We start from the raw sequence: 130,184 nt of genomic DNA, 5'->3' as shown, positions 1-130,184 counted from the left end.
TGGCGACTTGTCCAGGGTGTACCCCGCCTTTCGCCCGTAGTCAGCTGGGATAGGCTCCAGCTTGCCTGCGACCCTGTAGAAGGATAAAGCGGCTAGAGATAATGAGATGAGATGAGATGTGTTAAAAGACTTAGAACATGGCACCTTTGGTGGCAGACGACACAAATTTTAGGTGAGCAAAACTTGGACAGATAGTAAAATTAAATTAAAGTACTGTAAATAACAGTTAATATTTGATTGCATATTCCTTGTTTGCGGGCGGCACGGTGGTGTAGTGGTTAGCGCTGTCGCCTCACAGCAAGAGGGTCCGGGTTTGATCCCCGTGGCCAGCGAGGGCCTTTCTGTGTGGAGTTTGTATGTTCTCCGCGTGGGTTTCCTCCGGGTGCTCCGGTTTCCCCCACAGTCCAAAGACATGCAGGTTAGGTTAACTGGTGACTCTAAATTGGCCGTAGGTGTGAATGTGAGTGTGAATGGTTATCTGTGTCTATATGTCAGCCCTGTGATGACCTGGCGACTTGTCCAGGGTGTACCCCGCCTTTCGCCCGTAGTCAGCTGGGATAGGCTCCAGCTTGCCTGCGACCCTGTAGAAGGATAAAGCGGCTACAGATAATGAGATGAGATATATATATAGTTAGAATGGATGATTACTGTTTATATTTATATGTTTTTTAGTATTCTGAAACAGATGTTGCCCATAAAAAAATCTTCTTAGGTGTCAATTTAGTCCATAAATTTCAATTTTTATGTCAAACACCGAAGCCACTGCCCTTAAAACTGTTGCTGGATCTGCTAGCGTGCTAACTGTGCTGTGCTAAGCTAAGCTAAGCTATGTGAAGATAGTCAACAAAGAAAAAAGCAGAAGTAAATGAAGAAGAAGACAAAGCTATACAATTTGGCATTTTTGAAGAAAGATGTCGATTAGCAACAAAAAACTGGCTGAGGAGTTGGCAGAGATTAAAAATTCCCTCATCTTTATGTCTGAGGAGATCAGCAATGTGGTGAAGCAACAAAAACCCCTAACAGGCCTAATGGAGGAGATCTGGGAGTTGAAAGCTACAATGAAGCAAAAGGACCAGAAGATCGTGTTGCTGGAACAAAGGGTGGAGGATTTGGAGCAGTATTCCAGAGTGGATGACCTTGTAATCACTGGGCTGGAGATAAAACATCGAAGCTACGTCAGGGTTGCTGCCTCAGCTGATGACCAACAAGGTGAGGATGCACCACCTGAAGAGCTGCACACTTTAGAGCAACAAGTGGTTCAATTTTTGACTAGTAAAAACATTTATTTGGAGAGTCAACAAATTTTAGCCTGTCACACACTTCCACATAAGGACAAGAAAACTAACAGAGGTGGAAGGAGTACTAAAATATTATACTCAAGTACAAGTACTGTTACTCTGATGAAATTTTACTTAAGTACAAGTAAAGTTACCAGACAAAAAATCTACTCAAGTAAAAGTAAAAAGTAGATCGTTTAAAATGTACTTTGAGTAAAAGTAAAATGTTACTTTTAACAATGGGTGTTTTCTGCCTCCATTGTGTTGTGCAAAAATGAAAAAGAAGAGGAAACAAGGATATATGTACATCTCAACCCAGATGTTTTATTTAAAGGAAGTGTATCAAATTGAATGCTTAGGATAATGCTGCATTAAAACTGAGACAAACAAAAAAGGTCAATACACACAGTCATGTCGTTTACATCGCCCTGACCACACACAAAGCATTGTACACGAAATATGAAAGTGAAATGTTGCACTGAAATCTCGTAGCTTGCCTGTGTGCACTGTGTGTTATTGAACAATTCAATTCAAACATTATTTGTTTTGCTTAGTATTCCTTTCTGGCCTGTTGGATGTAGAATGGTAGGAGGACTGATCACGTCAGGTTGGCAAGCTAACTTGCTTGCATGATTAGCCAACCGAATAACAGACTAGTTACCGTTATGTTACAGTACCAACAGGTTGCTACTTCAACATTAGCAACGCCATCCACTATTTTTGGAATATAACCAGCCTATTGTCGGTTTTACTATGGAAAGGAAACATTATGATCAGGGGCGCAGATATGTTTTTTGAACTGGGAGGGACAAAAAACTGGGGGGGACAAAAAACTGGGGGGGACAAAGCTGCCAGCAAACCAACCCCAACCCCGATATGCCTGTCAAACTTGTTGTGGGTAACCATAGCAACCAAGCTCGAGCTCACAACCTGTGCAGTCTGCGCAGCTCAACCAACCGAATATCAGTCTTTGTTTTGTTTTATGTGAGTTGTTGCAACTATGTATACACTGCTGTGCACCTCAATAAACCGAATGGTAATTAGTCTTTTGATTTTTCCGTGAGGTTTGCCTTATGCAAAGAAAGACAGCATAGATGTTTTTTCCTCCCTATAAGTGGGGGGGACCGAACGAGGTGAATTTAAATCTGGGTGGGACGAATCCCACCCTCTATCTGCGCCCATGATTAATGACAATACTTACCTCAACATGCTTGCGCAGATTAGACGTCGAATTTTTGTATGCCGCAATGGTTGTCTTCTTGGGCACATATAATCTGCATTGCATAATGAAACTGTCACCCCTTTTCTCTACGAAGCTGAAGTGATCATGTATGTAGGGCCAGGGGTGCACTTCATTAATGGAAGAAATTGCATTTTCTGCAGGGTCGTCCACCACAGGTTCCTCGGTCTCCTCCATGTCCGCAGGGGCGCTTTATCAACACCCGTGGCCCAGGGGCTAGGCCCCTCATAGGCTACCTGTCAACCCTACCCTTATCGTTGGCCAGGAAAACACTCTTATTTTATTTGCAATACGTGTCAAGCATTTACAGTGTAAGCGCGTAATTAGCCTAGAAGCCTACAATAGGTTAAGTTTGGCTCAGCGTAGCTGCGCAAGGCCCACGCTCACATCGCTCAACACATTCGATCACAGAGGGAGAGAAGAACGTGCGCATTATCATTACAGAGCCGGTTCTGATTATTACCACGGACAGGACAGTGATACTGCGTAACTTTCACGCAGGGGCATGGCCAGAGATAACCACACAAGCACGCGTGCGCTAATGTAGACCTATGTGTTGTAAACATAAAACACACACACCTACAGACAACTCCTTTTAAAAAATAAAATACATAAAAATAGCTTGGCGGCATGAAAACAAACATTCACTGCAAGACAAGGTGCCCTAGAATCGCCATCACTTTTTAATATCTATATGGACTTTGTTGTCAGGATTGCACAGCATGAGATATCAAAACTGTACCCAGATACAGGCTTCAAGTTCAGATATTGCATTCCAAATGAGGTATCCACAAGAGAAATACGTACAAAAGCACGAGCATCAGGAGAGGGTTGCATAACAGAGATTCTATACGCAGATGATCAGGCCATACTCGCTGGATCCATCGAGGAGCTTCAGAATATTCTTCAGTTGTATGATAAGACCTACACCCGCTTTGGTTTACAAATATCATATGTCAAAACAGAAACAATGGCTTTTAACATCAATGAGGATATCAAATGTAAACCAAGTATCATTTCCCTTGGTGGCACTAATATTAAACACGTCCGCACCTTTAAATATCTTGGTTATAATGTCAGCAACTGTGATGAATCCTCACACTTCCTGCATGCTAGGATAAGTGCTGCATTCATGAAATGGAATGAACTGAAACACGTTCTAACCGACCACCGAATACTACTAAAAACCCATATAAAGTTCCTAGTGGCATGCGTTCGATCTCGCCTCCTGTACAGCACACAGGCATGGCAACTATCATCCAGTGAAATTCACAAAATTGAGGTAGTGTGGCATGGCTTCCTAAGGAAAATGATTAAAGGTGGATATAAACGAAATTGCCCCTGACCAAAAGAACACTACAAATGAAGATATAGACTGGAGCTACAAGATGTCCAATGCTGACCTCTGGAAACTGACAGGAACCCAGGATATAAAACTATCCTGCTACGTACAACAACTAAAATATATTGCTCACGTTTGCCGGGTGGGCAATAACCAAGTGCAAAAGCAGCTCCTGTTTGACAAAAATGGTTACAAATGGACGAAATGGGAAAATCTGCTGGGCATAGACACCCAACAGATAAGACGTATGATGATGGACAAATCAAACTTTGAGCAACTGCTGCAACTGCTACAGCAGAAGCACCCCTAGAGAGTTTAACTTTTGACAGGGGAACATGATGATGATGATGAAGGTACTTGGCTCGGCGGCCACATGAAACGTCAACACCATGGACAGCGGCCAAACTCATAACTCTACAGACTGAAATACACGAAACCAAGTCCTACTAGGGTCTATTTTACCGATCTATGTTCAAGCATCATGCAAGTCTTCCTTCTCCTTGAATAAGACCGTGCATTCAACTGCCTTTTTGACATGACTGCATCGAAATACCACTTGCAACAATATTTCACGCACTCCATCAAAAAAAAAGTTAAAGATGATGAACACGGGCATACTGTTTTGAGCATACGATTTTTTAAAAAGAAACTAGCTACATCAAAGTCCTTCAATAAACCCATCCTTTAGCGCAAATGAGCTTAACCTAGTTCAAAGCATGACGCTAGCAGTAGCTGCATAAGGCAAAATCATGTGGGCCTTTCGTCAACAACAAGCCACGGCGGGCAAACAATAATCAAGCGTCCTTACCTTAAAACATTGTCTTGACCACAGAACTTCTCAAGTATTTCACTTAAATCCACACGGGTTAACAACACACCCAACACAGCTAGCGAGAAATGTGGATCTGCGCTAGCTTTGTATTGCTATTCCCCTCAGTATGCTTACTCTGTCTGCTGCCCGAACTGTGAACATTATAGGCTACAATCTTTTCATCAATTTCTTCAGTAGATGCCGTTTTAGACATTTTATTATCCCCATCGAAATATGCTATTATACTAACAGGATTATAACTCAAATCACACGACACGTATTCAAATCACAACTGATTTATTTTACTGTTGGACAGATCATAGCATATGTAGCCTAGCTGCACATAGCCTAGCTGCTGGTAGGCTGATAACTGATAAGTAGCTGATATTCTGAACAGATTGGTGATCCTTACCTTAAAAAAGTCTGTGACTTTAGGCAACGATTCTATCATTACCTGCATCTCTCTTTTTTTTCCTTTTATGCGCCCCGCTAACATGTGAACGCTTCATCTTTCAAAGCCTCTAAATTTGTGTCTCTGTAGTCTGCAGTCTTTGGCGCGCTTTCGTGCACGACGTTACATTTTGTTACATTTTATTCTGGTACAGTTGTGGGTGTTCGTTTCGCGAACCTCATCCACCATGTCTCTTACAGCAGGCTACTGTGCGCTCATTTATTTCTAACCTTATTTCTATCCGTACATTAATGTAGGCCCACGATTCCGAGTTTATTATTTTATTAATATTACAAGGCCCCTGATTGGCTTTGGCCCAGGGGCTTGAGCCCCCCGAAGCCCCCCCCCTTAAAGCGCCGGTGCATGTCCGCCATCGTCTGTGTGAGACTCGCGTGCATGACAACTGTCCTTCCCGTGATTCGTTTCCAGAACGCATTTCCCCTTCTCCGTTTTAGCCTTTTTTTATTTTTTATTTATTATTTTTTTACTCAGTAACGGTTGTGATGTAAAATGTACCGAAGTACACTACTTAAAAGAAAACATACTTAAGTAAAAGTAAAAGTACACTCTTTTTAAAAATTACTTGAAAAAGTATAAGTACACAAAAAAGCTACTCAAGTACAGTAACGCAAGTAATGTAATTCGTTACTTTCCACCTCTGAAAACTAAGGCCACAATTGTTGTAAAGTTTGTAAATAGGAAGCACAAGGTGGAAGTGTTGAAACAGGCAAAAAAACTGAAAGGTACTGGGGTGTATGTAAATGAACATTTGACGAAGAAAAATGCAGAAATAGCTTGGAATTGTCGTATCCTCAGAAAGCAAAGCAAAAAATCCAGGTAACTTGGACAAGAAATGGAAAGGCGTATACGGTTAAATGGACCACCAGAGCATGCTATGGCGGTTGTGGTAAGTAATCTGAGAGACTTGGATCAATACAAGTGACAATGAATTGACTCAGTGAAATTCTCAGTTAATATATTTTGTTTTTAGTTCATATTTTGAATTATTTTTTCCCTTACAAAAGGGTTGTTAAAGAATATATTTGCTTTTTTCCTGGGAATATGGTGATGGGGCGGCACGGTGGTGTAGTGGTTAGCGCTGTCGCCTCACAGCAAGAAGGTCCTGGGTTCGAGCCCCGGGGCCGGCGAGGGCCTTTCTGTGCTGAGTTTGCATGTTCTCCCCGTGTCCGCGTGGGTTTCCTCCGGGTGCTCCGGTTTCCCCCACAGTCCAAAGACATGCAGGTTAGGTTAACTGGTGACTCTAAATTGACCGTAGGTGTGAATGTGAGTGTGAATGGTTGTCTGTGTCAGCCCTGTGATGACCTGGCGACTTGTCCAGGGTGTACCCCGCCTTTCGCCCGTAGTCAGCTGGGATAGGCTCCAGCTTGCCTGCGACCCTGTAGAAGGATAAAGCGGCTAGAGATAATGTGATGTGTGATGTGATGTAATATGGTGATGAGAGTTGTGAGAATGAAAACAATTAAGAAAAACTGTGATATGGAGTTAAACATTGTTTTGCACATTTTTTTTAAAATGGCTGATTCATTTAAGAGCCAGTTTTTTTTCAAGATCTGAATATACAGAACATAGAGTCTGTGATTTTGAAAATGATGTAGATTCAGAGAATTATGTTTTTAACCACATCAGTGACTCTTGTGCATATTATACTGATGAGCAAATTAATGATAGTGTTGAACTTGATAAGACATTTCCGGTGCTACATTTTAATTGTAGAAGTTTACCTAAAAACTTTACTAAAATGATTGAATATTTGGACACATTTAAAAGTAAATTTAAGTTGATAGCTTTATCTGAGACCTGGATAAATGACGAGAAAGATATTGATTTGCATATTAATGGCTATGATTTATATGTTGCCAGTAGAGTTAACAGGAGAGGAGGGGGTGTGGCCCTTTATGTGGCCAGTGACTTAAAATGTCGACCAGTTGAATGCATGACATCTGTAATTGACGATTTAATGGAGTGTATTGCTGTGGAAGTTGAATTAGAAAGAATGAGAAATATTGTTGTTACATGTGTTTACAGGAAACCAAGGTCAAATGTGGAAACTTTTATGGATAGTTTAGAAGAATTAATGAATGATTTAAATGACAATAAAACACTTAAAATCTGTGGTGATTTCAACATCGACCTCTTAAAGGTCTCTACGCATAAACAAACTTCTGATTTTTTTGGACGTATTCTATAGTAGAGGGTTGTACCCACTGATTACAAAGCCTAGTAGAGCAACAACAAGTAGTGCAACATTAATTGAGAATATTTTTTACAAATGTTTTAGAGAATAAAATTAGAAGCGGTTTACTAATAAATGATATATAAATGACCATTTACCTGTATTTGTAACATTTAATTTTCAATTACAAAGAAACCAGAAAATTGCCACAGATACATAAGGGTAAGGACTGATGAGGCAGTTAATGCCTTCAGAAATGATCTCTTAAAGCAAGAGTGGAATGGAGTGTATACAGATGAGGTGAATACTGCATATGAGTCATTATTAAATTGTTATTTAGCTCTCTATGATAAACATTGTCCAAAAATTTTACATATGCCTAAACATTGTTATAATAAAAAGCCCTGGATAACAAAAGGGTTGCAAAATGCATGTAAAAAGAAAAACAAACTTTATGGAGACTTCATAAAATCTAGAACAGAGACTGCTGCAAAACAATATAAGAAGTACAAAAACAAGTTAACCAAGATATTGAGACAAGCAAAAAAAGGAATATTATCATAAAATTTTACTAGTAAATAAAAACAACATTAAGGGTACATGGAATATACTGAACAATGTAATAAGGATCAAATTGGGATCAACAGATCTACCCAACCATTTTATAAAGGACAATAAGGTGATTAAATACATGAATGAAGTGGTTAATTAATTTAATTCTTTTTTTGTGAATGTTGGGCCTAGTTTGGCAAATGAAATTACAAAAAAATTGTGGACAAACAAAAAATGTCTGGAAAGGGGAAAATAAAGTGATGCAGTCAATGTTTCTAGGCGAAGTGAATGAAAATCAAATCATTTCTGTGGCAGCTAAATCAAAAAGTAAGACATTATTGATAGTGATGGAATTGATATGAAAATAGTAAAAATGACCACTGATTGTATAGTTAAACCACTATGTTATGGTTACAATCTTTCATTTAAAACTGGTGTTTTTCCGGATAGGATGAAAACGGCAAAGGTCATACCACTTTTTAAAGCAGGAGACAAACACAACTTTAATAATTACAGACCAGTATCATTGCGTTCACAATTTTCAAAAGTGCTAGAAAAATTGCTTGTTCAAAAATTAGATAGTTTTATCGAAAATACTGACTTATTGAGTGAGAGTCAATATGGTTTTAGGACAAAACGGTCTATAGCTCGAGCAATAATGAATATAATAGAAGAAATCACAACAGCTATTGACAAAAAGAAATATACAATAGGGGTATTCATTGATTTAAAGAAAGCATTCAATACAATGGATCATTTTATTTTAATTTCAAAGTTGAATGCATATGGTGTGAGAGGAGTTGTCCTTAATTGGTTAACCAGCTATTTACAGAACAGACAACAATATGTGCATTTTGCTGGTAATACTTCAGAATGCTTGACAATTGAATGTGGAGTTCCACAAGGTTCTGTTTTGGGGCCTAAACTCTTTATTTTATATATAAATGACATTTGTGAAGTCTCAAATTTATTCAAGTTTGTCTTGTTTGCAGATGACACAAATTTATTTTGTTCTGGAGATAATTTAAAATCATTATCTAAAAGTATTGAAAATGAAATGGTTCAACTTAAATCTTGGTTTGATGAAAATAAGTTATCATTAAATGTGGAAAAAAAAACCCAACATTTATGGTTTTTGCAAATAAAAGAAAGGATGAAGTTTCATTATCTATTAATGGAGTTAACATTGAGAACGTATCTGAGTTTAGGTTTCTAGGAGTTGTAATGGATGAAAAATTGACATGGAAATCTCATATATCATATGTTAAACAAAAGGTGTCAAAGAATATTTTTATTTTGAACAAAGTCAAGTATGTTTTGGATTGTAAAACAATGAGAATGTTGTACTGTTCACTTATATTGCCTTATTTTAGTTATTGTGTAGAAGTGTGGGGTAACACATACATAAGCAATATAATGCCATTGGTTTTAATGCAGAAAAGAGCAATTCAAATAATTCACAAAGTTGAGTTACCAATATATTATTTATTAAGTCAGGGTTATTGAAACTTAGAGAAAATCGAACTGCAGACATTATTAGTAATGTTTAAAGCCAAGAACAGAATATTGCCAGAGAACATGCAGAAGTTGTTTGTGTTTACCTCAGAAGATGAAAATCATAGAAGGAGATTTGATTTTAAGCATCAAGTTGCTCGCACCACTTTAAAACAAATGTGTATTTCTGTTGTTGGCGTAAAACTTTGGAATTCTCAACAGAATGATTTAAAGTGTTGTACAGACATTTTTCAGTTTAAAAAAATTTATAAAGAGAGACAAATGAGACAATGTGCACATGAAATTTAACTGGATGTTCATTTTATTTATGAGCTCATAAAATTTTATTTTTATGGGTTATTTTTTGTTTTATGTTGTTGGCATCAAATGTAGGTTATCTTATTGTTTTGAGCTTATAAATTTTTGTTTTTATTGGTTATTTTTTCCTTTAAGTTGTTGGTATATGTAGCTGATGGTGTAGGTAACTGATATGCGGTGTAGGTAATTGGAATTTACAGACCATCTAAGATTCTTTATGTTTTACTAAGGGGCAGACAAAAATAAGAATTATATTCTTCTTGCTGCTCCTTTCCAATCATGAAAAGAGTCACTTTGATCTATGTATCTTGAATTATGTTCTAATTCAATACTGTACATTGTGCATTTTCATGAAAGTAATGAATAAAAGTAAGTAAGTAGAATTAGAGCAATAAGAGTTAAAATGTACAAACATTAGTTGAATATTAAATATATGCTTACTTGTGGACAGTGTTACCAAATAACATAGTTAAAATATAAAAATTAACTACAGAAAGGAGGGAAATCAGTGACATAGTTACTGAATAATAATAATAATAATAATAATAATAATAATAATAATAATAATAATAATAGATTTCTTTTAGCATTCTTTTAATACAACAGTGAATGAATTTCTCACATGCAATCAGCAGTATTCATTATTCAACAAATCTAAAGCCAAGTGGCATGAATTCAAATTTAAGTGAAACAACACTACTTTGGCAAACCACAAAACAAACAATAAAAAAACCCTCCTCTTTGTTATTCTGATGCTTTCAAAAGTGCAGCTGTATAAGCAACAGTGTTGTGTTAGCAGTGTTTTGTGTCACTGCCTTGTGACATGATGAAGTTCCTCCCAATTAGATTGGATGCATTTCTCTTTAAATTGGCAGAACACAATGTTTCTGTAGACTTCTGAATTCATTCTACTGCTATCATCATGACGTAAATCATCAAAAAAGATGAGTGAAAGTGTTCCAGAAACAGCCATGCAAGCCCAAACCATGGCATTACCTCTGCCATGCTTGACCGATGAGCTCATGTGTTTTTGGATCATGAGCAGATCCTTTCCTTCTCTATAGTTTGGCATTTCCATCACTTTGCTTGAGGCTAATCTTGGTTCCAGAACTTTTGTGGCTCATCTCTGTATTTCCTGATGAATTCTATTCTGGCCTTCGATTCTTACTGCTGATGAAGATACTTTTACCCCTGACCTGTTCAGTGTTTGGTTGTTAGTACACCAGTGGTTTCTTTCTTTTTCAGGACCTTCCAAATTGTTATCTTGGCTATACAAATACTTGTGCAATAGCTCGCGTTCCCCTCTTTACTTAGCTTCAAAATGTCTTGCTTTTCTCCCATAGACAGCTCACTGGTCTTTATGTTGGTTTATCCTTTTTCACAACAAATGCAATCTTCAGAGGTGAAACCCAGCGCTCAAACCAAGATTAGACATTCAGAGCTATTAGTTATCTCATTAATTAATTACTCAATCTCACAGGGTATATCTGGGCAACAAGAAACACCTGTCAGTTACGTTCACACATATTTTTGATCACCTGAAAAATGGGTGAATTCAAACAAAAGGTGCCATGTTCTTTTTGTTAACATATCTGATGTAAATAACAGGAAATGAAAGTTGAAATTCTATCTTCTCGTATTCATCTTTTGATCTTAAACCCAAATATTTTCAGTGTATAGCAAAAACATTTTAAAAAAAAAACATGGTCTTGCCATGTCAGTACTTTACTTTCAGAGGGAACTGACAAAAAAGAAATTTCTCTATGGTTCACTGAATAGCATTCACACATTCACAGTTTGACCATGCCAAGTTAGGATGCCCTGAATATTTGTCTAAATCCCCCATGACAAACTTGCTTACAGACAAACTTTTGTTCATAAACTACAGCCAGACTTCAAAAACTAAAGCAAAACGCTTATCACATTTACAATGAGTTCCATTTTATACTGGATGAAGTGTCCATCCATCCATTATCTGTAGCCGCTTATCCTGTTCTACAGGGTCGCAGGCAAGCTGGAGCCTATCCCAGCTGACTACGGGCGAAAGGCGGGGTACACCCTGGACAAGTCGCCAGATCATCACAGGGCTGACACATAGACACAGACAACCATTCACACTCACATTCACGCCTACGGTCAATTTAGAGTCACCAGTTAACCTAACCTGCATGTCTTTGGACTGTGGGGAAAACCGGAGCACCCGGAGGAAACCCACGCGGACAAGGGGAGAACATGCAAACTCTGCACAGAAAGGCCCCCGTTGGCCACTGGGCTCGAACCCAGGACCTTCTTGGTGTGAGGCGACAGTGCTAACCACTACACCCTGGATGAAGTATGCTCATTTTATTTGATGTTTTCTGTAAGTTGACAACACACCATTTAAAACTGGGCTGGGGGGAAAAAAAAACTCAAGACTCTCTAAATTATAATACGAATATGAGTGGCAGTTACTCTAACTCAGCAAAAATAACATGACCCAAATGGTGACCCCATTCATCATTCCCACTTAAATAAAGCAAATGTATGTCCCAGTATACTTACATTTACTACAGTCCTCCTTAAATTGGTTCCAACTGAAGTAGAGATTTTCTGATAGCTGCAAATGATTTATCATACAGAATAAAATGTGCCTTACTTAATGTTAAACCTAATTTGGAACATTGCCTTACCAACACGTCTAAAAACAGATTTGGAAGCCAAATCATGTCCTAAATTTCATTTTATATGGTGAATGTTATTACGCCTACAAACTCTGAAGGATGATATGGTGCCATAGATTAAATCAGGGAATAACCAAGAGTGTGTAGAGATTTAATATCATAAAAGAAATGAAGGACTGTGGGGTTATAATGGGAGAGGTGCGCTCTCTAGTGGACTGCAATGAAAATTCAGGTTTATACCTGACCTGAGAACAAAAATCAAATTTCGAAGCATCTCTCACAAGCTAATTTCTCAAAATAATTTAACAATCATTAAATGTTAACTCACACACAGTGATGTTTGACATGCATAATTAAGAGATAAACTTGCTTACTGGTTTCCAGTGTACCCTTTCAAATCTGAACTCAGTAAAGGACAAATTATTCCCGTGTTATAAATTAATTGAGAATAGTAAGAAAAAAAATGGTGTCCCCACACTCAGCAGTAAATTAGAGAAGAGGAAGTCTATTTCAGCTCTATTAAAGTGACATTTATTAACAAAAAAAGGAAAAAAAAACACCTAAAGCACAATTTACAAAATATGCATCTGTCTGTATCACAACTGTACAAAGGTTGTTAAAATACACTCCAGGTATACATGAAGTATTTTAAGAACTTTCTCCATTGGCACACCACAAACAGAAAAGAAAGAGGTGATAAGAGTCAGATAGGGAGAGATTAAAAAAAAAAAGAGTGCTAATTTGAATATAACATGTAATCAAGTTACCATATCTTAACGGGACAGAGGTAACGAAACAGCTTAAACAGCCTTTACCTGGATTAACATTGCATAATAACAGTTATCCTGATTTTGTTTGTTTATTGTGTGTGTTTGCCTCTTTGAAGATGCAGCATTAGTAATAGATCAGGCCATCTGTTTCATGTAATATAATGGGAATAAACGAAAAAAAAAGCACTGATTAATGAGCTGTAATACAAGGGGGGAAAGAGGAATACAAAAAGGCAACATTGTTTTTAACAGCTCTTTGTAATGACTTTTTATTTTCTGCATTGCCCTTCATTTTTATATCAGCCTTTTGGGTTTAAATTAGCAAGAAAAGGCAGATGTGTAGAAGTGTTAGATTCGTTCAAGCAGCTGATACAGAAACGGAGCAGCTTGGGTTGTCACTTGTGTCTCCCTGCAAAGCCATTCATGCAGCTATTTGAGACACAAGTCATTTGTTGGCCTTGTTTTTCTCTGATCAGTAGATAAATAATTATTCAATAATAATATTGAACATTATTAGTGGTTGGTTACATTTTCATAAAAAGGCATTTGGCTGGGTGCAAGGACATCATGTAGTGCAGAAGAGACTTATCCTTAAAAAGCCTCTGCTGGAAGTTTAAACATTACACCTTCTCACAAATTCAATAAATGCAAACCGCATAAGAAGAAATCTGGGAAAACTAAATTGATTTTTACTCTACTGTAGCATTTAGTCTTTAATTCCACCTATTACCATTCATCTCTAAGCTAATTCAATGTGGACAATCATTAAATTAAACCGAACACTGTGAAACAAACACATCTCCAGAAATAAAACACTCATTTGGGTAAGAATTTCCCACCTGGAAACCTGGGCCAGTTATCACGCACTATTTGAAGCTTTCATCGCCTTTCTCATGAAATTACAACAAAGAACAGCATGCAAATGAAAACGTTGATCAGGGTTAAGAGATTACCATCCACACACACTATCAAAGGCTTAAAACTGGACTACAATGGACGTTCACATGCAGGTTAATATAAATCTGACATCCCAAACAGATAAACCATCTGTTACACAGTGGTGGAGATATCAAAATATTACCCCAAATAGTGTTGGTCCTACATAAGGATATTATATAAGGATATATACTGTTCATTACATTGTATAACCAAATCAGATTTACGAATTATGGGGTCAATTCTGTACAATATTAAGTAAAAGTTGAATATGGAACAGGAACTTACTTTATATGCAAAGTTCACTGTGCTATTAGTATCGTGTGGCAAACTGCAATATTCAGCTGGATGTCCTTTAATTTGTACTGCACAAAACACTCCTCCACAGATCCAGTCTTAACTCATGTTAAAACATTAATCCTTAAGATTCTGAAACACAGAATGCGAGTTGCCTCTATTCTCTTTCCATCTGCTAAATGACGAGCTCTAGGTGAATACTGGCGGAAAACACCCAGAGAATAATCAATCAATCAATCAATCTAATGGCGATGCAATTTCATTATCGGCTACAATTCAACATTAAAGTAATTCAGGACCAACACATTGGGGCATCTGGCACTAAACAAGGAAGAGCTTAATTGATTAAGATAGCAAATGAAGGAAAATAGGGATCCATTCTGTACTCTGAAGAGGCTAATAATTTAGTGTAATGTACAAAATGCAGTTCTTTAATATTTCAGCTGTTCAGAGTCGATACTGAAATCGAGGCATTATTCACATTAGTATACACTTTGTCTTGGACTTCTTCTTTTTCTTCTTGCCCTCCTTGCTCATCTTCTCCTTGTGCTTTCGGATTTCCCGGACTAAAGTATAAAAGGCATCATCAACCCCCTTAAAAAAAAAAAAGAAAGATTTTTAAATGCATTTTTAAAAATAATAGTGATTACAATACAGAATAATGTACTGCTGGCACCAAGTTACTGAAAGAAGAAAAATCAACATTGCAGGAGCCATGCCTTTCAGCTCCAGATAGAAGGTGTCCATGTAGAACAGATTTCCAACAGAAATCCTAAGATTGACTGCTTTTACAGAAAAGGTCGGACCTCGCTCCCCAGCACACCACCACTGATTGGTTAAAGAGAAAAGTGACCCATTAGATGGAGACCAGAGAAGCTCACAGCAGGCCGAGAGAGGGCCAGAGCTCAGCCCAAACTTACCCCACTCACATCACAACACATTTTTTAAGCTTGATGCAGCTCGGCGTCTTTTCTTCTTTGCTGAGTTTTTTCAGTCGGTATTGCCTGATCTCCCGGACCAGAGTGTAAAAGGCATCCTCCACTCTCTGCAGTGCAAAACACAACTCCCTTCAACATCAGGGGACGCACAAAGGCCAATACAGAGAAGCTCAATGGACGAGTAAGTGTGGATAATTTAGGCTCTAGTATACCACTGGGTGTCACTAAAGTCAAATTCACACTAGATCACAAGCGTCACATCCACAGCACACATGTTCTGTCTGTGCTACCTGCGTGACAGCTATTACCTCATGTACAACAAAGGAGTGTCAGTGAAACATAGATGACTGGAATAGCTGTAATTACAACACAGCTCAAGAAAAACATTGTAGAAGACAGTGGCACAGTAAATATACAGCCTAGGCATTTTTTCTTACTGCATCATTCATTACCATGCAAACACTTTGCTATGACACTACATGTTTCTTGTTACCGGTATTTTAAAAAACTTTCACAGCACATAGAAAGTGAAAGCATGTCTATGCTTACAACTACACACCCAAGTGGGAAATACCTAGAGATGCGTAGAAAAAAAAATGCTTGGGTTTATGTTTTACGCATATCTAAATGAAACTCACTAAAGCAGAAATGCATCTCTTGCTTCAAAAAGGCATCCAGTGCAAATGTGCCCAAGTGTTAAATACCACTACCAATTGACAAGCCAATGAAAGCAATTAATAGCTATTTACAAGCATTGAGTACTCCACATGAAGCACAATTCAGCTCACTTATGTAGAATGCAGAGAACTGAATAATTACCTCTATGACCATTTTGATGTGGAAGATTAAGATCAAGTAGAGTTATGCAACCCGACCCAGATCAGTATCAAACTATGATCAATCATCAGCTGAGTTTATAGCTCAAAGAACAGCAAGGTGTGATTTTAAATGCAACTTAAGGCTGTTGTGATGTCAGGTAGCGCATGCAGTAATGACCAGAAACAGAGAGGTTGAAACAGACTGAATCAATCATTTACATTTTATCCCCAGCCCCATGAGGAGTTGCGAGTTAAGCACTGCAGAGAGACAGAGAGGGGCTGCCACAAGAAACGAACACCATAGCAAACCCCAAGCGGACCTGATTAACACCTCCCCTGACCACAACTATTCAGCATTGACATTTACAAGGATGACCCAACTGCTGCCCTTTTCTAATGAAACAATCAAGCTCCACAGAGCTATAGTGCCTAAAGACATTCGAAATATGCACAGCATTGTTCAGATTTCACTAATCAGCTCCTTGAGCAAAAACCTTTAGTGAAATCCAGTCTTTTAATCAAAACTGAAACATAAATGGAGACAGTCTTTGGTTTTCAATTATTTCACAGTATATGGAGTAAAAATTGGTATCTAATGTTTTGATTCATGTAAGTACCATGACATGTACACTGCCAGGCCAAAAAAAGTTTCCATTTGCATTTAAATAAGCAAATACGCAAGAGCCGTTGACTGGGTAATTACTGCAGTGATTAATGTGTTTCAGCTGGCAACAATTGTTTTAACCCTAATTGATGCAGTGAGTAGCTTTTCATTTCTTAAACAAACATGTCAGAAGACGAATCCTATGGTTATGGAAAAGATGGTACTGTGTTTCAGAAGGGTCAAATTATTGGCCTGTATCAAGCAAAGAAAACAGCTAAGGAGATTGAGGAAATGAGTGGAATTGGGTTAAGAAATGTCAAACCCATTATTAACCTTTTGGGGTCGAGAGCTTCTCCAGTGAAGCTTGACAGGTTTAGAATGAGTGGGTCATGTATTTAGATAAATATCTTCACAAGTTTTTTTTATCATACAAGCATGATAAACATATTGACAGAAACTTTATACTTTACACTTTCCTATGTGCCCACTGCCAAATAATATTATAGTTTTTAAAATGACCTAAATTAGACAAAACATAAAACTTGTCACCTTACTCAGTCACACCAGAGTCGGAGCGCTGAGCGCCCACTGACGCATTCATAAAAGACATGGTAACGGCATGATAATCACTTTCACTCTTTCAGTTTTGATTGGTTTCTCTTTCGCGGTGGGAATGCCCACCGTAAACAGGATAAAATCTGTCAGACATCTCATCTCATTATCTCTAGCCGCTTTATCCTTCTACAGGGTCGCAGGCAAGCTGGAGCCTATCCCAGCTGACTACGGGCGAAAGGCGGGGTACACCCTGGACAAGTCGCCAGGTCATCACAGGGCTGACACATAGACACAGACAACCATTCACACTCACATTCACACCTACGGTCAATTTAGAGTCACCAGTTAACCTAACCTGCATGTCTTTGGACTGTGGGGGAAACCGGAGCACCCGGAGGAAACCCACGCGGACACGGGGAGAACATGCAAACTCCGCACAGAAGGGCCCTCGCCGGCCCCGGGGCTCGAACCCAGGACCTTCTTGCTGTGAGGCGACAGCGCTAACCACTACACCACCGTGCCGCCCCTCTGTCAGACATAGTTTAGGCTATTTGGAGGTAAAACTTGTTGTGAGATGGCATGCGGAATTTATGCGCTTCGGATGATTCATGACAGCGATTCAATTCATGATTCATTTCATGATTTAGCACAGCGATTAAATTTCAGGACAGCGAATCAATTCATGATTCAATATAGTGATTTAATTCAGTCTTGAAAACTGATGATTAGCGGTGCCTCCCCCCCCCCCTTTTTTTTTTTTACTTTGACTCGATCCAGCCAAAGATCAACTTGAGTAAGTGTAAATATTTCTTCTATTTATTATGAGCAGATCGGTTGATATGCGTGCGCTGTAGTGCACACACAGGAAAAATGACTGAGCAATTTTTCCGGAGTTAAAGTATTTTCCTCAAAAATAGTTAATTTTGCTCTATTTTGAGTTTAGAGAGTAAAATATGGAGTTGGAGTGGGAGCAAAATTACAGAGTAATTGTGTAACAGAGTAACAGAGTAGGTTGTGGCTCTGAACTGAGTAAAACAGTCCAAAAGTTAATTTCTAGACACACTGAATAGAGTCAAATGCCAAAATAAAGTCCAATACCAGATAAATGAAGCTGTTGTAAAAATCAGTTTTAGAACTGTGTTGGAATGTGTGAAAAAACATGACCTTACCCATTGTGACATGACCTGATGGGATTAAGAGTTAATCTGATGGGATTAAGAGTTGGCAGTGGGAGGCGTTTTCACTCTTCTCATTGAATGGAATGGAATTTTTTAAACTTCTCATTGAATACCCATCCCACTGCCAACCCTTTATCCCCAAACCATAGGACATAAATTTTTGATGGCCAGTTAATTGTCCAAATCAATGGAGCAGACTTAAGTTTTTGTGCTTGATACATTCCTAAGACTGAACAGAATCACCTCAAGTGGCCAAAATGGTTTGACAGAATGGGTAAGGTCATGTTTTTTTTTTCACACATTCCAACACTGTTCTAAAACTGCTTTTTACAAACATCTTCATTTATCTGTTATTTTTTTAAAAAGTACAATCATGACATACATACTACATAGATATTATTGTAGCTGAACTTATGCTGAATACAAAAAGTCATATGACTTTGAAAATACTGCTTAGATTTGTTGAAACTGACAAGAAAATCAGAGCATGCCAAAATCATTAGAATGCCAGAAAATACCCCAGAGGGTTAAAACCTGGAAGGATTGAGATGAACCATCAACTTCGTAGAAAAATTTTGTCGGAAAAAGATCCTGACTGACCATGATCAGAGATCAATTAAATGCTTGGTGAAGTCGAATCGTTAAAAAAAAAAATCAAAAGTAGAACTCACAGCTAGGTTGAATAGTGAAATTAAGAGCATTTCCACATGCACAGTGTGATGAGAACTCGCAGGATTGGTATTAAACAGCTGTGTGGCCATGAGGAAACCACTTGTTATTGAGACTAATCAGGAGAAAAGACTTCAATTTGCTAGGGAGCATAAAGATTGGACACTGGAGCAATGGGAAAAGGTCATGTGGTTTGATAAATCAAGATTTACCTTGTTCCTGAGTGATGGGCGTGTCAGGGTAAGAAGGGAAGCACATGAAGTGATGAACCCATCATGCACAGTGGCCTCTGTACAAGCCTCTGGAGGCAGTGCTATGATCTGGGGTTGCTTCAGTTGGTCAGGTCGAGGCTCAGCAACGTTATAGGGCAATAAAATGAAGTCAGCTGACGACCTCAATGTACTGAATGACCAGGTTATCACTTAAATGGATTTTTTCTTCTCTGGTGGCACGGGGATAAAATTAGGGCTCAGATTGTGAAAGAGTGGTTCAGAGAGCATGAGGAATCATTTTCACACATGCATTGGCCACCACAGCCCTGACCTTAACCCCATTGAAAGTCTTTTGGATGTGCTGGAGAAGACTTTACGCAGTGGTTCGACTCTCCCATCCTCAACACAAGATTTTGGTGAAAAATGAATACAACTCTGGACTGAAATAAATGTTGTGACATTGCATAAGTTTATCAAAACAATGCCACAGTGAATGCATGATGTAATCAAAGCTAAAGGCGGTCCAACCAAATATTAGAGTGCACAACTTTTTTTTTTTTGGCAGGACAGTGTAGATCACCAATTCTATCTACATATGTACAGAGAGTCATTAAATGTAATCTGCGTACTCGCAATGTGTCACTGATCATAATCTACACACTACAGAATGTGTGACTAAGATTGTTTTGATACCAGCATGATGTTACAGCCATCAAAAAGACAATCGCTAGTAAAACTTGTGAAGTTGCTAGTGATCACAGTAGACTCAACTGACAGTTAGCACAGACGTTTGCATGTTATATTTATTAACTCAGAGAAATAAATGCTCTATGTATGCATGACTTGAAACTGCAGCTCCAGTGGCACTTCGTCCATAAGGGCAGGTGGGGAAGAGCCCCATCATTTACACCAGCCATTCAACTAATATTAATCTTCATTAAGTCCAGATTCATAAGATTTTATGATTACAACAGTTTATAACAGCTGAAATACTAATTATCTCTTTTGACCAGCCAATGATTTAAAAAAAGGTTTTAGACAAACATGAGCCGAATTTCCATTGATTTGCTGATGTTTGGGTTAGTTTCACGTATTTTGTGTGGTTTTTGCACTGTAGATTAGTGGAAATTTTTGCTGAAACCTGTCAACCCTTGTTAATGATTTTACCTCAAACACTGCTGAAGGCACACCTAAAACCACACAAACAAGCTGCTCGACTGTATGACTATGGTGTTGATTCTGAACGGGCTATTACGAGGTTAATCTAAAAATTCAATAGATAGTAATATAGTTTATTTTTTTCGCGGTGCGGTTTTCATCAAATCCTGCGCTCTGATTGGCTGACGAGCGGGTCCATATCCTACGGTATGGACCCCAGTTACAGACCCCGGTTATGGACCTCTGGCGACTCACTCATTCACAACAACAACGAACATAGTAGCAATTTTTGTCAACATTTATTTTCACATTTCTCAGGAGAATAGCATTAATTTTACAGCATGGATAGCGATAACGACAGTGTTCACAGCGAAAGCGAGTTTTACTACCCTGAGGAAGAAGAAATAAAAGAAAACATTTCAGGAGAAAGCTAAAAACCTGTAACTGTTGCTAACGCCGAGCAAAAATATGACTGAATCCTGAATGACTTAATTTTGTATAAATAGGGGACTACATAGGCAGCAAAATGTAGTTTTTTTCCTGCCATGGAAGTGCACTTGTATACCGAGGAGGAAGCCATTTGCATTACAGCCGTGAATGAGGATTCAAAATGGCGGCTCGCCTCGGTTTTCCCTTTCGGGCGCTCTCGTTTTCTGTTAGAATTTGGTAAAGAAAAAAATAAATATATTATTTACCAGCTTAAGGTCGGTCCGTATGGTGAAATACCGTGACTTTGGTCAGTACTTTCAAGACCTCGGTCACGGTATTTCACGATACAGACCTCCCAGCTGGTAAATAACATATATATATATATATATATATATATTGCGCAATTGCCTCTCAACTTAATTTTGTTTGAAAAGTAACTTCCCACCAAGTGAAAGAGAATATAACGTGTTTAGCCATGTTAAAGTTGAACCTGAGAAGTGAAAGTGGAACTCCAAGCAATGTCTGTTGTGATGCAATAGTGCACATCGCTGCACACTGTGCAGATGTAATGCAATTTAATGCAATGCGGTCACATTCAATCATACTCTTGAATTGAGGTTCATGTAACTGGCTGAAATTGTAAGAGACATCTGATAAGCTGCAGAGAACACCCTTTTGGAACAAAAATGCATCTGTAAACTGAACTATGTCAGGAAAGTCAAAAATCCATAAAAAACTGCAGGCATATTCACAAATGGTTGTAAATGCAGATTCTTCAGCATGTAATAAATGTAACAGCATCAAAATATTTTCTGAATGAAAATTCTTAACGCTTTCATGGCACACATTTGAAAATTGCATTACATTTATTTGTGAATTAAGAAACTAATTTGACTCCATTTTGGCGTTATTAATGTCAGCCCACTGCACCTAACCCCATGGTCATGAACCACTGGTGTGCAATTCCAGGAAGTCAATAACTGCCAATCATTAATGCTTTAAAATGTGTTTTTTCCCCCTCTGCAATAAATAAGATCAACTTCTTTCTCCCTTTTGAAATACTAGAATAATTAGCTGCCGTGTCTTGCATGTATCGCTGACACTTTGGACAAATGTTCCATTATATGTAATAAACATTAATACATAATATTAACAAATGTTTGTATCTTGCACAGTAATAGAAAACATGTCTTTAAACATTTTTAGAATATTTAATTTCAGAATAAAAATTTTATACATTTTAAAATAAGAAATAATTCATAGGATGAGACATATTTAACAGTTTTCCACAAAATCGAGTCGTACATGAGCTGATAGTCGACGAGGCGCATAGTGCTGAGTTGGCTATAAGCCATGTATGACGAGATTGAATGGAATAGCTGTTTTATTCTATCCACATTCACTGGATTTTGAGAAACAGAGCAGTTTTATTTTTTTCTAATTCAATAAATAAAAACTTTCTACAAAACATCCAGCAAAATAATTTCTGCTTAGGATGTAAACAAACCGGCGAAATTACAGTAGCAATTTGTAAAAAATGCTAGAATAATAATTCTTGAAAAAAAGATAAATTCTTACCATCAAATACTTTCATTCCATATTTTGTTGCTTTTTTTGTATTTTTTGGGGTTTTGTTTTCGAGTAGAGTTTTTATTTCGTCCTCGACTGGTTCAGCAACACGCGCCGCCATTTTCTTCTTCTTCTTCTTTAAGGTTTTTTTGGCGGTTGGCAAACCAACTTAAAGGTGCATTACCGGCACTGACTGGACTGGAGTATGGAACAGGAGATATTGGAGGGAAAAAAAAAACTATATTCTTTTAGCTATTTTTGTTTCTTTTAATTACTTGATAAAGTAACGTATTTGACTTGATGCGCGCCGCCATTTTGTTTATTTCTACTCCGGATATATGAGCTGATATCCTAGTAGTAGAGTAGCCAATCAGAGTGTGCAATTGCTCATATCCAGTGAATGTGTACAGAATAAATGGTAATAGATCAGTGACACTCCATGAACTTGTTAAAAATATGAATGTGGAAAATGGCATGTGAACTTTTTAAACTGTTTTCTGCATTACATGTTTATATATCATCCTCAGTATACTTTGTAGCCCTCAGCTGATATAATAAATGCAAAAAAAGATGAGTCATGGCCATTATCAGATACTCGTCGTGGCTCAGGTGGATAAGGCGCCATACCATAAATCCGGGGAGCCGGGTTCGATTCCAGCCCGAGGTCATTTCCTACTCCCTCCCCGTCTCTATTTCCTGTCTCTACACTGTCCTATCCAATAATAAAGGTGAAAAAAGCCCCAAAAAAATCTTTAAAAAAAATATTCTGTGATATTGCACCCAGTTATTTAATAGTACAGACAAAAAAAAAAAAACATGCATGATGCAAATATCATTTCAGCCCAATATTAATAATTTATGAGGATTACACAAGATTTAAAATAGGTGCAAATATTGCTTGTGGAAAAATGTACATCTGCTGACTGCACTTTTTTAAAAGCGAAACATTTATGGGCTCATATGTATGCAAATTAGGAGTTACAATTTGAAAAATTGCTGTTGAAATGTGCACATCGTCAGGCATGTTGTTGACGGTGCATATAAAGCTGTTTGTGTGTGACTGCCACAAGAGTTTGCAAATTACAGACACTGGCTAAGGAATGGACTGAACAAAAAAAAAATGTTTCTGTGAGATTCATTAAATTCATCAAGGCATGATTCAAGTAGATCATTTATGAAAGATTTCACCACTCATATCAGCATTCACAGATACTAGATTTCATATTTAAACCCCATGGCAGTAAATTCAGAAGTGTGCTGTAAACAATAACCTGTACTTGTCGTTGTAAGACGCTGCCAATGGCATGCTCAAAAGGCTGACTGTTTTAAGTACTGTGAGGATGCAAACTGTGATATCTAATCGTTATCATCCTCTTGTTATGCTGATATGAATGTTATGAATTGGAGTGTAAAAAACATGTAAAAACTATTTGAGAACTATGACTATTTTATGTTGATAAGTAAAATATGAGAGTTATGAATCACTCATGGTTATTTTGCAGAGCAATTGATTTGGGACCTAAAATTGAGAAAAACATACATACATACATACATCATCCGTAACCGCTTACCCTGTGCAGGGTCACTGGAGCCTATCCCAGCTGACTACGGGCAAAAGGCGGGGTACACCCTGGACAAATCACCAGGTCATCACAGGGCTGACACATGGAGACAAACAACCATTCACACTCACGGTCAATTTAGAGTCACCAGTTAACCTAACCTGCATGTCTTTGGACTGTGGGGGAAACCGGAGCACCCGGAGGAAACCCACGCAGACAACATGCAAACTCCACACAGAAAAGCCCTTGTCAGTCACTGGGCTCGAACCCAGAACCTTCTTGCTGTGAGGCGACACAGTGCTAACCACTACACCGTGCCTCCTTGAAAATCATTCAATCAATCATATATTTACAGAAGACAGTGCACAGGACCGACTACACACTGTTTCACGAATCTAAAATTTTGTGTCCTCTTATAATCATAAAAAATGTAGGCTTTTGTTGTTTATTCAAAATACAGTGCTCTGAATGGCAGAACCTAGACAGATAGATCCTATTAAAGTGTTTCCCTTCAGCCCTTCAGGAGAGGAGGGACGGGAGAGAGGAAAAAAAGGAAAAAAAACCACCAAGCAGTCTCATTTTATCAATGAAACATACACATTTTTCAGAGTTCACTATGAAACCAGAATTGGTATAGCATGTATTCAAATCACTGTTCAATTAAACGATGAACTTGTAGCTGCACTGTGTTGTAAATGTCCATATAATTGTGACAGAGAATATTCTCAATTATATTATAATTGCTATCAGTAATAGTCATTTGCAGAGATGTTTCAGTGACATAACTCTGCACAAATGCCTGTGGCTTAACAAACAACGTAAACGCACGCTCAGTCCCAGTCTGGGTTGGATGAAACTACAACAGGAACTATGGTGACAGATATTGATGATATAATTCAAATGATCTCGAACAAATGTCTTACAAGTTTCTGTGCCTCATTAGAATGGCAATTATAGGTTTTTGAAGCTATAATTGTGTTAACCCCTTACTTTAAGACCCCCTCTGCCAGACGTCTCCATTCTGTTTCAATCTCAGAATGAATTCCAGAGTAAATTGAATGAGTGACCATTTGAAAGAAAATCATAAGAACTTCTTTCAAGTCATGTGTGATCTTGATGTAAATCCCTTTTAATTTCATGCTTTTTAAACGCCCCAGACTTGCATTGTAAAATACTGGTGTGTTTCACGGTTCTCAGGTTGTGCATACCTGTCTCGTTTTTGCTGAGGTCTCGATGAAAGGAATTCCGTAGCTACGTGCTAAATCCTGAGCCTGCTTGGTATCCACTGTGCGGCATGGCAGGTCACACTTGTTTCCCACCAGCACCATGGGGACATCCTCGGAGTCTTTCACTCTCTTAATCTGCTCTCTGCAAAACCACATAAATATACAAAATGATGGCGAAATAGAGCAGCAGAAGAATCAAAAATAACAACAATTTTTTTTTTTTAAATGTTCCCCCTCTCAATAGCCATGGTGAAGAGATAAACTCAATCTCTATTATACAGGGGGCTGCAAAAGTAGGTATACAGTAAGGATTATTCCAGTATTATAATAGTGGTGCTAGGTTTCATTTAATACTAACGTTTTGTGTGAACGTTTTGTTTTTCCATTACTGTATACCTACTTTTGCAGCCCCCTGTACATAACAGCCCTCACCTGTAGTGGTGAATGTCCTCAAAAGACTTGGTGTTATTAATGGCAAAAACACAGAGGAAGCCCTCCCCAGTCCTCATGTACTGGTCTCTCATGGCGCTGTACTCCTCCTGACCTGCTGTGTCTAGGATGTCCAACAGACACGTCTCCCCATCAATCACCACCTGCTTCCTGTACGAGTCCTATGCAAGTATGACAACCACAGTGGCTATTTCAATGCAGCTTAGTCATACGCAGAAGATATACATGTAACCCATCTACCACTTCAACCCAGTCCTGTCCAACACTACTACCTTTACAGGACGGTTGTTACAGTGACAGGGTTTGTCATGGTGTATAATCAGACGATTACCTCATTACTCCTTTTTTCAAAATACATTTGTCTGTTACCATCTACCTGTTTATTCCTTTTTCTTTTCTGCCCAAGTTCCTTAAGCCAGTGGTTCCTTTTTGTGTCCAATTGCGATTCCCAAAAATTTCACAAAACCCTCCCTCTGGACTCGCCCTAAATCACACCACAACAACTTCAGTTTCTCAGAACCGGGGAAGCAACTGCACTGAAAACATTTTGGCTGTGTAATCCTTTACTGGTGTAAACATACTGCATTGCTACCTCTGCATCAATGTAATGAATAGAGACAATGTTAGAAAGTTTACGGGGAAAAAAAGACTTTCTTAAAATATATCTTTCTAAGAAAGAAGAGCAATTAGGGGTTTAGGTTTTTGTTTGTTTGTTTGTTTAATTTTGGTTTTTATTTTACATCCGCAAAGATGTGCAACTATTTTGTAATACATTTTTCCTTTAATTTTTTGTGAGTGTGAATTTAAATAGCCAGTTATTAATACTGTGAACCCGGGATATTTTTAGGCTAGGTTGTCATACTGTTGAAATTTCAAACCATAACACAGTATTATACAGTGATCTCGCTGACACCGTACAAGATCACACAATCCCCCATGCACCACTAAACATAATTTCATCATTCAGAAAACAGCAAGCTGGCATCCTATAGTTATTTTATCAAAAGTGAGTGCAGACACTTGTGTAGACTGTAACTGTGATAGGCCCAGACCAGGAAGTTAGCAGCCAATACCTGAAACCAGAAAAACCAGCTTACATTGTGTCTACTACACAGCACTTTTTTTTTTCTTTTTTACTGCAAATGGCTTTCACACCTTTGCAACTGATGGACAATGGGCACATTAATACATTCTCTCATAGAGACCAAACCATGCACATTTTACCTCGATAGTAGGGTCATATTCATCTACAAAGTGGTTCTGGATGAGCTGGATGGTGAGAGCGCTTTTTCCAACGCCTCCAGCTCCGACCACCACCAGTTTATATTCCGTCATTCTTCACCTGGATGGGACACAACACGAAAAACTAGTCAACAACTTATTCACATTTATACACGCGTCATAATTCTTACATCATTCAAAATCCCACCCTTTCCCAAAGTCAACAGTCCATTTAAAGCATAGATGGGAGAAAATAAATACTAAACAAAATTAAAAATAAGAGGCATGTCACCATGATATTCACTGCTTAGATAACGTCACTGTCATCAACATACTCACAACCTCTCGTACCATGTCGAAAGGTGTCCAAGACAAAGGTGATCATTTTACCAATCAGAATTACTGAAAAGACGACTCGATACTGTGCACAGGAATGTTTTGAAGGTGAATCACCTGAACACAAATAGAAGTCTGGACAAAAATAGCTGTCCCAGTCTATGTGACTGTAGACCTGTTACCTGGGCACGGTGTTGATCATTAGAACAAGAAGAAACCTTTATTTGTCACATGCACATTTCAAGCACAGTGAAATTCATCCTCTGCATTTAACCCATCTGAAGCAGTGAACACACACACCCAGAGCAGTAGGCAGCCACACCAGAGCACCCGGGGGTTAAGTACACTACCGTTCAAAAGTTTGGGGTCACCCAGACAATTTTGTGTTTTCCATGAAAAGTCACACTTTTATTTCCCACCATAAGTTGTAAAATGAATAGAAAATCTAGTCAAGACATTTTTCTGGCCATTTTGAGCATTTAATCGACCCCACAAATGTGATGCTCCAGAAACTCAATCTGCTCAAAGGAAGGTCAGTTTTATAGCTTCTCTAAAGAGCTCAACTGTTTTCAGCTGTGCTAACATGATTGTACAAGGGTTTTCTAATCATCCATTAGCCTTCTGAGGCAATGAGCAAACACATTGTACCATTAGAACACTGGAGTGAGAGTTGCTGGAAATGGGCCTCTATACACCTATGGAGATATTGCACCAAAAACCAGCAGCTAGAATAGTCATTTACCACATTAGCAATGTATAGAGTGGATTTCTGATTAGTTTAAAGTGATCTTCATTGAAAAGAACAGTGCTTTTCTTTCAAAAATAAAGAAATTTCAAAGTGACCCCAAACTTTTGAATGGTAGTGTACCTTGCTGAAGGGAACTTCAGCCCAAGGCCACCCCATGTTAACCTAACTGCATGTCTTTGGGGGAAACCCACACAGACACGGGGAGAACATGCAAGCTCCACACAGAAAGGCAGCTGCTGGGTTCGAACCTGGAACCTTCTTGCTGTGAGGCGACTGTGCTAACTACTACACCACACCGAGAAGGAGTCTGGATATGAACAGTTTGATCCAAATTAAGACGCGTTTAAGAAGAAGAAGAAGGAGGGAAAAAGGAACCTCATCCCATCAGTGCATAATTATTGGCACCCAGCACTCATTCATTTAAAAAGTGTAGGCAAAGTCGCCATGACTGTCACATACCACACACAGTTTCACATGGCACAGTCTCAGAAAACGCCCATGTTGACAACGATTATCTCACAGATGTTACTTTATAACCGCTGGCCAGTGGCAAAATGATCACAGCACATCAGGAACTTTGAACACACACCCGTAGGCCTAAATCGCGCGTGCTCTGATCCTAGAAAATAATAGATTTTCAAGCCAATGTAATAAAAACCCACTGCTTCACAGGATCAAGCGTGAAGACATTTGGACGGAGAGTGAGTAGGCAGCTGTGCTGCTGGAGTGTGGAGAGCTGAGTGTGAGCTAGAAGAAGAAGAAGAGAGAGAAGAAGCAGAAATCCCCGCCATACCGCAGAGCTGCACTGCAGGGCCCAAACAGACCCGAGGCGTTCTTCACTACACTCACATTATACATCATCTTTAACAACAAAAAACAGCTCCTGCATTGTTAAAAGTAATCATTACGGTCGTGCATACGATCCTCAGTGACCGACAGCATTCCCATGAGTCCTGCTTGTCCTTTTTTGTTACCTTTGGCGCTGCAAGTTCCGCGTCCGAGCCAGGAAAAAGGCGAGTAAAGTTAAGATGAGCCTATAGTCCTGTCCTTACACTCGATCCTGCCATTTTCACAATATGAACCGCTGTGATATCTGCACCAGCCCGATGCCGCACGGTCAGCCTATATTTGAGACATTCCGGGGATAATACAGCGCTCTCTCTCTCTCTCCCTCGGCCTGTTCCGTGCACTCGTCTGTACGGAGGTCGCTCTTTACATAAATATGGGCGGATACACGCAGCGCCAAGCTCACACTCACCCTCACCCAGCCACCACAGCACAATGCGCTCTTCTCCCTCTGTCAGCTGCCGTCAACACACCACACCACACCACACTGCTGCTCCTCATCTATCAGCTCAAAGAAGCCTAAAACATGTACATTAGCCGTGCAACCGGTTTCTCTCCAGCTTGCATCATGTGAATGCTGAACCTCGCCTGTGTTTTATAAACAGCCCGAATCAGTCTCTCAGTGGCACATGATGAACACACAGGACGCTATTCACATTCCATTTTAGTGTGTTATAGTGGAACAGTGTCATCTAATACTAATGCAGTGGCTAATGTAACAGCCGACATCTTCTGCTGTTCTTTCATGAACCGGCTTTTCACATGAGCCACAGAAACCCGCAGCAGCGCGCTGACTGGCCCTCTGTGTTTAAATAGGTCCTAAATATAACCGGGACGCGCTCGACACACGTCAGCGCTGCCTCAGGATCTGATTGGTTCACTACTCTGTCACTCCTCCAGGCACTAGGCGCATAAGTCCCGCCCCCAACCAATAGGTGACATTAGCAAAAATGGATTTAACCTCCAGGTCTTTTAGACAAGTTGAAGATCGCGACCGCATGCGCTGTTTCCAGTTGCGCAACTTGTTGGCCAGCATGATATATCAAACCGACTGAACCTCGTAAAGCCTCTTCAACACGCCACTAAACAATATCAGACTAAATATAAACAGTACTTATTTAGTGAACATTTTGAAATATTTATATCTTCTATAAAGAACTGGCATACAATCTGGACAAGTAGTTTTGATGAACAGAACACTCACATATATTATAATTATAAGGTAACAACAACAACAACAACAACAGTACTACTACTACTACTACTACTACTAATAATAATAATAATAATAATAATAATAATAATAATAATAATAATTTATTGTTGTTGTGGTTGTTGTTGTTGTGGTAGTTGATGATAACAATTAGAAATAAAATTATTATTATTATTATTATTATTATTATTAGTCGTAGCAGTAGTGGTAATTAATTACATTAAATAGTATTAATTATTTAATTACTATTATTTATATATATTATTTAATAGCAATAATATTTGCATTTCTAATTTTTATTTAAATTATTATTATTATTATTATTATTATTATTATTATTATTATTATTAAATAGTAATAAAATGATAATAGTACAACTATTATTAATTGCTAGTAATATTAACTGCTGTTATTATTGCTTAATAATAATAATTAAAAATAATAATAAATTTATTATTATTATTTAATAGTAATAATAATTATTATTATTATTAGTCGTAGCAGTAGTGGTAATTAATTACATTAAATAGTATTAATTATTTAATTACTATTATTTATATATATTATTTAATAGCAATAATATTTGCATTTCTAATTTTTATTTAAATTATTATTATTATTATTATTAAATAGTAATAAAATGATAATAGTACAACTATTATTAATTGCTAGTAATATTAACTGCTGTTATTATTGCTAAATAATAATAATTAAAAATAATAATAAATTTATTATTATTTAATAGTAATAATTATTATTATTATTAAATAGTAATACAATGATAATACAACTTATTAATTGCTATTAATATTAACTGCTGTTTTTATTGCTTAATAATAATAATAATAATAATAATAATAATTGTTGTTATTATTATTATTATTATTATTGAATAATAATAACATTATAATAATACAACCCCGCCTTTCGCCCGTAGTCAGCTAGGATAGGCTCCAGCTTGCTTGCGACCCTGTAGCACAGGATAAAGCAGCTAGAGATAATGAGATGAGATAATAATACAACTATTATTAATTGCTATTAATATTAACTGCTGTTGTTATTATTGCTTAATAATAATAATAATAATTGTTGTTGTTGTTATATGCTTATTTAGCTATCCCATATTTTTTTGTTATCATGACGTATTGGCAGTAAACATAATAGACCTTACCTATATTATTGTTGTTGCAGAGGCTGGTTTATCCTTCAACAATTACAGAGCAGTACCAGTGTTCGACACTAGGTGTCAGTATATCCATGAACCTGAGTTTAGTTGTTAAAAATGGCACGTTATGAAGTAACAAACATTTCATCTTTATTTCTTCGGGATGGTTTGAAGTGTATTCACCCTGGACTGATTAACACTTGTATTAAATTCATTCACAAACACAGTGTCCATGTTAGAAATGCAGTGTGGTGTAAAACAAACTCGTCGCCTATCTGTATGTTCTGGACTGCTGCATTTGGTTCCAGTGACCTGAGATATAGAGATATAGAGATATAAACCGCTTTTTCACGCGTAAACTACAGTATTTCCGCTTACAAACACAAACACAAATGAGCATGACGATGACTCTGGCTGTAAATCAGCCCTGCGCTCTGGTTTCTGCCTGCTCTCGGATTTTGCGTCAGGTTTGTTTTTATTTTTTTCTCTCTGAGCTGCTTACACGGACCCGAGTGCAGCTTTAAAATCCCCCACAATGCACCGCGCTGTCCCGGAGCCGTTGCCATGTTAGAGCAGTATGGGGGAGTTTCCCGCAGAATGCGCCGTTACACAGCGTGAAAACTTTTCCCTCCGCTCCACGCTCCGCTCATTCCATCCCGTCTGCTGCTCCAGGAAAACCTGCATGGCTGTTTACAAAGCCTTGATAGCGGATATCTCCAGCCAGCGAGTGCGTTAACAGGCAGGAAAATGAGCAAAACTGCGTTCTGTTGTCCATTTCTTCTCCAAACTTCAGACGCGGGTCTGGGGGGACCGGTCCGGACGGGTTGTTTTCTTCAGGCTACAGATTAAAAGGTAAGATAAAATGCCATTTGGTTATTAAATCCGCGTTAAAAAAAAAAGAAAGAAGAAGAAAGATGAGGGCCGCTGACGGACAGGGACGAATTGGACCGCTAGTGTAAGGAATGTACAATAATCTGGTCACTGTTGCTCAATTTGACGGCAAAAACAAGCCGAGATCAACTGCAGCCTGGAGCCCAGCTGAGCCTGAGCCCGGGTTCAGCCACTGCTCACATCACACTCCACTCTGCCCAGCACAGCACTGCCACGGGCTTAGTTTAACCTGTTTACAGAGACCTAATATTTCACTTAAAAGAAGATTTAACTCACCAGATAGATTTACTTTCTTGATCCCAAGCTGAGAAATAGTTTACTACTGTATTAACTATTTAGATATTTGGTTCTAATAAATGAAAGCAACAAAAATATCTCGAACACAACTTTATTCATCACATCTCTAACCCATCTGCACACTCATACTGTCATTCTGTGCTCACTGTCACTTATATTATATGCATACTTATTTATATTTACTATTTCATCTTTGCACTATGCACCATATTGCACCAAAAGGGGAAATCCTTTCTGTGATGAACAGCTAAAATCCAGATTCATATATCAGTAATATCACTTGTAAAATATCTGAACACTTATGCCGTCATTCTGTGCACACTGTATACTTTATATTTATTTAACTATTCCATACTTGACTTTCCTGGATTACTTTGCACTATGCACCTATTTTTGTTGTTGTTTGTTTGTTTTGTTTTGTGTATACGCTTTTTTATCTGTTTTGTACTATGAGAGCTAAGTGAACCGGAGTCAGATTCCTCATGTGTGTCCACATACCTGGCAATAAAAGTGATTCTGATTCTGAAGCAGTGAGCAGTGGTGTAGTGGTTAGCGCTGTCGCCTCACAGCAAGAAGGTCCGGGTTCGAGCCCCGTGGCCGGCGAGGGCCTTTCTGTGTGGAGTTTGCATGTTCTCCCCGTGTCCGCGTGGGTTTCCTCCGGGTGCTCCGGTTTCCCCCACAGTCCAAAGACATGCAGGTTAGGTTAACTGGTGACTCTAAATTGACCGTAGGTGTGAATGTGAGTGTGAATGGTTGTCTGTGTCTATGTGTCAGCCCTGTGATGACCTGGCGACTTGTCCAGGGTGTACCCCACCTTTCGCCCGTAGTCAGCTGGGATAGGCTCCAGCTTGCCTGCGACCCTGTAGAACAGGATAAAGCGGCTAGAGATGATGAGATGAGATGAGATGAAGCAGTGAGCACACACACATATCCAGAGCAGTGGGCAGCCATGCTAACAGCGCCCAGGGAGCAGTTGGGAGTTAGGGGCCTCGCTCAAGGGCACCTCAGCCCAAAAGTCCTTCCCAGCATGTGGCACACAGGGCGGCGTCGATCTCCGTTTCCGTAGCCCTCGGCCTCTTGCCTATTACATAGCTAGGGTTACAGTGGGGGGCTAGTCCTCTGGTAACCGCGAGAGTTTGACTCCCCACTCACATCTGTATTGCAGCTTGCCAGTAGGTACCATTTTCAACCGTTAGTAGAACTCACGATCTCCCTCAGCCGTCCCATATTAACCTAACCACATGTCTTTGGACTATGGGGGAAACCGGAGCACCCGGAGGAAATCCACACAGACACGGGGAAAGCATGCAAACTCCACACAGAAAGGCCCTCGCTGGCCGCTGGGTTCGAACCCAGAACCTTCTTGCTAACCACTACACCACCGTGCCGCCCAGATATATTGATTGCCATGTGAACATACTATAATTAGTCAGACTACACTATACCTAGTGTCTTTTTTATATAATTAACAGTTTCTCTTGACTCTTCTGAACTGAACTTGAAATTAGACCTGAGATTTATGAGTAACTACTAAAACAGATGAGATCAGAGAACAGTAATATTAACCATATGGACAAACCTGGCCACCTTAATATTTTTGTCAGACAGCGCTTTATGTCAGAAGGCCAGTTCTCCTGCTCTTCACAATCATGGCAAAAGAACAAAGCCAGCATTATGTGTAGCTCAATGTGCCATCCAGATGTTAGCGTGTCTGCCAGAGCTGACCTCCATGTTTAGGGGGGTGGTGTTGGGGGATCCTTGAGTTTATTAAACATCCCAGCCAAGAAAGACAGCACTCAGACAAAACTCCGAAAAAGGTTTATAAGGACTCGGGCAGCTCTAGCTGCTGTGCACTTATACCACAGAATGTACGTTGTTCCTCTCTGCGAAAGTCTTGGAAAGGAAATGCAGTTTAATATTTTTTATCATCCGAGACCTTTTTTTGCCTCGTAGTGGTCTGGGTTTCCCAACAGAAAAAGTGACATTCAGCAATGGATTGAGTTAAGATTTCTAAAGCAGTGTGCTTTTACGTACTCTAACTGAAATGTTGCACACCAAGCGTCCCTTAAAAGGAAAAATACAATGCAGTTTGTTTCTACGCTGATGCTACTGTCATTTCAAAAGCTTGATATGATCCAACAGGATAAGTTGTTGATGTTTATCTTGGGACGCAATTAATATAATTAATCAATGCCTTTTGATATATCAACTTTTGAGATTTTGCATTGAACCCGTCTTCCTTGAATACTCTGACTAAAATTCAAGAGCCCTCAGGTTATTGTTTTACAGGGTGTGTGGGGGGGGGCTTTTTTCCTTCCTCTCTCCACACACACTGGGATTTTGCCGCACACACAGTACGGCGAGATGGAAGGTTTATGCTGTGTATATTCTCTTCTTCTTTTCCTTCTCTCTCCATCAGCAAACCTGTACATGCATAATATTTGGAAGCGTCATCATTTTCGATTGACCTTCACAGTTCATCCAAGTCAAAATACTGCTTTATTAAATCTTTCTGTAGTAGCCATTGTGGATTTGTGTTTTTGTTGTCATTCACATTCACAAGATGCTTCTGGTATATGTGTAAGCATGTCCCAATAAATAAATAGATGGCAAAACCAAAATTAGTTTATGGTGCCTTAAAAAGACTGAAATCCACAAATTCTTAAATTTGAATGGTGTGAAATACAGTACAACTAATTGACAGACTTAAAACTAGACGGCCTTTCGATTTCATAAAATCGGTGAAATTCTGAAATTTGGTCATTGTGATATATGTTTATTTCTGTACTATCTCAAAAACAAACAAACAAACAAAAAAAAACAACCCAGGCCATTCTGTGGCAGGGAAGTTATTTAATTTGAAGGGATCCCCGAGCAAATAACATGCATGAAATCGCTCGCTTTGCACAGTCAAGCAGACAGAGGAAGTCCGTGTGCGCATGCACAGACTTACCTTCGTCATCTTCTTTTTCTTCATCTTTTGGGTTTTATGGCAGCTGGGTTCCAGTGTTGCATTACTGCCATCTACAGGTTTACCTTGACCGTGCACTGACAGTTACATCATTTTGTCGCTAAACAAACAGCTGATCACACCGAGGTGCTCGCTGACTGCCCATATTTATTAATTTGGCCCTGCGTTTCTGTTCCTTCGCAACATAACGTCTTTTCTTCTCACTTTCCATTACTGTAGTCGGTCTTTCACATTTCATTCGCGCCCTCCATTTTTCTTTCCTTTTTCAAAATTGTATCCCACAATGCCTTGTGTGAACAGGGAAAACCCACCACGTGATGCATGATGTAGTATCTTGAATTGGGTCATGGTGAAGCAGGAAAAAATAGCGGAGAATTTAGGGCCACATGGTGCTAAGTTTATTAATTGTTCTATTTTTTAAAAAAACTCAAAATTGGAAGTCTGTGATTCGAATTCAGTAGCTTTCGGTCCACTAAATAAAATTAATTCAGTGTCAGGGAACATTCTTTTTATGACCTAAACTTGAAAAATCTGAAAGGCAGTCTACCTTTAAATCTTATTTATTGATCCTCGGGGCCTCATACTGATGTCAGCATGACATCATTTAAAACTCTTCTCATTTGCTGCCACTTATTCTAAACTATAAGCACATGAGGACCAGGATGGTAAATGCAGGCATTGTTGGTGCAAGCAAACGTTGAAGGAAAGGTAGTGGGAACAGGAATACTTATGTGAATCATGGCTCATAGCATGCATGTGGTGTGGTGTGGAATGTGCAGCCTCAATGTTATCAGTGTCCATGGTGCAAGATCAAGGCCAGTGTTTCCTGATTAAATCCCTGCATGCATCAGGATATGTACAATCCCAAGAGTGAATAACATCCAGGAAAGACCCTTTTTTTTCATTTGTTATTTTAAATGGTGTTCAACTCACTCCTTTAGTTCCTCTTATTGCTTCGTGTGCATCTGATTTTTTTCGACAAGCAAAGTTAAGTTCATCACCCTTTCTTTTGTGCCCTTTTTCTAGTCGAGGGAAAAGTAGTCAGCTTCAGAGAACGTGTGTGTGTGTGTGTGTGTGTCCATTTCAGACAAGGCCTGCAACCAATTACTCCAGAGTGCATAAATTGTTAGTAATTACATGTAGCATGGCAGCTCTAACACACACTAGCAGAATTAAAAGTTCGGCAGGAAACACGAGAAGCAGTCATATATTCACGCTACAGAAGTTCAGTTGTGTTACAATGTATCTATTATACGTTATAAATATGTATATTTCTTTTCACGTCAAGAAAGTGAAATTTGTCTGTCATTCTTTTCTAATTTGGCTCTTTCCTGTCGTGATTTAAGCCTCTTGTGTCTTACAGGACTTCCTATGTCCTTTGTGTCCTTTTCTGGCAAACAAGGGTCGTTTTATTCGGAGGCAAATGGGGTAATGAAAGCAACCCATTGAAAAGAACATTCTGAAGGGATACTTTTCTTGTACATAAGACTATGTGGATATACTGTATACACGATAATTTACTGTTAAAACTTTGCTAATTTGCTCATTTAACAGTTTGTGTAGTCAGTCAGTCAGTCCAGATTCTTCTGCTCAGATATAGTTATGTTCTGTCGTGATTGTATTGTGTGTTTATTGTAGTACAAATTGTACTATACTCCTGTAGGCATGATATTGCACCCCACTGTGTTCCTGTGTATAACAACGCAGTACAGATTGATTTAATTTTCCTTTGGCATTTATTTTAAGAAAGGGCATACACAGTATCGGATTAGAGAGGTGGTCTGCTGAGTTGGGTTTTAGTAAAAGATCTCTGCCAATTCTGCAATTCTGATCACGAATTCATGAGTGAGTTTCTTTTCACCTTTTCCAGCTCGTCCGTGCTTTTCTCTCTCACTTCCTGACAACCCAGAAAGAACTCTTTAGACTTTAGCTTCGCCTGAGAAAGGGCTAGTGACAAGGCATTTAAGGATTTTGTTTAAACTGGTCGTAAATGAAGGTCGACTTGAAGCGACGCAGCACAGGACTGTTTGTCACACAAGGGTTTGTCTTCAGGACGGAGATTTCTGTGTATGGGTGTAGTAGAACCGTTTGATCTGCTTTGTAAAACTGCAGTTTGAAAAAAGAAATACAGTTTTAAGGAAACTCTTGTATAAAATCTTGTATGCTTAAAGAAATGCACTCGCAGATTATAAGGGATTGAAACCATGCCTGGATGTTATTAGTTGTTACTAGTAGTTAGTAGTTTCCTCTTGACGTTATTATGACTCAAACAAAATAGTGCGTGATTGGTTTGGGGGAGTGGTGGGATGTTTTTTTTCTTCCTTTTTGCCTAATTTAGCCATTGTGTGAAGTCATTTGATGATTGGGTTGGCATACATCAGTGAGATTTCCTGAAAAGAAATCCTGAAAGTAGAAACAAAGCATTTAAAATGTGCCCAGTATACAGATACCTTCAGAAACAGGCATTCCTTGTAGAGACTGGGTCGAGAGAATGAGGAATCAATATAAAATTGAATTCAACTTGTTTAACAATATGAATTAGGGTTAGGCAGATTGCATTGCGTGTATAGAGTATCGAACCATGATGGTGGAGGGGGGGAAAAAAATCACGATTCTTAAACACGATGACTTCAAAATTTCTAAATTGTCATAGGAATTAAAAAAAAACTGTAAGTGCGTCAGTATAAAAAGAGGTCTACGGAGCACCCCATCTTCCAATGTAGTCAGTCTATCAGCCAAACCCTCTAAACAGCTCGTACCGTATAAGCAGTGAGTACTAAAATCATACTTTTACTGTTTCCAAGATCATACTTTTTCTTTAGGGTAAAAAAAACTTTTTTACTTTTCTTTAGGGTAACTTTCTAATAGTGTAGTTAAAGTTACTTATTATTAAAATTCATATATTATAATGCTGTCCTAAAGGTTCTACAGATTTTGATGATCATGAATTTCTACACCGACATAAAGTCTATATAGAAATCAGTCTACTTTTCCTAAAATTTTGCGAAGGAAAATTATTTGTGCACATCTTGCTTGATTGTCTGGGGTTAAAGGAGAACTGAAGGCAAATTTTTTATTCTCAAAATTCTCTTTATCTCATTTTATTAAATGTAGGAATGCATTTCTGACAGCTATTTTGTCACTGCTAGAGCAAGTTACGAGTGTTTGAAATACGCTATGTACTATATCAGTCCATATGTCAAAGCAATGGCCGTAAACGAGATTCGTTGAGACCTGTGCGAGACATCGTAGGACGGAAGTAAAACGTACAGCGGAAATCCAAGTGACCAACATCTGCCAACGTTGTCAAAAGACGCGTGCGCCCTCTTTCAAATGCTGATGTAATCAAGCCGGAAGTTTTGTTTGTTTTGATAGCAATCAGGAAAGTTTGAAAAAAGTAGGCAGTAATCGTCATTTAAACTCGTTTTTGTGCAATATTTTGTTTGGAAAACAGTTCATTTGGTGGGATAAATGTGACACGAGATGCCAAGTATGTGTTTTGCACCTAGTTGTGGTCTGGCTGACACTTCACGTCTCGAAGTCTCGCGAAGATCGTGCGGATAAGCGACGCCTGCCGTGCACCAAACGAACTAAATTCAACATGGCTAAAAACCGAATAGGCCGATAAGTATAATATTTAATTGCAATTAGGGTTTTGCTGGGATTTGAACCTGGTTCGCTGGTGTGATAATCCAGCAAACCCCCACTAGGCCACCAGGGGGATGACTCAAATGCAGAGGCGTGAGGCGGAAGTAGAAAAAGTATCAAAAGGTTTATTTACAATATTTACACGCAAAAAAAAATCCAAAAAGTATAATCCAAAACGCTCAGAAGATATAAGGGAAAAAATAAAAAAATCCAAAAGTTCAAAGTAAATACAAAAGCCAATAACCAGAAAAGAAGGGGTAAAAATCCAAACGCTCAGAAGATCCAAAAAGTCAAAAACAAAATCCACAAAGTCCAAAAGAAAGCAAAAATACAAAGAACACAAGGACATAGGCGAGGAAATAGGAACAGAGGTAACTGGAGCTAAACATAACAGCACAAAGACTCCGTGACAAGAGGACTGAACTCAGGGGTATAAATACACAAACTGAAATAGGACACAGGTGACACTAATGAGGACTAGGCGGGGCACAAGACACATGGAAAACAACAAACATAAAACACAGAAACAGTGGCGGCCTCTAGAGGCCAAAACAAACATGACAAGAAAAGGAAATAACAGCGGCCTCTAGAGGCCAAAACAGTCCCAGTCCTAACATTAGTTGCCAATACGAGTCACGATATAACGTTACTAAAACCAAAAATGTAATTGAATAACACGTTAATTAAGAAATAAAGCAAGTTTAAAAATGGCTCCTTTAAACTTGGCAAAACGTGCTGCAAAGTCAGTTTACCCCAAACCCAGGACACAACTTTAAACAATATGCCCAGCAGTTGTGAAAAGGCTTTGACTATAACAGTCTATTGCACAATTTGTTTGCAAAGACCTTCATCTATACCATGTAGTATACGGTAAAATTCATGATTCATGCACTGAAACCAAAGTTGTTCCATCATAATGTTTTGGAAAGAGACATACCTAACCAGGGGTGGCACGGTGGTGTAGTGGTTAGCACTGTTGCCTCACAGCAAGAAGGTCCAGGTTCGAGCCCCGTGGCTGGCGAGGGCCTTTCTGTGCGGAGTTTGCATGTTCTCCCCGTGTCCGCGTGGGTTTCCTCCGGGTGCTCCGGTTTCCCCCACAGTCCAAAGACATGCAGGTTAGGTTAACTGGTGACTCTAAATTGACCGTAGGTGTGAATGGTTGTCTGTGTCTATGTGTCAGCCCTGTGATGACCTGGTGACTTGTCCAGGGTGTACCCCACCTTTCGCCCGTAGTCAGCTGGGATAGGCTCCAGCTTGCCTGCAACCCTGTAGGACAGGATAAAGCGGCTAGAGATAATGAGATGAGACATACCTAAACAGATTTATACCGTATATTTTTTAAGCAAAAAGTAACAGAGATTGCAAAAGATAGATAGATAGAGAGATACTGCAATGTATCATTGCAATGCTTATTGAATCAACAATTAAAAAAAATCATTATAATAATGAATTTGGGAGGTCTGTGCTGATGTCTACTCCCCGACCATACCTCCAGTTTGTCCTTGCACTGGTTCTGGACCTGTTTTCCATATCAGGGTAGCAGAGGGCCATGTTGACAGCGAGAGAAAGTCACAACAAAGAGCCAGAAAAGCTAATGGCTTACGATCCTTTTAGAGTCTCTTTAGAAAAGTGTCTACTGGCAGTGATGCTCCAGAGAAGTCTTAATGAATGATGAGAGCACTCTAACCTCCATTTGCTACATTAAAAAAAAAAAAAAAAACACTTGCATGAATGGAGAGTGGGTGATGTTGGAAGGTTGCACTGCCCTTCCATCTTGTGTTATTCAGTTTCTGGTTACAGTGAAGCCAACTGATAGTGTTTTCGAAAGCAATAGCAGTATAGGGCATTTTGACCTTAATTAACATTTTACCTCGGTTAATTTCAACTCAGTAGAATTTCCTGGGTGATGGTTTGCTAGATGCAGTGGCCACATTTGGTTGCATCACGTCTCACTTTGCCCGTGTCGTGCCAACGTCCATGTTACTTGTTAGAGTAGAGCAGTCTCAGTGGGGTTCAGCATCCAAGACAGAGCCCATATGGCACTGGACACAAACACAGGCGGTTATGCCAATACCAGCTCCTACATGTGAGATAATGTGAGATCATGACTCAGAATAAATGGCATGGAAAGGATTTTTGCCCTTTGGGGGGTGGGGAATATAACTTTTACAGGAAATATTGAATCTTGTATTTGTGTGAAGACAGACTGAATATGAATATTACAGTCCTTACAAGCAAATCACAGTCCCCTCTGAAAGTACCGGAACAGCAAGACCAATTCTTTTGTTTTTTTCTGCACACTGAAGTCATTTGGGTTTGAGATCAAAAGATGAATGAAAAGATAGATCAGAATTTCAGCTTTTATTTCCTTGTATATTACATCTTGATGGCGGCACGGTGGTGTAGTGGTTAGCGCTGTCGCCTCACAGCAAGAAGGTCCTGGGTTCGAGCCCCGGGGCCGGCGAGGGCCTTTCTGTGTGGAGTTTGCATGTTCTCCCCGTGTCCGCGTGGGTTTCCTCCGGGTGCTCCGGTTTCCCCCACAGTCCAAAGACATGCAGGTTAGGTTAACTGGTGACTCTAAAATTGACCGTAGGTGTGAATGTGAGTGTGAATGGTTGTCTGTGTCTATGTGTCAGCCCTGTGATGACCTGGCGACTTGTCCAGGGTGTACCGCGCCTTTCGCCCGTAGTCAGCTGGGATAGGCTCCAGCTTGCCTGCGACCCTGTAGAAGGATAAAGCGGCTAGAGATAATGAGATGAGATGAGATTACATCTTGATGTGTTTATAAAAAAAAAAAGCTTGGAAAGCCAACCAATTTGGGGGTGAGCAAAAAATATTGGAACAGATAGTTTTCAAGTGAATAACCTAAAAAAATATATTCAAGTAAATATCTATCCACGTTCACTGGATATGAGCAGCCGTACGCTCTGATTGGCTACTCTACTACTAGGCTATCAGCTCATATACCATGAGTGGAGAAAAACAAAATGGCGGCGCGTGTTGCTGAACCAACCGAGGAGAAAATAAAAACTACTCGAAAACAAAACTCAAAAATAATACAAAAAAGCAACAAAATATGGAATAAAAGTATTTGATGGTAAGAACGTATCTTTTTTTATTTTTCAAGAATTATTATTAGAGCATTTTTCACAAATTGCTCCTGTCATTTCGCCAGTTTATTTACATTCTTCATATTTAAGCATTAAAGTTTGTTGAATTTTTTTTAGACTTGTTCAAAACCTCAAAGAAGTTTGAAAATTACATCACTGAAATGTCCAAGGAAGAATTAAATACATTTTTAAAGCTGTTCTATACCTCGGCAAGACAGCACTTTCTACAAAAAAAAACAACACTAAAGTCAATTCATACAGCCATCGATAGGTTTTTAAAAAGTCCGCCTAAGCGGAAATTATTTTGTTGGACGTTTTGTATAAAGTTTTTATTTATCGAATCTGCAAAAAAAATGCTCTGTTTCTCAAAATCCAGTGAATATGGGTAGAATAAAACAGTTATTCCACTCAATCTCATTGTACATGGCTTATAGTCAACTCGGTGCTATGCGCCTTATCGGCTATCAGCTCATGTACGACTCGATTTCATGGAATAATTGTGAAATATTTGGTTGCATATCACATGCTTGCAATAACTGAATCAAGCCAATGATCCACTAACTTCACCAAACTGTTGCATTGTTCTTTTGTGGTGTTTTTCCAGGCTTGCACTACAGCTTCTTTCAGTTGATGTTTTGGGTTGTTTCTCCTTTTAGTCTCTTCTTCAGGAACTGAAATGCTGTTCAGTTATGTTAAGGTCTGGTGACTGACTTGGCGACTCTAAAACCTTTCACTTTTTTCTCCTGATGAAATCCTTTGTTGTGTTAGCAGTGTGTTTTGGGTCATTGTCTTGCTGCATGATGAAGTTGCTCCCGGTTAGATTGGAAGCATTTCTCTGTAAATCGGTAAAGAGGATGTTTCTGTAGACATATGAATTCATTCTGTTGTCATTGTTAGGCCATTATTAAAAAATGTTCTGCTTCCGGTCCACCGGCCGGGTGAGTGCCATTTGTGCGGTTGAATTTTTTTTTAACGCCGGTTTTTCTACATTTTTTTCGGGTTCGTAAATCTAAAATTGAACTTGACATTTACGCATTCCCAGGGCTTTCCACTAAGGCTCATACTAGCCAGCCATGACAAATAAGTAGCCAGCTGGGGGGGGTTAAACACAAAATAAACTCCTGTGCATGCAGTTCCCAGGATTAAATGTATTTTCCACAGACCATTTATTTATTCACTTTATTCAAATACAAAATAAGATGGCAGTAAATCTTCTTTCTTTTCTTGCGTATTGCATCATAAGGCGTTCCTGGCTTGTAAATCTATTTTCGGTGCATGACATTCACGAAACTGAGCATGCTATGAATTAACAACGACAATGGTCTGCAGTGGGGCTACACAATTAAACACTCAGCGAACATTTCTCCATTTGTGTATGAAAATACACTCCAACCACTCAGTTTGGTTTCATTTACAACCAACAGTGTCTTTTGATGCCAGCACGTAATTGAACGAGAGAAGACTGGTTTACCGGAGACAAAATAAGTGTTATCTCTGCTTCTGTTCCCTCCGACGGCCCCGGCACACTACTGCCTCCGCCGAGTGCGCGCGCACACACCGCATGTCGGGGCCGCGGATGAGTTACTCTCCCTTGATCAACGAAGTCTGCGGGGAATTTGTGGTTATTATCCAGCGCGAATCACAACTTAAATGAGTGCGGTTCAGTTTGACAGTATTGTCAGTCCGTTAGATAAATATTTAATTTTATTAAAATCGAAAATTAATATTTAGAACCTGTGGGCTACAAAAATAATAGTCATTAAAGTAGCCGGCTGGACTTAATTGTGTAGTCGGCAGCCGGCGCTTGTGGAAAGCCCTGCATTCCGCGCAGAATATAGAATTGAATCAGCTCTGCGCATGCGCCGTGCGGCACAAAAAAATGGCAGCCACCATGAAGGAAGGAGATCTGGAGTTTTCAAACATTTGCTTAAGTGTGAAATCGCAAAATGGTATTCTAGCGAACAACAAAATAATAAAGATTCAGAAAAACAAATCATTCAGTGATCATTTTAATAGTGTAATTTTATCCGAACTAGGCCTAACGGTCGATTTAGAACTACAAAAAGTCCGTGTGTCGGACATTTTAAGTACCTTTGTAAAAGTTTTGCAAATGTTGCAGTCAGCATTTAAAATGCTAACTTAAAGTTTTTGTACAAGTTTCAGTTGATTAAACTGTCATTTTATTAAATGTGTCTGCTTTTGTAATAAAAAAAGTAAGATACTGAAAGAAAAAGCAAACACAGCATTGCGATTTCTTATCCATCCATATATTAAAAAAATAAAAAATATCCCTCCCTCCCGACTGAAAATTTTTTTGCTCACCCGGTGGACAGGAAACAGATTTTTTTTGAAGGATGGCCTTAGTAAGACATTAGTTAATTGTGCCTTTAAATTTCATAAAATCAATGAAATTTAGTTCCCTCTGAAATTTGGTCATTGTGATAGATGTTTATTTCTGTAACATCTCACAGAATATCAGGCCGTTCTGTGGCTGGGAAGTCATTTAATTTGAGAGGATTCCCTCGCATGAAAATGTGCATGAAATCACTCGCTTCACGCAGTCAAGCAGACAGAGGAAGTCCGTGTGCGCATGCGCAGGTTTGCCTTTGACCATGCACTGACAGTTACATCATTGTCACTAAACGAACAGCTGATCACACCGAGGTGCTCGCTGACCGCCGATATTTATTAGTTTGGTCCTGCGTTTCCTTTCCTTCGCAACATAACGTCTTTTCTTCTCGCTTTACGTTACTGTAGTCGGTCTTTCATGTTTCATTCGCACACTCACGTCCTCCATTTTCCTCTCCTGTTTCAGATTTGTATCCCAGAATGCCTTGTGCGAACGGGGAAAGCCCACCACGTGATGCATGACATAGTATCTTGAACTGGGTCATGGTGAAGCAGGAAAAAATAGCGGAACATTAATTGTTCTATTTAAAAAAAAACTAATAAAATTGGAAGTCTGTGATTCGAATTCAGTAGCTTTCGGTCAACTAAACAAAAATAATTGGGTGTCGGGGAAAATTCTTTTTATGACCTAAACTTGAAAAATCTGAAAGGCAGTCTACCTTTAATAACAGGAAATCAACCAAAGAAACTGCTGTATTGCAAATCATCCTGTAGCTTTTTATCAAGCAGAAGAATACAGTCCTAAGAGATTTATCATTATGGTAAAGACTGACTCACATTCATGTCATATGCTTTGATAGAAATATTTTTCCATTCATTCCAGAACTAAGTGTAATAACTTATTTTAAAATGGCAAATATCTAAAAAGCTAACTTCAGGAGTTTGATTTTGCAATTCCAAAATAAAGGACCTAAACGTATTAGTTAATTCTCAGGAAATAAACTTCCTTTTTGCTTCAAGAGACATTTTGGCCAGAGCGGTCCTCTATAGTTTAAACAATTGAGTAATTCAGTGAGTAGCCGAATAAAAAAAGCAGTTGCTCACCCAGAATGTCTTCACAAACTTCCTGTATTCCACAAACAGTTCTGAATAGTTCAGTTCTTAGCTCTGTTTAAGTAGTAATGTCAGTGTCGCTTCACAAACCAAAAATTAGAGTGGTATTTTTGGTACATCATGCAGCCTTGCATCATGAGGAAGGCTTTGTCTTCGAAAGAATTATCAGGCGTAGTTTCAGTGTTGGATTGGGATTCGCGTGATGTTATTAGTGGAGTATAGCATTTCTTCGAGTGGAGCCTATGGAGGCGTTCTGTGGTCTTTGGCTGACAGAAATGATCTACTTTTCCATTCCAGTGCCCTGCACACACAGCAAATTAGCCATGTCCTATTTGGAGAGGCAACTGTTTAAAGCTTCATTCTTTTGTGTAATAATGAATAAATGAATGGACTGTTTGTACTGACATTAATCAGGGTGAACTGAGGTCGAGCAAATGATGACTTTCAAAATAGAACCCTTTGTAGGTTCTCACCTACAAATAGACATAAAAGATGGATGAGATTTTATATATATATATATATGAGTGATTCCACGCTTATGGGTACTGAAATGGGGACATGAACTTATTCAACCTAAAACCATTTCTTTTTTTACCATCAGGTCACAAAACATGTAATGTTTAATGAATGATATGTTAAAAGATAACTTTAATTTTCTGAGATGTAATAAAAACATATTTATATGCCAAAGTCAAGCCTATGAGTTCCAAAATGATGTCTGTTACATTACTTCTGTTACGATTGTCCATCTCGCGTCTGTTACAAATTAATTACAATCTAGCTATATACCATGTTAATCTTATTGAAAGAATGTGTATGTTTATTCTACTACACGTTTATTAATTATATTTGCTAAAACATCACCTTCCTATGTTTCAAAAAGTAATTCTACATTGTTAAAATTGAGAATATATATGTCCACAACACTTCTGTTACGTTCTGACTTTGGCATATAAATATGTTTTTATTACATCTCAGAAAATTAAAGTTATTTTTTAACATATCATTCATTAAAGATTACATGTTTTGTGACCTGATGGTAAAAAAAAAAGAAATGGTTTTAGGTGAATTTTTAAAAATAAGTTCATGTCCCCATTTCAGTACCCATAAGCGTGGAATCACTCATATATATATACACACACACACACACAAAGTCTGCATTTTTATAAATTAGATTTACCTGTGTGACACATGAATTTTGTAAATGAATTAAAAGAAAACTGCGTCCTACTGTTGCACTGATATTGTGATGAGGTTCCCCAGAACTCACAGCCTTACTGTTATTTTTTTAAATATTACAGAACTAATGATTATTCCTTGCCCCCAAACGATATTTGTCTTGAATAATAAATCTTTTCCTCAGCGATTACACATTTTGTAAAAAAAAAAAAAAAAGAAAGTTTCTCAGGCATATGGTTCTCATTAGACGAAGCCAATCATTATATCAAAGCGATATTTTCCATCTAAGGAGAACTTGCACAGGTTGTATGATGTGTCGGACTCTTGTAAAAATTTTCAACGGGTCTTTCTGACAGTCACCCTTTTTCTTTGTTTACTACTTTTACATTTTTAGCACAAAAAGCTGGCCCAGACCCATGCGTTTGTAGCCTAGAAATACTCATGTGAGTGTGAGGCAGAGGGTTGAGTCCAGCTGGTCCCACAATCCCCAGTGTGGCCATCTCCACAACACAAAACAAAACCTGCACCGATTATGCCTAAAGTGCGTGCTGCACTGAAACAGCACATTCAGGATTTCATGTCATTGTTCTGAAATACATTATGTACGCTTGGGCCTTTTTTGTTACTGACACCTGGGAGAATATTCTTAGGAAGGAAACGTGTCCATCTGAACGTGCAGGGGTTTCTTGCTAGCAACATGGACATTTCCTTTGGCAAAGCTTTCCTACTAGGAGACTCAGTGACTCACAGGGTCGCTCGTGATTCTACTGTCTGTGGCCAGATGGAGATTTTTCGCCTCACAATTAATGGACTTTTTGTTTGAACAACAATTGAGCTTAGAAGCATGAACAGGTTTTCGAGTACTCAAATGAGATCAGGACACTTGGACATTCGAGTGGAACACCGAGCAGCAAAATGCGAAGCCAAAAAATGAATCGATCATATTTGTTTCACAAGAAGGTGTCTTTGGTACTGTGAAGTGATTCGAGAGATTAAAGGAAATGAAAAGGCAACACTGTAAAGCATTAAACAGGAATTACTGTAATATGTGGAATGCCAAAGAACGTGAATAAGGAGCACGCATATTGCTGCCTTTTACTTTTAGTGGTCTTGCTACACTGTCCCCTGTTGCAGAAAAAAAAAAAGAGCCAGCTGAACATTTTGCAGATTCAGAATGAGAAACAGCTCTGTTAGCAGTGCTCTAATGTATCTATAGTGCTTTACATATGGGTGTGTGAGCAGTAGTGTGAGCGCTGTGCTGTCTGTGTTGACCGGTGCTAATCACAGCTGCAGTCTGCAGGAATGAGGGAGCAGAGCTAGAGGCCCAACTCTGCACCGCCTGTGTCAGGATGGAGCTGAAGGTTTGGGTGGATGGAATCCAGCGTGTGGTCTGTGGAGTCACTGAGGCCACCACCTGTCAGGAAGTGGTCATTGCACTGGCTCAGGCTATAGGTAAGCAATGTAGGACTATGTTTTATGGAGATGTATGCAACTGTTACACTACGTTCAGACTGCAACCTGAAACAACCCCTATCCGATTTGTTGTGAAATCTGATTTTTTTGTTAGGCCGTTCACATTACCAATTACATGAGACTTGTATGCAATCTCCAATATGAACGGAAAACGACCCAAAAGTGTCCCGCATGCGCAAATTGACACGTAATAAGCACATCTACGTAATACGTAAACAAAAAAAAAGCGCACTCTTCAAGTTTGCAAGTAAAGCATGGAGATGAGGCAAGACCTGGCGATGTGGTTTTTGTGGCGGCGGCGGAACTCACACAATAATCTGATTAATGTGGGCAGCAGACTAATGAGACCGAAGGTGTCAAATTACTGGAAATTTCCAGAACAATCTTATAATCTTGTAATACAGAATGGTTTAACATCCAGGTCCCTACCAAATCCACCATTAGCTTGATCAATTCTATAAAAGTCTATTTAAATTCTGAAAACTGTACAAATGTTGTTGTTTTCCACCAAAGAGGCGGGATTAGCCAACGCAGAATAGTGACGTTTGTCTCTTGTTGATGACGTGTAGGTCGCATGAATGCGACCTGTCCGGTCAGACTGCAGTCGCATGTGAAAATAACGGATATGCATCGGAATTAGGACCACATATCCAAGCGGCCTGGGTCGCATGTGAAAAAATCGGATCTGTGTCGTTCAGATTGTCAATAACAAATCGGATACAGGTCACATATGGGCAAAAAAATCGGATATGGGTCGTTTCAGGGTGCAGTCTGAACGTAGCCTAGACTACTTTTGGGCGGGGGGGGTCACTAGTGAAAATGCTTCTATTTCACATTATTTTCTAATTAAATGCAACAATTTTCATGACAAATTATATTATTGATATCAATTTGAGCGAAAAGTAGAATCTTTAAAATGGTGACATGAATTTCAGAGTTTCTTAGGATTTGGTACGTCTCTGAGTTTTTTCCTTTAATGACAGCGTGCACCGAAGCTGACATACGACTCCACAAGTTTTTACAGAAACCTATGACTGATGAACGTGATCTAAAACGAGAGCGCTGTCTGAACACTTGATTCAGTAGAAGAGATTAGGCGTGAGGGAAATCTGACCTTTAGTACAAATCCTTTAACATCAATATTACAAATTTGCGTACATTTAAATAGGGACATGAAAATAGTGCAGTGTTGAATATTAGATGTTCAAGATACTGAACTTTTTTTTTTCAGAACTTTCATACTTGTTATTACATAACATTTTAAAAGGTTAAGAAAGGGCTTGAGACTGTTTAACCAAGAAGGCAGTTTGATTCGGAGTTAAACTTCTTGACTTCATTGTTTGGGCCTTTTTCTAGTGACTCTCAAAAGCATGTGTAATCTTTAGCACCCCCTCACTTTACCAAGAAATATCCTAAGGCTGAAAAAGCGCCTGATGAGATGGAAACTCTGACTCATGATCCTACCAAAAAAGAAGAAGCAGCAGGGACTCTTAAGCCTTCCATCAGGGTTAATACTTGATTTCGTTCCATTATGACCGTGAAGATGACAGTTTGTGGTTACGTGCTTACTTGTTTAACTCTCTGATAACTTTTCAATTTCAGTAACTGCTCATCTCTTCTTCTATAATGAGCAACACTAATTTTAGGCTAAGGAAAACTGAATTTAAAACATGTTGAGAAATATTTCATAATATTTACTTTACTGGCAGGTCGCACTGGACGCTACACACTAATTGAGAAATGGAGAGATTCTGAGCGACATTTGGCTCCTCATGAGAGCCCTGTTGCCTCGTTAAACACTTGGGGACAGTATGCTGGCGATGTCCAGTTCATTCTGCACCGCACTGGCCCTTCCCTCACAGAGCGCCCTCCCTCTGAGGGGCCTCCTGTCTCCCGGGGCCCTGAACGTGGCCTGCACCGCCAAAGCCTCCCGATTATGGCTAAGCTCCGAGCCCAGGGTGAGCGATCTCTCCGCCGTCGTGAACCACGCCGCAAATCCCTCACCTTTACAGGGGCGCCACGTGGCCTTAGGGACATCCTTAATGGCACCAGAATTGGAGACAGAGACTCCAAGCGTTGTGTTGTTCTGATGAACAGTGCACCCCAAAGCCTGTCCACATCCCCACGGCTGCCTTCAAGTCGTGTGGAAGAGTTGACTCGCCTTGTGAGGCTACAGAGGGAGTCTCTGACTGTTCTGGAGCGCCGAACGGAGACATGTGATGCAGAGCTGCAGGCATGGAGCCAAAAGAGGCCAAGCAGCGAAGACTCCTGGGCAGTCATGACTGAGGAGATGGTGCAGCTAGAGCAGCAGCTGTGTCGGAACCAGGTGGAGGTGGAGGAGGAGGAGTTTTGGGCGAGCGAGCTACAGATTGAGCTTGAAAGTGAAAGGCAGCTGGAGGACCGGCTGCAGGAGGTGCACACTCGGCTCCGGGCCTGCGAGACTGAGCTGGAGCAGAGACTGGCCCGTCTGCATGGCATGGAGGCAGGGTTGGAGGCCCAGCGGCAGCAAGAGCAGACGAGGGAGAACCAGCTGTGGAGTGAAGGAGAAGTGAAGGCCAGGCTACAGACCGTGAAGGCTGAACTCAAGGCTCAGGCTCAGCACACAGCACAGCTGGAAAACAGCTGCAGGGCTGTGGAGAGGTCACTGAGTCAGTCTAGTAAGAGACTACAGGTAGGTTAGAGTGATGAGATTTTTTTATGTTGAAGATACGTTCAGCGATCACAAAGCAGATCTCCTTTCTCAGTCGAGCTCCCAGTTTGACTCTGTTTGGTTAAAGCGCTGCCTGTACATGGACCAGAGAGTAGTAGATGACCAAACTAGCTTAGAAACAGTAATGCAGAAAAATTTAATGGTATTCTTAAGAATTTGTAGCGTAGGAAATCCCAGCCAGGTTAAAGCTAAGTTATTTATGTTTTTTTTTCTTTTACGTTCGTTAGTCCAGGGAACCAGGCTACAAATCCAGCCATCCATTATCTGTAGCCGCTTATCCTGTCCTACAGGGTCGCAGGCAAGCTGGAGCCTATCCCAGCTGACTATGGGCGAGAGGCGGGGTACACCCTGGACAAGTCGCCAGCTCATCACAGGGCTGATACAGAGACAAACAACCATTCACACTCACGATCAATTTAGAGCTCAATTAGCCTAACCTGCATGTCTTTGGACTGTGGGGGAAACCGGAGCACCCGGAGGAAACCCACGCAGACACGGGGAGAACATGCAAACTCCACACAGAAAGGCCCTCGCCAGCCACGGGACTTGAACCCAGGACCTTCTTGCTGTGAGGCGACAGCGCTAACCACTACACCACCGTGCCACCCGGTGGCGACTTGTCCAGGGTGTACCCCGCCTTTCGCCTGTAGTCAGCTGGGATAGGCTCCAGCTTGCCTGCGACCCTGTAGAAGAATAAAGCGGCTACAGATAATGAGATGAGAATGAACTTTAATACCACAATGCAATACATTTGGTTCCAACGAAGATGTTTTTTGTTAGTCCTGGTTCCCTGGACTAACGAACGTAAAAGAAAAAAAAACATAAATAACTTAGCTTTAACCTGGCTGGGATTTCCTACGCTACAAATTTTTAAATTTTAATTTAGCTCTATTTTGGGAAGATGTAAATAAATGTACCTTTCCCTGATATAACATTGCCCTTAGTTATGTCTTATTAAAATATTAGAGTTATTGTCTGCCATTTTGTTAAAAAATTAGTTTAGAGTGTAAACATCTTTGTTGGAACCAAATGTATTGCATTGTGCTATTAAAGTTCATTCTCATCTCATTATCTCTAGCCGCTTTATCCTTCTACAGGGTCGCAGGCAAGCTGGAGCCTATCCCAGCTGACTACGGGCGAAAGGCGGGGTACACCCTGGACAAGTCGCCAGGTCATCACAGGGCTGACACATAGACACAGACAACCATTCACACTCACATTCACACCTACGCTCAATTTAGAGTCACCAGTTAACCTAACCTGCATGTCTTTGGACTGTGGGGGAAACCGGAGCACCCGGAGGAAACCCACGCGGACACGGGGAGAACATGTAAACTCCACACAGAAAGGCCCTCGCCGGCCCCGGGGCTCGAACCCAGGACCTTCTTGCTGTGAGGCGACAGCGCTAACCACTACACCACCGTGCCGCCCGGCTATCAAATCGACTAGTAAATTTAAATTGAGAGCTGTATGGACAATACTTTACAGAATGATAATGTTTTCTCTGTATTTTGACACATGGTCAAAAATCCACATTCTAAAGGTCTCAGTATTTTGATTATTTACATTTTAAACACTTTATGAATTGAACTATAAATGTGGATCATATTGCCTTAATTTTGCTGCCTTAGATTAGAACCTTGTTACCCAGTATCTGAGTTTTTTCCAGACAGAACTGTATAATATCAAGGTCACGGTATTCTGGATATATGCACAGAACCTCTCATGAGACTCAGATATAAACCCAGAAACTGTAATTAAGCATATATCAGGCCTTTACCGCCTCACATAACAGATGTATTTTTTTTTTTTCCCAGGAGAGTCAGTTTGAGCTTGAGCAGCTAACTAAAGAGCTGAGGCAGGTCAATCTTCAGCAGTTCATCCAGCAGACTGGCACTAAAGTGACTGTGCTGCCTGTGGAGCCCAGTGATGTGGAGGCCAGCGTTCCCCCGGTGCCTCAGGAATCAGGTACTGTACTTGCCTTTCCTCCATCTCCTTCCATAGACATTTTCCAAAAACTTTCCAGTGGACTTTTTTCAAAGAGGCATTCAGATTAAAGGCTTAAACCAACCATCTTTGAGTTATTTTTAACAAGTTAGCAATAGCAGTAACAAAAAGCATAATACGTCAGCTCTGTGGGCAGTAACTTGCTGTATGTTCATGCATCACACATATTATTTTGGCTCTGATGGTAAGACATGGAGGCTTTCACATCCCCCACTGAGAGCTACATGTGTTCCACCCACCTTCATTCAGTGCTGGTTACTGTGGCAACAGCTGCTTGGAGATGGCCTGAGTACCGTTACTCACCTTAGTAGCCAGCAGCAGCGAGGTGCTGAGGCATGCATACTGTTGTGCTGCTCTAATGACATCTGTATTCTTCGTTTGCAACCACGACACCAAAACTGCTTGCGTCATTGACCACCGCCATGTTGGAGGATATACAATATACAGTCATGTGAAAAAGAAAGCACACCCTCTTTCAAGTCTAGGTTTTAAGTGTCAGGACATAATAAAAAATCATCTGGTCATTACCAAGGCTTAAAATTAGGCAAATACAACCTCAGATGACCAATAACACGTGATATATTCACCCTGTCATCATTTATTCAACACAAAGTAAGCCAAAAATGCAGTGGCAGTGTGTGGAAAAATTAAGTACACCCTTACTGCATCCATGGAAATTATGAAGGCAGTGAGCAGCCAGGTGTTGCTGATCATATGAATTTGATTAATTGATCATCAGCAAGTGTGGCCACCTCTTAAAAAGCAGAAGTTTTGGCAGTTTGCTGGTCTGGAGCACTCGGGTGTATGTTAACACAATGCCAAGGAGGAAAGACATCAGCAATGATCTTAGAGAAGCGATTGTTGCTGCACATCAGTCTGGGAAGGGTTATAAGGCCATTTCCAAACAATTTGAAATCCATCATTCTTCTGTGAGAAAGATTATTCAGAAGTGGAAAACATTCAAGACAGTCGCCAATCTTCCCAGGAGTGGACATCCCAGCAAATTTACTCTTAAGGTCAGACCGTGCAATGCTCAGAGAAATTGCAAAAAACCCAAGAACTACATATAGGACTCTACAGGCCACAGTTAGTATGTTAAATGTTAAAGTTCATGATAGTACAATTAGAAAAAGACTGCGCAAGTATGGCTTGTTTGGAAGGGTTGCCAGAAGAAAACCTCTTCTATCTAAAAAGAACATGGCAGCACGGCTTAGGTTTGCAAAGATGCATCTGAACAAGCCACAAGCCTTCTGGAACAATGTCCTTTGGACAGATGAGACCAAAGTGGAAATGTTTGGCTATAATGCACAGCTCCATGTTTGGTAAAAACCAAACACAGCGTATCAGCACAAACACCTCATACCAACCATCAAGCACGGTGGTGGAGGGTTGAAGATTTGGGCTTGTTTTGCAGCCACAGGGACTGGGCACCTTGCAGTCATTGCGTCAACCATGAACTCCTCTGTATACCAAAGTATTCTAGAGGCAAATGTGAGGTCATCTGACCAACAGCTAAAGCTTGGCCGCAGTTGGGTCATGCAACAGGACAATGATCCCAAGCACACCAGCAAATCTACAGCAGAATGGCTGAAAAAGAAAAGAATCAAGGTGTTGGAATGGCCAAGTCAAAGTCCAGACCTCAACCCAATTGAAATGCTGTGGCGGGACCTTAAGAAAGCTGTGCATAAACAAATGCCCTCAAACATGAATGAACTGAAGCAATGTTGTAAAGAAGAGTGGGCCAAAATTCCTCCACAACGATGTGAGAGACTGATAAAATCATATAGAAAATGATTACTTCAAGTTATTGCTGCAAAAGGTGGTTCTATACAAGCTATTGAATCATGGGGTGTACTTACTTTTTCACACATGGAGTCTGCACGTTCACTTAATTTATGTTTAATAAGTAATGACACAGTGGACTCTGTTGTGTGTTGCTTTACACCTGAGGTTAGATTTGCATAATTTTAGGACCTGGTAAGGATTAGATGATTTTTTTTTTTGTTATGTCTTGATTGGTAAAACAATGTAACTGAAAGAGGGTGTACTTTCTTTTTCACATGACTGTACATATATATATATATATATATATATATATATATATATATATATACACACACACACACACAAGTGGTAAGCCTACAGACCGGAAGGTAAAGAGGAGTTACATTTAGAAGCTTGGAGTCATTTCTCAAATCTATTTTAAAAACAATCATTTTGACTGCTTCAAAAGATTGGTATCTAACACACAACATAACATATTTAGTTATAAAAGAGCCCTCACCGGGCGAGGAGGCTGCAGTATTTGAGGTTGTGGATTGACATGAATCTTGTTCGATTGACTCTCTGATCGTTTGGGAAGATTCTTCAATAATTTTGCGTTTCTTTCTGCGCTCTGTAAGCCTCGCATTTCGAGCCACCGCTTTAGTACCGTCTTTGATTTTGTTGTGGCCCATATTTTGTGTTGGAGCCCAGTCTGTATCCGTAAAATTGTAGAGTTCAGATGGTTTCCGTAATGGAAAGAAAAGGCAAAATAAAAGCATCGTCATCAAAAATTATATACAGCACTTTTTAAAATGAAATAATCGTAGAAGCCTTTGATTGTCGGCTCACACACTCGATGATCACGGCTTTGTCACGTTTGACAGCAGTGAGTTTCTGCACGACCAGGCTATTAAACGATCAAATATTTCTTATATATTGCGATCTTTCATTAATAACTAGCTCGTACCATTGATAAATTGTTCACTGGAGACTCATGCGGTTTTTGCTTTCTCATCGCTTAGATCAGCCCGGTTTATGTCGGACAGCCATTGACGTCTCCGCTCCGTGAACAACTCTTGTTTTTTCTCCTTGATTATTTATAATTGCTGGAATTCTAAAGAACTTATAAGTCCCTGTGTCTTGAACAGTGTTGTGCCCGCATCCAATTACAGCACAAAGAGTCAGCATAGCGAAGGAACTAAAGGAATTCTTGAGTGTATAGAGCATGTCTTCTATAGTAAATGTGCGCCGTGTGAGTTTGTGTATATCCTCCAACACGGCCCACTTCCGGTTCAAAGCCGCCTGCATAATTAGCTACGACGTCACGTGCGAACGAAGAATATAACACAGTATCAATAACGTGAAGTCTGATTATAGCTTAAACCAAGTTTAAGGATTTTATGTTTCTTTATATAAGAATTTATACAGGAATCTTTTAGTAATCAGCGAAGAACTTTTGTTTAAACTTTGAAGATTTGTCCACCTCATTGATACTACTGTCTTCTGGCGATTATTCACATAACATAATGTATTACTAAGAATGGGTTTGATTTTCATAACAGAATCAACTAGACAGCATTTGGTTATTTATATATTTGTGATTTATTCTATTTTTCACTGTCTGCTCAATTGGGCATAGAACTTTAAGGATTCGCAAAATCACTGAATTTTACTTTAAAGTGCCATTCCACCATTGGATGTATTCTTTGGCATAAAATACAATATATTTTATGACAACATGACTAGACAGAGAAATCTTTTAGCTTCAAAATGATATATCAAACATAATTTTTTGACAACGACAGGTATATTAATTTTGCGACCAAAGTCACCTACCCTTTTAATTTCCGCGCGTGATGTCATCGGCAGGTTCCCCTTCTTGTGTACCACGTGACGTGTGACGTGGCACATATTATCAGCAATGGCGGATAGAACGCGATAAAAATAATACCAATAAATCTAGCTAATACCAATAAATCTAGCTAACTGAAAGATTAACTCAAAATTTTTCGCAATTTTTTTGGCCCCCATATACGAGGAGAAATGACTCTCTCACTTTGGGGGTTTCCTGGTCTAAAAATAGACCGACACGTGGTACACAAGAAGGGGAACCTGCCGATGACATCACATTTCACTACCGCGTGGAAATTAAAAGGGTAGGTGACTTTGGTCGCAAAATTAATATACTTGTCGTTGTCAAAAAATTATGTTTGATATATCATTTTGAAGCTAAAAGATTTCTCTGTCTAGTCATGTTGTCATAAAATATATTGTATTTTATGCCAAAGAATACATCCAATGGTGGAATGGCACTTTAAGGAGCAATGTGTGTAGAGAATTGCACTTAGCAACAAGCTTGACTAATATTGATTGGAAATGGACTATAAAAGAAACTTTTCTTGTTCCTTTTTGATTTCACAGCACTGACTGGTTCACTGAAGCGCCCAGGCCCGTCTCACGCAGTGGGAGTTAACCTGCGGGTGCTACACAGCCCCATCACCTCAGCCCTCAACCCTGAGGGCATCTACGTGTGAGGAACAGAGGAACACCTGCAGCCACCTTTACACATCCGCTGAAAAACATCAGAGTTTTTCAACAAGTCCATGCGATTTCATAAAAACATTGAGTGATGCATCAAGACTGTTTTGAAAGGCAGTCATAGGAAGTGATTTGTTGGTTAAGACTGGTAGTTAATGTTTGTCTTTGCAGTGTTGGACAGTTGATGGAGCAACACAGTAAGAAGCATGAAGGACAAATGAAGGTATATATATATATATTATTTTGGTATTGGTAAACTGGAAATATACCTCAACCCAAGACCCATCTATTAGCTGAAATATCTGCTTTTAACTCTGATGAACTCTGATAAAAGAATGTTTATTTCCTCCATGGAGACTGTGGAGCAGCAGGCCTATATGAGGAAGGACATACTGTATTAGGAACGAGTTACTTCAGAAATGTGAATATATTTTTACAAAGCTGTTAAATTGTCAGTTCATCCACAAAGTGTTGTTCACATAAGCAACATGACACATGCACCTTTCTGTCTTTACTGTGGCATCATATTTTATGCTGAGGTTTATATTTTGCCATGGTTGGTATTATATTTCTTTGCCTACTCCACATTTAGATTTTTTAGCGATGTTGAGCCAAAGATGCCTGCTAATATGTATATTTTTGGTAGCCATAATCAAACTACTTGGATGCAGTTTTATAGCAATACATCTCTAGCTATATAATTAGCTAATTTTCATCATGTTTACCCTTTAGGTTTTACGAATATATAGCTTATGCAAGACAATTTGCCATGCACATGTGTAAAACTGAGCTTTGCATTAGTATTAAATAAACTTTGCAGTATTACAGTATATTATGCTTGACAAATCATAGATTGGGCCCTGTCAATTAACCAGTTTTTAACTGTTATAATTGTAACCAGTGCCTTAAGTCTTTAATGAAGCATTAACACGATCAAAATGGGGAGCTTCCCAAGTCCATTTATACATGACATAGGTGGTGACGGTGAACTAACATGCATTTATTATTTTATATAAAAACACATCAGCTGTGTTTGAAATCCCTCGTTTGTTTACTCATTGACTTAATTTCATTTTCTTTTGCCATACTACTACACAAAACACTGAATGGGGGGCACGTGTGTGAATCATGGCATCAGTCCATTTCAGAAGCTTCAGGCTTGCTAGCATAACATTTCATTGTACCGTTATTTGTAAAGGAATGAAGGCTCAGTGCTCTATGGTGCAATTTTAATAAAATGCATTGTATATAGACAACAAATCAAAAATGTACTGTAAATGTTGAACTATATGAACTAGATGGAAATTCCGTTTGGGCAGTAGTGTTATCCGCTACAACATGAAATTAACAGGGATTCCAGACACAGCCATTATTTCTTTGTGCTCACTGCTGCATTTTGTGCTTGTTGTGAACAGTGTCGATTTTTAGTTTCTTTAAAGATTTTTTCTACTTTGAAACTGTATTTTTAAAAAAACGTGGTAATGCCATGCATATGTAAATTATACATATTACTTATAAAGCTCTTTGTGTTTTACTGCACTGCATTTCAACATTAAAATCAAATTAACACAAACGTGGTTCATCTCTTCACTCTGGATGTGTTCTGTATCCCCTTGTCCTGATGACAGAGTTGGCACCTATTTTATACCAAATGTTTAAGCTTTTATGTTTAAACCTAAAAGGCGAATCCTACACGTCTAACTCTGCTCATTCTCATGAGACTAGATACACCTTCTCTGCTGTTCATCACCCCATATTATGTGGGATTGCAGTGCAGTTAAGATGTGGCCATGAGGAGCTACTGCCAAGCAGCAAGCCTCATTTACATCCAGATTACTTCCTAGGAGCGTTTCAGAGCCAGCTGTGGAAGTACATGTACCGTCATGAGGCTGGTACATCTGAGTTTTCTCATCTCCCAAAACTGCACTGTAAATTCCCTAATGCAGCTCTGCAGACACGGCAGGGAGTTTATATGATAGACTAGTGAAGATTAACTAAATCAAATAATGTAATACTGATAATACAGGGTGTTTCAGAAAATTTTATATCATTTCACAATCTAATAACTTTGCCAATTCTCGTTTAATTGACCTCAAATTTTAACAGCATGTGTGGAAACAGGTCAGAATTTTATATTTAATGGTTTTTGTTTTTATCTTTTTAGGTATAGAAATGCTATTTAGTGGAAAAGAAAAGGCATTTTGTGTGTTAGAGTACAGTCGAACAAGACTGTGCAGAGTGTATTTATGAGAGAATTCTCTAAAAACGCACCAACTGCAATGCAGATTTGGACATGGCACAAAAAGTTCAAAGAGGAAGGCTGTGTGTGCAGGGCAAAAGGATCTGGACGACCACCAGCATCGGAAGAGACGGTCAAGTGGGTTCGCGAATATTGAAAATTTGTGCAGTCGTTCATGGAAGAAGAAGAAGCCTTTATTTGTCACATGCACACAGTGAAATTCATCCTCTGCATTTAACCCATCTGAAGCAGTGAACACACACGCACACACTCAGAGCAGTGGGCAGCCACACTACAGCACCCGGGGAGCAGGTACCTTGCTCAAGGGCGCTTCAGCCCAAGGCCGCCCCATGTTAACCTAACCTGCATGTCTTTGGACTGTGGGGGAAACCGGAGCACCCGGAGGAAACCCACGCAGACACATGAAGAACATTACAAACTCCACACAGAAAGGCCCCTATTGGCCGCTGGGCTCGAACCCAGAACCTTCTTGTTGTGAAGTGACGGTCCTAACCACTACACCACCGTGCCGCCATATGAATCCACATACCTTTGAATTTCTCATTCAAATTTTGAGGAATAAATCTTATATTGCTCAACATTAAGCCTGATTTTCATTTGCCTAGACTATGTAGTTTCTGGGATATTTACATCTCAAATAATATCACATTTTTTGAAACACCCTGGAGAATACACTCACCAGCCACTTTATTAGGAACACTCATACACTTGCTGTTTTCTGTAGTTCTCTAATCAGCCGATCCCTTGACAGCAGCACGATGCATAAAATCATGCAGATACAAAACAAGAGCTTCAATTAATGTTCACTTCAAACATCAGAACATGAAAAATTGTGATCTCTGTGACTTCCACTGTGGTGTCGGTGTTGGTGCCAGATGGACTAGTTTGAGTATTTCAGAAACTGCTGATCTGGTGGGGTTTTCACACACAACAGTCTCTAGAGTTTACACAGAATGGTGTGAAGAACAAAAAACACTGAGTGAGCAACAGTTGTGTGTGTGGAAACACCTTGTCGATAAGAGAGGTCAGAGGAAAAATGGCCAGATTGGTTTGAGCTGCCAGGAAGGACATAGTAACTCATAGTAACTCTTTACAACCGTGGTGAGCAGAAAAGCATCTCAGCATGCAACAGCAGAAGACCACACTGGGTTCCACTCCTGCAGCCAAGAACAAGAATCTTAGAATCAAGAACAGATTCCTATTAAAGTGGCCAGTGAGTGTATATCCTATACTCTACAGGTCCGTCTTACCATAATATGCACTATCAAGTGGTGTAGTGGTTAGCACTGTCACCTCACAGCAAGAAGGTTCTGGGTTCAAGTCCAGCGGCTGAAAGGGGGCCTTTCTGTGTGGAATTTGCATGTTCTCCCCGTGTCTATATGGGTTTCCTCTGGGTGCTCTGGTTTGCCCCACAGTTCAAAGACATGCAGTTAGGTTAACTTGCCCTGGAGTGCCCTTGAGAAAGGCACCTAATCCCCAACTGCTCCCTGAGTGCTGTAGCATAGCTGCCCACTGCTCTGGGCATGTGTGTGTTCACTGCTTCGGATGGGTTAAATGCAGACTTACTTAAGCTGACACGTTTTCTAATTGGCTGCTTGTTTGATAAAGTAAAAGGAAAGTTATCAAGAAATCAAACAAGTATTGCACCAATATCATACTGATTATCAGTATCAGGGCTGATAATTTGACCTCATATACAGAGCTGGTATTGGTTAGATTTGGCATGTTTTTCATTCAGTTCAGTACACGGATGTATTTTATGCAGTGAATGCATGTGACGGTGACTGACATTTCACAGATAATGCTGTCTATATCTTTTGAAGCAAGGCACAATCATGATAGTACAGAAATTCCTGTGGCAGTGTCAGCACTGGATTAGTACAGGGGAATGGCCGATACCCAGTGCTCTGATGTTGAACTTGGAAATGGAAAAAGTGAAATCTTAAACTAAACCAAAGGCAAGGCAAGGCAAGGCAAGTTTATTTATATAGCACATTTCATACACAGTGGCAGTTCAATGTGCTTTACAGAAGTAAAAGCAAAACAGTAGACAATAGAGAATAAAATTACATAAAATAAATGGGAAAAATATAATAAGAATTAAACAATAGTAGAAATGAAATAATAAAATGAAGTAGAAGTTCAAATAGGCGGAGAAAAAAACAGCAGAATAAAATAGAATAAAAGTTAAGTAAAATTTGAAACATGCAGAAACTGTAAAAGTACAGATTATAAAACATGTAAAGAAGACAATATTAATTATTTAACAGAAAGCATCTGAAAACAGCTTGGTCTTTAACCTAGATTTGAAGCTGCCAACAGCAGGAGCATTTTTAATGTCCTCTGGCAGTTGGTTCCATAGCTGCACTGCATAGTAGCTAAAAGCTGCTTCACCACACTTTGTTTTAACAACTGGTTTTAATAGTACATTTTTCTGCTGCGATCTGGTAGATCTGATTGGGTTAGGCCGCTGCAACATATCAGAGAGGTAATTGGGCCCTGTACCATTTAGAGATTTGTACACCAGCAGCAATGCTTTAAAGTCAATTCTGTAGCTTACTGGAAGCCAGTGAAGGGACCTTAGAATTGGAGTAATGTGCTCTGTTCTTTTTGTTCGTGTGAGAACCCTCGCCGCTGCATTTTGCACCAGCTGAAGTCGTTTGATGGTCTTTTTTGGCAGGCCTGTGAAAAGGCCATTGCAGTAATCAACCCTACTAGAGATGAAGGCATGTATCAGTTTTTCCAGATCATTTTTTGACATAAGTCCTCTTAGTTTGGAAATGTTTTTTAGGTGATAAAATGCCGTTTTAGTGATTGCTTTCATGTGACTGTCAAAGTTTAGCTCGCTGTCAATGAAAACACCAAGCTTTTTAACCATTTCTTTAGTTTTAATCCCTTTTGTGTCAAGAATACTGGTAATCCTGAGTCTTTCACCTTTTTTTCCAAATAGAATTACTTCTGTTTTATCTGAGTTCAGCTGAAGAAAATTTTGTGCCATCCAGTTGTTGATTTGATCGATACACTGGTAGAGACATTCAAGGGGGGCATAATCATTAGGTGATAAAGCAAAATAAATTTGGGTGTCATCTGCATAGCATTGATACAAAATTGAATTGTTATTGATAATTTGCCCAAGTGGGAGCATATAAAGGTTGAAAAGTAATGGTCCAAGAATCAACCCCTGGGGGACACCACAGGTCAAGGACATTGACATTGAGGAACAATTTCCCATGGTAACAAAGAAGCTTCTATCTTTTAAGTATGAATTTAACCAATTGATAACTTCACCAGTCAATCCAACCCAGTGTTCAAGTCGATATAGCAGTATGTTGTGATCAACAGTATCAAAAGCTGCACTGAGGTCCAGTAATACCAGGACCGATGTTTTGCCTGCATCAGTATTAAGACGTATGTCATTTATAACTTTAATCAGCACTGTTTCAGTGCTATGATTGGCACGAAAACCTGACTGAAAATTATCAAAACGGCTGTTTGATATCAAGAAGGCAGTTAATTGATTGAAGACAATTTTTTCAAGGATTTTCCCGATGAATGGTAAATTTGATATTGGCCTGTACTTATTTAATACTGAAGGATCCAGATTATTTTTTTTAAGTAGGGGCTTTACAACGGCTTTTTTCAGGGACACAGGAACAACGCCAGTCTCTAGGGATGTATTTATAATTTGAAGCACATCTGTAATTATAAAATAAAGAACAGACTTAAAAAAGTTGGTGGGCAGAATGTCCAATTCAGATGTTGAGGAACTGAGATTTTGTACAGTTTTTTCAAGAGTCTCATAATCAATTAAACAAAATTCTGACATTGTGTTGAAGTTATCTATCTGTGTCATTGGTGATTGCAGTTTTTCAATTTTTTGCAGCTGAGATATATTATGAGCAATATTCTGCCGTATTTTATCAATTTTACCTCTGAAGAAGGATGCAAACTCATTGCATTTACTAACTGAGAGAAGTTCAGGTGCTAATTGTGGTGGGGGATTAGTTAGCTTCTCTACTGTTGAAAATAGCACACGGGCATTGTTCATATTCCTGTTTATGATATTGGAGAAGAAAGACTGTCTTGCTTTACGAATTTCATAATTATAATTACAAAGCATCTCCTTATGGATTTGATAATGAATGTGAAGTTTAGATTTGCACCATTTTCTTTCAGTCTTTCTACATTCTCTCTTTAGCAGTTTAACAGCCGGGTATTGCTTCCATGGTGCTTTCTGCTTATCATTGACTCTTTTGATTTTGAATGGAGCAATATCATCCATAATTTGGGTCATATTTAAATTAAAAATTTCCAGTAAATCATCTACAGAGTCTGACATTTTGGTTGAGATCCGAGAGAGAGCTTGCTCAAAGAGAGCACGTGTTGTCTTTTATGACTCTCCTACCCATAGTCATTGAGCTGTTCTGAATGTGAGGAGACATAGAAACATCAAAGAAAACACAGAAATGATCAGATAAGGCCAGGTCAACAACAGTAGTAGAAACAGTAAGACCCTTTGCGATAACGAGGTCAAGGATATGACCACGAGAGTGGGTCGGCCCCTGTACATGTTGTACTAGGTTGAAGTTGTCAATAAGTGCAAGTAGTTCTTTGGCATAAGTGTTTTCAGTATTATCTACATGCAAGTTAAAATCCCCAGATATAATAAGACAATCAAACTCTAAGCAAATGACTGACAACAGTTCACCAAACTCTTCAAGAAAGACTTTGGCTGAATGTCTCGGAGGCCTATAAATAGTTAATAATAATATGTTAGGAGAGCATGTAACAAGTGCACATAAGTATTCAAAGGATGTAAAATCACCAAGTGAGGATTGTTTACATTGAAAAGAGACTTTGAATATATTTGCGATCCCTCCACCTTTCCCTTGTCGGGTAACATTCAAAAAATTTAAATTTGGGGGAGCTGCTTCAATAAAGGTGGTAGCACTATTTGCTTGATCCAGCCAAGTTTCAGTTAGAAGCAAAAAATCAAGATTGTGTTTGCAGATAAGATAATTAATTAAAAATGACTTGTTTAAAAGTGATCTAACGTTCAGAAGAGCTAGCTTTACAGAAAGTCTAGAAGTAATATCTGCTTGTGCACTCTGATATTGTTTTAAAACAGGAAGGAGATTCGATTGGTTTACCCCCTGGGTTAAATGTGCTCTATGTTTTCTATTTCTTATCAACACAGGAATAGAGAATGGCATATGCATATTGGGTCCCAGCTGGTTTTCAAAACTACACCCATTTGCAGGGACCCAGAGTACATCAAACAAGACTTTCTAAATGTTCCATTTGGTTTGAGGGTGAAAGGATTGGAGATGACATGTATCTTTTAGATGGTGAGCCAGCTGAAAGTCCTGGGCGAACACAGTTTTGATGAACTGGGTACACTGCTTGTCGCGACAGATCGTCTATCGACTATATCTGAAGGATTGAACAGATCGTTCAACAAGTGCCCTCCATTATCTGTAACCGCTTATCCTGTGCGCAAGCTGGAGCCTATCCCAGCTGACTATGGGTGAGAGGCGAGGTACACCCTGGACAAGTCGCCAGGTCATCGCAGGGCTGATATACAGAGACAAACAACCATTCACACTCACACCTACGGTCAATTTAGAGTCACCAGTTAACCTAACCTGCATGTCTTTGGACTGTGGGGGAAACTGGAGCACCCGGCTGAAACCCACGCAGACACGGGGAGAACATGCAAACGCCGCACAGAAAGGCCCTCGCCGGCCACTGGGCTCGAACCCAGGACCTTCTTGCTGTGAGGAGACAGTGCTAACCACTACACCACCGTGCCGCCCCTGAACAAGTGCCATAAACAAAAATAGTATAACAGGACACAGTAACGAGTAGCACAAAAGTATCCAAAAAAACAACATAAAACTGTATAATAATACTAAAACAAATCCCTTGTCGGCATGGCCTACTGCTACTGAAAACATTGGTGGGGCCCTAAATAATAAGTGAATGAAGTTCAGTCCTGGTGTGAATTGTATTTAAATGACACATTTATGCAGAAAGTTTTGTGTGATGTGTACTTTAGTGAGTCCATTAGAGAGGGTCGTGGTGTATCAGAGCCCACTAACACTGAAGACAAGGCAAAAGAATTTACTCCAGATGATACTATTCAGACATACACATTCACACACTCGTTCACACCTAGGGGCAATTTAGAGCTAATCCATGTACCTGCCTGTTTTTTGGAGGTGGGACGAAACCTGAGAACCTGAAGAAAACGCACATGAAAGGCAAGGCAAGGCAAGTTTATTTATCTAGCACGTTTCATACAAAAAGGCAATTCAAGGTGCTTTACATAGATTGAAGCAAAAGAGAACAATAGAAATTAAACATAAGAGCTAGAAAATAAAGAAAATGTAGTGCTAGAAGTACAACAGCTTAACTGGTCTAAAGGCACAGGTGAAGAGAGAGGTTTTCAATCTGTTTTTTGAAAATGGTTACAGTCCTACACATCTCAAAGCTTTGGGAAGTTTATTCCAACTGACTGCAGCATAGTGGCTGAAAGCTGCCTCAGCATGTTTAGTTCTGGCTCTAGGGACTGTTAACAGGTCAGACTCCACTGATCTGCGGTGTCTAATAGGTCTGTATTTTTCCATCATATCAGTAATATAAGTAGGACCTAGCCCATTTAATGATTTGCAGACAAGAGCAGCATTTTGAAATCTATTCAGGAGCCAGAGGAACGATCTGAGTACTGGATTAATGTGTTCATACCGCTTTGTCTTTGTGAATATCTGGCAGCAGCATTCTGAATAAAGAACATGAACACAAGGACAATATGCAAAACTCCAGACAGGCAGTAACCCAGGATCAAGCTCAGGATCGAGTCCAGGGCACTGGAACTATGAGACAGCAATGCTGCCTACTGCCCCACCATACCAGACATGTTTTTCCACCTAGAGTAACTGGTTAAAAAAAAAATCCTGGATTTAGCCCCACTTGAACATAATATGCACGACACCTACCAGTTGGAGTGTCCGTTTATATACAAAGTCAGGCTTCTGTGCAAAAAAGGTTACTAATCTGTACCTTTCTTTGTTGCTGATGTGGCACCATATCTTCTGTGCCTTTAAAATGTATCTTTGATTTGGAAATGTGGATATAGTGTAATCTTAAAACTACAACCCCGATTCCAAAAAAGTTGGAACAAAGTACAAATTGTAAATAAAAACGGAATGCAATAATTTACAAATCTCAAAAACTGATATTGTATTCACAATAGAACATAGACAACATAAAATGTCGAAAGTGAGACATTTTGAAATTTCATGCCAAATATTGGCTCATTTGAAATTTCATGACAGCAACACATCTCAAAAAAGTTGGGACAGGGGCAATAAGAGGCTGGAAAAGTTAAAGGTACAAAAAAGGAACAGCTGGAGGACCAAATTGCAACTCATTAGGTCAATTGGCAATAGGTCATTAACATGACTGGGTATAAAAAGAGCATCTTGGAGTGGCAGTGGCTCTCAGAAGTAAAGATGGGAAGAGGATCACCAATCCCCCTAATTCTGCACCAACAAATAGTGGAGCAATATCAGAAAGGAGTTCGACAGTGTAAAATTGCAAAGAGTTTGAACATATCATCATCTACAGTGCATAATATCATCAAAAGATTCAGAGAATCTGGAAGAATCTCTGTGCGTAAGGGTCAAGGCCGGAAAACCTTACTGGGTGCCCGTGATCTTCGGGCCCTTAGACGGCACTGCATCACATACAGGCATGCTTCTGTATTGGAAATCACAAAATGGGCTCAGAAATATTTCCAGAGAACATTATCTGTGAACACAATTCACCGTGCCATCTGCTGTTGCCAGCTAAAACTCTATAATTCAAAGAAGAAGCCGTATCTAAACATGATCCAGAAGCGCAGACGTCTTCTCTGGGCCAAGGCTCATTTAAAATGGACTGTGGCAAAGTGGAAAACTGTTCTGTGGTCAGATGAGTCAAAATTTGAAGTTCTTTATGGAAATCAGGGATGCCGTGTCATTCAGACTAAAGAGGAGAAGGACGACCCAAGTTGTTATCAGCGCTCAGTTCAGAAGCCTGTATCTCTGATGGTATGGGGTTGCATTAGTGCATGTGGCATGGGCAGCTTACACATCTGGAAAGACACCATCAATGCTGAAAGGTATATCCAGGTTCTAGAGCAACATATGCTCCCATCCAGATGACGTTTCTTTCAGGGAAGACCTTGCATTTTCCAACATGACAATGCCAAACCTGCATCATTGACTGCATCAATTACAGCATCATGGCTGCGTAGAAGAAGAAGGGTCCGGGTACTGAACTGGCCAGCCTGCAGTCCAGATCTTTCACCCATAGAAAACATTTGGCGCATCATAAAACGGAAGATACGACAAAAAAAGACCTAAGACAGTTGAGCAACTAGAATCCTACATTAGACAAGAATGGGTTAACATTCCTATCCCTAAACTTGAGCAACTTGTCTCCTCAGTCCCCAGACGTTTACAGACTGTTGTAAAGAGAAAAGGGGATGTCTCACAGTGGTAAACATGGCCTTGTCCCAACTTTTTTGAGATGTGTTGTCTGGGCTGCCAACTCTCACGCAATGAGCGTGAGACACACGCATTTGATTGTCTTCACACGCTCACACGCCATACCTCCGATTTCTCTCACTAGAAAAAAATCTAGTTTATCTATCTAATCTAGGCTACCCATTGCGTCGTGTCAACCACTTGCGATTGATCAATTACGCCTTATGCACGGCTAAACAGGCAGAGAGGTGTTCCCTTCTGTACACACTCCCCTATGGTAGGTGGCGCATCTAATGATGCTGCACTTGCCGGAAGTTGGATAATTGCCTACCGTCAATTTAGAGGAAGAGGTGGGAGAAGAAGGTATCCGAGTTGAAGATGGGTGTCTCAGACAGGTTTGTACATAGGCACGCCAATGTGTGGTGTTACTGGTGTAATTATGAACTTATATAAAGTTTCTTAATCATTTTAGCCTATAAGTGTTGTGAGAATATTTAATGCCATATCGAGAGCTGTGTACTAGGCATGCTAAATCATTATAGGCCTCCTGCCGTGCCACAGCCTCTATCTTCCCCAACAAGCAGTACGGGAGAGCACCTCCTTAGCACACGTTTATTAAGGCGCATTTTTAGTTTGTTTACTGTATGTTATCATACTTTATGACTTTATTTGAAGCCATACTGGAAATGTTGTAAAATAAAGCAAGTAAGAGATAATATTACAAATGCAAGAAGAGCCATTAGCCACCATACCTATTGTTTATTTACAGGGTATTTATTTTTAATTATTTATGATGTATGTAATTGCTCAGTTAAAGTAAATAAAGCATGGTCACCTGTAATATCAAAGAACTTGAACTTGTGAATAATTAAAAAAAAAGACAGAGAACAATATACTGAGGAGACAGGGTTTCAAAGAGCGCAAGACAGGTAGAGAATATTTGTCAGATAACAGGCCCTGACGAATGCTCTATTACTAATAAGAAACATAGATAAGAAATAAATTAATAAGAAATATATTAATATAGCTTATTTAAGTATGACCAAAATTTTTAAGCCCAACTTTGTGTGCACATTCCCACCTATGGCCAAGGTTCAACTTTTTGTGTTTCAATACTGTTCAAACTTAATCATTTTAATGTTTCTTGTAGCACATGCACATTTTGCTTACTGTTTAAGCATTTTATTTGTTCTTTTGCTGTTGATATTTTTCCCCATGCCAATCTTCTGCTGAACCCAGTGGTGGGGAAAGCCCTTAAATGCATAATGAATAGTCAGTGAGGGACAATCTTATTTTTTGCAACAGTTATTAAAACTTAACATTTAGTTTCAATTCAGAAGGTGTTTAGGCTTAGCTGATGAAATATTTTCAAACATGAACTTGCCTTTAAATCTGAAACACAGGTCTATAGGGCTACAGGAACATTGGCAGTCATCTGTAGTTTTCTAGTGTGTAGGTATGGCACAGCAGGCCACTCCAAAAATCCACCAGAATGCAGGAACATCTACTAAATCCAAAATCTCAAACCCCCCCCCCATTGTCCATCTCCAGCTGGACGACCCACAAACAAAACACCAGAATGCAGGGGGACAAGTGAATATCAAACTGAATACAAAATTCCCACTTACTGCATGGTGTGCGGAAAAATTTTGCCGTCACCCCCCCCCAAAAAAAATCTCACTCCAAGGAATTTCGAAAAGTTGGCAGCCCTGGTGGTGTTGTCATGAAATTTAAAATCACCTAATTTTTCTCTTTAAATGATACATTTTCTCAGTTTAAACATCTGATATGTCGTCTATGTTCTATTCTGAATAAAATATGGAATTTTGAAATTTCCACATCATTGCATTCCGTTTTTATTTACAATTTGTACTTTGTCCCAACTTTTTTGGAATCGGGGTTGTATTTAAAGTACACAGGTGGTTCAAAATGACCTTTTAGAGTAAAATTTTAAAGACACGCCATGCACTGTTTTATGTGAAAGATACATATCAACAGGAACAAAAGATGAACACTTGAAGGTACCACTCCAGCAACATGAAATGATATAGTTAAGTACTTTTTTTTTCTAAAAGTGTACACCGGTTGTGATGTGACAAAGCTGGAAGACATTCATTTTCAACAAAGTCTGGTTAAAGCCTCTATCCCCCCAAAAAGCATAGTAGTAATTTAAAAAAAATTATGCCCTCTATGGTAAGATATAATTTACATCAAACAAGCATACTACTTAGTGCACTGGTATGTGGTTTGGGATGCAGCCAACTACAGGAAGCGTAGTGACCCAAACCTGTGCTTTACTGCTGGGACAAGCAGAGACAGGTGACAGAAATTTTACTTGGGGCTTGGGGACAGAGAGATGGGGAGACAGTCGACTTTTTTTTCCCCCAGCAAACAGTAGGAGGGAGACAAGGGGAGACAGGTGATCAAAGACAGCATGACAGGAGCACTGAGGGAGACAGGGGAGACAACGGGACAGGTAGAGCAAACCTTTATAGGAAGCCTGGATAAGGCAAGACAGGAAAAAACAGGGGTGACAAGGAGATAGGTAATGCTAATTTTATAGCTGAGAAGAGTGAGTTATTGTTTGAATAAAATTTGAGTTGGAGTGACTGCATATCCATCAGAGTCATGGGGGAAACTGGAGCCAATCCCAACTGACTTCGGGTGAGAGGTGGGGTCCACCCTGGGCAGGTTGCCAATCTATTGAATGACTAACACAGAGGCAAAAAAAAAAGGCTCACATTCACACCTATGGGCAGTTTTGAGTAGCCAGTTGACCTAATCCACGTGTCTTTGGGAGGAAACCAGTGCACAAGCAGATGATGCAAACTCCATACAACGGTCCCAGGGTTCAAACTCAGAAACTTCTTGCTGTGAGGTGACAGTGCTAACCACTGCACCACCCTGCCACCCAGGAGTAAACAATCATTTGTTATTACATCAGGTCAGACCAAAGCCCAGGTCCACTAAGGAGTGTTACAGACAAAAATGTGAAGTAGAAGGACGAGTTTTTGGTTGTTATGAAACTGTATGATGTCAAGGATTTCTTTGCTGTTATGAGCACCCCAGTGAATTTCAGAAAATGGAGCCAATGAATACAAAAATAAATAAACAAATGCATGTTTCACATAGGGTGGCACGGTGGTGTAGTGGTTAGCACTGTCGCCTCACAGCAAGAAGGTTCGTGGCCGGCGAGGGCCTTTCTGTGTGGAGTTTGCATGTTCTCCCCATGTATGGGTTTGCTCCGGTTTCCCCCAGAGACATGCAGGTTAGGCTAATTGGTGGCTCTAAATTGACTGTAGGTGTGAATGGGTGTCTATGTGTCAGCCCTGCGATGACCTGGCGACTTGTCCAGGGTGTACCCCGCCTCTCGCCCATAGTCAGCTGGGATAGGCTCCAGCTTGCCTGTGACCCTGTAGGACAGGATAAGCGGCTACAGATAATGGATGGATGGATGGATGGATGGATGTTTCACATAGACAACCACTGTGGAAAATACACCACTCTGTAAATCTGAAAAATCAGATTTACACAACACTGAATTCAATATAAATGTTTCACCACTGTTTCTTTACTATTTATTTCTGAATTCAAATCCACACTCCCTACAGAGCTGCACTATATAGTGTATGTAAGTACAATGCCTTCCAACTCACTGTTTAGTGCCCTATTGTTTCAATAGGAAAATATTTGAGATCCAGCCTGTAACATACACAAGCCTGGTGGAAATTTCCATGGGCTGAACGGTGGATCACAGAGACGCCTGGTGTCTAGGAGTGGAACTACATGCTGGAGGATTTTACATACGAGTGCATCTCAACAAATTAGAATACCATGAAAAAGTTTTTTTTTTTTGTAATTTAATTCAAAAAGGTAAACTTTCATATATTCTATATTCATTACACATAAAGTGAAATATTTCAGGCTCTTTTTTTTCTGGAGGGGTAGCAACGGTAGCATTTGCACCCGGGACTGGTGTGGAGAGGGGCCCCAAAAAATAAGATAAAGTAAAAAATAAAGAGTTCTCTCTGTTCCTGAATGTCTGTGAGCAAAGGAGAGCCTGAACGTTGCAACCTCCCTATTGGCTGTTTATTGGTTGTTTGTAAAAATGTATCAATTGTCCTTCCCACGGGAATCATCGCGGGCTCGAGAGACGAGACCTGACGAGTTAGTTCGTTGGTAGCAGAACAAAATGTCTGGACACAAATCGGGTTTTCAGAAAAGGAAAGAAAATAAACGGAGGGTCGAAAATACAAAAAAGGAGGCAGAAAATGCAAAACGAGTTTTAAGGTAGGACAAATGGTTACTTTTCTGAGGCAGCCCGCCGTGGCTGCCTGCAGGCTTATTTATTATAGCCCATTTAGTTAAAATAGTTGATATAAAATGTTTATAGTTATGTGATGGTTGTCCTGATTTAGACTGGTAGGGGAGAGCGGGGTAAGATGAGCCACTTTTTACATTTTTCATCATAACTACATGTTAAAGCCATTTTTGCTTCCAGTCTACACACCATACCAAATTTCAAAGTGTACTGTTACTATCTGAGCAAAACATAATTGATAAGCTCTTATGGTTAGAGTGATATTACCTCTTGAAAAAAAAATGTCAAGTGGCTCAACTTACCCCATGCACGGGGTAAGATGAGCCACTGTGTGGGGTAAATTGAGCCAACACAAAACACGTTAGGTTAACAAAGTAAACAACTTTTATTATTAGAAATGCAATCAATGAATCAAGTCAAGTCAATCAAGTGGGGGATAGGGCCGTTGCATAGAGAAGGGGAGATGAAGAGAGAGGTGATAGAACGAGATGGGATAGGGAGGGATAGATAGATGGATAGAGAGAGAGATATGCATAGATAGATAGAAAGAGGGATGGTTAGAGAGGGAATGAGAGATATACTATATTATAGAAATTACTAAAACAGTAGAGCAGTGCCAAAAAATCTTATTTCTTTCAGTAGGTTGAAACACATGCAGCAATCATTCCATCATTCATTTCATCATTATTCAATGTTCCAAGCGTTCAAATTGCAAGGGAACACCATTTGCCTCTCCCTCCGTGCTGTCCCCCCAACAGTAAAGGGGTGGGGCAATTTTTTCACAATATCCTGTCTTGACAGGACAGCCTCATCTTTCTCTTTGAAGACAAAGGTTGGCTTTCTTGCAGAGCCATGGCATGACCGGCTTCTTTTGAGAAATCTTGCCTCTATTTCGAAGACATCCAATTTGATTATCTGGCCAATGAAGAAATGCACTTTCTTCTTCCCCGTGAATTTTGCCACAACATAATCCCCCACATCTAACAACTGGTCTTCCTCATCTGATGTCATATATATATGTTGTTGTCATATATGACCAGTAAATGTGAAAACTTAAGTGTCATCCATATTGGGTAAGCTCAGCCACCAATGGGGTAAGTTGAGCCAGTGGCTCAACTTGCCCCATATCTAATGGCTCATCTTACCCCGTGGCCACAATTTTGTAGAAAAATGCTAATAAAGGGGATTAGGCTAATCAAAATTATTTTTATTAGCATTCATATCATAGCTTAGAAAGCCACTAACTTAACCCTAATGTGTCTAAATATTATTCTACTTTTGTCTTCTCTAAATCATCTTCACTGTGGACAAACATGGAATTGACTTAGAAAGCACAAAAACACATTTTTATAAATATCTCCCTCACCTAGTTTGACATGTGGTGCTCCTCTCCACAAGTGTAAGTAAATGGTCCCGCCCCCCTTTGAATGTGGTCACATGGTCACATTTGTTTACTGTTTCTTAGAAACAGGGGGTGGCTCATCTTACCCCCTGGCTCATCTTACCCCGCTCTCCCCTATGTTTTTTTTTTTTTTGGGGGGGGGGTGCGCGCGATGTTGCACCCGGGTCCAGATTAGGGCAGAGCCGGCCCTGCTTATAGCTCATGAAAGTCAGAATTATTGGAATATTTCTTAACATCAATCAAAAAAGGATTTACAATACAGAAATGTCCAACTTCTGAAAAGTATGTTCATTTATACACTGAATACTTGGTTGGGGCGCCTTTGCCATGAATTACTGCATCAATGCAGCGTAGCATAGATGTGATCAGCCTGTGGCATTGTTGTAGTTGAGTCACTGACCCTCGAGTCTGAGTCCAGTCTCGAGTCCCCAATGTTTGAGTCAAGTCATTAAAAAAAGAAAATCGAGTCAAGAACAAGACTCCAACTGCACCATTCGAAGGTGGATATTTTAGCGCCATTAACATTAGTTTGTTCCTGATTAATCAGTGAGTGACCAAGAAACACCACTAGACCTACAGCGACTTGCCACACAAAAAAATAACAAGAAGATATCAGTTTATGTGCCACCCCTGTGTGAACAATGGTCTCAGTCTGGCCACACCTAGAAAAATTGCCTGGCTGTTCCTGTTCACTGTTCCTGAACATGTATGAACAGGTGAATGTGTATTCTCTTTGTCAGGGAGTGAGAAGTATTCTATCGGAGACATATGTAACCGCAGAAGGTGTGTTTATTAATACAGGTGAACAATCCAGAATGGCAGGCAAAAATCATAAAACAGTGAAACAGGCAATTGGTCGAGCAAGGCACAAACAGGCTATTGTCTCATCTCATTATCTCTAGCCGCTTTATCCTGTCCTACAGGGTCGCAGGCAAGGTTAATAAAATAGTAGCCTATCCCAGCTAACTACGGGCAAAAGGCAGAGTACGCCCTGGACAAGTCACCAGGCCATCACAGGGCTGACACATAGACACAGACAACCATTCACACTCACAGTCAATTTAGAGCCACCAGTTAACCTAACCTGCATGTCTTTGGACTGTGGGGGAAACCGGAGCACCCGGAGGAAACCCACGCGGACAACATGCAAACTCCGCACAGAAAGGCCCTCGCCAGCCACGGGGCTCAAACCCAGACCTTCTTGCTGTGAGGCGACAGCACTAACCACTACATCACCGTGCCGCCACAAACAGGCTATTGTAGATGAGAAAAAGGAAATTAGGGATCAGGAAACCAAATAAGGCTTAGTAACATGTTAGCAATGCAACTCAATACTTCACAAAGTAAGTGTGTTTTCACAGTTTTTATATAGGTGCACTGATTGCGCTTAAATCCTGGGCAGGTGCGAGTCGTTTACAGCGCACACAATAGAGTCCACGAGAGAGTCCCCATGATTGTGGTTGCGTGTACTGAACTAGACCGAAAGATACACGGTATTTATACTGTTTTACTCAAACTCAAAATAAAATATTCTAATAATTTGAGATACTGTATTTCTGACTTTCATGAGCTGTAACCTATAATCATCAAAATTAAAACAAAAAAGGCTTGAAATATTTCACTTAATGTGTAATGAGTATAGACTATACGAAAGTTAATTTTTGTGAATTAAATTACAAAAAAAATAATTTTTTTCTTACAATATTCTGTTTTTTTTAAGATGCACTAGTACACTTGTAGGGCAGGAGAGGAGTTGCGATTCCGTGTATAAACATTTAAAATCATGCATCATACTATGTCAATCTTGCTTGGGGTTTTGATTTATATGGGAATCATTTCTATAGCAAAATATGTGCATTGCTGGGAAAAGTGTTAATGTAATATGTCTCGGACAGGTTCAAACTCCACTCTCAAAGCATCAACTGAAACCAAACAGACTTTTCCTTTAGGCAAACCTAAGTGACTTTAACTTGTTTGTAAATATAATCACAGAGGTCTTTGAATATGTGAAGACAGTGGAAATGTAGGCTGAATGTCGAGCCTGGTGAACGATTCGTTAAAAGTCTAGCTAATAAACAGTCATGGTGCAAGATATGAAAGGCAAAGTTCAGTCTCTTTGCTCTGACTAAGCAACGTGTTTGCTTACTGAGAGATCAGATCAAGTGCACTGGAGCTGATCCTGCAGCTATGGCGACATTCACTGTACTTCTCTGGAGTTTATTAGGAGTGAATATTATCATCTCAGCCACAGCCAAAGATGGTAAGAAAGCATTTGTCACTACATATAAATGACATTGCAGTGCGTTTGCATGTTGTTAAGCTTCTGCTATAAATCCGAGATGGACTTTCTGTTATTCTGCCTCCCTTCTGACACAATGTGCCTGATCACCCCATTTAACATGCATGACTAAAGCAAGATACCTTCACAGTTGAATAAGTTTTCAATTTAAAATAAAGGAAGTCTTACTGAAACTAAATTATTCTCGTCTTGTAATTTAGTTCCCACTAATTTGAGTTATAGGCTACTCCTCAGTTTTGACATGCCACGCATGCTTGACAGGATGTGTATAAACAGACCCAGTGAATAATATATGTTTAATCTTTTTAACAGGCCCAGTTGTGCAGACTAAATATGGAGCTCTAAAAGGTGAGTACATGAAAGCTAAAGGGAAGGACACACTCATCCACAGCTATCTGGGTGTGCCGTTTGCCAAGCCACCAGTGGGACATTTGAGACTCTCTGCCCCACAACCTCCAGAAAAATGGCAAGGAGTGAGAGACGCCACAAAACAGCCATACATGTAAGACAATAGGGTCAGGTGAAGGCACTAACCTGAAATATTTTAATACATGTTGTACTGTACAAGTGTATAGAGATGTTCCAAATTCAGCCAACAAAACTGTTCCATTACAATCTCATGTAAATAATTCTTAATTTTCTCAGGTCTGAACTACAAGCCAATGGCAGTGTGAAGCATAACTCATAAAATAAATTACACTGCTCTTTTCATAGTGTCGCTTTTGCTTCTGAAGGATGAAATTTCTTAAGCTGTCGCTCTGTTTGATTACATTTATTCCAGGTGTGTGCAAAACAGGGAAATGGGCATTCATTTTTTAAAAAATGTTTCCATAAATGTGGAACTTCCTGAAATGTCAGAGGACTGTCTTTACCTCAACATTTACACACCTGCTAAACCAAGTGAAGAAGCCAAACTACCTGTAAGTCTCTTTACATAAACAACATTTTGCAGACACCGTTATCCAGAGTGACTTACAGACCATGGAACATCATTTTATATTTTGTTTTATGTCACTCTAAACCCTCTAAACTGACAGGACATGCAAACATTTTTCATACATGCTTATGAGATACAGTCAAGCCGGAAAGTCTGCACACCCCTTTCACCTTCTCCATGTTTTATTACATTACAGACTTATTCTACAATAGACTGAATTCATTTTTGTCACAAAATTCTACACAAAATAGCCCATCATGACAAAGTGAAAGCAGGTTTTTAGACATGTGTGCTAATTTATTAAAAATCAAAATGTAAAATATCATATGTACACAAGTGTGCACACCCTTTGATATGACACCCAAAAGTGAGCTGAGGTGCATTTTGTTTCCACTGATACTGCTTGAGATGTTTCCACAACTTAATTGGAGTCCACCTGGGGTAAATTCAATTGATTGGACATGACTGGGGATTGCCAGCACCTGCCTATATAAGGTCCCACAGTTGACAGTGCATGTCAGAGCAAACTCCAAGCCATGGGGTCAAAGGAATCATCTACAGACCTCAGAAACAGGATTGTGTCAAGGCATAGACCTGGAGAAGGGTACAGAAAAATTGCTGCAGCTTTACAGGTCCCAAAGAGCACAGTAGCCACCATCATTCGTAAATGGAAGACGTTTGGAACCACCAAGAATCTTGCTAGACCTGGCCGCCCGGCCAAACTGAGCAAGTGGGGAAGACGGGCCTTGGCCAAGATTCTCTGGTCTGATGAAACCAAAATTGAACTTTTTGGCCTGAATACCAAGCGTCACGTCTGGAGGAAACCAGGCACTGCTTATCACCTGGCTAATGCCATCCCTACAGTGAAGCGTGGCGGTGGCAGTGTCATGGTGTGGGGATGTTTTTCAGCAGTGGGAATGGGGTGACTAGTCCTGATAGAGGGAAAGATGAATGCACCTAAGTACATCAAGATCCTTGAAGAAAACCTGCTCCAGAGCACTCTGGACCTCAGACTGGGGTGAAGGTTTACCTTCCAACATGACAACGACCTGAAGCACACTGCCAAGGACAAAGGAGTGGCTTCGAAGAAAGTCTGTGAATGCCCTTGAGTGGCCCAGCCAGAGCCCAGACCTGAATCCAATTGAACATCTGTGGAAGGAGCTGAAAATGGCTGTCTATCGATGCTCCCCATCCAACCTGACGGAGCTTGCAAGGATATGCCAAAAGGAATGGGCAAAAATGTCCAGAAACAAGTGTGCCAAGCTCGTAGATTCTTTCCCAAGACACCTTGAAACTGTAATTGCTGCCAAAGGTGCATCACCCAAGTATTAGGCTAAGGGTGTGTACAGATATGCAACCCCTAAATAACCTACATGTATTTTTTATCAGTAAAATAAAATTACATATTTTCTAAAAACCTGCTTTCACATTGTCATTATGGGCTATTTTGTGACAAAAGATGAACTCACTCTATTGTAGAATAAGTCTGTAACGTAATAAAACGTGGAGAAGGTGAAAGGGGTGTGCAGACTTTCCGGCTTGACTGTGTATATACAGGATTAGTCAAAATTATCTTAACACTTAAATGGTAGAAACCATTTATTCACAAAATATACATCGTATGTGCAAGATGATTTACAGGACGGTCTCAACCTGTTCGCCATCGTGTTCAACACACAAAAACTAGCGAGCAACAGTACCATTTAATCTGTCACCCATGGCGTACGTCTATCTGCAGGAGAAAAATAATCCATTAGTGTTAACATAATTTTGACTAACCCTGTAGATGGTTCTTTCTTTTTGCCAGTTGTTGCCACCCCATTAAACATAGAGAACTCATTGCTTGTAGGTTGTCACTGAGGACATGCAAAAAAACTAAATTCAGGAATGTAATTTTTTTAACACAAAAAGGTTTGTTAAAGTGATCACAGAGAAAAACAACCTGTTTTAATTGAACCTTCTTCCTTATGCTACAATGATGATTCATTCTAGATTACATTTGATAAAGCTTTGCATTGCTGGTGTGCCACAGGTTATGGCTTGGATCCATGGTGGAGGCTTTTCCTTTGGCTCAGGGTCCATGTATGATGGACATGTACTGGCAGCCTATCAGAATGTTGTTGTAGTGCTAATCCAGTACAGGGTTGGTTTACTTGGATTTTTCAGGTGAATATAACTCCTTTATTGTCATGTGCAAAGGTCATGCTTAAACATTGGAAAAGTTTGTGCACCCCACCCTTCTGAATGTATTTAAATGAAAGAAAGGCCTTATGGACATTTAGTTTTAAAATGTACATATAAATGAAAAGACTGGGTGTACAACCCCGATTCCAAAAAAGTTGGGACAGAGTACAAATTGTAAATAAAAATGGAATGCAATAATTTACAAATCTCAAAAACTGATATTGTATTCACAATAGAACATAGACAACATATCAAATGTCGAAAGTGAGACATTTTGAAATTTCATGCCAAATATTGGCTCATTTGAAATTTCATGACAGCAACACATCTCAAAAAAGTTGGGACAGGGGCAATAAAAGGCTGGAAAAGTTAAAGGTACAAAAAAGGAACAGCTGGAGGACCAAATTGCAACTCATTAGGTCAATTGGCAATAGGTCATTAACATGACTGGGTATAAAAAGAGCATCTTGGAGTGGCAGCGGCTCTCAGAAGTAAAGATGGGAAGAGGATCACCAATCCCCCTAATTCTGCGCCAGCAAATAGTGGAGCAATATCAGAAAGGAGTTCGACAGTGTAAAATTGCAAAGAGTTTGAACATATCATCATCTACAGTGCATAATATCACCAAAAGATTCAGAGAATCTGGAAGAATCTCTGTGTGTAAGGGTCAAGGTCGGAAAACCATATTGGGTGCCCATGATCTTTGGGCCCTTAGACGGCACTGCATCACATACAGGCATGCTTCTGTATTGGAAATCACAAAATGGGCTCAGGAATATTTCCAGAGAACATTATCTGTGAACACAATTCACCGTGCCATCTGCCGTTGCCAGCTAAAACTCTATAATTCAAAGAAGAAGGCGTATCTAAACATGATCCAGAAGCGCAGACGTCTTCTCTGGGCCAAGGCTCATTTAAAATGGACTGTGGCAAAGTGGAAAACTGTTCTGTGGTCAGACGAATCAAAATTTGAAGTTCTTTATGGAAATCAGGAATGCCGTGTCATTTGGACTAAAGAGGAGAAGGACGACCCAAGTTGTTATCAGCGCTCAGTTCAGAAGCCTGCATCTCTGATGGTATGGGGTTGCATTAGTGCATGTGGCATGGGCAGCTTACACATCTGGAAAGACACCATCAATGCTGAAAGGTATATCCAGGTTCTAGAGCAACATATGCTCCCATCCAGACATCTCTTTCAGGGAAGACCTTGCATTTTCCAACATGACAATGCCAAACCACATACTGCATCAATTACAGCATCATGGCTGCATAGAAGAAGGGTCTGGGTACTGAACTGGCCAGCCTGTAGTCCAGATCTTTCACCCATAGAAAACATTTGGCGCATCATAAAACGGAAGATACGACAAAAAAGACCTAAGACAGTTGAGCAACTAGAATCCTACATTAGACAAGAATGGGTTAACATTCCTATCCCTAAACTTGAGCAACTTGTCTCTTCAGTCCCCAGACGTTTACAGACTGTTGTAAAGAGAAAAGGGGATGTCTCACAGTGGTAAACATGGCCTTGTCCCAACTTTTTTGAGATGTGTTGTTGTCATGAAATTTAAAATCACCTAATTTTTCTCTTTAAATGATACATTTTCTCAGTTTAAACATTTGATATGTCATCTATGTTCTATTCTGAATAAAATATGGAATTTTGAAACTTCCACATCACTGCATTCTGTTTTTATTTACAATTTGTACTTTGTCCCAACTTTTTTGGAATCGGGGTTGTATCTTGCACCAAGACAAAACATAAGTTCAACAGAATAATAGTTGGAATAATACAAAAAGCAGGGCGTAAAATGTTTTTTATGTCCCCTTCAGTCACAAGATCTGATTTGAAGAAGTCAGTGTTTGAAATCTGGCAGAATAAAAACAGTTATGAAAAGAAAGCGAAAGGATCTAAGGGCATATTAAAGTGGTTAAAGGCAGTTATAATTGTAGGCATGAAAGTTATTTGGAAGATTTATAGTACATTCAGAAAGGAAGGTGCACATTTTTAAGCTGATATACAATAGATTTTTTTTTCACTGTTAATATCTTAACATGAGGTGGCACGGTGGTGTAGTGGTTAGCACTGTCGCCTCACAGCAAGAAGGTTCTGGATTCAAGCCCAGTGGCTGATGGGGGGCCTTTCTGTGTGGAGTTTGCATGTTCTCCCCGTGTCCGCGTGGGTTTCCTCCGGGTGCTCTGGTTTCCCCCACAGTCCAAAGACATGCAGATTAGGCTAATTGGTGCCTCTAAATTGACCGTAGATGTGAAGGTCAATGTTTGTTTGTCTCTGGCTACGTTTACATTAGACCGTATCTGTCTCGTTTTCTTCGCGGATGCACTGTCCGTTTACATTAAACCGCCTGGAAACGCCGGGAAACGGGAATCGGCCAGGGTCCACGTATTCAATCCAGATTGTGTCTGATCCGGTGCTGTGTAAACATTGAGAATACGCGGATACGCTGTGCTGAGCTCTAGCTGGCGTCTCATTGGACAATGTCACTGTGACATCCACCTTCCTGATTCGCTGGCGTTGGTCATGTGACGCGACTGCTGAAAAACGGCGCGGACTTCCGCCTTATATCACCTTTCATTAAAGAGTATAAAAGTATGAAAATACTGCAAATACTGATGCAAATACTGCCCATTGTGTAGTTATGATTGTCTTTAGGCTTGCCATCCTTCCACTTGCAAGTGGTAAGTGATGGCACACACACACAGCAGCTCAGTCCCGAATCACACCTTGTGCACTTCACTCGCGTGCTCTGTGAGCTGCGCAAGGCCGGAGTGCGCACCCTCCAGAGGGCACTCGCTGTTCAGGGCAGAGTGATTTGGAGCGCAGGATGCCTGCGGAGCCGAGCGTATCCGTGTATTGGTATTGCTGTGTGCACGCAAATCGTGTATTGGTGTTGCTGTGTGCACACTAATCGTTTTAAAAACGTTAATCTGATGATCCGCTGATACGATCTAATGTAAACATGGGCTCTATGTGTCAGCCTTGCGATGACCTGGTGACTTGTCCAGGGTGTACCCCGCCTCTCGCCCATAGTCAGCTGGGATAGGCTCCAGCTTGCCCCCGACCCTGTACAGGATAAGTGGTTATGGATAATGGATGGATATCTTAACATACACTATTTGAACATTTTTGTTACCTATGAAACTTGTGTAAACCATTTTTGTTATCTGTGAAACCTAACTGACTAAATGTTTTGCTGGTATAAAATAAACTTCTTTAGTTTTCTACATATGATGTAAACATTGTTGTAAACACAGTTAGTACAATCTGAGAAAAGTAAATTGCAGAAAATGATTAAAGTGTCAGTACAGTGGCTCATTTACACATTTTGTAAATGGAGCCCCTATTTTCTTTTTGGGTGATTTCAATCACTGCAAGCCAGAAATTGTGCTGACAGGATTTGAACAATATGTGCAATGTGACACACAACAAAAGAAAACTCTGGACAAGTGTTATGGAAATGTTAAAAATGCATATGTAGCCAAACCCAAGCGCCCCCCCCCGTCCAACTCAGATCACAATACTATACATCTCGTCCCCTCCTATAGGTCAGTGTTTAAAGCATGTAAACCAGAGCATAAAACAGTAAATGTATGGACAAAGGATTCAATAGAAACACTAAAAGGTTGCTTTTTATGTACAGACTGTTCAATATTTCGCACATTAGAGCTTGAGGAGGCCACTGTTACAATAAGCGACTACATCAAATTTTGTGTAGACAATGTGGTCGAAAAAAAAGGAGGTTGTTGTTTATCCCAACAACAAACCTTACATTACAAAAGACATTAAACAATGCATAAACAATAAAAAAACAGGCCTTTAGGAAAAAAGATAAAGCAGGACTGCAAGTGGCACAAAGGGAGTTGAAACACCATCTAAAAAAGGCAAGGGAACAGCATAGGCAAGCTATGGAGCACAGTTTCTACACTTCCAACACAAAACAACTCTGGGACACAATGAAATTGGTAACAAACATGAACTAGACTAAAAAACACATTACAGTAATTGATGATTTACAGAAGGCAAACAAATTAAATGACTTTTACTTAAGATTTGAGGCACAGAATTCTTCAGAAGAATGTTACAATATGCTAGACTTACTGCCTGGTGCTGAAGCAACCCCGTTGATAGAGCCATCTGATGTGCAGCGCCTTTTCAAATGCCTGCACATCAAGGCCCTGTCCACACGGCAGCGGATTCGGGTGACTCCGATACAATTGCTTATCGTTTAAGCCTGGCGTCCACACGGCACCGGCGTTTTGGGTGCCCAAAACGCAATCTTTTTGAGAACGGGTTCCAGAGTGGAAAGATCTGGCAACGTTGCCGTTGTGAAGTCGTCTGGATGAGTAAAACGGATTTGTTTACGATGACGTCACAACCACATGACTGTGAGTGCTTCACGCCAGGTAGAAGTGTAACGAATATCACCAGGAAAAAGCCTTACAGAGCACTAGTGAGAGTGAAACACGAGCTTGGATATTATTATTATGTTCAGTGTTAGTTCACAGTAGTAAGGCAAGAAGCAGAATAGTGACAGTAATAGTGAAGCAAAAACATGCAATTGTACAAACACTGCAGCTCTACAGCAAAATATTCATTTATAAAATGGTCTGATTCTTAACACCAGTAGTGCCAATGATCTCATTGCGATGCGAGTTGTCAAGAAATCCTATAACTTGGTTCATGAAACGCGCTTACAAAATATTTTCACTGTGAATATTTATTGTGTAATGCCTGGTGCAAAGTGAGAGAGAGAATAGCCCTTAGGGCAGAGTCAATCCCGCCAGCAAAAATAAGGGGAAAAAAGGAGCGATCTCACCTCTTCAGATGATGGTTTAAGTCCTACAATACATTCCTCAAAAAAGGGCGTAGAAAAGCAAATTAATCCATCAACGTGTATCATTCAATTTATTCCGGACCATTAAAGACGCCGCCTTCCGCGTACGTCATCCTCGTCGCCATTTTGGAAAGGTCAAAGCGGAGAATAAAGATTAGCTGCGTTTAACTGTACCAACAGGTTTACCGTCCAAAGGAGATCACATGGGATTACCTTTCACAGGTGAGAAACAGCAAATTAATCCATCAACGTGTAGTATTCAATTTATTCCGGACCATTAAAGACGCCGCCTTCCGCGTAGAATCATACGTCATCCTCGCCGCCATATTGGAAAGGTCAAAGCGGAGAATAAAGATTAGCTGCGTTTAACTGTACCAACAGGTTTACCGTCCAAATGAGATCACATGGGATTACCTTTCACAGGTGAGACTGGAAAAATACTTTTCATTGTATTTGGTCATTATAATGTAATTTTACGAACAGATTTTCCTGACTTTGTGGCTAATATGAAGTCTCGCGCATAATAGTTTATGCGCATGCGTCCTTACTTCTATTCCCATACGAAAAAGAACAGTAAAGAACTTATAAGAGTTTACCACTGTCTTAGTAGTAAATCCTTATAAATATAAGGATAAATCCTTATAATGATTTATAAATAAATATATATGCCATGTATGATTTACTCCTGAAAGTGGCCCATTTTGCATTTTCCTCATACAAATTTTTTATGAAAATCTAGTATGTATGAAGTGAACATTGTGCATGGTTTTTACAGATAATGTGTATGATGAATTACACTGTCTTTGTATGCTTCATGTAATGTTTGTAGTTTTAAATTATATTTTACAGTTTAAAATGTATATGCCTTTTATATGTAAATCCACATATGTTTGTGTTGGATTTACATATAAAAGGCATGTACATTTTAAACTGTAAAATATAATTTAAAACTACAAACATTACATGAAGCATACAAAGACAGTGTAATTCATCATACACATTATCTGTAAAAACCATGCACAATGTTCACTTCATACATACTAGATTTTCATAAAAAATTTGCATGAGGAAAATGCAAAATGGGCCACTTTCGGGAGTAAATCATACATGGCATATATATTTATTTATATTTATAAGGATTTACTACTAAGACAGTGGTAAACTCTTATAAGTTCTTTACTGTTCTTTTTCGTATGGGTTGTTCTGGTGTGTCCGAAGGGACCGTCTTACAGCGCCCCTAGAGGTGTGGCATGTGTATTGCATCGTTTTCAGCAAGCGTTGCGTTGCCATATGGACCTGATTTCTACTGATCGTTGCCCATTTGGAGGCGATATTTTTTTTAAATAACATCACGTTGCCGTTGTCGTGTGGATGTGGCCCAAGAAAGCTACCGGTACAGGGCCTGATGGGCTGTCAGCTTCTCTGTTAAAAAACTGTTCTGAGGAGCTTATAGGTGCCTGGTTTCCCTTATTCCAGCAATCCCTTGATACTTTCACTGTGCCAGCAGTATGGAAACTGTCCCATATAACACCAATTCCTAAAAAACCTGGTGCTATGACAAATGAAAATCTGCGTCCTGTGGCTTTGACCTCAAACGTCATGAAATGTTTTGAGAAACTCGTTGTGTCACTTTTAGAGAAAGAAGTTGAGTCACTATTAAACACTTACCAGTTTGCTTATAAGAAAAACAGAAGCACTGAAGATGCCATTCTTAGTATTGTTCACTTAGTGTCTAAACATCTTGAAAACACTAAGGCCTATGCTCATGTTCTATTTGTTGACTTTAGTTCAGCTTTTGACACTGTGCAGACACATCTGCTCCTAAAGAAGTTGTGTAACATGGGTGTTAGTGCCTTCCTAATTAAATGGTTTTACTCTTTCTTATATAACAGAACACAACGTGTTAAGGCGAATGGGTTTCTGTCAGAGGTAGGTTACAAAAACACTGGAGTTCCACAAGGCAGTGTGTCATCTCCGGTGCTCTTTGCCTTGTATACTAGTGATTGTAGAAGCATACATTCAAATAACTACATTATGAAATATGCAGATGATACTGCCATTCTGAGCCTTCTACAAAAAGACATGGACCTTTCATCACATTACAGTGAAATAGACTCCTTCATTAAGTGGTGTGATAACAACTGTCTCCTGTTAAATGTCAAAAAGACACAAGAAATGGTCTTTGACCCAAGGAATGTTTCTGACCATGAGCCTATTGCCATCAAAGACATTGCAATTCAACAAGTGTCATCCTACAAATATCTAGGGATTCAGATGGACGGTGCTCTGCGTTGGAAACCCCACATTGACTTTCTGTGTTCACGACTGCAACAGACACTGTACTTCATAAGAAGACTGAGACTGTATGGGGTGGGCACTAACATACTGCTTGTTTTCTACCAAGCCACGCTGGAAAGTGTGATGCGGTATGGGATAACGGCCTGGTTTGGTAACTTAACTGTCCAACTTAGGAACAAGCTTGCCCATATTCATAAAACAGCTATGAAAATAATTGGCCTGAAAGATTATGAATCCATACAGACCATATACTGTATGAAAAGGCAGTGATAAGAGCAGCAAAAATCATATCCAGCGACCATGGACACCCACTGTTTACTGAATATGAATTTCTGCCATCAGGAAGGAGACTGAGGGTGTCACAGTGTAGAACTAACAGACATAAACTGTCCTTTGTTCCAGTATCAATCAAACTGTTGAACTCCAGCTACAGCGTCCATTCCACAACACATTAGCACTTTAAACATGTTGTACTTTACAGCTAACATCTGATACTGTACTCTCTACCTCTTGTACTGTTGATTATTTTGAATTAGTGTATCTGTCCATATTTTGTTGTCTAAATGTCCATGCTTGTTGTCTAAATGTTTTTTCCTTGCTGTTTAAATATTTTTTGCTTGCAACTGCATAGCATTTTGCCCAAGACACATTTCCCCATGGGGGCAATAATAAAGTATATATTCTATTCTATTCTATTTGTAAATTTACACAAAGGAATTTTACATTATGATATAAATTGTTGACTATATGTCCTCTGACAGGAACATTAATGAAAGGGAACTAAAAGAAACTTATAATGCATTGCGTTCTTAAAGGCTTGAATAGAGGAGGTCTTTAAAATGCAATTTTCTTGATCCTGATCAGAATTAAAGTTGTTTTAATCCTAATTTTAGCACAGGGGATGAACATGCACCAGGAAACTACGGCCTCCTGGATCAGGTGGCAGCTCTTCAGTGGGTTCAGGAGAACATCCACAGCTTTGGAGGTGATCCTGGATTAGTCACCATCTTTGGAGAGTCTGCAGGAGGAATCAGTGTGTCTTGCCATGTAAGGATGCTAAATATTATATTATAGTAAATATCTCCCTGGCCACTCTTGTCCCAATATCAGAACATACAATGAGCTACTGGTTAAAAAAATTATTTCTCTAAATATTTTAAAATATCATTAATTTTTTTTTTTAACTGCCTCTGGACAGATATTGTCGCCATTGTCTACTGGTCTCTTTCGGTACGCCATAGCACAGAGTGGCACTGCTATGATGGATTTTCTCGTTACTACTAATCCTTTACCAGTTGCTCAGGTAAAGAGCCCTTCCTCAGATACTCACTACATTCTGGCTGTAATACTGATCAGGGATGGTATCTTAATAAATATAAACAGAATGCAATGAAGAAGTGGCATTCCAGCCATCAGCAGTAATACAGAATGCAACAAAAAAGAAAGAAGTTGATGATTTACTCTATTACACTACTTTTTCCCAGAATGCCTTTGGAGAAGAAACAAAAAATACATAGACTAAGTACGGACAACAGAGCAGGAAGTTTACTGTTATTTGGTTTGAACAAAATGGTGACAGCTGTTGTGCTTACTGTGTTTGGTGTTTGGAGGGAACACAGGAGGAACCCAGTAGAGCATTATGGATTTGATTTGAAGCACTTAAATATACGGTAATTCACAAATATGTGTGTGGGTGTGGTGTGTGAGAGTCAGTTTTCCCCACATCTACAGTGGTGCTTGAAAGTTTGTGAACCCTTTAGAATTTTCTATATTTCTGCATAAATATGACCTAAAACATCATCAGACATCACACAAGTCCTAAAAGTAGATAAAGAGAACCCAGTTAAACAAATGAGACAAAAATATTATACTTGGCCATTTATTTATTGAGAAAAATCATCCAATATTACATATCTGTTAGTGTCAAAAGTATGTGAACCTTTGCTTTCAGTATCTGGTGTGGCCCCTTTGTGCAGCAATAACTGCAAGTAAATGTTTCCGGTAACTGTTGATCAGTCCTGCACACCGGCTTGGAGGAATTTTAGCCCATTCCTCCATACAGAACAGCTTCAACTCTGGGATGTTGGTGGGTTTCCTCACATGAACTGGTTGCTTCAGGTCCTTCCACTACATTTCGATTGGATTAAGGTCAGGACATTGACTTGGCCATTCCAAAACATTAACTTTATTCTTCTTTAACCATTCTTTGGTAGAACGACTTGTGTACTTAGGGTCGTTGTCTTGCTGCATGACCCACCTTCTCTTGAGATTCAGTTCATGGACAGATGTTCTGACATTTTCCTTTAGAATTCACTGGTATAATTCAGAATTCATTGTTCCATCAATGATGGCAAGTCGTCCTGGCCCAGATGCAGCAAAACAGGCCCAAACCATGATACTATCACCATGTTTCACAAATGGGATAAGGTTCTTATGCTGGAATGCAGTGTTTTCCTTTCTCCAAACATAATGCTTCTCATTTAAACTAAAAAGTTCTATTTTGGTCTCATCTGTCTACAAAACATTTTTCCAATAGCCTTCTGGCTTGTCCACGTGATCTTTAGCAAACCGCAGATGAGCAGCAATGTTCTTTTTGGAGTGCAGTGGCTTTCTCCCTGCAACCCTGCCATGCACACCATTGTTGTTCAGTGTTCTCCTGATGGTCGACTCATGAACATTTAACATTAGCCAATGTGAGAGAGGCCTTCAGTTACAGAAGTTACCCTGGGGTCCTTTGTGACCTCGCTGACTATTGCACGCCTTGCTCTTGGAGTGATCTTTGTTGGTCGACCACTCCTGGGGAAGCTAACAGTGGTCTTGAACTTCCTCCATTTGTACACAATCTGTCTGACTGTGAATTGGTGGAGTCCAAACTCTTTATAGATGGTTTTGTAACCTTTTCCAGCCTGATGAGCATCAACAACGCTTTTTCTGAGGTCCTCAGAAATCTCCTTTGTTCGTGCCATAATACACTTCCACAAACATGTGTTGAGAAGATCAGACTTTGATAGATCTCTGTTCTTTAAATAAGACGGTGCCCACTCACACCTGATTGTCATCCCATTGATTGAAAACACCCGTGTTAGGGTTTTGCTGGGATTTGAACCTGGTTCACTGGTGTGATAATCCAGCAAACCCCCACTAGGCCACCAGGGGGATGACTCAAGTGCAGAGGCATGAGGCGGAAGTAGAAAAGTATCAAAAAGGTTTATTTACAATATTTACAGTCCAACAAGTATAATCCAAAAAAACTCAGAAGATGAAGGGAAAAATAAGAAATAACCAAAGTACAAAACAAAAGCCAAAAAACCAGAAAAGAAAAGGCAAAAATACCAATGCTCAGAAGATCCAAAAACACAGTAAATACTAGGTCCAACAAGAAAAGCAAAGTGCAAAACCAAAAAGACAAGGAACACGGTACAGAGGAAACTGGAGCTAAACATAACAGCACAAAGACTCCGTGACAAGAGGACTGAACTCAGGGGTATAAATACACAAACTAAAATAGGACACAGGTGACACTAATGAGGACTAGGCGGGGCACAAGACACATGGAAAACAACAAACATAAAACACAGAACAGTGGCGGCCTCTAGAGGCCAAAACAAACATGACAAGAAAAGGAAATAACAGCGGCCTCTAGAGGCCAAAACAGTCCCAGTCCTAACAGGACCCCCCCCCCAGGAGCGTCTCCTGACGTTCCCAGGGCGATCCGGATGGGCCGAATGGAAGTCCCGACACAGTTCTTTATCTAAGACGTCCCGAGCGGGAACCCAGCAGCGCTCCTCAGGACCATAGCCCTCCCAGTCCAGTAGATATTGAAGCCCACCGCGGACCCAGCGGGAGTCAAGCAGGCGATGCACGGTGAACACAGTCTGACCCTGGAAGATGCGGGGGGGTGGGGGGTTCCTAGGGACAGGGGCATACGTGGACGTCAGTACGGGCCGCAACAGGGAAACATGGAATGTGGGGTTGATCCTCAGAGTCTGGGGCAACTGGAGCCGGTAGGCGACAGGGTTCACCCTGCGCACCACCTTGAAGGGGCCAATGTAGTGAGGAGCAAGCTTGCGGTTCTCCACCCGCAGTGGAAGGTCCTTAGTGGACAGCCAAACCCGCTGCCCAGGGCGGAAAGCGTGGGCAGGTCTTCTATGGCGGTTGGCCTGAGTCTGGTTGGTTCTGGAGGTCTGGATGAGGGTCTTCCTGACCTTGCTCCAGGTCTTGCGACACCGTCTCACATATTGGTTGACCGAGGGCACCCCCGCGTCCTCCTCCTGGTCTGGGAACAGAGGTGGCTGGAACCCGAATTGGCACTGGAATGGCGATAGCTTGGTGGCCAATGACTGCAGGGTGTTGTGGGCATACTCTGCCCATGGCAGCCAGGTGCTCCACGATGTCGGGTTATCCATAGCCAGGCCTCGCAGGATGGTTTCCAGGTCCTGGTTGAGCCTCTCCGTCTGGCCATTGGACTGTGGGTGAAACCCAGAGGAGAGGCTGGCAGTGGCTCCGATGACCTTGCAGAACCCGTGCCACACTCAGGAGGAGAACTGGGGCCCTCGGTCTGAGACGATGTCCTGAGGGAGACCAAAAACTCGGAAGACATGAGTGAACATAAGTTTGGCTGTTTCAAGAGCAGAAGGGAGTTTGCACAGTGGTATGAAGCGGCAGGCCTTCGAGAATCTGTCAACTATAACCAAAATGACAGTGTTACCTTGAGACTCAGGGAGACCCGTGATGAAGTCGACTGCCACGTGGGACCAGGGATGCCGGGGAATTGTCAGAGGATGCAGGAGACCCTGGGGACGCTGTCGCGGGTTCTTGGTTCTGGTGCAGACCTCACAGGACAGGACAAATGACCTTACTTCCTTCTCCATGTTAGGCCACCAGAAGCGTCTTTTCAGGAAGTCCAGGATCCTCCGAGCTCCCGGGTGGGCAGTGAGAGGGGAAGAGTGACCCCATTGGAGAACCTTGGCCCGGGCTTGATGTGGGATGTACAAGAGGCCCGGTGGCCCCGTCCCAGGACCGGGGTCCTGGCGTTGGGCTCGTCGGACGGCCTCCTCAATACCCCAGTGGACAGGGGCCACAATCCGGGACACGGGGATAATAGGCCCGACTTCACTCTCCCTGTTAGTGGCAGAGAACAGCCTGGACAGTGCGTCAGGTTTGGTGTTCTTGGAGCCGGGGCGGTACGAGAGGGTGAAGTCAAACCGACTGAAAAACAGGGCCCACCTAGCCTGTCATAGGTTCAGTCTCTTGGCTTGCTGGAGGTACTCCAGGTTCTTGTGGTCAGTTCAAACCAGGAATGGATGTTGCGCTCCCTCCAGCCAGTGCCTCCACTCCTCAAGGGCCAGTTTGACCGCTAGCAGTTCTCGATCCCCCACATTGTACCGGGACTCCGCAGGACTCAGGCAGTGGGAGAAGTAAGCGCAGGGGTGCAGCTTTCCTTCCGAACGTTGAGAGAGCACCGCGCCGACACCACTGTCCGAGGCGTCCACCTCCATGATGAATGGTTGGGAGGTGTCCGGGAGGACCAGAATGGGTGCCATGCAGAAGCGGTGCTTGAGGTCTTTGAACGCCTTTTCCGCCTGAGAAGACCAGACATAAGATCCACCTGTCCCTTTGGTGAGGTCCGACATGGGTGCTGCTACAGAACTAAAGTTCCTGATAAACTTGCGGTAGAAGTTAGCAAATCCTAAGAACCACTGAACCTCTTTGACGGACTTGAGAGTGGGCCAGTCCCGGACGGCCAGGGTCTTGGCTGGGTCCATTTGGAGTTGGCCTGTCCGTACAATAAAACCCAGAAAGGAGACCTCGGGAACATGAAATTCGCATTTCTGGGCCTTGGCGAACAGATTGTTCTGTAGCAGCCTCTGGAGAACCTGGCAGACATGGTGGCGGTGCTCCTGCACGGTCTTGGAAAAGATAAGGATGTCGTCGAGGTAGACAAAAACGTACAGGTTAATCATGTCCCTCAAGACGTCGTTGATTAGGGCCTGAAAAACAGCTGGTGCGTTGGTGAGTCCGAAGGGCATCACCTGGTATTCGTAGTGCCCAGACGGGGTGTCAAAAGCAGTCTTCCACTCGTCTCCCTGTCGGATACGGATGAGGTGGTATGCATTCCGTAGGTCCAACTTGGTGAAGACGGTGGTGCCTTGGAGCAGGTCGAATGCTGTGGACATCAGCGGAAGGGGATATCGGTTGCGCACAGTGATCTTGTTCAGGCCCCTGTAGTCAATACATGGTCGGAGACCCCCATCCTTCTTGCCGACAAAGAAGAAGCCAGCACCAGCAGGTGAGGTGGAGGGTCGAATGAACCCAGAGACCAGGGCGTCTTTGAGGTATTCCTCCATGGCCTTGCGTTCTGGCTGAGAGAGGGAGAACAGTCTGCCCCGAGGCAGGGTAGTCCCAGGGAGCAAGTCGATGGCACAGTCGTAGGCACGGTGTGGAGGAAGAACGGCGGCTCTGCTTTTGCTAAATACCTCCTTCAAATCCCAGTACTCTGTGGGAACTTGAGATAGCTCGGTGAGATCAGGGGGCTCAGCAGGAGACACAGGAGAGCTAGAGAACAGACAAGGGGCATGGCACGCAGGGCCCCATTCCACAACCTGGCTTGTTACCCAGTCTATGCGAGGGTTGTGGCGGGTAAGCCAAGGAAGGTAGAATAACTGGGCACTCAGGTGAAGGAATCAGGTGCAGGGATATTTCTTCCTTGTGACCTTGAGACTGGAGGAAGACTGGAGAAGTAACTTGGGTGACTCTTCCATCACCTAACGCTTGGCCATCGAGGGCAGACACAGACAGTGGAACTTCAAGGGGCGCAGTCGGGACATTGATGCTTTGGGCGAAGTGGATATCCATAAAGTTTCCAGCCGCCCCTGAGTCTAACAAGGCTTGACAAGAGTGGATGGACTCACCTCAGGAGATGGAGACCGGGATGTAGATTCCTTGGCCAGGGAGTCCAGGAGAGAGGGTAGGCCCCGTCACAACCCTCCCTTGGCTGGACGGGGCGTTCCTTTTCCCAAGAGCTCGGGACATGATGCTCGGAAGTGACCAGGCTTGCCACAGTAGATGCAGCACTTGTCCCTCCTTCTGCGCTCCCTCTCGGCTATGGAGAGACGTTGGTGGCGTTCTCTAATCCTGTTGTCCAGACGAATAACATGTGAAATCAGTGTTTCGAGGTCACTTGGGCATCCGATAGAGGCCAGACCGTCTTTGATGAGGTCAGACAGACCGTGGTGAAAGCTGAAACCAGGGCAGTCTCGTTCCATCCACTTACTGCTGTGAGCGTCCGGAACGAGATGGCGTAGTCTGCGACGCTTCCTCCTTGCTGGATGGACATGAGCTTTCTGGCTGCATCTTTACTGATGTCTGCTTGATCGAAGACCCGAAGCATCTCTTCATTAAACAGTTCAAAATCAGAGCACTCAGGTCCCCGTCTCTGCCAGATAGCTGTTGCCCAAGCTCATGCCTTACCAGCTAACAAGGTTATCACAAAGGCGATCTTGCGGCGATCCGTAGTGTAGGTGGGAGGCTGGAGCTCAAAGGTGAGTTGGCACTGGGTAAGGAACTCCTGGCACTCACCGTGCTTGCTGTCATACCTCTGTGGTGCAGGAAGGCTGGGTTCACGAGGTGAAGGAGACAGTGTGGTGGGAGGCACTGGAGCAGGAACAGGAGCTGGATCAGGATGAGGAGATGCAGGCAGAGGTGTCAGCTGCGCCAGGGTTTTCCCAATTTGCTGAAGCAGTACCTCGTGGTGAGCAAGGGCCTCACATTGGCTGGTGAGCGTATGTCCATGGTCGCTCCGAAGCGTGTCAAAGCTGCCATAATTCCCTGAAGGTTGGCTGGGTAGACAGTTGAAGCAGCCTCTGCTGAGTCGGTCATGACGGAGTCTTTCCGTTAGGGTTTTGCTGGGATTCGAACCTGGTTCGCTGGTGTGATAATCCAGCAAACCCCCACTAGGCCACCAGGAGGATGACGCAAGTGCAGAGGCATGAGGCGGAAGTAGAAAAGTATCAAAAAGGTTTATTTACAATATTTACAGTCCAACAAGTATAATCCAAAAAACTCAGAAGATGAAGGGAAAAATAAGAAATAACCAAAGTACAAAACAAAAGCCAAAAAAACAGAAAAGAAAAGGCAAAAATACCAACGCTCAGAAGATCCAAAAACACAGTAAATATTAGGTCCAACAAGAAAAGCAAAGTGCAAAACCAAAAAGACAAGGAACACGGTACAGAGGAAACTGGAGCTAAACATAACAGCACAAAGACTCCGTGACAAGAGGACTGAACTCAGGGGTATAAATACACAAACTAAAATAGGACACAGGTGACACTAATGAGGACTAGGCGGGGCACAAGACACATGGAAAACAACAAACATAAAACACAGAACAGTGGCGGCCTCTAGAGGCCAAAACAAACATGACAAGAAAAGGAAATAACAGCGGCCTCTAGAGGCCAAAACAGTCCCAGTCCTAACAACCTGACTCTAATGCCGCTTTTCCACTACCAACGCGGCTGAGTTGGGCTGAGCCGTGCTGTGCTGAGTCGGGCTGAGTCGAGCTGAGCGGGGCTGTTGGAGTTGCATTTCGACTACAACCGCGCTGAACCGTGCTGGCTGGAAGTGGGTGGACACATTGGGTGGAGTTAGCGAAAGTGGGTGGACGTCACGTGATGTCGTTAAGCAGCGCAAACAGTGACATCAGTGAGCTTTTAAGCGGTAGTCTCACGACCCGAATAGTAAACAATAAACATGGGGGACATGGAGTCGTTAGTGTTGCTGGTCTTGGTTTTGTGGCTTGTTGTCACCGACAACACCAACAGATACTGGCAAGAGCGTATAGATGAGGCGAGGCGCATAAGGCTTCAGAAATTCTCGTAATTCGTAATTATTCTTCTTCCGGGTTTACGGTGTTTACAGATCCCAGCGTGCTCGCGGGGCATGTGTGGGCATGTGAGGACACTCCTCCTCACCAATCAGTGCACAGGGGAGTGTCTGCTCACGCCCCCAGCCTCACTCGGCTCGGTTTGGCTCGCTTCAGCCCCACTCCAAAACGGTGCAAGTTTTAGGGGCTAAGCAGGGCTGAAGCGAGCTGAGTCGTGCTGTTCTTTGGTCGTCGAAATGCGAGCCGTGTCGGGCTGAAGTGAGCTGAAGCGAGCTGAAGTGAGCTGAAAAAGGGTAGTGGAAAAGGGCCATAATTTAGCCTTCAAATTAACTGCTAATCCTAGAGATTCACATACTTTTGCCACAGTATCTGGTCACACCAGATACTGAAAGCAAAGGTTCACATACTTTTGCCACTCACAGATATGTAATATTGGATCATTTTCCTCAATAAATAAATGACCAAGTATAATATTTTTGTCTCATTTGTTTAACTGGCTTCTCTTTATCTACTTTTAGGACTTGTGTGAAAATCTGATGATATTTTAGGTCATATGCAGAAATACAGAAAATTCCTAAGGGTTCGCAGACTTTCAAGCACCACTGTATATGTCCTCCATGAGATCATGTATTATGATGCATAGCTCAGCCCTTAGTTTCACTGGAGTTTATTCATACAAAACATGAGTCCTCACATCTAACACTGCAGCTAGCTGAAGCTTATCAATATTTTTCTGTTACTGCATATTTATTTTCGATCAAAAAATATGTCAACTAAATTTATCATTGTCTTTCTCCTCAGTATGTGGCTAATGCATCTGGCTGTGACATTTCCAGCACAAAGCAGATGGTTGATTGTGTTATGCAGTTGTCAGAGGAGGATCTTTTGATGACTGCCAAAAATGTATGTCTCTGATAAACTACTGTAAATTTACTCAGAGTTACACTTTTGCTTGGCTGTGTTAATTACAGTGTTATTTTTGTTTTGGTTAGGATCCCCTGTTCTTTGTTGTGACAGTAGATGGCCGATTCCTTCCTAAACCTGTGGATGAACTTCTGCAGGACAGAGAATTCAGCAAAGTGCCATTTATTACAGGGATAACTGAGGAGGAAATAGGCTTTGGATTAATGAGCGTAAGTGACACACACACACACACACACACACACACACACACAGAGTATAAATCCTATGTATTTCTCGATCTAGAGAGTCTTGCAAAAGTATTCATCCCCCTTGGTGTTTGTCCTGTTTTGTCGCATTAGGCTGCTGGGCCATAGAAGGTTCACGCTGCACGCTGCATGCTGCACGCTACACGCGTGTAAAGAAAAGTGGACAAACGTAGCATGACTTGCTCTGGGCCATAGAACGGCGTTCACGTTGCACGCTGCACACTTCACGCGTGAAGCGTGAAATGAACATGCACACTTTTTTCTAGGCGTGAAGACGGAAATTCCAGTCAATGCATGCGGTCACCGCCGCGCCAGCCAATCAGAACGGGTCTAGGGAGATAACACTATGCTTTCAGGGGAAAACTTCAGAAAAAATATAATTGAATGGTATAATTGAAAAATAGTTCTTCATCGGGATTGTCAAGCAGATTATAGAATGTTCGGTGAAATTCACCACGGGTTTCTCTCAGAAGGAAGTGTTCTCGGCTCCAAATTCTGTTCCTTTTTCTCTTCCTCTGTCTCAGTAAAAGCAGAATGAGGCAATCGTCGTCATCCGAAGAGTCCATATTGTTGGTTACTCGGTCAAAGTAGAACAGACGCAACACGTGAACATCCAAGCATGAAGTTTAATGGCCCAGGGTCCGGTTCTTCACGTGAACGTGTAGCGTGCAGCATGCAGCGTGCAGCGTGAACCTTCTATGGCCCAGCAGCCTTACAAGCTGGAATTAAAATGGATTTTTGGGGGGTTAGCACCATTTGATTTACACAACATGCCTACCACTTTAAAGGTGCACATTGTTGTTTTATTTTTGCCCATTCCTCAAGGCAAAACTGCTTCAACTCCTTCAAGTTAGATGGGTTGTGTTGGTGTACAGCAATCTTCAAGTTATGCCACAGATTCTCAGTTGGATTGAGGTCTGGGCTTTGACGAGGCTATTCCAAGACATTTAAATGTTTCCCTTGAAACCACTCCAGTGTAGCTTTAGCAGTATGTTTAGGGTCATTGTCCTGCTGGAACGTGAACCTTCGTCCCAGTCTCAAACCTCTGGCCGACTCAAACAGGTTTTCCTCCAGAACTGCCCTGTATTTAGTGCCATCCATCTTTCCTTCAGTCCTGACCAGCTTTCCTGTCCCAGCAGATGAAAAAATCCAGGATATTTTATATATTGAAAATTTTCAATATCAAAATGCAAGATGGTTATTGGACAAATACTGCGAAAACGCCCGCCCACGGACTCCGAGCCTCACATGGGAGGGACATGGCAGTTTCCGCGAGGAGACTGGTGATTGGTGAAAGCAGCCGGATATTTTCTTTGATTGACAGCTCATTTCAATTATAGACAGGCAGCGGACAGTGTTGCCAGATTGGGCGATTTACCGCATTTTGGCGGGTTTTGAACATATTTTGGGCTGGATAACGTCAGCAGTATCTGGCAACATCAGTTCAGTCCCATGCGGATTCGCAAGTGCTGTGGTGTATTGAAAGAGATCAGCTTACATTTCGATTTCATTCATTACATACGGTTTCTACCAGCTTTTTTAGTTTGTGTATATTTTCATTGTAAATAAAGTGTAAATATAGTGTTGTCAAGTTTGCCATCTTAGTTCCAGAAATTTCGTTTATTTGAGTGACTGAACTTGAACTTGAGGGGGCTAGTCAGCTAGCAAGAAAGCTGCGCACGGATGCCAAGCATTGCTGATTTAATTTTGGCGAAGCCATTTGCCAGTCTTCCTTTCGAGGAAAAAATTAAAGAGCAGGGTAGACCAACGCCTCAAATTGACTTGGTGAAAAAGGTAGGGAATAATACTTGTTCCTTTCAGCTCTCCTGGTACGAGAAAGTGAATTGGCTAACAGCAAGTGACCCACATCAGCAACAGTAAATAGGCTACTTTAGTAATATGTCATGGATGGACCAAAAATATAGAATCTATTTAAAATGTTTATGCTGAGTATATTATATTGGAATATATATTTCTCTGGATATGAATTAAACACAGCTACAATTTGGAAAACATGTTTAAACAAAAACACAGCCGAGAACATTTCACACTACAGACCTGGATTAAAAGTGAAGGGTTATCAAAATTGTCAATAAAACATTTCTCAGTCAAAATAAGTAAAATATAGGGAACGTGTCATTGAATGAAATGTGTGGCACCCAGCTACTGCTGAGGTTCCTGACAAAGAGCTGCTTTCAATAATGATCAATTTTTAAACAACATGCCACAATTTTAAAATATAAAATGTTAAAATATACCCCTCCCCCCAACACCACCATCATGTATATTGGACAGTAGGCTAATGGGCCAAAAGAACCTGTTATTTCACAGTTTGTGATGCTGCCAACAATCAGCCAGATCAGAGGCAAGAGTATGGGCAAAATTGATGTTTTTTCTTTTAAAATCTGGAAATATCGTAACCGACCAGCCTCCCCTGTTTGAAAGACTACCAGCCGCCACTGGACCCGACCATGAGTAGAACTCACAGTCTCCCGATTGAGAGGCAGACACACTAACCACTAAGCCAAGTTGCAGTCCCCCCCCACAAAAGTTTAAAACTTCTAAGATAAGTTGAAAAAAAAATCTTTATTTATGAAAATAATAAAACTATTTCTCTACATATCCTCCATTTAAGTCTAAACATTTCTGCAAGTGGTGTTTCCATCAGAGAATTCCTTCTTTGTAGAATTCTAGGGGATGTCTTTCACACCTTTTGAAATTATAACATCGGTCTTAGAACTTTTTGACTTACCCTTGTGTGTGTGTGTGTATATATATATATATATATATATATATATATATATATATATATATATATATATATATATATATATAATTTATTAGTTTTTTGGGGTTTCTTTTTTGCATTTACTGAACTCAATCAAGAGATACACAGTATTTATACTGTAAACTCGAAATACTCATATTTTGACATGATTTTTTTTTGCACTACAGGCTACAGTTATCAAAATTAAAATAGAAAAATGCTTGAAACTTTTAATGTATTTCGTACAAAAAATGTGAGTTTTTCAACACGAGAAGATAAATTTCATATCTTCAAGCCAACGTGTGGTTTTCTTTTTATTATATAGACACATGCACAAACTAAAGGTACCCAAATTTTTCACAACTATTCATCAATTTCCTCATGAGTGAGGATGTTGAAAATGTTACTCAATGTCCAATGTCTCGGATGTAGTTCATATGAAAAATATGAGTGGCATATTTCTCAGTAAACACTCGTGTGTGTGTGTGTGTGTGTGTGTGTGTGTATATATCTATATATCTATGTCTATATCTATCTACCGTATATATGCGGGTAAAATTCGGCTTTGGTGGGTAATGACTTTAGTCTCACTAGCCACTTTGGCGAGTGGTTTATTCTGTGGTATGACAATATATTTTAATTGTAGTTTTCTCTGAAGGCATCTGATATAATAAACGCATTGCAATACAGGTTAGGTCAACTGGTGACTCTAAATTGACCGTAGGTGTGAATGTGAGTGTGAATGGTTGTCCGTGTCTATGTGTCAGCCCTGTGATGACCTGGCGACTTGTCCAGGGTGTACCCCGCCTTTCGCCCGTAGTCAGCTGGGATAGGCTCCAGCTTGCCTGCGACCCTGTAGAACAGGATAAAGCGGCTAGAGATAATGAGATGAAATGAGATTATGTAATTATTGATCACATCAGTAACTCAGAATGTATTCCCATAGTTCCTTGCTCCTACAGGATGGACTGAAGGACTGGACAGAGAGGATGTTATGTCACTGATGCCTTTCTTATTTCCTAATGTAAGTGAAGACTCAAATATGATTATATACAGCCTCTCATGCATGTAAAAAGCATCCTGAAACTTAAACTCTTGTGACATTGCATATGCATGTATATATCAATATACAGTTGAGTGCAATAGTTTACATACCCTTCGTCCAATATTATTTATTCAGAGGTTTGCATGTCACATTCTGAACGCAATATAAATTCTCTAATAACTTGTCATCCTAACATTTGCCTTTATAACAGCGTAAAATCCTCTGAGCGGGTTTAGATTAGACTAGATTAGATTAGATAGAACTTTAGGATCCTCTCAGTTAAAATGTGTTTTCATTTTTTATGGTTTTATCGGGGGGGGGACATAGAAACGGGTTCTGTCTATCCGGTCACATTTTTGTTTCTGGGCCATATCTTTAAAACTACTCAAGATATCGTCATGAAACTGTGTATGCATATCAAGCAACATGTGAACTGTTGCCTTTTGCTATTTTGGATTTTTGAAAAAAAGTATTTTTCAAATTTTTACATAAAAATAGATTTTGACTTAGTTTCTAAGAGCAATATTAGTTTCCGGAGGGAAAGATTTATGTGGAATTATTACTCTAATTAGTAGGTGAACTCATTAGATTTTGGAATTGTTTCAAACAGGATTAAGTTCTTAGAAAGGTCAAAAGTTTGGACACCTTCTAATTCAATGGTTTTTCTTTATCTTTATTAATTAAAAGACACTTCATGTCTTAAAGTAATGATGGATGTTGTTTCTCTTTACTTAGGTGAGCAGTTCTTGTCAATATGGATTACAACAGTTGTGGAACAGGGATATTTACTATATTTTTATTATTTACTATTTACTGTTTGATCTCAGATGCATTAAAAAGGCAAGAAATTGCACGAATTAACTTTCGATGAGGCACCTGTTAATTGAAAAGCATTCCAGGTGACAACCTCATGAAGCTGGTTAAGATAATGCCAATAGTGTGCAAAGCGTCATCAAGGTAAACAGTGGCTGCTTTGAAGAATCTAAACTATGAAACATATTTAGGTTTTTTTTAACACTTTTTTTAACCACATAATTTCATACATGTCCCATATGTATTTCATAGTGTTGATGTCTTCAGTGTTGTTCTACAATGTCGAAAATAGTCGAAATACAGAAAAACCTATGAATAAGTAGGGGTGTACAAACTTTTGACTGGTACTGTATTGCATGTACTAATTTCTCTGTTATGTATTTCCTTCAGCCTAGTGATAAATGGCTTCATGAAATAGTGATGCATGAGTACCTGGGAACCACGCACGATCGAGTTAAAATCCGAGAGGGTTTCAGAGAGATGTATGGAGACGTTTGGTTTAATATTCCTGCTCTTAAAGTAGCAAAACATCACAAAGGTAAAGTGCATTACTTAACAATTTGCAAACATTTGAAATTTGTTTAATTAATCTTTTTAATTGCTAGAATCTGGAGCACCAGTTTACATGTATGAATTCCAGCACACTTTCAATGAGCTCCAGAAAAAGAGGCCGAGCTTTCTAGGAAGTGAGCATGCAGATGATCTCGGCTTTGTTTTTGGTGCATGTTTTTTAAATGGTCACCTCAAGATAGATGGTGAGTTGAAAATAATAGTGACTTTTTTTTTTAAACAACCATGCATTCATGCAATTTTCAAGACCTGAAATGAGTTCAGATCTCTCTCTTTCTGTTGGTCAGGTCAGTTCACAGAGGAAGAAAATAAACTATGTAGAACTGTAATGGCCTACTGGGGGAACTTTGCTCGCACTGGGTGGGTAAATTCCTTGTCTACCATCTCTTAAATGAGAAGCCCTAGATCTGTAGGGCAGATGTGGATGTTACACATCTCATTTCATTATTTCTAGCCGTTTTATCCTGTTCTACAGGGTCACAGGCAAGCTGGAGCCTATCCCAGCTGACTACGGGCGAAAGGCAGGGTACACCCTGGACAAGTCACCAGGTCATCACAGGGCTGACACATAGATTCACATTCACAGTCAATTTAGAGTCACCAGTTACCTAACCTGCATGTCTTTGGACTGTGGGGGAAACCGGAGCACCCGGAGGAAACCCACGCGGACAACATGCAAACTCCGCATAGAAAGGCCCTCGCCGGCCTCGAACCTGGACCTTCTTGCTGTGAGGCGACAGCGCTAACCACTTCACCACCGTGCCGCCGATGTTACACATAAAAGGCTAAATCACATCAGTGGAGTAATGGCCTTATATTTTTTTAACTGAATTTAACTAAATAATTAGTTGTTGCTACTTAACGGTTTATCAAAGTATAAAGTTATGTTCTGTGGTCACAAAGTACATGTTTAGTTGAAAGCCTTCACTTTTGGCAAAAGAAAACATTTTATCCTAAAGATGCAGTTATTACTTACCCAATTTTCTCTGTGTCTGACCGTGCACAGGTCTCCGAATGGACCAGGTCTAACCCCATGGCCGGAGTTTGGAGCTGAAGCTGAGTATCTGGGCATTGGCCTGGAGCAGAAGCCTGGAAAGAACTTGAAGCAAAAGCACTATGAATTTATAGCCCAGACTCTACCATGGTTAAGGCGTGAGAAAAAAGATGGTACAGCAGCTCTAATGGTTTAAAATCACAGTTTGCCAAAGCCTTTTTCAAGTTTTCACTTTTGGTTACTTTATCATGTATCCTAAATTTTCCTGCCTGGCATTTTTAACAGGCCCAGTTGTGCAGACTAAATATGGAGCTCTAAAAGGTGAGCCTGTGATAGCTATAGGGAAGAGCACAGTTGTCTACAGCTACTTGGGTGTGCCATTCGCAAAGCCACCAGTGGGACCTTTAAGATTCACTGCACCCCAACCTGCAGAACAATGGGAAGGAGTAAGAGATGCCACAAAACAGCCATACATGTGAGAATTTTTATTCCCATTAGTTTCATTCCAAGTAAGGACATGTGAAAGTGGTATTATTATTATTAATTTTTTCATATGACTGTCCAACAACTTGCTTTGGCTCATGTGCCATCATTTATGCTTCAGTCAGTATTCATTAAATCTAGACGGCCTTTCGATTTCATAAAGTCGTTGAAATTTAGTTCCCTCTGAAATTTGGTCATTGTGATATATGTTTATTTCTGTAATATCTAAAAAAAAAACAGGCCATTCTGTGGCTGGGAAGTTATTTAATTTGAGGGGATTCCCTAGCAAATAATGTGCATGAAATCACTCGCTTTGTGCAGTCAAGCAGACGGGAAAGTCCGGTGTGCGCATGCGCAGGTTTACCTTTTGGCGTTGTCATCTTCTTCTTTTTTTTAAATATATTTTTGTCAATTTTCAAAGTAACAAGGAATATACACACACACAAAAAAAAAAAAAATACTAATAATAAATAAAAAAATAAAAACTAGACACAAACCATAACATACCAAAACAAAATACTCAATACACATAAAAATAATAACAACTTGACACAAACCATAACATGTCAAAACAAAGAACGCGCAAAGAGGCTTAATATAATGTCAGAGTTGAATGATCACTTAAGTGCATCAAATATGCCAGAATAGGTACTCTTTAGGGGGGTTAACTACAGGTTCAAGTACTCCAGGATAGGTCTCCATACACCATAGAATTTCTGTAAGTTGTCAGATATCTCCTATCTCAGTTTTTCAATGTGGAGGACTCCTACCAGCTCCCTCAGCCAGGCTTCAAACTTAGGTGGTGAGTCAGATTTCCACACTTTCAAAATGCATCTCTTTGCTATGACCATACCATAAGCCACCACCGTACTAACATTTCGACCCATGTTGTCCAAAGTGTTAGAGATGCCAAGTACAGCGGTTTCAGGGTCAGGGTCCAGATTTACTTTAAGTGCATGGGAATACCATCTGAAAATCGAACACTAGAAATTCTGAATCTCAGGGCACAGCCAAAATTGGTGTGCAAGTGTGCTATCTGATTTCTTGCACCTTTCACACGGGGGGAAGTTTGGGGAAAGATTTTATGCAGCTTAACCTTTGAATAGTGTAACCTGTGTATGACCTTAAATTGAATCAACTGTAACCTAGCATTAACTGAGCAATGGTGAATGTCATTTAAAGCTTGTTTCCATATTTCATCTTGAATCGTGATGTTAAGATCAGCCTCCCACATTTGTTTAAATTTAACAGCAGGTTCTGCAAGTTTGTGAGAGAAAGTACAAACCAATTTTGAAATCAAACCTTTCGCTTCGGGTGGGCTAAGTAAGAGCTTAAAAATAGCATTTTCTTCTGGCAGGGAGTCAGATGATGAAATATTTTGTCTTATGTAATGACGTAACTGTAAATACCTAAAGAAGTTTGATTTTGGCAGGTTTTTTTTTTTTGTAATAATTCAAATGAACATAGGTGTTTATTAACATAGAGATCTTTAATGGACCCTATTCCTTTCCTACTCCATTCCTTAAAAACTGCATCTGTGTTTGAAGAGAGAAAGGCATGATTATGCCATATGGGGCGTGCACTGATGTCTTTGGAAGATCACAAAATTTTCTGATCTGCATCCAAATTTTTTGAGCATTAGATATCGTGTAATGCTCTCCCTTACAAGAGGCTCTCAGCCTTGGTGATGAAAAGAGAATTGCCCTGAGGGAGGTTTTTTGGGGTAGACTTTGTTCTATTGCTAACCAGGATGGTATCTCAGTCCGTGGATCAGGATTATTAGCCAGTTGCCAATATACCATCGCTCTGCTATTAGCGGCCCAGTAATAATCAAGTTTCAAATCAAATCAAGTTTATTTGTACAGCACTTTTAACAATAAACATTGTCGCAAAGCAGCTTTACAGAATTTGAACGACTTAAAACATGAGCTAATTTTATCCCTAATCTATCCCCAATGAGCAAGCCTGTGGCGACGGTGGCAAGGAAAAACTCCCTCAGACGACATGAGGAAGAAACCTCGAGAGGAACCAGACTCAAAAGGGAACCCATCCTCATTTGGGCAACAACAGACAGCCTGACTATAATATTAACAGTTTTAACAGGTATAACCCTCAACTGTCCTCATGGGGCCGTCCTTCACAGGAGTGGGGCGATAAAACTCCGACTGTAGGAATGTAGGAAACATGGTAGGCCTAGGCCTCCAAATTCCTTTGGCTTTTGAAGATGTTGTTTAGAGATTCTGCGTGCCTTATATCCCCAGATAAATGGTAAAATCACAGAGTCAATCATTTTGAAAAAGGACATTGGGATAAAAATTGGGATGTTTTGAAACAAATAAAGGAATCTTGGCAAAGAGACCATTTTAATTGTATTTATATGGCCTATCAATGACCGAGGCAATGTTCTCCATTTTTCAATATTCTTTTTCAGGGCGTCTAATCTCAACATGAAGTTATATTTAAAAAGTAACTCTGGTTTTTTAGTGAGTTTAACACCTAGGTATTTAACACTGATGTTTGCAATGTTCAACTGAGTTGAGGTCACGAATGAGGGGTCTAAATCAGTTGTGAGTGACAGAAGGTCGCTTTTTTGCCAGTTTATGGTGTATCCCGAAACCATACCAAACTCATTTATCAGATCAAGCAAATACTGGACAGATTGTTCGGGGTCTGTCAAAAAAATAGCAATGTCATCTATGTAGAGTGATATTTTGTGACTGATACCACCAATAATGATAGGTTTAATGAGCTTATTTTCCCTTATACTAATTGCCAGTGGCTCAATGGCTAGCGCAAAAAGTAACGGTGAGAGGGGACACCCCTGACGGGTGCCCCTCTCGAGCGGAAAGGGATGTGATCTGTTTTGATTAGTGACAATAGAAGCAGATGGATTAAGATAGGCCATCCATATCCAGGAGACAAAAGTGCCTCCCAGACCAAATTATTCCATCACTTCAAACAGGTACCCCCACTCCACCTGGTCAAATGCCTTTTCAGCGTCTAAACATAAAATGGCCTGTTTTGAACCTTTAGCAAATTTGTAATACATGATATTTATTATTAGTCATCTTGTATTGAAAAAGGAATATCTGTTTGGAATAAACCCTGTCTGGTCTCTGTGAATAAGGGATTCAATATACTGGTTTAGTCTGTTGGTAATATCTCTCATCTCATCTCATTATCTCTAGCCGCTTTATCCTGTTCTACAGGGTCGCAGGCAAGCTGGAGCCTATCCCAGCTGACTACGGGCGAAAGGCGGGGTACACCCTGGACAAGTCGCCAGGTCATCACAGGGCTCTGTTGGCTAATATTTTAGTAAAAATCTTAAAATCCATATTGAGCATAGAAATTGGATGGTAAGAGGCCGGGTTTGTGTCATCTCTATCCGGTTTAAGTATGAGAGCAATGTCCGCATTATATAATGTTGATGGTAGTTTTCCTATCTCAGTGGAGTGGGACAGCATCCTGAGCAGAAGTGGAGATATCTGCCGAGAAAATTTTTTATAGAACTCTGGTCCAAAACCGTCTGGCCCAGGGGCCTTTCCATTAGTAAAAGATTGGATAGAATCTGTCACTTCGTTTATAGTTACTGTTGCATTCAAAGCCTCCCATGAGGCATCATCTAGTTTAGGAAGGGGAACATTTTTAAGCCAAGAATCCACATCACCCCTTGCTTTTGACTTGTATAAATCTTGATAAAACTCCACAAAACGCTTATTTATTGGTTTTGGGTGGGTGAGTATATCTCCAGCACCAGATCTAATTCTAAGTATAGCCCTACTATTTTGCTGCCCCCTAAGTTGATGGGCTAGCAGCGTGTGTGGTTTGTCTCCAAGTTCAAAATAACGTGTCCGCAGATGGGACAGTTGATCACTGACTTGTTTTGTTAAGATTGTATTGTACTCATATTTAAGATTAATAATTTCCTGCAGTATTTGATTATTGTTACTTTGTTTATATTGTCTCCAGCTGAGATAACTTGCTATCTATTTCAACCAATCTTGAGTTTCCTGATTTTTTTAATGGTGCCTCGTAAGAAATAGTATGACCCCTCATGACGACTTTAAACGTTTCCCACAAGTTTGAATCTGAAGTATCGGAGGTGTCGTTCGTTTCTAGGAATTCGTCAATTTTACCTGACAAGTATTTACAGAAATCTGCATCATTAATTAAATAAGGACGGAGCCTCCAAGTCGTTTGCAGTTTTTGTTGGTTAAAGTCTAAGTTAACACTAACTGGAGCATGATCTGAGATGACAATGTTATGGTATTTGGTGTCCAGCACATTTGATAGGAGCTTAGAGTCTAATAGAAAAAAGTCAATTCGTGAATATGAGTTATGCAAATTGGAAAAAAAGGAATACTCTATCTGTTGGGTGTTGCAATTGCCAAATGTCTACAATGTTGGATGAGGAGATTAGGTTGTTTAAAGTGACTGATGCATTTGAAGGACTTGATTGTTTTTTTGAAGATCTGTCCAGATGCCAGTCTAAAATCACATTAAAGTCTCCAGCAATAATCAAATTAGTATTTGAGAGATCTGGCAGTTTATCAAATATTTTACGTAAGAAGCCTGCATCGTCAACATTTGGACCATAGATATTAACCAGAGTGACATGCATAGAGTAAAGTTGTCCAGTTACAATTAGAAATCTGCCACTATCATCACTGATAGTTTTTACATGTTGAAAAGGAATATTCTTTTTAATATAATGGCTACCCCTCGTGCCTTGCTAGAAAATGTAGATTGAAACATATGTCCTGCCCAGTTGCACCTTAAACGAGACTGCTCAGACGGTCTAATATGAGTTTCCTGTAAAAACATTAAGTCGGAGGATAAAGATCTTAAATGAGTGAAAACCTTCGCTCGTTTAATAGGATGTCCTAATCCCTTTACATTCCAGCTAACCATAGTAACCCCCATCATCATCTTCTTTTGGGTTTTACAGCAGCTGGCATCCACAGTGTTGCATTACTGCCATCTACAAGTTTACCTTGACCGTGCACTGATTCTGTCTTTCTGTCGCTAAACTAACAGCTGATCACACTGAGGTGCTCGCTGACCGCCGATATTTATTACTTTGGTCCTGCATTTCCTTTCCTTCACAGCATAATGTCTTTTCTTTTCGCTTTCTGTTACTGTAGTCGGTCTTTCATGTTTCATTTGCGTCCTCCATTTTCCTTTCCTGTTTCAAAATTGTATCCCATAATGCCTTGTGTGAACAGGGAAAGCCCACCATGTGATGCATGACGTAGTTTCTTGTGTTGCGTCACGGTGAAGCAAGAAATAATAGCGGAGAATTTAAGGCCATGTGGCCCTACATTTATTAATTGTTCTATTTTTTAAAAAAAACTAATAAAATTGGAAGTCTGTGATTCGAATTCAGTAGCTTTCGGTCCACTAAACAAAAATAATTGGGTGTCAGGGAAAATTATTTTTATGACCTAAACCTGAAAAATCTAAAAGTCAGTCTACCTTTAAATAAGAGTTCTCAAAACTTTGTAGCCAGGGACCTCTTTAAATGTAAAATTATAAGGTCCATGTATCACCTCAGTATGGATGCAATTATTAAACAGTATTTATTTGAGCTGCCGGAATTCCTGAATTTTCCACCAACAGAACACATTTGGTCCAAGTTGACATTTTTTATACTCCTACTAGGTTTTTTTTATTTTTTATTTATTTTTTATTAAACCCGTTCAATTCAAGTGACCAATCAAACAGGCTAAAAACTATGACTATGTCTATATTAATAATTTGCATAATTGTACTAAATTTGAAAAATCACAGGCCCATAGTCACGTGTCATGGGCCCCACTGTGTTCCCAGAACCACTGCAATAAATTAGCCCAAAATGCATTATATGTTCATAAATGAAGTGGATTATGTAATTTGCAAACCCATGAAATGAACCACTGGGTGCTGTGTGAATTTGTTCCATTTCAAAGCATATGCTGTTGATGTTTGCAGGTGTATACAAAACAGGGACTTCATTTTTGAGCTCTGTAGCAGTTTCTCAATGATTATGGAAATTCCAGAAGTGTCAGAAGACTGTCTGTACCTTAATATCTACACTCCAGCAAAACCTGGTGACAATGCCAAACTACCTGTAAGCCATAGACCACTGTTCACCTTTCACATATTTATCAGTAATATCTGATCCTGGTTAAAGCACACTTGTCTGTGCCTGATAAACCAGAGTAAACTAACTATCTTCTGTACTTTGAACAGTTGGTGAAATTTGCCTAGTCATTGCTACACTGTACAAAATCTACAATTACCATCTGTGTTCCACAGGTCATGGTTTGGATTCATGGCGGAGGACTGAGCATCGGTTCCGCATCAATCTTCGATGGATCAGTTTTGTCTGCCTACCAGAATGTAGTTGTTGTACTTATCCAGTACAGGCTGGGTCTATTCGGATTCTTCAGGTAATTCTGTGATGCAGAAATAGTAAACTACTTCATCAAATTCAGAGAAGCAGCTCATCAGTTTTAGAGCCTGTAGGTGAATTGCAGTTACAACAAAAACAAATCTATTCTTCCTGCCAACTGACCCCGCTGTTAAAAGTACATATGTCTGGTGGGCTGCATTTTAGGGAAACAAGGCTTAGCTTTATGGTGGAACTAATTATTGGGCTTTTAAATTGTAATTCCAAGCTTGAAATGAAGAATGGTTCCAGGTCCACTGCATGGAAATATTAGAAATCAGTATTTATCTAAGGACAGCACGGTGGTGTAGTGGTTAGCGCTGTCACCTCACAGCAAGAAGGTTCTGGGTTCGAGCCCAGTGGCTGACGAGGGCCTTTCTGTGTGGAGTTTGCATGTTCTCCCCGTGTCTGCGTGGGTTTCCTCCGGGTGCTCCGGTTTCCCCCACAGTCCAAAGACATGCAGGTTAGGTTAACTGGTGACTCTAAATTGACCGTAGGTGTGAATGTGAGTGTGAATGGTTGTTTGTCTCTATGGCCAAGTTTACATTAGACCGTATCTGTCTCGTTTCCTTCGCGGATGCACTGTCCGTTCACATTAAAACGCCAGGAAACGGGAATCCGCCAGGGCCCACGTATTCAACCCAGTTCGTGTCTGGTCCGGTGCTGTGTAAACATTGAGGATACGCGGATACGCTGTGCTGAGCTCTAGCTGACGTCGTCATTGGACAACGTCACTGTGACATCCACCTTCCTGATTCGCTGGCGTTGGTCATGTGACGCGACTGCTGAAAAACGGCGCGGACTTCCGCCTTGTATCACCTTTCATTAAAGAGTATAAAAGTATGAAAATACTGCAAATACTGATGCAAATACTGCCCATTGTGTAGTTATGATTGTCTTTAGGCTTGCCATCCTTCCACCTGCAAGTGGTAAGTGACTTGCGCATGCCCGATATGCACTGGGATCACACACACAGCGGCTCAGTCCCGAATCACTGCTCGTGTGCTTCACTCGCGTGCTCTGTGAGCTGCGCAGGGCCGGAGTGCGCACCCTCCAGAGGGCACTCGCTGTTCAGGGCGGAGTGATTTGGAGCGCAGGATGCCTGCGGAGCCGAGCCCCTGAGGAGAAATTTACACATTACACATTTCAACTTGCGTGCCGTCTAATTAGTCATGTGATTAGCGTATCCGTGTATTGGCGTTGCTGTGTGCACGCGAATCGTGTATTGGCGTTGCTGTGTGCACGCTAATCGTTTTTAAAAACGTTAATCTGATGATCCGCTGATACGGTCTAATGTAAACCCCATCTATGTGTCAGCCCTGTGATGATCTGGTGACTTGTCCAGGGTGTACCCCGCCTCTCGCCCATAGTCAGCTGGGATAGGCTCCAGCTTGCCCGCGACCCTGCACGAGATAAGCAGTTATAGATAACAGATGGATGGTATTTATCTAAGATCTGTTTGAAATGATACAATTGTTATATTTTATTCATTACAAACCTCACCTTTTAAACTTTAATCTTCACCTTTAAAATTTCATCTTGACTCAATTTTACTGTAAATGTCTGACATGGCAGGCTACATGATGTGTCATAACACTGATTGAAAAATTCATACAGGGTTCCCACAGGTCATGGAATTTCTGGAATATCATGGAATTTTAAAAAGTCTGTTCCAGACATGGAAAGTCAGGGGATTTGATCATATTTTGGGCCAAGTCATGGAATATCAGTTAATCTTGTTTGTAGTATGTTTAAATTTTAGTTGTCATTTTGTCAAAATGGCAATATTTTCCATGCAGTATTTCACTAGGTTTAAGCAGTGAAAGCTAATTTTTGTACTGAAGACATCTATGAATTAGTAAATAAAGCTCATCAATTGATGGGTTTAAAATACTGTGGCTTTTTTCTGCTCAGCATTAAGGTAACCTGTTTTTCTGTTCATCATAGCTCATGGAAATTCAGCTTTTTAGTCAGTGAATGTCGGGGAAAAGTCAGGGACACTTGACATTTGAGTTAAAGTGGGAACCCTGTTCATATACTCAAGCTATTAATGATTAGGTATCTTTGAAATGGCCATGGGGTGGCATGGTGGCATAGTGGTTAGCACTGTCGCCTCACAGCAAGAAGGTCCTGGGTTCAAGCCCAGTGGCCGATGAGGGCCTTTTCTGTGTGGAGTTTGCATGTTCTCCGCGTGGGTTTCCCCCGGGTGCTCCAGTTCCCCCCACAGTCTAAAGGCATGCAGGTTAGGCTAATTGGTGTCTCTAAATTGACCGTAGGTGTGAATGGTTTTGTCTATGTGTTAGCCCTGCAATGACCTGGCGACTTGTCCAGGGTGTACCCCGCCTCTCACCCATAGTCAGCTGGGACAGGCTCCAGCTTGCCTGCGGCCCTGTAGAACAGGATAAGCGGCTACAGATAATGGATGGAAATGGCCATATTATAGATCTAGAACATGCTTTAAACATTAGAAACTATTTCTTTAATCCTTTTATCCTTATATCAATTCCTTTTTCTAAAATCCATTGCTATTCTACAGTGTTCATTCTACTGCAATTTATTCCGTTCAAATATTTAAAAAAAAAAGACAATCAGCAGTCAGTGGTATAAAACATGATACTGACACAATAACCAGTTTATTACACATTAATAAGTAAGGTGTACGTAATGCCACTTTCGCTATCCATATGTGTTGTGTGTACATTCATTGATTTTCCATTCAAGTACAGGGGATGAACATGCACCAGGAAACTACGGCCTTTTGGATCAGGTGGCGGCTCTTCAGTGGGTTCAAGAAAACATCCACAACTTTGGAGGTGATCCTGGATCGGTCACCATTTTCGGAGAATCTGCAGGAGGAATCAGTGTGTCTATGCTGGTGAGGAAATGATATGTACATGCATACCATGACAAATCAGTTTTCAAGGCATACACCCAGTACACTTTGTACAAACCTTATTTCCGTCAAAGATCTAAGATTATTTGGAATCGGGCCTCATTATTTAGAGGACAGGATAGTAGTAGGTAGCACGGTGGTGTAGTGGTTAGCACCGTCGCCTCACAGCAAGAAGGTTCTGGGTTCAAGCCCAGTGGCCAACAGGGGCCTTTCTGTGTGGAGTTTGCATGTTCTCCCCGTGTCCGTGTGGGTTTCCTCCGGGTGCTCCGGTTTCCCCCACAGTCCAAAGACATGCAGGTTAGGTTAATTGGTGGCTCTAAATTGACCATAGGTGTGAATGTGAGTGTGAATGGTGGTTTGTCTCTGTGTGTCAACCCTGCGATGATCTGGTGACTTGTCCAGGGTGTACCCCGCCTCTCACCCATAGTCAGATGGGATAGGCTCCAGTTCGCCCTCGACCCTGCATAGGATAAGCGGCTACAGATAATGGATGGATGGATAGTAGTACGTTTGTATGCCTATCCAGGTATATCTTATCATGAGCTACTGCTACTGTAAGCAGATAAAAAGGAGCTTCTCTGTAATTCAGTAATTTTGCTTGTTGTTGAGTTCAAATAGTTGTGAAATTAAGTTTCCATTATCCGTTATTCACTATCCTACAAGGGACTGAATTTGTGCTGTATGTCTGTGTTTGTGTTCAAGCTTCTCTCGCCACTGTCGACTGGACTGTTCCATCGTGCAATTGCAGAAAGTGGCACTGCAACAATGAAAGGCATTGTGGGAAATCCTTTACCAACAGCCCAGGTTAAATGGAGTCCTAATTCCTTTTTATAATCTATGCTATTATTCTGGCACCTACTGACATTTATTTGTGTATCATTTTAGCTAGTGGCTAACATCTCGGGTTGTGACTTCGGTAGCACACAAAAAATTGTTGAGTGCGTTAAGCACTGGCCGAAAGAGGATGTGATAACACTTTCAAAAGAGGTGAGCAATTTGGAGAGCTTAATTTGATCCAAAGAAAAAAGAAGAAATAAAGGATGTAACTAGTTGTCTTTGTGAAAATTTCCACAGAAAAAAAATCTTTATAAATAAAAAGGCACTGAAAATCATCTCTCAATGTGTTGCAGAACATGTTTCTACAATTTGTAGTGACAGTAGATAAGACATTTCTTCCCAAGCCTGTGGAGGAACTCCTTGAGAACCAGGAGTTCCATAAAATACCGCTCATGACTGGTGTGACCAATGATGAATTTGGTTGGTTGCTGCCTCATGTGAGTAAATCCTGCAGTGTGTATTCTATAGATAGACCTTACAGTTTAGCATGTTCCTTTAGCTATTTTCAATCTTCCGTCTGAAATTAGTTCATTATGCAAAAATGCATGCCCTATAATAGTAGGAGTATAATCATGAAAAGCATTATGGGCTCTAATCTTTGTGTTACTCTTATGAGGATATTGAAATAATACTTAACATTGAAGTGAGGATACAGTGATGCTCTGTTCCCACAGTACCTTGCACCTTCAGGGTGGAGCGATGGTATGGATAAAGAGCAAGTACTTTCAGCAATGGCTGCTTTTAATCCTGAAGTAAGAACACAATAAATTAACAAATGTGCAGCATCACACCTAAGAATTTATTATGCTAATGCTTTGCTTCCTTCTTTCCTGTTAAGTCCGATTCTGAGTGGATTAGTGAACTGATGCTAGAGGAGTACCTGGGCTCTTCTGCAGACCCAGTCAAACTTCGTGATGGTTACAGAGAGATAATGGGAGATGTGATTTTTAACATTCCAGCTCTGTCACTGGCTAAAGCCCATAAAGGTGCAAATGCATATTTTGTATATCTACAGTGGTGCTTGAAAGTTTGTGAACCCTTTAGAATCTTCTGTATTTCTGCATAAATACGACCTAAAACATCATCAGATTTTCACACAAGTCCTAAAAGTAGATAAAGAGAACCCAGTTAAACAAATGAGACAAAAATATTATACTTGGTCATTTATTTATTGACGAAAATCATCCAATATTACATATCTGTGAGTGGCAAAAGTATGTGAACCTTTGCTTTCAGTATCTGGTGTGACCCCCTTGTGCAGCAATAACTGCAACTAAACATTTCCGGTAACTGTTGATCAGTCCTGCACACCGACCTGGAGGAATTTTAGCCCATTCCTCCGTACAGAACAGCTTCAACTCTGGGATGTTGGTGGGTTTCCTCACATGAACTGCTCGCTTCAGGTCCTTCCACAACATTTCAATTGGATTAAGGTCAGGACTTGGGCAGCACGTTGGTGTCGTGGTTAGCACGGTCACCTCACAGCAAGAAGGTTCTGGGTTCGAACCCAGTGGCCGGCGAGGGCCTTTCTGTGTGGAGTTTGCATGTTCTCCCCGTGTCTGCATGGGTTTCCTCCGGGTGCTCCGGTTTCCCCCCACAGTCTAAAGACATGTGGTTAGGTTAATATGGGACGGCCTTGGGCTGAGGTGCCCTTGAGTGAGGCATCTAACTCCCAACTGCTCCTCGGGCGCTGTTAGCATGGCTGCCCACTGCTCTGAGTGTGTGTGCTCATTGCTCACATGTGTGTGTTCACTGCTTCAGATGGGTTAAATGCAGAGAGGAAATTTCACAAGTGTGTGATGAATAAAGTTGTGCTTTCTTTCTTTTGACTTGGCCATTCCAAAACATTGAAACAAAGATTCAGTTCATGGACAGATGTCCTGACATTTTCCTTTAGAATTCGCTGGTATAATTCAGAATTCATTGTTCCATCAATGATAGCAAGCCATCCTGGCCCAGATGCAGCAAAACAGGCCCAAACCATAATACTACCACCACCATGTTTCACAGATGGGATAAGGTTCTTATGCTGGAATGCAGTGTTACTGTTAAGGGTGGTGAGATGTGGTGAGTTAGGATCCAATAGCAAAACATAAACCAGAAAATCCAAGGAATAACAAATGATTTAAAGTCCAAAAAGAGTCAATGAACAAAAATAGCAAAAATAATCCAGACAACAACGAGGTAAACAAAGACAAAGTGCTAATATGAAAAAACATGAAAAATAGTTCTGACAAAAACTGGAGACAAAAAACATAGTGCAAAAAAATATGAAAAAACTGACAAAACGTGAGTGCAAAAAACTGTGGCTAAGACTAAGCAAAACAGAGAGCAAAAATCCAGGAAGCAAAAAATGACACAGACGACATAAACAGACAAGGCGTTCTGGCAAAGTCCCCTTCTGAGAACGGCCTATTTATACACAGCAGAGCAGACCAGGAAGTGAATGCCGGCAAGATGGAAGTCCCATCCCAGATCCGGATTGCGCTGAACTGGGAGATAGTAAATCTCCGGCGTGGAAGTCCGGGGCAGATCATGACAGTTTTCCTTTCTCCAAACATAATGCTTCTCATTGAAACCAAAAAGTTCTATTTTGGTTTCATCCATCCACAAAACATTTTTCCAATAGCCTTCTGGCTTGTCCACGTGATCTTTAGCAAACTGCAGATGAGCAGCAATGTTTTTTTTGGAGAGCAGTGGCTTTCTCCTTGCAACCCTGCCATGCACACCATTGTTGTTCAGTGTTCTCCTAATGGTGGACTCATGAACATTAACATTAGCCAATGTGAGAGAGGCCTTCGGTTGCTTAGAAGTTACCCTGGGGTCCTTTGTGACCTCGCCAACTATTACACGTCTTGCTTTTGGAGTGCTTTGTTGGTCGACCACTCCTGGGGAGGGGAACAATGGTCTTGAATTTCCTCCATTTGTACACAATCTGTCTGACTGTGGATTGGTGGAGTCCAAACTCTTTACAGATGGTTTTGTAACCTTTTCCAGCCTGATGAGCATCAACAACGCTTTTTCTGAGGTCCTCAGAAATCTCCTTTGTTCGTGCCATGATACACTTCCACAAACACGTGTTGTGAAGATCAGACTTTGATAGATCCCTGTTCTTTAAATAAAACAGGGTGCCCACTCACACCTGATTGTCATCCCATTGATTGAAAACACCTGACTCTAATTTCACCTTCAAATTAACTGCTAATCCTAGAGGTTCACATACTTTTGCCACTCACAGATATGTAATATTGGATCATTTTCCTCAATAAATAAATGACCAAGTATAATATTTTTTGTCTCGTTTGTTTAACTGGGTTCTCTTTATCTACTTTTAGGACTTGTGTGAAAATCTGATGTTGTTTTGGGTCATATTTATGCAGAAATATAGAAAATTCTAAAGGGTTCACAAACTTTCAAGCACCACTGCACATGTTTGTCTGTATATGTCAATATAGTACATTATTGTTTCTATAGTAACAGCTAATCCACAGGGCTTGTATGACAGATGCCACCACAAAATTTAATTCTCATAATAAACATTTTTTAAAAAAAAGGGTTATTTAACAAAGAAAAACTTTTCATTGATATGGTGAAGTTTTCTGCCGGGTTTCAAGAGAGAGGACATGATGCTTTGCAGTTTCTTTGTATCAAGCTGCAGTTTTTTTGTCTTATTAGAAAGATAGAAAAGATGTTAGTGAGGGATTGACTGTTTATATTTGCTATAATATACACTCACTGAGCACTTTATTAGGAATAAAATACTAATACTGGGTAGGACCTCCTTTCGCTCTCAAATGGATTTCACAAGATGTTGGAAACATTATTTGAGATTCGAATCCATGTTGACTTGATTGCATCGTGCAATTCCTGCCGATGTTTCAGGTGCACTTTCATGCTGCGAATCTCCTGTTCCACCACATCCCAAAGGTGTTCTACTGGATTCCGATTTTGTGACTGGAAAGGCTACTGAAGAACAATGAAGTCATCATGTTTATGAAACCAATTTGAGACGACTTTTGTTTTGCATCATAGTGCATTATCATACTGGAAGTAGCCATTAGAAGATGGTAGGTTGTGGCCGTGAAGGGATGCACATGGTCAGCAATAATATTCAAGTAGGCTGTGGCATTCAAGCAGTCATTTATTGATTGATTGGGATTAACAGGCCCAAAGTGTGCCAAGAAAACATTCCCCACACCGTTACACCACCTCCACTACCTGGACTGTTGACACAAGGCAGGTTGGGTCCATGGATTCATGCTGTTGGCCCCAAATTCAGACCCCACCATCTGTGTGCTTCAGCAGAAATTGAGATTCATCAGACCAGGCTATGATTTTCCAGTCTTCAACTGTCCGGTATTGGTGAGTCAGTGCCTACTGCAGCATGAGCTTTCAGTTCTTGGCTGACAGAACGTGATCTGGTCATCTGCAGTTATAGCCTATCCACCTCAAGGTTTGATGTGTTGTTCATTCTTCTGAGATGCTTTTCTGCTCACCACAATTGTACAGAATGGTTAGCTGAGTTATTGTAACCTTTCTGTCAACTTGAACCAGTCTGGGATGGGCTTCCTAAAAGCCTCTTAATGTTAAGAGACTCATAACTAGGAGAGACAGTGTTCATTGTGCTGCTCGCTCTCCCATTTAATGATGATCTTTGTGCTACGATGCTTTTGGGGAAATTCAGCACTGGTCATTCTCCATTGAGCTCTCTCATCAAGAAGGCATTCCTGTCCGTAGAACCGCCATTTACTGATTTTTTTTTTTTAATTGCACTATTCTGAGTAAACTCAAGAGACTATTGTGTCGAAATCCCAGGAGATCAGCAGCCTGTCTGGCACCACTAATGCCACAGTCAAGATAACCAAGATCACATTTCCCCCCCATTCTAATGGTTGATGTAAACAGTACCCAAAGCTACTGGTCAATATCTGCATGATTTTATGCATCACAGTGTTGCCATACATTTGGCTGATTAGATAATAGCATAGCTCCTAGGATCATTCAAGGGTCAGGGTTTCCCAAGGCAGACAGGTCCTAGGTGACAGGCCAGACCAAGAGCAGTTCACCAAAAACCCCTATGGAGAAAAAAATCAAGGACCGTGACATCGCCCGGTATGCCGCAGCCGGGGCCCCACCCTGGAGCCAGGCCCGGGGTTGGGGCTCATATGCGAGCGCTTGGTGGCCGGGCCTTTGCCCATGGGGCCCGGCCGGGCTCAGCCCGAAGAGGTGACGTGGGCCCGACCTCCTGTGGGTTCACCACCCACAGAGGTAGCAGTAGGGGATTGCTGCAATGTGGATTGGGTGGCAGTCGAAGGCAGGGGCCTCGACGACCTGATCCCCGGACACAGCAGCTGGCTGTTGGGACATGGAATGTCAATTCGCTGGGGGGGAAAGAGCCTGAGCTTGTGCGGGAGGTTGAGAGGTACCGGCTAGAGATAGTCGGGCTCACCTCCACGCACAGCTTGGGCTCTGGAACCCAGCTCCTCGAGAAGGGCTGGACTTTCCACTTCTCTGGAGTCGCCCGTGGTGAGCGGCGGCGGGCTGGTGTGGGCTTGCTTATAGCTCCCCAGCTCAGCTGCCATGTGTTGGAGTTTACCCCAGTGAACGAGAGGATCGCCTCTCTGCGCCTTCGGATTGGGGAGAGGGCTCTTGCTGTTGTTTGTGCCTACGGGCCAAATAGCAGTATAGAGTATCCGGCCTTCTTGGAGTCCCTGGGAGAGGTACTGAGGGGTGCTCAGACTGGGGATTCCATTGTGCTACTGGGGGACTTCAATGCTCACGTGGGCGATGACAGTGACACCTGGAGGGGCGTGGTTGGGAGGAACGGCCTCCCCGATCTGAACCCGAGTGGTGTTTTGTTATTGGACTTCTGTGCTAGTCACGGTTTGTCCATAACGAACACCATGTTCGAGCATAGGGGTGTCCATAAGTGCACATGGCACCAGGACACCTTAGGTCGGAGGTCGATGATCGACTTTGTAGTCGTTTCATCTGATCTCCGGCCCTATGTCTTGGACACTCGGGTGAAGAGAGGGGCTGAGCTGTCAACTGATCACCACCTGGTGGTGAGTTGGATCCGCTGGCGGAGGAGGAAGCTGGACAGACCTGGCAGGCCCAAACGTATGGTGAGGGTCTGCTGGGAACATCTGGCCGAGCACTCTGTTGGGGAGGTCTTTAACTCCCACCTCCGGGAGAGCTTTTCCCAGCTTCCGAGGGAGGCGGGGGACATGGAGTCTGAGTGGACCATGTTCTCTACCTCCATTGTGGACGCAGCTGTTCGGAGCTGTGGCCGCAAGGTCTCCGGTGCCTGTCGTGGCGGCAATCCCCAAACCCGGTGGTGGACACCGGAAGTAAGGGATGCCGTCAAGCTGAAGAAGGAGTCCTATTGGGCCATGTTGACCTCCGGGACTCCTGAGGCAGCTGACAGGTATCGGCAGGCCAGGCGTGCTGCAGCTCGGGCAGTTGCGGAGGCAAAAACTCGGAACTGGGAGGAGTTCAGGGAGGCCATGGAGAAGGACTATCGGTCGGCCTCGAAGAAATTCTGGCAAACCATCCGGCGCCTCAGGAGGGGGAAGCAGTACTCTGCCAACACTGTTTACAGTGCGGGTGGGGAGCTGTTGACCTCGACTGGGGACATTGTCGGGTGGTGGAAGGAATACTTTGAGGATCTCCTCAATCCCACCGTCATGTCTTCCACTGAGGAGACTGAGGCTGATGACTCAGAGGTGGACTCGTCCATTACCCAAGCCGAAGTCACTGAGGTGGTTTGCAAGCTCCTCGGTGGCAAGGCACCGGGGGTGGATGAGATCCGCCCTGAGTATCTCAAGTCTCTGGATGTTGTGGGGCTGTCTTGGTTGTCACGCCTCTGCAACATCGCGTGGCGGTCAGGGACAGTGCCTCTGGAGTGGCAGACTGGGGTGGTGGTCCCTCTTTTTAAGAAAGGGGACCGGAGAGTGTGCTCCAATTATAGGGGAATCACACTTCTCAGCCTCCCAGGGAAGGTGTACTCCAGGGTACTGGAGAGGAGAATTCGACCAATAGTCGAACCTCGGATCCAGGAGGAACAATGCGGTTTTCGTCCTGGTCGCGGAACACTGGACCAGCTCTATAACCTTCATAGGGTGCTCGAGGGTTCATGGGAGTTTGCCCAACCAGTCCACATGTGTTTTGTGGATCTGGAGAAGGCATTCGACCGTGTTCCCCGTGGTATTCTGTGGGGGGTGCTTCACGAGTATGGGGTTCGGGGCTCTTTGCTAAGGGCTGTCCGGTCCCTGTACGAACGGAGCAGGAGTCTGGTTCGCATTGCCGGCAGTAAGTCAGACCTGTTCCCAGTGCATGTTGGACTCCGGCAGGGCTGCCCTTTGTCACCGGTTCTGTTCATAATTTTTATGGACAGAATTTCTAGGCGCAGCCAGGGGCTGGAAGGAATCCTGTTTGGGAACCACAGGATTTCATCTCTGCTTTTTGCGGATGATGTTGTCCTGTTGGCTTCTTCAAACCAGGACCTTCAGCATGCACTGGGGCAGTTTGCAGTCGAGTGTGAAGCGGCTGGGATGAGAATCAGCACCTCCAAGTCCGAGGCCATGGTTCTTGACCGGAAAAGGGTGGCTTGCCCTCTCCAGGTTGGTGGAGAAGTCCTGCCTCAAGTGGAGGAGTTTAAGTATCTCGCGATCTTGTTCACAAGTGAGGGAAGGATGGAGCGTGAGATCGACAGGCGGATCGGTGCAGCCTCCGCAGTGATGCGGTCGCTTTACCGGTCCGTCGTGGTGAAGAAGGAGCTGAGCCAAAAGGCGAAGCTCTCAATTTACCGGTCGATCTACGTTCCGACTCTCACCTATGGTCATGAGCTTTGGGTAATGACCGAAAGAACAAGATCACGGATACAAGCGGCCGAAACGAGTTTCCTTCACAGGGTGGCTGGGCGCTCCCTTAGGGTGAGAAGCACAGTCACTCGGGAGGAGCTCGGAGTAGAGCCGCTGCTCCTCCACATCGAGAGGAATCAGCTGAGGTGGCTCGGGCATCTTTTTCGGATGCTTCCTGGACGCCTCCCTGGGGAGGTGTTCCAGGCATGTCCCCCCGGGAAGAGGCCCCGGGGAAGACCCAGGACACGCTGGAGGGACTATGTCTCTCGGCTGGCCTGGGAACGCCTCGGTGTTCTTCCCGAGGAGCTGGCCGAGGTGTCTGGGGAAAGGGAAGTTTGGGCTTCCATGCTTAGACTGCTGCCTCCGCGACCCGGCCCCGGATAAGCGGAAGAAGATGAGACGAGATAATAGCATGAATGAGTAGATGTACATGTGTTCCTAATAATGTGATTAGTGAGTGTAAGTGATTAAAGGACTTTACTTGTTTTGTGGATGTTCCACAACATTAAAAGTAACTATACAGGGATAAATACATTAAAAAATATAATGGTTTGCAAATTGCTGTTGTATAGGTGGGGTAAAGCACTTTGTGGTGTGCTATTATTGGAAAATAATCAATTTTAAAGTGGTAACAGGAACTCTGCTTTAAATCAAGTTGCATCACACCATCCCATCACTGATTTATTTTCTTATAACAGCACACCCAGTCATGTTTATTCCTTATCTAGTATACAACCCTAGTTCCAAAAAAGTTGGGATGCTTTGTAAATTGTAAATAAAAACGCAATGCGATAATTTGCAAATCATGGAAACCTTATATTTCATTGAAAATAGTACAAAGACAACATATCAAATGTTGAAACTGACCAATTTTATTGCTTTTTGAAAAATATATACTCATTTTGGATTTGATGTCAGCAACACTTTTCAGAAAAGTTGGGACAGAGGCAGGTTTACCACTGTGTTGCATCACCTCTACTTTTAACAACACTCTGTAGACGTTTGGGAACTGAAGAGACCAGTTGCTGTAGTTTTGAAAGAGAAATGTTGTCCTATTCTTGCCTGATATACAATTTCAGTTGCCCAACAGTTTGGGGTCTCCTATGTCATATTTTGCGCTTCATAATGCACCAAATGTTTTAAATAGGCGACAGGTCTGGACTGCAGGCAAGCCAGTTTAGCACCTGGACTCTTTTACTATGGAGCCATGCAGTTTTAATATGTGCAGAAAGTGGTTCGGCATTGTCTTGCTGAAAGAAGGAAGGCCTTCCCTGAAAAAGATTTTGTCTGGATGGCAGCATATCGCTCTGAAACGTGTATAGATCATTCAGCATTAATTCTGTCTTCCCAGATGTACAAGCTACCCATGTCATGTGCACTAATGCACTCTCATACCATCACAGGTACTGGCTTTTGAACTGTGCACTGATAACAAGCCGGATGGTCCCTCTCCTTTTTAGCCTGGAGGACGTGGTGCCCATGATTTCTAAAAAGAATTTCTACTTTTGATTCATCAAACCTCGGGACAATTTTCCATTTCGCCTCAGGCTATCGTAAAAGAGCTCGGGCCCCGAGAAGGTGGCGGTGTTTCTGGATATTGTTTATATCTGGTTTTAACTTGCATTTGTGGATGCAGTAATGAACTGTTTTCACAGACGATGGGTTCCTGAAGTGTTCCTGAGCCCATACAGTGATTTCCACTACAGACACGCGTCTGCTTTTAATGCAGTGTCGCCTGAGGCCCTGAAGATCACAGGCATCCAGTGTCAGTTTTCAGCCTTGTCTCTTGCATACAGAGATTTCTCCAGATTCTCTGAATCTTTTAACGATATTATGTACCATAGATGATGTGATCCCCCAAATCCTTTGCAATTTTACATTGAGGAATGTTATTCTTAAATTGTTGCACTGTTTGCCCACGCAGTCTTTCACAGAGCAGTGAACCCCTCCCCATCTTTACTTCTGAGAGACTCCACCTCTCTGGGATGCTCTTTTTATACCCAATCATGTTACTGACCTGTTGCCAATTAACCAAATTAGGTGGTTGGTTGGGTTTTTTTCACATTACACAACTTTTTCAGTCTTTTGTTACCCCGTCCCAACTTTTCTGAAACGTGTTGCTGACATCAAATTCAAAATGAGCATATATTTTTCAAAAAAACAACAAAAATTTTTCAGTTTCAACATTTGATGTTATATTTGTACTATTTTCAATGAAATATAGGGTTTCCACAATTTTCATACTATGTTTTTATTTATAGTTTGCACAGCGTCCCAACTTTTTTGGAATTGGGGTTGTATATTAATTAACCAGATAATTCAGTAATGTATGGAATATTGAATTCAAATTGTCTCAAAGTTCCAAAATTTTATTCTTACCTGCCAGCTGCTGGTGCTTCAGTTTATCTGTACGAGTTCGAGCACCCACCCAGCATTTTACAGGCTACCAGGCCCAGCTTTGTGAGAAGTGATCATGGAGATGATATTCCATTTGTTTTTGGCTTGTGCTTTGCGAATGCCCACATCAAGATAAATGGTAAGGAGAAAATATATACAGCACCAGTCAAACACACCTTCTAATTCAATGTTTTTTCTTTATTTTTTATGGCTTAAGACACTTCATGTATTAAAGTAATGACGGATGTCGTTTCTCTTTACTTAGTTGAGCGGTTCTTGATATAATATGGATTACTTCAGTTGTGGAATAGGGCTATTTACTGTATTTTTATTATTTGATCTCGAACACATTAAGAAGGCAAGAAATTGCACTAATTAACTTTTGATGAGGCACCTGTTAATTGAAAAGCATTCCAGGTGATGACCTCATGAAGCTGGTTAAGATAATGCCAATAGTGTGTAAAGCTTCATCAAGGTAAATGCTGGATACTTTGAAGAATCTAAAATATGAAATATTTCTTTAACACTTTTTTGTTTACTGCATAATTACATATGTTCCATATGTTATTTCATAGTTTTGATGTCTTCAGTATTGTTTTACAATATTGCAATTACAACAAGAGTGCTCAGAGAGCACAATCTCCCCTGCTGGCAACTAGATCTATGCTATAAGTGCTTAATACAGCCTCATGAAATTGTAAAAGTACAAGTTTAGTAATCAAAGGCTGTAACGCTGGCAGAGGTGGACAAAGTACCCAACTTCATTACTTAAGTCAAAGTACAGATCCCACTGGTCAAATGTTACTCTGATACCAGTGAAAGTTGTCCAGTCAAATTTTTACTCAAGTTAAAAGTACTTGCTTTTAAAAATACTTAAGTATTAAAAGTACATTTCCTGTCAACGCATGGTTGTATTATTGTCACAACGTTTACAAAACCTAATGCCGTTACCAAAGACAGAAATGTGAATTCACAAAATGAACGCATGCTGTGCATCATGGTGGTTTAACATTAAACTAACTAGTCATTGAAGCTCCACCTGACATGCTAGCAAACTCTTTTCAAACTTGAAATCATATTGGGTAGCTAATGCTACTAGAAAAGAAAGATTTCTACATTGTTTATTTGGCAAGATTATGCTAAACCATATTTCTGAAAGGACTTCAGATAAGTTAACATTATTCATGTTTGTGTAACTGTTTTTACATGCTAACTAACAGTGTCTAAGTTAACTAGCTATGTGTTAACGTTAGCTGTGGACAAGGCTACAGCAACTTGGTGGGCAAATCCATAGAAAGTAATTTGACTAACCAGACTGCATAGCTATTGCAACATTATCACTAGCTCTAAAAACACAGACAGACAATCTCATTCCAAGCTTTCTCTTGGAGTAAAACGTTTATATACCTCAATATGCTTCCGCAGGTTGGATAGTGAGTTTTTGAAGGCCGTAATGTGGTTTGTTCTTGGCAAACAAAGCAAACATTTAAAACGAAACGAATCTTTATTCCTTTCAGAAAACTGAAACATGGGTTCTAGCTATAGCCATGAGTGCGTGCGTTCCCCAGAAGAACCGCCTCCTTTCATTCAGCCATCAACTGATTGTGTTCAAATAATGCTGCAGAGAAATAATTGAACTTGATTTGATACAGTCTATGGACATGACATGACCCTAGTGATTACTGACTGGCTGTCTCAGTGTCACCTTCGAAAAACCAATCACATTTTAGAAAGGAAAAGAAAAAAAAAATCCACTTTCAAAGCTGCTTCACAGTAACAAGTAACGAGGACCTTGACAGAAATGTCGTGGAGTAAAAAGTACGATATTTGGCTTTCAAATGTAGTGAAGTTAAAGTCATAAGTTTCCAAAAAAAATACTCAAGTAAAGTACAGATACTCAAAATGTACTCAAGTACAGTACTCAAGTAAATGTACTTCATTCCTGTCCACCTCTGAACTCTGGTAAAATGCAACTGAATTGAACAAAATTGCAATATGCGTATTACTGACATATAACAAAGAATCCTGTCAAGTTTCGTGAAATTTCTCCAAAAATTGAGAGGGGAGTTGATTTCAGAAGGTGAGTACCCTTCCCAGGATGGATGGATGGACATTGCCACGACATAATCCCCCTTCGGGCCTTTCGGCCAGTGAGGGATAAGAATGCTTTCTGCTTCAGACAATAACATAATTCTCTCATTAACACAGCTTACTTTTTTATTTATATCAGTGGATCAATCATTATTGAATTGGCAAAAAAAAAAAAAAGTCATTTTTAAAGCATATTCTGCTTGTTATATTGTTTACAGCCTCATTCACAAAGCAAGAAAACGAACTGTGTAGGACTGTGATGGCCTACTGGGGGAACTTTGCTCGCACTGGGTGGGTAAAATGCTGCAAAGATTCCAATTGTCTTTCATCATTATTATTATAATTATTATAATTATTATTATTTAACAACTGGTGGTATTTTATGCAAAATAAATATGGGCAGGTCTCCAAATGGACCAGGCCTGACACCATGGCCCGAGTTTGGAGCTGAAGTGGAGTATCTGGGCATCGGCCTGGAGCAGAAGCCTGGTAAGAACCTGAAGGCTGAACGTTACATCTTTATGACTGAGAAGCTTCCAAAGTTGATAGCTGCAGCTCAGAAGAGGGAGCATGCTGAGCTATAGATTCTTTATATAATCTGTCTCTCAAGGGTTCTTTGGTTTATCCCTGTATCCATATACATTTAGAACCTGTTAATTTTACCATTTTATTAAAAAAAGACAGTTGTGTATTTTAAGTGTTATTTGTCTGGAAATGGATTGTCTTTATTAGCTACAGATCAAAAGATCTCACACCACGATTCAGAAAGATTAGGGATATGCAAATGGCATCATAGGTTTCTGAAACTGATGAACTGATCAAACTCTGAACTGAAAGATTGTGTAAACTAATAAAAAAAATCTTACAGACAGAGGCAGGATTACGTTTGACTCTAATTTATTGGGAAGAGATGAACATGTAAGCTTCAAAGCTCCCTGAAGTCATGTGATGGTGTGTACACTTGCTTTTCAGAAAATCAATTTGATGAATAAACTCGACTTGAAACAGTTGTAGAGGTCTCAGAACAGGCAGTATGCTTAACATATGCAATTATGTGCACAATAATCCATAAACAAAGCTGAAATATATTAATTAAATACTTATCCATTTCACATATACTTTCTTTTACATTATAATGGTTAGTTTTTGCAAAGCTACAGTTGAATACAAAAGTACACACAGATAGCTAGTCTGTGGTCAATGCCTATGCTGTCTAGGAAAGAGCACTTTGAGGGGAGTTGCTGCACAGCTTTGTGATCGAACTTGATCAAAACACAAGGAAGCATTTGTAATGTATATTGTTCTGCTGGAGGAAAAAGGCCTTGGAACTTAAAAGAACTCATCTTCCATGTCCCAATATATAAAGTTGGGAAAGCATGCCAATATAGATAGAGAGGATTGAAGACGTCCAACAAATGTGGAAAGGTGGCAATGGTCACTCGCTCAGAGCACCATCGATCTCTGGATCTTTCCAGTGACTCTGGTAAAGGCAGAACAAGGGCTGAGTTTTTGATCAATAGAAGCTAAGGCAGGCCCAAGCCACCAGTCAGCCAGTGCACGTTTACCATAATATAATTTCAACAATACATTTTCTTTTCTGATGAACAAAAGCAAATTTGAAAAGAGTACAATTAGAATATTCACTACTTGCAATATATGATTTAAATTAGTATGACATTTTTAGGTATTTTAAGCATATTATTCATGGGAATACATATTTAGGTGTGGCACCTGAGATATAAAGCAATACAACAAAGCAAAAAGACCTTCAATTTGCCAAATGAGTGAATTCACCCACATTAGAGCAATGCATTAGTACATTAGTTCATGCGCATTCTTCACAATACACGTTCATACGGTAGCTGCGTAGATCTTCTGATTACATTACCCAAGTAAATGCTTTACCTTAGTAGTACCAAATAGAACACAGTACCGGGCAAAATATAAAACCTAGTTGGCTGCTTTCAGGTAAGACAGATCAAGCTTGTACAGGCTAGGTTTATTACCTACTTTAGTTCTATGATGTGATAAAATGCTGCTGGTTTTATGAAACCAGCCCAAAGTTCATATACTAACCAGGAGATAAATATTTCCACAAGAAATCAAATTTGCACAAAGTTCCATCTACCCAAAATGTAACTCATCAGCCAAAATATGTTTAAATGTCCAACATTTTCTGCTTTGCATTGGAGCTACAAGGCTAATGTAGGTAAATAAATAAAGGAAGGGAGACTATTTTGGTCTATAAATACAGTACATGCCCAAATTTCCATTTCTTTGCTTAAATGACATTGTTAAAACTACATAATGTCATGTTAAAGGGGGGAAAATGTCTTTGTATTAGGAAATTAGTTTTTAAGTAGACTCCTACTTATACACGATACCATGAATATAACCTACAGCTTTCCAGTTGAACTTTCCAACTTTGGGACCAATTGATACAAAATAATTTGTACTAAATAACAAATCTACTGATTGTCCAAAATGGTTGACCGCATAACATCACAGTGTTTTTGTTTTTATGAATTAAATTAAATCATGTGTACTTAAGTCATAAATACGCACTGACATACTTACCGTAGGAATGGGATATAACATTCATTATGAGAGTTGAAATACACTCCTTACTCATTAGTTGGTAGCTACACTGGCCTCTTTGCCCTAATGCAAAACTAAAAAAAAAGCAAATGTGAGACACAAAGTCCATTTGGGCTGATCAATTACAAACAGGGAAAAGTGAAACTGATGTACATTTGATTTGTTTTGGCTTTAAATAAGTCTTAAATGTGTACCACAGCCTACGGTAGTTATTTGTGAAAATGATTCAAAACAAAATCAATGCAAAACAGTCAAAAAAAAAAAAAAATCACCACCATGGGCAATACTGATCTAAATAAAAGCAACTGAAACAGCAGTGCAGACTTTTAAAACGTACAGACGTTATATAGTACCACAGTTAAAAGCTACCATCAACCAAACAGCTAAAAATCCAGACTTGTGGAGACAAATTATTATAACTTAACTTCACTTATAACTTAAATTACTTCAACAGTACAGAAAGCTACAATTTTCTAAGACTAGTATTGGGATAAATAATGATGATGATGATGCAGAGGCACACTCAGTTTGTTCTGGAGTATATGGGTGAAATGTATCCTCATCTTCGTCATCTCCAGGTTACAAAAATAAATTAATTAAAAAGCTGATAAGAAAGCATCAGTGCATAATTCAACCTATAGGAACTTGCAACTGCAAACACACCTGTGTGGCAGGGATTTCTTGTGCATGTATGAGATTACTGGGAGGTTTCTTCAGGCTGTGGGAGAATGTAGAGGCTGAGAATGTAATCTAGATTTTAGAGCATGGGGCACAGGAATGGGCAGTTCCAATCCTGAAAGATCACAGCACTACACACTTTTTTGTACTACACCTAGCTTGATTCATCAGTGGATTGATTATTAGTGCACAAGTCAAGCCAGGCAAGTTAGAGACATGGTCCTGCAGGTCTGGAACTGCCAATTCTTAGTATGCATGAAATAAGGAACAAGGCTGAAAGGTATCTGGTCATTTAGCACAAAAGTCTTTTTGCATAAGTCTTTTAGCACACATCTAAAGTCTTATTTAAAGCAATGGGATAGATGGCGAAGAGTTTCACTTTTGCAATCCTATCGTTCCTATTAATTGAGCATGTGCAAGAAACAAGTGTTGCCGTGACGTCAAATCTCAAAGTTTCACGTGCCAAAGTTGAAAGTTTTAATGACTTGGATACACCCTGGATAAGTCACCAGATCATCGCAGGGTTGACACATCAAGACAAACAGCCATTCACACTCACATTCACACCTACGGTCAATTTAGAGCCACCAATTAGCCTAACCTGCATGTCTTTGAACTGTGGGAGGAAACCGGAGCACTCGGAGGAAACCCACGCAGACACGGGGAGAACGTGCAAACTCCACACAGAAAGGCCCTCGTCAGCCACTGGGCTCAAACCCAGAGCCTTCTTGCTGTGAGGTGACAGTGCTAACCACTACACCACCGTGCCACCCCACAATGGGGTAGATAACAAAGATATTCACTTTTACAATCTTATTGTTCGCTTTTAATTGAGCACTCAGTTAAGAATTTTTACAAGAAATGTTGTGATTTGTCCGATTAGTATAAAAGCAGAGGTTCACACAACTACAGATGATTCTATCAGTAGATTATATATAGAGTGAGTTTGAGGTTACATTTAAAGGAATAGAAAACGCAAAGTAAATACATGCATGGGTTGGTAGCTTGTAATATTGAGAGCCTGTAAGAAAAGTTTCAGGCATGTTTGACCATTCATAAGAAAGTTGTGAGCATTTTTGTATCGCTGCTCTAATGCCACCAGTAGGCTGCCATGTTGCCTGTTGGAAGGGCAATGTGTGACGACATTGGGGCGCAAGGCTGTGTCGCTTTTCAGTACTGAAGGGGCAAAGTAGACATTGTCTACTAATGTGACAATGTCGATTTTTTTCACTATACATCTGAAATAGTGTATTAATGAGCTGCAACCCTGACTTATGGACAAACCTGAACTGTTTACCTGTA

At 40.6% G+C, this 130,184-nt stretch overlaps 3 protein-coding genes across 7 annotated transcripts; 2 read left to right on the top strand and 1 right to left on the bottom strand.

The window, feature by feature from the left end:
• Positions 1–12,847: 12,847 nt before the first annotated feature.
• kras (v-Ki-ras2 Kirsten rat sarcoma viral oncogene homolog) lies at positions 12,848–29,578 on the bottom strand. 4 transcript variants are annotated; one of them, XM_060915026.1, is made up of 6 exons: positions 29,274–29,578; positions 26,935–27,052; positions 25,693–25,871; positions 25,243–25,402; positions 15,272–15,387; positions 14,821–14,936 (listed from the first exon to the last, which is right to left on the bottom strand). In XM_060915026.1, exons 2-6 carry the CDS (start codon positions 27,043–27,045, stop codon positions 14,909–14,911), a joined length of 594 nt encoding a protein of 197 aa, XP_060771009.1. In that variant the 5' UTR covers positions 27,046–27,052; positions 29,274–29,578; the 3' UTR covers positions 14,821–14,908. The 4 variants fall into 4 exon arrangements, with proteins under 4 accessions (XP_060771011.1, XP_060771009.1, XP_060771008.1 ...); XM_060915025.1 differs by lacking the exon at positions 29,274–29,578 and adding an exon at positions 28,990–29,267; XM_060915027.1 differs by lacking the exon at positions 29,274–29,578 and adding an exon at positions 28,990–29,266 and having other exon boundaries at positions 14,848–14,936; positions 15,263–15,387.
• A 2,200-nt stretch (positions 29,579–31,778) lies between these two features.
• Positions 31,779–58,862, top strand: LOC132881941 (ras association domain-containing protein 8). Of its 2 annotated transcripts, none has more exons than XM_060915024.1 (5): positions 31,779–32,091; positions 48,091–48,249; positions 49,980–50,941; positions 52,798–52,948; positions 57,173–58,862. In XM_060915024.1, the coding sequence occupies exons 2-5, from the start codon at positions 48,147–48,149 to the stop codon at positions 57,283–57,285; spliced, it is 1,329 nt and encodes a 442-aa protein (XP_060771007.1). In that variant the 5' UTR covers positions 31,779–32,091; positions 48,091–48,146; the 3' UTR covers positions 57,286–58,862. The 2 variants fall into 2 exon arrangements, with proteins under 2 accessions (XP_060771007.1, XP_060771006.1); XM_060915023.1 differs by having other exon boundaries at positions 48,085–48,249.
• A 13,094-nt stretch (positions 58,863–71,956) lies between these two features.
• Positions 71,957–126,616, top strand: ces2b (carboxylesterase 2b). Its single transcript, XM_060915021.1, has 26 exons — positions 71,957–72,370; positions 75,954–76,063; positions 76,415–76,604; positions 76,884–77,022; positions 79,072–79,205; positions 87,265–87,418; positions 87,570–87,674; positions 96,057–96,158; positions 96,248–96,388; positions 100,138–100,215; positions 101,440–101,587; positions 101,655–101,804; positions 101,907–101,979; positions 102,626–102,786; positions 102,899–103,088; positions 109,067–109,205; positions 109,394–109,527; positions 112,248–112,401; positions 113,122–113,223; positions 113,305–113,406; positions 113,550–113,693; positions 113,931–114,008; positions 114,095–114,242; positions 123,505–123,654; positions 125,825–125,897; positions 126,010–126,616. The coding sequence occupies exons 1-26, from the start codon at positions 72,273–72,275 to the stop codon at positions 126,188–126,190; spliced, it is 3,378 nt and encodes a 1,125-aa protein (XP_060771004.1). The 5' UTR covers positions 71,957–72,272; the 3' UTR covers positions 126,191–126,616.
• The last annotated feature ends 3,568 nt before the right edge of the window (positions 126,617–130,184 follow it).

This window comes from Neoarius graeffei, chromosome 2 (genome assembly GCF_027579695.1).
Source record: "Neoarius graeffei isolate fNeoGra1 chromosome 2, fNeoGra1.pri, whole genome shotgun sequence".
NCBI classification, from domain to species: Eukaryota; Metazoa; Chordata; class Actinopteri; order Siluriformes; family Ariidae; genus Neoarius; species Neoarius graeffei.
This window is presented reverse-complemented; position numbering and strand designations above follow the sequence as displayed.

What these genes read in the sequence shown, in the direction of transcription:
- ces2b (XM_060915021.1), top strand. Translation starts at nt 72,273, where the DNA reads ATGTCTGGACACAAATCGGGTTTTCAGAAAAGGAAAGAAAATAAACGG. An exon ending in GGTCTATTCGGATTCTTCAG is followed by an intron (nt 109,528 to 112,247) that starts GTAATTCTGTGA and finishes TTTCCATTCAAG; the next exon opens with TACAGGGGATGAACATGCAC. An exon ending in ACTGGCTAAAGCCCATAAAG is followed by an intron (nt 114,243 to 123,504) that starts GTGCAAATGCAT and finishes CTTACCTGCCAG; the next exon opens with CTGCTGGTGCTTCAGTTTAT.
- kras (XM_060915026.1), bottom strand. Translation starts at nt 27,045, where the DNA reads ATGACGGAATATAAACTGGTGGTGGTCGGAGCTGGAGGCGTTGGAAAA. An exon ending in CCTCAGCAAAAACGAGACAG is followed by an intron (nt 15,388 to 25,242) that starts GTATGCACAACC and finishes TTTGCACTGCAG; the next exon opens with AGAGTGGAGGATGCCTTTTA. An exon ending in CTTAAAAAATGTGTTGTGAT is followed by an intron (nt 14,937 to 15,271) that starts GTGAGTGGGGTA and finishes TTTTTTTTTAAG; the next exon opens with GGGGTTGATGATGCCTTTTA.
- LOC132881941 (XM_060915024.1), top strand. Translation starts at nt 48,147, where the DNA reads ATGGAGCTGAAGGTTTGGGTGGATGGAATCCAGCGTGTGGTCTGTGGA. An exon ending in TGCACTGGCTCAGGCTATAG is followed by an intron (nt 48,250 to 49,979) that starts GTAAGCAATGTA and finishes CTTTACTGGCAG; the next exon opens with GTCGCACTGGACGCTACACA. An exon ending in CCCGGTGCCTCAGGAATCAG is followed by an intron (nt 52,949 to 57,172) that starts GTACTGTACTTG and finishes TTGATTTCACAG; the next exon opens with CACTGACTGGTTCACTGAAG.